General features: G+C 37.0%; 5 protein-coding genes across 11 annotated transcripts; 4 read left to right on the top strand and 1 right to left on the bottom strand.

The window, feature by feature from the left end:
* Positions 1-5,881: 5,881 nt before the first annotated feature.
* LOC128855896 (juvenile hormone esterase-like) lies at positions 5,882-12,144 on the top strand. The gene is made up of 5 exons (XM_054091124.1): positions 5,882-6,742; positions 8,269-8,479; positions 8,561-8,875; positions 8,941-9,073; positions 11,741-12,144. Exons 1-5 carry the CDS (start codon positions 5,912-5,914, stop codon positions 11,913-11,915), a joined length of 1,665 nt encoding a protein of 554 aa, XP_053947099.1. The 5' UTR covers positions 5,882-5,911; the 3' UTR covers positions 11,916-12,144.
* Positions 12,140-14,832, top strand: LOC128855875 (uncharacterized). Its single transcript, XM_054091093.1, has 4 exons — positions 12,140-13,610; positions 13,687-14,121; positions 14,211-14,483; positions 14,548-14,832. Exons 1-4 carry the CDS (start codon positions 12,140-12,142, stop codon positions 14,760-14,762), a joined length of 2,394 nt encoding a protein of 797 aa, XP_053947068.1. The 3' UTR covers positions 14,763-14,832.
* A 12,035-nt stretch (positions 14,833-26,867) lies between these two features.
* Positions 26,868-33,096, top strand: LOC128855897 (juvenile hormone esterase-like). Its single transcript, XM_054091125.1, has 5 exons — positions 26,868-27,734; positions 28,232-28,442; positions 28,524-28,838; positions 28,904-29,036; positions 32,570-33,096. The coding sequence occupies exons 1-5, from the start codon at positions 26,925-26,927 to the stop codon at positions 32,742-32,744; spliced, it is 1,644 nt and encodes a 547-aa protein (XP_053947100.1). The 5' UTR covers positions 26,868-26,924; the 3' UTR covers positions 32,745-33,096.
* On the top strand, positions 32,944-34,924 carry LOC128855860 (uncharacterized). Its single transcript, XM_054091073.1, has 5 exons — positions 32,944-32,961; positions 33,018-33,534; positions 33,611-34,030; positions 34,119-34,391; positions 34,456-34,924. Exons 1-5 carry the CDS (start codon positions 32,944-32,946, stop codon positions 34,668-34,670), a joined length of 1,443 nt encoding a protein of 480 aa, XP_053947048.1. The 3' UTR covers positions 34,671-34,924.
* Positions 34,925-42,801: 7,877 nt separating this feature from the next.
* On the bottom strand, positions 42,802-101,870 carry LOC128855892 (probable dual specificity protein kinase madd-3). Of its 7 annotated transcripts, none has more exons than XM_054091114.1 (13): positions 81,720-82,717; positions 74,976-75,793; positions 68,590-68,956; positions 61,463-63,406; positions 54,239-54,314; positions 53,364-53,430; positions 53,117-53,230; positions 52,771-52,861; positions 52,522-52,692; positions 48,413-48,582; positions 48,146-48,259; positions 47,866-48,074; positions 42,810-44,301 (listed from the first exon to the last, which is right to left on the bottom strand). In XM_054091114.1, the coding sequence occupies exons 2-13, from the start codon at positions 75,506-75,508 to the stop codon at positions 44,168-44,170; spliced, it is 3,990 nt and encodes a 1,329-aa protein (XP_053947089.1). In that variant the 5' UTR covers positions 75,509-75,793; positions 81,720-82,717; the 3' UTR covers positions 42,810-44,167. The 7 variants fall into 7 exon arrangements, with proteins under 7 accessions (XP_053947087.1, XP_053947088.1, XP_053947092.1 ...); XM_054091116.1 differs by having other exon boundaries at positions 74,976-75,717; XM_054091115.1 differs by having other exon boundaries at positions 81,729-82,717.
* Between the last annotated feature and the right edge of the window lie 14,847 nt (positions 101,871-116,717).

Raw genomic sequence — 116,717 nt, 5'->3', positions numbered from 1 at the left:
GGCCGCAACTGAATGACTCGCTGGAGGACTTCGGTCGGTATCTCGTGAATAACTTGAGAAATATATGATAGATGAATTGCTCACCGAAACGACGTCGCAATAAATCCATTTTTTCACATAGCGAGTAGGGCCGTCTTGTTGGAACTACCCTCTGATCAAAAAGTACCGGGAAAGTGATGTTGACTGTTTCCTTCGATTGTCAAGGCGTAGTACACCATGAGTACCTTCCATCGGGCCAGCCTGTCAATAAAGAATATTATTTATTCTTTTTGAAGCGTTTGAGAGATGCTGTACGTTGCAAACGGCCGGAAATGTGAGCAAACAATTTTTGGACTTTGCATGAAGATAACGCACCATCGCACCGAGCCCAAATTGTGCTGGAATATGTGGCCAAACAACAAGTAATTACCATCGTGCAAGCGCCATATTTACCTGATATGACCTCGTACGACTTCTATTTGTTTTCCAAGTTGAAGTTACCACTTCTTGGAAGGGGATTTCAGTCGATAGAGGAGATCAAAGAGAATGCGACGAAGGAGCTGAAGGCCATCCCTTCGTCGGCCTACCATTGGTGCGTAGAGGACTGGGTTAAACGTTCGCACATGTGTGTTGCTTCAGACGGGTCATATTTTGAAAGAGATACAATAAATTTGCCTGAAATTTAACTCTGTTTTGTTTTATTTAAACATTCGCGGTACTGTCTGATCATACCCTATGACCCTATTGGAACCAAATGTTGTGGAGATCATGGGCTTCAATTTCCGACAACAAAACGTCGTTTGCCATTGCGCGACAACGTTTGACATTCCCTGTTCCATGGGCGACAGCCTTGTCTTTGAAGAGATATGGGCCAATGATTCCTCCAGCCCACAGGTCGCAAGAACCGCTTGTTTGCAATGGGTCTAATGACTGTTCTTGAATGGCTTCGGGTTGCTCTTCAGCCCGAATACGGCAATTTTGCTTATTGACGTAGCCATTAAGCCAAAAATGGGCCTGATCGCTGATCGCCATAATTTGGCCTGAGCACGCGATGAACTCTTTTCAGAGAGCGTCGTTTTTCGTAAAGCAACTTCACGATTTATAAGCGTTGTTAAGGCGTAAGTCTTTCCCTAATGAAATGTCAATGAGTACTGAAAAAAATTATGTGTGTAGTTTGACAGTGGTCAAGAAACCCTATTAGAAAAAGTACCTCCAATCTGATCACCCTTTACTATATATATGTACATGGGTGTGTAAAAACTTTTAAACATTTTTCTAGCGAATTGAGTGTTATTGTTTTGAACGCAGCTATTCTTGGAGAGTGAAATGCATTTTTGTGTTTCAGGTATGTCTGTGCATATACATTTATACCCTCTACATCGGAGTCATATAAGAAAATAGATGAAATAATTGTCTCAAAAAATGTGATACATATTTCCTTTGCACTTTTGAGGGCATTAATGATTGTAAATAAGACGCAAAAGCATTTTCTTTGCATGGAAGAAAAGGCCTGACACCTGAGGAGAAATTTTAAAAAATCAACGGTATTTCGTGGTGCACTTGAAACCTGCACTTTTAATAAAAAAAAATGAATGGACTGCGTTCAAAAAGGCAAAGTGCATACACAGAAAAATTCAAAAAATCTGGTTAAAAGTTGAAGTCTGGTTAAGAAATTTAAAACTTTCAAATGAAATTTTGAAAAATTTTGCACAAAGCTTGAAACCTTGCATTACATGGTTCTTGTTGTAGTAGTCCGGGAGCCAGGGGTCGATTTTTTTTATTCTACTAAATGTCAACAATACACAAAAAAATTTCAGCCGGTATTAAATGAGTTGTTAACATTTTTTTTTCGACTCGTTTCGTAGCATCCCACGCACGTACCCACCGCTACTGGACAAGTTGACGGTTGGTTTCGTCATCCATTGGATGGCGTCTGCCTTCAGTATTAAAATCAGTAGGCATGAAATGATGCGGTCAAAATGATCCCTGGCTCCCGGACTATATAGTTTTATAAAAAAGTAGTGGCTTGTTTATAATTTTATGTGGGCGAAAATCGTAGGGATACGTACCAATAAAGCGTAGTATGTATGTATATACGAATTTTTGTTAGCCTCCTTTGTTAAATCTACTCGTATATACAGAAGGTCTCGTACAAGCACAAGTTGCGCATTTTTTATAGATATTTTTTAGGAATTTTTTTTTTAAGAAAATAAAATGCGATCGTTTTGATTTTATAGTAAGTTATTATTGACATCAAATAGTATACAAAAACATTTTTTTTTTAGATATTTTTTTGTAGTAGTGTGGCACCAAAGTAAACGCCTTAAGAAAAAGATAGGTGGCTTGTCAACAGGGTTTTGACTCTCCAGAACATCTGAAACGAAAGAGTTAAACTGATTATTATTCTGTAGGCTTTTCATTCTGGCAGGTGCTACAATGGGAAAGTTTTTTTTTTTAAATAACAAAGTGGCAGACTTTTAAAAAAAAGGTACATTTTTCGAGTGGAAATCAGACTGTAATATGGAAAGTTAGTAGTTGGAAAGGGCTGAAAAGAAACGAAAGTACTCACAAGAAATCCATTAACGTTTTATTGCCATACAAATATGTATGTAGTTAAGAGCCTCTCAAATTCCTGAATCACATTTTCCAACGACATTTTCCAAATGTCCCTTCCCAAGTCTTCAGTTGCCCGTTCTTTTTGTCGCATTTTCAACGACATTTAGACTTAAGCGCCGCGGTAACTCGGCATTTTCGCAATTTCACGCCGAATGTCAAGGCTTTCTAAGCTTCAATTTTCTCTGGTTTGTCCACTTAAACTCTGTCTGCCAGATGGTCAAAAAAAAAATTTTGTTCAAAGAAGTTTAACCGGGCAATGGTGACAGCCAAATTGCTGCCGAATTTCGTGAAGTTATTGTTACCGGAAATTAGATTTGAAATAACAAATTTTTTTTTTTTTTTTGTTTGGCGGTGTGGCTTTGCGTAACACCTCCACGTGGTACACCTTGGTAATCTGAGCAACAATGTGGCTGAAGACGAGTTATATGATACAATGAACTGTGCACTAGACAGTGCTAGTTTACTGGGGCGGCAGCCCTTGGTCGGGGAAAAACTCGAATCACTCCGAACCGTCTGCCATGGGAATGCTGCTACAACAACAAGAACGATCTGCGTGGGAGACATGGTCAGCGATAAGGAGAAGGGAAGCTTCGGGTGGCTACCTTGACATATAAAATTTAAAAACCTCTTGATGCTTTGTAGCAACTGTCTTGGAGCGAGCGGCTGCAAAAGACGTCTGTTGTGCAGGTTAGAAGCGGTCTCACGCTAATGAGTAACTGGTCATCTTACCCATAGAGCTCACGAGATGTTCCTTAGGCTTGCAACTAATGGATGTGCGCCACGTTTTTCGTGATACAGTCTCCAAGTGGTACCCATAGAAATGTGGAAAATCCACTTGCTACGGCAGCACGCCATTTAATTTATGTTTATTATGGAAATCAAAGTTCTACAACTGAAACCTCAGGCCCTATATTCCATTCGCGACAAAAGCAGTGGATGATGAATTGACTTGAAATACATTTTCAAATTTTCTATTGTACATCTGTCTACACACTTTTTTATTCGCCTAGAGCTCGTGTGCAATTTTCTGCACACAGAGCTCATTCACTTGAAAATTTTTGAAACATTTTTTTTTTCGCGAAAAAGTATTTAAAACGTAAAAGTTTAGGAATATGAAACGAATGACTAGCAAAAAATAATGAAAGCATACAATTGACATTACGCACGAAAGTTACGCGAATTGAAATTTTGAGAGTAATTTTGCTGTGACGTAATTATAGAGAAAGCGAAGTCATGAGAGAAAAAAATGGGTGAATTCCAAAAGGTTGCTTATTTTGTAAACAACCGAACATAAGTTAAGTTCGGTAGAGATTAGCATGGAAATTAATAGCAAAGAAAATAGTGAATAGAAAAATGTTAGTTCAACAACTGATTCTGTGGAGTTTAATGGGAACCGAGTAGGCGCACTAGCTATTCGGAATTTTACCCAAACCCGACGAGTCAGCTGAAGTTAGTGACCACAACCGAAGTGACAACTTATTCTGGTAACTTTTTAGGTAATCGCGTAACATCTGGCGCCCTGGGTAAGAGCCATCTAACTTTTCAGTCCACGTTTTCTTTGTAGAAGCCGTAGGTTCTTATTTTATTTTTTTGTTGATTGAATGTTGCCGATTAACTGGACTGTCAAAAAAAAAAAGTGTGCCCTCTATAAGTTCCTACCTCAGCCCTGTACCTTATGCGCCTGACTTCATAAAATAATAATTTTTGTATTCCTTTGCCTATTCTTGTGCCGTTTTTCCATACCTGATAGGGGTATATGAAAATCTCGCTTCGGGCGCATGTTTCTTCATGTAGAGGGCCTTTCAAGTTCGAGTTTCGTGTTTTAGCAGTGTTTTTTTTTTATTTTTTGACAACAGATTAAGATGTGAACTGCAGGCTAAACAAAGCACGGGCGACGCTCGGGCGCATGCATACAGCATGGGCGAGCTCGCAATAATCTCCAGGCGCTTTAAACTGCGAATATACAGGTCCTCTGTGAGGTCAGTATTGTTGTACGGAAGTTGAAGACAGTTGGTCTCCAATACCATCACACAGAGGCTACAATCGTTCGCCCACAATTGCCGCCGCATCATCTGTAGAATATTCTGGCCGAACACCATCAGCAACGACGCGCTGTGGAGATCAACGAATGCGGAGCTCATCCTATGGCAAATCAAATGCAGAAAGTGGCTACGGATATGTCACACGCTTAGAAAACCACCAGATAGCATCACGAGAATGGCACTGGACTGGAACCTGCAAGGGAGCAGTGGTCGCGGTCAAACAAACAACACTTGAAGAAGGTCGATGCTGCACGAACTAGCAGATGCCGACATCACATAGGACTGCGCAAAAATAACAGCCCAGAATCGCGTACGATGGAAGAGTCTTGTCGAGGTCCTATGCTCCCGAGCGGAGTGAACAAGGATATAAAAAAATAAAAAAAATTAAATAAAGAATCTTAAATAGAATCTTAGGGCATGAAACAGCAAAACGATAGAAAAAGTGTTTTCTATTAGCGGTCGCACCTCGGCAGGCAATGACAAACTTCTGTGTAGAACAACATCAAGACGCGCGGCGCAAATATGAGGTCTTCCTCTTGCTTGGCCAAGCACCTAATAAAAGTGCACGCGCCAATTATTTATTTATTTAAGAAAAAAATCCCATTGGGGTGCATACTTTTATAGGCCCATCTCAAATCATCGCAATGTTCTTAGGATTTTCACACATCTAATGACTTTATTTCGACTCCAAATACTCAAAAATTATTTTTGTTGTTAGAGACGTATTTTTTTTTTTTTTTTTTTTTTGTTTTGCTGTTGACATGGTATTGACGTGCCACACAGCCAAGAAACAATCAGTTTGTTTGAAACAAAATTTCCAAGAATAATTCCACGATTCAGGATCTCCTGATTTAAAGGCCTTGCAGTATTTGCTTTTGCGCAGAGTCGGAGGCAGCGTGCAAGTGGACAAACCGCAGACAACTGAAGTTTTGAAAGATAACATGACGACGAGAAATTGCGGAGATACCACGCCGTTGAGACTAAGGCTCACCGAAAATGCCATTAAAAGAATCGTCAAAACTTTAAACCCTCTAATACATTCATTTAAAATAAAAACTCAAGTTTGGAAGACCCGTTTTTTGTGTCATATAATTGGCTAGCAAGCGTGATTTTTTTTTAAATCATTATATACACACATACATACATACACATACATACGTATGCAGCCAGTTTAGGCGTAATCGCCAATACTCGCACAAAAACATTGACATTCAACCGCCTTAAATAGTGCATGCGGCGCTCTATTCTAATCAGTTGAAACTTGAAAACGGTCTATGAACGGTCACGAACTGAAAATGCAGCTACTCCATACAATTTGCATCGCTGCTTTCGCTCTGGTTGCGTTAGGGCGCGCAGATAGAATTCAAATAACCACAAGATTGGGCGATGTACTGGGCACAACATTGCACACCCGTTTGGGTGAGGACTTCTATGCATTCCGTGGCATCCGTTATGCACTGCCGCCATTTAGAAATTTACGTTTTCAAAATCCTAAACCATATCCAGCATGGAAACCAAACACTTACGATGCCACAGAGGATGGTCCAATGTGTCCGCAAGTGACTGAAAATGTCACCGATCTATCGGAGGATTGTTTGCGTTTGAATGTTTATACGAAGGATACAAAAAAGAGGAAGCCGGTTGTGGTGTATATACATCCGGGTGGTTTTTACGGCGTATCGGGTCAAAGCAAAAACTTCGCTGGTCCCGAACATTTGATGGATCGCGACATTGTATTGGTGACGATAAACTATCGCTTAGGCACATTGGGTTTCTTGGCAACGGGTAGTGCTGAAGCGCCCGGCAATGCTGGCTTAAAGGATCAGGTGGAGGCATTGCGTTGGGTACGCAACAATATTAGGTGCTTCGGTGGCAATCCGCGTGCGGTGACATTGTTGGGCTATAGTGCGGGCAGCTTTAGTATTGGATTGCATATGTTGTCGCCCATGTCAAGTGGTCTATTTCATCGCGCCATTATGATGAGTGCTTCGCCATTGGGACAATTCGATTACGAGCATCAGCAAAAGCGGTTGAGCGATAAGCAAGCAGATTTATTAGATTGCCCCAGGAAGCCGGCGGACCAGTTGGTGAATTGTTTGAAGCAGGTATGTATGGATTATTGTTGTACGAGGAGGGTTCAATAAGTACCGGTGTTAGAAATGAAGGCACCATATTTATAATTTTTTTTTTTTGTTCAACATAATCACTTTTTAGAAAGATACACTTCTTCCAAAGCTCCAGCAATTTTTTTAGCCCCTCCAAAAAGTAGAATTTGTCGAATTCTCGAAAACACGCCTCTGTCACGGCACTGACTTCCTCGTTTGAACTAAAATATTTTTCCGCGAGCCATTTCTTCATGTTAGGGAAAAAGAAAAAGTCGCAGGGAGCCAGCTCGGGTGAACAGGCGGCGTGCGGCAGCTATTTATAACGCAAATCATGCAGTTTAGTGGCGACAACTCCGGATGAATCTGCTGGTCCGTTGTCGTGGTGAAAGCGGTCCAATAACTCACTGTACTAGTGTCCAGTGATCGTTCTTCCTTTTTTTAAAAAATATAAGAGGATGACGCCGTTCGTATCGCAAAAAATCGTCACCATGACTTTTCCGGCCGATGGAACTGTCTTCGCCTTCTTTGAGGCAGATTCACCACGAGAAATTTATTTTTTTTGATTGTTGCTTAGTTTCTGTTGTCTGATGTAATGATGAATCCAGGTTTCATCAACGTTGACAACTCGACGCAAAAATTCCTACGGATCTCGCTTAAATTGATCCAAATACTACTCCGAAGTTAACAGCCGCATCCGATCATTGTCCAAAGTGAGAAATCGCCGCAATCGCGGAAATCGCGGCACCCATCGCGCCGACAATTTTTTCATCGCCAACTTATCATGCAAAATTTTAATTGCCATTCCAGTACACCTATGGCCTCTGTTACCATGTCGTGGACTTTCTGAATGATTTTCTCGGTTACCACGTCTGCCGGACATGTACTGGTCGCTCCTCAACAAAAACGGATATTTGCCCACGTTTAAACTTTTTGTACCAATATCTATCTAGATGGCGAAGCGTCCCCATAGACGGCATCCAACTTTGCTTTTATCTCCTCGCATTTTTTCCCATTTAAAAACAAAAAGCGAATTACCGAACGATTCTCCTCCTTTTCCATCTTAGCGAAAATCACGAAACACGTCTGTTTTTTGTCGGGACGGACTAGCAAGCACAACACTCAGACACAATTAAGTCGATTGTACTCCACTCGGGTTCCCTTTTTAATTTTCTTTAAATCTACTCGACCTCCGAAGAAATCTGAGTAGGTCTTGTGGTGCCAAGGAGCCCAGGTGGTCGCTTCTTAACACATCAGAGCCAAAGACCTCAAGCCTGATTCTAGCGCAGGCTGGGCAGACGCACAGAAAGTGGTCCGCACGTCTTGCTCGAACAACTGCCAAATCCAAACTAACCCATCAATCAGTCTGAAATTTGTTTTGCCGTCGTGTGAGCTTCCTGAGCTTCCCTCAGGAACGTCCTCTACCATGAAATACGGGTACTTATTGAAACGCCCACGCAATGATTTTGCGATAATTTTACAATTATTTTAACGCATTTACTTTTGTCTGTGTGTGTGTGTGTGTGTAGAAACCAATGATGGACTTCGTGGATACAACCGCTGAAATGTTTGATTTCAATTGGAATCCGGTTTTGAATTGGATGCCAGTGATCGAGGATGATTTTGGCCAAGAACGTTTCTTGGTGGAGGACCCATACGAAACCATACAAACTGGCACATTCCACAAAGTACCGCTTATAATCGGTATAACGGAGCATGAGTTCGTCGGCGGGGCTTACTGTGAGTCGATTTATGGAATCTTACAAAGAAAAAATATAATACATTTATAAATTTTATTACTTTGCTTGCGGCTCGTTTCAGATCTCTTAAAGAATGAGACCACCAGAACGTGGTTAAATGAAAATTTCGAAAAATATGCGCCAATTGCATTAATGTATGAACGTGATACGCCGCGTTCTGTGGAAATAAGCAAAACATTGCGCAGATATCTGCCAAACGGGCCCTTGGCGCTTCCCCATAGTTTGCAAACATTCGGCAAACTATACTCTGACGCCATTATCGGTTTCGAATACCACCGTTTCTTGGATTTGATTTCGCGCTTTACTCCCGTCTATACGTATCTCTTCACATACAAGGGTCGTTACAGTCATTTCGACATTGACGGTGAGGTTTACGGTAAGTTTGTTGATACTTGATAAATTGTGACAGAAAAAAAAATTAATTCTAAATTTGTATCTCAGGTGCTGTACATCATGATGAATTACTCTATCTGTTCCATGTACCTGTTATGACACCGCTTTTCAGTGCAACAGATCCGGAAGATGAGGTCATTGAAAACTTAACTCGCATGTGGACGGAATTCGCCAGAAAAGGGTAAAATACTTTGCAAGTTTCAAGTTAAAGTTATGAGCGCTAATTTCGCTAAGTAGTAGCCTGGGGGCAAGGAGTTAGAGTTACTGTAAAGTCAGCTAGAGTCTTCCTTCTTTCCACCTCATTCTCCATACATCTTAGAAGTGAAGAAACAATACTCTACTGAGGCAACATAAAAGTGATAGGCCAGAGAACTACTGACTTGAATTGAAATAAATTTTACGCTCTTAGGAAATCGAGGAAGGTGTCCTAAGTACTCATGGAAAAACAACTACTGTAGCGCAAGACAGGGGCGATCGAAAGACACTACACTTCGAACCATGTCTATGCCACAGTCTACGGATCAAAGCAGTTGAGCGTGGCACGAATAGTGCATAGGTAAAATAGTTGAAGTGCCAGTCTGGCACTCCTCAAATAGCACTGAAGCGCCAGTTCACAGTCTCCGATTTTTCGTAGCTGGGAGCCGGCAAGGCCTAGTTTCCAGTCTCCCTTAAATCTTCCTTTCTCCCTCGCAACGATTGAATGTGATGGAATTGGATGGATGAAGCCGGAAGGACCTAGTTTCCAATTTCCTTTGAAACTTCCTTTATCGCCCATGACGATGAAGCCGTACTGAGAGCCGGAATGGCCGAGATTCCGTTGCCTTCGTGGGCGAACTCACGTGCGAGATGAGTTAATTAGGATAGTGCAGACTTGAAGATGTCTTTTGTTCTGAATCGTGTGTGACCCTCATTTAGAAGAAGATTTCGGGCTAGTGTGGATAATGAAGTTAGGATGATTTTCTAGCTTTTGTAGGTATTTTTTGCTCAACCGTTCAACCAATCATCAGCTACATGAGGTATGCAAATGTCTGGGTGAATGTTAGCTATCTTTATATATCATGTTACATAGGTAAATGTCCGGAGACTGGGAACGCCCATGATTCCCTTTTTAATGAGATAATCCTATCGTGTCCAATCCGCTTTTCGAGGATTGCGGCCTGCTACCGTCGAGTTTGTCTCGGCTCCAAGCCTAAACTCTAAATAATGATAGTATGACAAGGAATCTTTATCGAGTACTTTCCATCTGATATTTTGTAGTTAGATAATGTCAATCTTTTATTGGTTAGGTATTTCAATCTCTTCATTGCGGTGATGCTAGGTTAGGTTAGGTATTTCTCCGGCTGATCTGAATAGATCTCATATAAACCACAAGGGTCGGTGTTGTTGGAGCTGTGTTAAACTTAGTTCGTGGCACAATTCTTGCCGAGTTTTACTAAACAATTCAAACTTTTGTCAGCCATATACTTCAGAGATGAAAATTATACCGATCCCAGGCAGTTGTAACGAGTGCTCTGCTTAGAGCAGGGCAGTGGCAAAGTAAGTGTTCTAACGTAATCCTTTCTTCTTCGCATAAGTTACCCTAGGGAAACCATCAATAAGGTAAACACAAGTTGGCAAAACCTCTCAACACGCGAACTAAGCAGACAGACATGGCCGAAATGGAACAGCGGTCGATCAAAAAGCTTGTTAAGATTTAACAGAGAAACTATAAGAAATATTATAGGGGTATTAAGTGGTCATTGTCTGATAGGCAGCCGCGCTAGAAGGTTAGGACTTCCGTACTTCGATTTCTGTAGAAGCTGTCTAAACACAGAAGAAGAGGAAACAGTCAGACACCTTTTATGTGAGGGGAAAGCTTAGCGACTAGGAGGCTCCGCTCTCTGTACATGGCATTTTTAACTGATGTAGCGGACATAGCGCAAAGCTTCGTTATGCTCGTTTATTAAAGCTACGGGATGGTTTGAAAAGGAACCCAAACCTACTACAGTCGGTTTTGCGTAACCGAAACGACCCGGATTTATATCCGGCCAAGGACTGTCACTTCAGCAGCATTCCTCGTATATGCACGGGGAATGTTTATGCTGCTACAACAACAACAAAAGGAACCCATAGGGTAAGGATAAGTCCCAGTGGTATCACAATGGACCTATGAAAGGTCTAAGTGTGTCATTGCGACAGCCACCCCACCTAATTACACACGTCGTTATGGATCGAACCCATTTTAGCTGCGTGATATGGAGTGAGACAATGTCCCGCCAGTACTCCAACAAATATTTTACATTCCTTCCTTGGGAGTGCTAAAATGAAGTTGGTTGTTTTCGTGTTGCAAGTTTGCTGCGATATTTTGGCAATCCTGTGGGAGGCCGAGGCTTCCCATATAGACTGTGCTTCCACAATTTAAATCGAAATTTGAAAAAGTCGAGCCAAGAAGCACCAAGAGATTTGGTGGCTCCTAAAACAATTAGGCTAAAAAGCCCATTGTATTGAGAGCTCTGGAAAGAGGGTAGATAGTCAAGGAGGGAAGGAGAAAAGTACCAGTGAAAGAGATAGGAAAGAATAGAGACAGAGATAGAGATAGTTAGTCCTGTGACAATTTTCCAGATTCTTTGGCAAATTTGTAAATATCCTCCAGTTTTAGAGAACGAATATAACTCATCCTCATATTACATATTCTCTCTTCCATAGTTAGTTCCTCATCTAGTGCCATCTTCAAAACTGAGAGTGAGGAATAACTATATTCGAAAGTTCCAAAAATGCGCGATTACAGCATCGTCACTAATTTTTATTAGCTCTCCTAATAAGATTTCTTAGAAAAGCAATAATGTGTTTTTTTTTTGTTTATTTACAGTGATCCAAATAATGATGCTGATGCGTACTTGAAAGATTTTCGTTGGCCGCCTTATAACGGGATTACGAAGCCATATTTGAACATAGGCGAGAAATTGGCCGTTTCAAGTGGTGGCATTTTCCCTGAAAGATTCCAAAATTGGGACAAACTATTCCCAGTGCCGCAGTTCACTTGAAGCGGCTTTCAAATTATTGTACCTAAGTATAAGTACCTGTAATCATTTGAATCGAAACTTAAGAAACAGCCTCCACTGTGTGGAAATAATTTATTCAGTTTTTCAGCTTTTCTTATTTTATCCTATCCTTCATTCTATACATTTGTAATATATTTCTTATTGATATTGAATTGTTAAATATGCAGAAACAAGCAGAGATTTGAGTTGGAATAAATGCTGCTGCAATGAACTTCTTTACTGTCGTTTGCTTACTGATCGCGTCAGTGCCTGTCAACATTTTGGTAAATGCTAAGTGTAGACCCAAAGCGTCAGGGGGCAAAGATGCTGTGGACAAGCCAAACCAAACGCAGGAAAATAATCCGCGGAATGAAATAAGTCCGGTGCCTCAACACAAACCAAAGTGCAAGACTTCAAAAACTAATAAAACTAGCGCGCAGGAGGCACAAGTTCCCGTAAGTAAATCAGATCAGACCGATGGAATAGAAGAGGATGAGCAGACGAAGCAAGCAAATGATACAACACCGAGCTCCCTTAGCTTGGCAATTGAATTTAGTTATCCCAAGGGGAAGGGGTTTTTGCCCGATTCTAACTCACCCGGCCAGCCGGATCTGTCGCGCCAAGAGACCGAGTTGGGCTACAACGGTTATTTGTACGATGTTTTTAAGAAGCGTTTAAACCAAGTATTTCGTGAGCTTTACAACAACGTCAACACGCCACCCGTTACAGCAGCACCGCCACAAACCGAATATGAAAACGACAAGTCTCAGAAGCGTTCAGCCGTTAGCAATTGTCTCTATGAGGAGTTCAAGCGTCGTTTGGATAAATTTAACAACGAGTTTATGGAGCCTGCGAAAGCCATTAAACGCACGAGCGACAAGTTCAGCGGGGGCAACCGCTTGGTTGGCGGCAAGCGATCCACCGTGCAAGAGAGTTTGTACGAGGAGTATAAGAGACGGCTCGATAAGCTCGGCAATGAGCTTTGGCTGGACGGCGAGAAGGTATTCGACCGCAGTGGGCGTGGCGCAGCGCCCGGCATGTTGCCATTCATGCCCGCAAAGCAGCAATTGAAACCGAAACGTAGTGCAACTGACACGCCTGCAGAGCAAGATTTCTATGGGGAATATAAGAAGAAGTTAGACCAATTGACACGCGAGCTATACCAGCAGAGCAATGAACGCCTCTCTCGCACCTATGATCACCTCACCGAGCACGGTCTTAGCGCGCCCACATTGCAGAGATTAGTGGCAGCTGTGCAATTGGATGATGCCAAAAGCGTGAAGGACGAGTCGCGTGATAGATCTGGCACTTTCGAAGGTTCAACTATTCTGCTGAAAATCGACAAGTCTATTGACAATTTCGATAAGCTGCAAGACAAACGCAGCTTGGATGCCACTGACGTAGATGCGCGCATTTTTGGCGCTGATTCGTTAGATTTTATGACGGGCGTAGCAAGTGGAGTCGACGCGACGTCCGCTGCCTCTTATCCGGCAGTGCTCACCAGATCGCTTGATGCGAATTTGGGACTGCTTGGTAATACCGGGTCGAAGAATATGCTTGCAATGGTCGCCTCGAAAATGAATATGACCACACTGGAGTTGGCCAAAAAGTTGGCGTCTTTGTCTAATCCACTCGAGTATGTGGCCAAAAAGGATCCTCAACTGGGTGCGGAAATGCAGAAATTAATCGATATCAGCGGTAAGCTCTGTGCTGGCATATGCAAAGAGATATTCATGTGAAACAATTATTGAGTAAAAATAGTTTCTGATTTTAGTAAGCAAATTGAGCCAAAGTCCATCGGGTAAAAAATTACCAAGAAATGAAGCATCATTAGTACCGGGCTTACCTTTAGTGGCGCCAGCTGCAACAGCAGTGCCGGCACCGCTAATGCCACAGGATGCCTTGTACGGTGCCATTTCAGCACTTGCAGGGCGTCACACATCCGTTACAGCAAAAGCTGCAACTGCAACTCCAACTACCGCTGCACCAACTACCGCGACACCAACGACTGTACACACACCGACTGAAGAACCAACTCGGAACAAGGCAACCCCCAATTCGCAATTACCTGTCAGCTGCACCGCGCAGTCGAACGATGCCGAGGCGAAGCGTATTGCCGGCGTTTTGGATAAAGTGCTGAGCAAGCTGGAGCTCCTACAGGAATGTAAAGCAAATGCAGAGCCGGCAGAGCTCAACTGCGCACCGGATGGTAACAAAATAAACAGAATCATTTCCATGATTCTAAATAATTTGTAATTAAAATATTCTGTTTTTTTTTTTTGTTTTTTGCTCTTCCAGGCATACCTTGTGATGTTGTTGGCTCCTGGAATTCGTACGAGATGGGTCTGCGCTTCGACATTGCGCTCAACAAGGCAGCAGACCGTCGTCTGGGCATGGCTGAGAAGAACAACAAACTGCTGACAATTGAAGTGAGCGAACGTGAACCGCCACATGCGCATCATATCATCGATACCGGCTGGAAGTTTATGGGCAGTACTCTCAACCAGCAAGGCGGCCCATTCTATATTTACTCGCAAAATCGCGAACTCAGTATTGTGTCTACTTTTATTGGTAAGGTTCCTTGTGAGTTGTCGAAAGGTTTCTGATTTACGTGCTTTATGTCTGTGACTCCCAGGTTATTGTCGAATCTGTGGCGGTATCGACACAATTTTCGGCTCATGGACGATTATGGGCCCCTCAAGGGATTGCCAAGACGTGACAACAGCGCTTGAGAATAGGCGTGACATTTTCCGACGCTACAACATGGAAAGCAAACGGAACAGACATTTCAAGGATATTCTATTTGAGAAAAGCAAATATTCCAAATCGCAGTGCAACAAAAATGGTTGAATAATTTTCGTACACTTCGTATATTTGAACTGCACTTAGAACTGTGTACATAGATCACATAATTTCTAGTATTGTAATTTATTTATTTTCTGCTATTATTGCCTTATCAAGATGTGCCGTTAATTGAGTGTTGTTACAGATAAGTGAATTATATTTTGAAAGACTTCCCAGCTTGTCTAACATTTCTTTTAACTGCATTTCGTTGTGAAGTACGAGGATCAAGCAAAAGTTAATGGTAATACTGGTTTAGAGCACAAAATGCAAACCGAATGCCGTAGCCAAATTCTACACAGTCCGACACTCGAAGTGTAAACAATTAAAGCGGCCATAAATTTAGTTTGGAAAATTACTTTTATTCAATTCAAAGTAAAAACTGTGTGAACATAATACAAAATTAAGAAACAATTTACTCTTGCGCGATATGACCACCTATTGCGTTATCTAAAGGTTGTTTTTTTTAGAGGTTAGGTTTTCAAGTTGGCACTACTTTTTGCGTAGATGGTCTTTTTGACAGCTGTCACTTGATTTATGCTCAGTTTGGTTTGCCATTTCATAATGAATAGACTTACACCTGAACAAGCGCGTCGCACGTTCGGTGAATGGGCCCAAAGCGAGATGGCCACCGATCCCAATTTTCACAAGAAAATTTTGTTCAGCGATGAAGCTCACTTTTGGTTGAATGGGTATGTCAATAAGCAAAATTGTCGCATTTGGAGTGAACATAATCCACAAGCCATTGCTGAGACGTCGTTACATCCTCAAAAAGTCACTGTTTGGTGTGCTCTATGGGCAGATATTTCTTTGTCCATATTTCTTTAAAAATGAAGCCGGCCATAATGTTACAGTCAATGGAGAGCGTTATAGAGCCATGATTAATGTCTTTTTCGTGCCTGAATTGGACGATGTTGATGTGGACGACCTTTGGTTCCAACAAGACGGCGCTACATGCCATACAGCCAACGCAACAATCGATTTATTAAAGGAAACTTTTGGTGAGCGCATTATCTCGCGCCGTGCACCTGTGGCGTGGCCTCCAACATCGTGCGATATAACACCGCTGGACTATTTTTTGTGGGGCTATGTGAAGTCGCTTGTCTACGCAGATAAGTCCGAGACGATTGACGTCTTGGAAGAGAATATTCGGCGCGTTATTGCTGACATACGGCCCCAATTGCTGCAAAAAGTGGTCGAAAATTGGGCCTCTCGGCTGGAATTTATTCGAGCCAGCCGCGGCGGCCACTTGCCCGAAATCATTTTTAAAACATAATGGCAAACCCTTATCCTTATAATAAAGCTAAATTCTTGGCCATAACATTAAATTATATACGTTTTATTTCATCTTGAAAACCTAACCTCTAAAAAAACACCCTTTATGTGCCTTTTAAAGTGGCATTTTTTTTTTTATATATTGTTTTACTCATTCACTCTTCCTTATGAGGAGTCGAGCCCCGATATTCGCAGAATATCCACCAATTTATGGGTTGGAAGAGCTGCTTTTCTTTGTACTGTGCCTCCCCCCATAAAAAGAATGAAGAATTTTTATCCTTTGGTCTTTGGTTGGCATTTGTGAATTTTTCGCACCTCGCTTGTTTGTATAGTAACTCTATTATCCCTACTCACGGTCGCTTTTTTATACAAGGGTTTTTGTTTCCCTTTTATCTGTTTATCCCTTACATACACCTTATCCCCTACTCCATATTTCTTGGGTGGTTTCCTGTTTCTGTTCAGTCAGAGATTTCGCTGCTCTTGGTTTTTCTTAATTTGTGCTCGTATCCCTCTGTGAATCCTTTTCCTAAAATCAGTAAAGCCCTGATAATTAATTCTAGCAGACCGATTGAAGAATATGCCACTAGGTTTTAGCATAGCGACAGAATGAATTGTGGTGTTATACCGATCTACTGCAATATACAGCATTCCTTTGGGTTAATATTTTTTAATTCCCGTCGCAGACAGCGGTATATTTCGAGGATCGTTGAGTGCAGCTTTTCTACTTGCCCGTTTACTTCACTTTTCTGAATAGGCGTCTGGTAAACGGTTATACCTAGCCCCTTGATATAATTGGTCACTACCGGACTCATGAATCCTCTTTCATTGTTGGTTACCACCACCCTTTAGCTGTGAAGTAATGAAGTAATTTCGCAATTTTGGTGCGAAGAGTGATAGCCGAACGGTCCTTGATATGGAAAAATTTAGCGAATTTACTGAATTTGTCTATGCATGAAAGGAATTTCTCCCCCTGTAACCCAAATATATCTACGTGAATTATTTTGCAAGGAAATTTCGGCACTGGAGTCTCTTTTAACGGTGGGACTGGTGGATGCCTGCCGTATTTATTTACAGAATAGCCCCATACAGGTATAAACGCAAGTTATCCAGCGCCCATACAATAGCCAACATTTCTTTTTCGTTGGTGACGTAATTTTCCTCGCATTTATTAAGGGATCCGGAAATGTAGGCAATCGGCCTATCATTGCCGTGTTCCCCTTGAGAGGGGACGGCTCCTATGGCATATTCTGACGCGTCTGTCGTTAAATTGAATGGTTTCTCGAAACCGGGAAATGCAAGAACTTCAGACGAGATGACCAGTTCCTTCAGACTATTAAAAGCTCTTAAAGCCGGATTATCTAGTGGCTTAGCTAGTTTGGCATAGCCTTTAATGAATTTGCGGTGGTACGAAGTCATACCTAAGAAACTCTTTAATTCCTTCAAGGATTCTGGGGGTGGTAGGTCGATTGCTTTGACTTTGGATTGATCCGGGCGAATTCCCTCAGGAGTGATAATATAACCTAGAAACTCGACCTCGGTTTTTACGAACTTCGTTTTTTCCAAATTTACTCGTAAATTAGATTCATTTAATCGCTCAAATACTGTGGCGACATTTTTGACATGTTCCTTAAGGTCTTTCCCTAATACGACGATGTCGTCAATATAAACGTAACATGTCTTCCCAATAAATTCTTTTAGCACGTCGTCGATCATACGCTGAAAAATTGCTGGGGCATTTTTCAGCCCAAAAGGAAGTCGCAAAAACTCGTATTTCCCGTTCATGGTCGAGAAAACCGTTTTTTGAATATCAGATTCCTTCATCAGGATTTGATGAAAACCCGATGTTAAATCAATTGTGGTGAAGAACTTCGCATTATCTAAATTTGCCAATGTTGCGTTAATGTCCGGAATCGGATAAGCGTCTGAGATTGTCACTGCATTCAATCTCTTAAAGTCCACTACCATCCTATATTGCTTTTCATCATTGGGTTTGGGTTTTTTAGGGACAACCCATATTGGAGAATTATAGGGGCTTTTGGAAGGGCGGATAATGTCTTCCGCCAGTAATTCGGCTACTTGTTTTTCCACTTCACTTCTCATATTGATAGGATAGGGGTAACTCTTTGTGTAAATGGGGTCATTAGTTGAGGTGTTTATCGCGGCCTTAACCGAAGTCTTTGCACTAATATTGTCGCTTAAGGGCTCAAATACATAGTTCAGAGTATTTTTCAAGCAAGGAGTTTACTAATCCGATTGCGTTGTCCGGTATGTCCGTTGTCCACAATAGGTGGAGACTGTTTACTACCTTATTCCTAAGTGTTATTTTTATCCCCGGCTTATAGTTAAAATATGATTTTTCCTGTCTATGACTGCGCCAAGTTGTTTCAGGGTATCGTCCCCAATAATGCCGTCAAATGACTCGAGGCCTGGGAGTACATAGAAGGTCAGTATGTCCTCGTTTCCCACACACTTAAATAATTTTGCTCTTACTACTTTTTCTATTGCCAGTGGTCCTGCTACTGTTTGGTCATTAAAAGGCGATTCGATTAGTCTGGTGTTGGTTTGCAGATTTTCTCTTATATAGTTCATGTTGGAGCCTGTGTCTATTAAGAAGTTAAGTTGCTTGTTATTCGTGGCCACATATGTAAAATATGGCACGCTTGACAGAATTTCCGCCTTCTCACCTATATGAAATAAGCAGGAAGACCCTCTGTTAAAAAAATTTCCTCGGTCTCATCATGTTGCTCGAGTTTTTCCTCACATTGAGCCACTTCAGGGCTTGCTTCTAAGTTGAAAGGCTTCTGTTGTTTGGGCAGTCCCCCGGCTGACGAAGATGGTCCCCTTTTATCAGCATTCCATTTCCTCGGGCGGTTCATATAATTGGCATGTCGTGTCTGAACCGTTCCATCCACTTCCATTTTAACTACCGGATTTTCCGAGTTATTGACTCCGTCAGCTCTCCATTGCTTGTTATTATTATTCATCCGGAAGTGGCCCGAGCCAAATGGTTTGTTTGCCCGATTGTTATAAAAACGTGTCCTGGGTGGAATTGGGGTCGCTGATTTCAAGCGGACATGGTATTCCTTGGAACAACTATCTTATTAAAGGTGTTAGCGTGGGTAAAGGTATTCCTCATTGTCAAATTTTGTATATCGAGGGAGGCTGAGTATGCCTCTGGCAACGATCGCGGCTTTTGTATAATTAACATCCTCGAAAGTTCAGGATTCAGGCCACGAATTAATACATCCAACGCCCGATTCCTATACGTTCTATTAGGATATTTACTGTTTCTTCAGAGTACTCGTCCGTTTTAATTTTATTGACTATGAGTGATAACTGATGGTTAACAGTTGCATAAAACTCGTCAAGTTTCGAACCCTTTTGCATCAATTGGTTTAACTGGTGTTCGAGGGTTCGGATATCCCTCTTGTCAGCGTAATGAAGTGACAGCACTCCTTTTACCTCCAACCAATCATTATTGAAAATATTGTGTGACACCAGGGTGGCATCGGCCCTACCCTTATTCTTTTGCCTTATATTCTGCACTATTGATCTATACAATGGTTTTCCTTTAATTGTCTCATAATCTTTAAGAATTAAGAATTTCCTTTACACAGTTTGCCTATTTCTCTAAGCTCCTCGTCCATCATCGGAGCCCTAGCAATAACCGTGGGCAGGGCTCAATTGGGCAAAGTCAAATATCTTCTCTGCCAGTTTTTGCTCTAGGAGCGAGATCGACCGCCCCAATTCGCCATTTGAGCCCTCCAATGCTCCTAATCGATTATGGAAATTTTTTAGTTGGTCGAGGATAGCGTTTACCGCCCCATTTAATTCAGTAATTGACTTCTTTAGGTCCTCCATTTAAAAATTCCTTCCCTAAACCTTAAGGCACAGTACAGTAGAAAAAAGAATGAATAAATTTGAGTGTTACCTTCTTTTTTTTATTGGCACGGCACAGCACGGCACGGATTTGTTTTTGCTTAATTGACTTTGCTTCCTTACAGAATTATTTCCATTCGGATTCTTTCGATTTTTCCTCGATTCTTTCTTCCGTTTTGGGTTTCCTTTTGTTTTCTTCTCTCCTATAGATGAGTATGAACGAGTTTTTATCTTAAATGACTCTCTACTATTTTTTAATATTTTTGTTAATTAATTAATTATATTTTTAATATTTTTTTTTTTATAAGGACTCTCCATGTTTTTTTTTTGTTTTTTATTAGGTCACGGAAGGGCTATGTTATCCTTTTTAGTTACCCGCAATCAGATTGCGGACAACCTACTAAGGCACAGCTTGCTTCACCCAGTACTTGGCCCCATGCAATCTCCAATGTGGAAGGTGTATCATGACTACTATTGCGGGCACACAAGACTGTAACCGACCGACATTATAGTCGCAGGAGTCCGTCCTAGTAGGCGTAGGCATACGGCCTCCTGTGGCAATTCTAATGTCACCGAGCGCAGACGAAAAATCGCTGTGGTGCAGTAACAAGTAACATTTTGTTTTATTTAATTCACAAATTTTAGCAATTTTCCTTCATCCTCGTGAGTAAATTGCCAGGAGGGTCCCCCCGTAGGTGGTGAATCGCTGAGCAATATACTTCGAGTTTTATATTTATTTTATAATTATTTTTTTTTTTTTATTCGAAAAAAAAGAAAACCACTTTCACCGAGCATTCACCCTTCACTGCACCTCACAAAATTATCGTCGCACTCCGCTCCATTTTGCCGGATATTCCCTTACTAAACAGGGGAATCCTTTGTGAAGCTCGCATTGCGGCTGTTATTTTGCACAAGTGCGGCTTAACATTGCAGAAGGGCATTTTCAAGTGTTCGTGATTTTTCGTTTTGCGCCGTGAATCGTCGAGAGTTTTTTTTCAAACACTTAATTTGATTTAATTTGAATTTATTTCAAATTCAGTTTTAATTTCAGTTTAGTAATCTTCTACTATTGTTTAATTTTCACTCAAGTTGTTTACTTTTATTTTTAGAATAGTTTTAATTTGAATTACATTTACTTAATTTATTTAATTCTATTTAATTCTAATTTTAAATTTATATTTATATACTCCTATTTTCCAATCCAGAGCAAGTAAAAATCTGTTGTGGTTACCTTCAGCCCAACACTTCAAGCAGAGAATGTTAATGCAACTCGGTGTGCTAAATGACCTTATTACAAATCTTTCAAATCTCAATTGTACTAAAAAAAGCTCACAGTAACATTTGCACCTTCTCATTGCATTAACATTCTCTGCTATTGCTAAGCCTAATTCTGAATCTAACATACTGCTGACATAGCGGTTCACACGGTGCAGCGGCGGTTATACAATACTAACGCTGCTGCGTATATGTCATCGGATACGCATTGCTGCGTATTGCAGTCAGGTAGCTGCCTTAACTTACATATGTACATATGTATATACATACATATATACAATGCATACAAAGATTTAATATGCAGTTCGCAGCAAGTGTTATAAATTAAAATTGAACAACCTACTACCGAGGGAAATCAATGGTCACAACAAAAACAACAACAAAGTCAAAAGCTTGTGCGAATGCAAACTGGTTTGCAAGTTTGACTCATTCACAAAACGCTGCTCAGACAAACAAAATTTGTAAGCCAGCAGAGTTTTGAAAAAGGGAACTCACCAATTTATATGCAAAAACGAACGGGAGCCAGATCGGGTGAGCGGGGGCGTGCGTCAGCAATTCATAACGCAATTAATGTAGTTTGGCGGCGACAACTCCGGATGAATGTGCTGATGCGTTGTCGTAGTGAAACAGCACCTTCTTTTTCGCCAAATACGGCCACTTTAGTAGTGTCCAGTGATCGTTATTTCTGTTTCTTTACTTTCCTTTCAGCATCCCAAAAATCGTCGCCTTGACCTTTCTGTCCGATGGGACTGTCTTCGCCTTCTTTGGAGTAGATTCACCCTGAGAAATCCACTGTTTTGATTGTTGCTTAGTTTCTGTTGTCTGATGTAATGATGAATCCAGGTTTCATTAACGGTAACAACTCGACGTAAAAATTCCTTCGGATCACGCTTAAATTGCTCCAAACTCTGCATCGAAGCTAACAGCCGCATCCGATCATTGTCCACTGTGAACAGTCGATGCAATCGCGGAAATCGCGACACCCATCGGGCCGACAATTTTTTCATCGCCAACTTATCATGCAAAATATTAATAGCCGTTCGGTCGCCACACCTATGGCCTCTGTTACTTCGCGTACTCTTCCGTTCGTCGATCAGCGAGAATCATGTCGTGGACTTTCTGAATGATTTCCTCGGTAACCACGTCTGCCGGGCATGTACTGGTCGCTCCTCAACAAAAACGGATATTTGCCCACGTTTAAACTCTTTGAATCAATATTTAACTGTGGTCATAGATCGCGAAGCGTCCCCGTAGACGCCATCCAACTTTGCTTTATCTCCTCGCATTTTTTCCTATCGAAAAACAAAAAGCGAATTACCGAACGATTATACTCCTTTCCCATCTTAGCGAAAATCACAAAAAACGGCTTACTCGAAAAGCTGATAAATCTGAACTAATCTATCAATCAGTCTGAAATTTGTTTCGCCGTCGTTTGATATTTGGCAGCACGCGATGCAAACACCAACTTCCCTCAGGAATGCCCTCTGTTATCAAGTGCGGGTACTTATTGGGCCGCCCTCGTAAGTTACAGCACCAGCTAAAAATATTTCTTCTATTTGTTTGAAATCCTTTCATTTGAAACCTACACTTAAATAGTTAACTTAAATATTATTTTGGGGGAGAGGAGGTCCATCGATGGCTGTAGGGATCGATATCTCGTAAAGAATCGATCAAACGATTAAAGTTTATGCTTGTTGTCAAGGTAACAGTTCACAGCCATATTCACCTGATTTGGTTCCCTGCGACTTCTACCTATTCGAAAAATGCCATTGGGCCATGAAAAGAAAACGTTTTGCGTCCGTAGAGACCATCCAAAAGGATTGTACCGACATCCTGAAGAACATTCTGGTCAATGACCTGAAACATTCTTTCGAAAAGCTCTTAGATCGCGGACCAGAGGGGACTATTTTGAATAAATAATATAAACTCGAAGTTATCAGAACAAAGCTCCCGTCATTTCTATTTTAGCTAAGTCTTTATTTATTTAAGTTTATGTTGTACTGGGCAGCCCTGTAGCCTACTCAAACAGTCTTAGGCTAATAATAAATCCTAAAACTGCTGTAGGCTTAATTCTTACGAGGAGGTTTGGATCTATAACCCCGCTTCCCAGGTCTGCGTCGTGCCACTGCTGCCTCTTTGCAGAGCCTACAAGAATCATTTTCTGGCACACAATTTAGTTTACAATGTCCTGTTAGCAGTGCAGTGTAGAGTGTTTTGTCTTCTCTTCTGAAGTTAAGGATTACGTTCTACGTATTGGATCAATGAGTCTTTTTGATTGACCGGGCATGCGGGCTTCCCAGTACTCGATTCGATTAAGCTTCGTTGTTCCCGCTCACGTTAAAAGACACATTTGAAGCTATTACGAGGGGTGCCTTTTATATGTCGGGATTAGAGAACAAAAACAAATTTTAATCATCGAAAATCACTTTATTGTTTTTCAAAAATATTCTCCATTAAGATCTATACATTTTTGCATGCGTTTGAACTAATTGTCGAAGCACTTTTGCCACTCTGAATGAGGTACCTCCAAAACATGCATTCTGAATGCCGCAACCGCTTCTTCAGGTGTCGAAAAACGTTGACCTCTCAGTTTGTTTTTTACGTACGAGAATAAAAAGAAGTCATTCGGTGCCAAGTCAGGACTATACGGCGGATGACCCATTAATTCGATGTTTTGGGTGCTCAAACATGCAGTTGTTTGAGCCGATGTGTGAGAGCTCGCATTGTCCTGGTGAAGAGTGATCCGTCTTTGGCGATTGGTTTTCCTAATTTCTTGGAAGGCAACTGGCAAACAAATGGTTGTGTACCACTCAGAATTTACTGTTCTGCGTTGTTCTAGTGGTACGGTTGCGACATGTCCAGTTTTTCCGAAAAAACAGGCGACCATTTGCTTTGAAGTGCTTCGTGCGTGAACAACTTTTGTTGGATTTGGCTCATCTTGAAACACCCATACAGTCGACTGCTGTTTACTCTCGGACTCATACGTGTAAATCCACGATTCATCACCTGTCACGATGTCATAGACGTATTTCGAAGCCCCGCGATCGTATTTTTTGAGCATTTCCTTCGACCAATCGACACGAGCCTTTTTTTGAGCGATTGACAAATTGTGTGGGATCCAACGCGAACAAATTTTTTTGACAGTCAAATGTTTATGCAATATTGAATGTATGCTGGTCCCACTAATGCCTAAGATTGTCTCAATCTCACGATAGGTCACATGACGATCTTGCAATATCAGTTCGGAACAACAACTGATTTTGGACGACCTTCACGAAATTCGTCTTGGAGTGAACTACAACCACGATTGAATTCACCATACCATCGATAAACACTGGTCCTTGATGGAGCTTTATCGCCAAAAAATGAATTAAGTTCATCCATGCAATGTTGCTGAGGTAATCCACGTCGGAAGTTGTAAAAATAATCGCACGAAAATGTTCACGATTTAATTCCATTTTTGGACCGAGATGAATCTTTTAAGTTACTGTAAACAACACAAATAGCGCTGGTATTTCAAAACGTTCTGAGTACGTAAAAGCCAAAAAATGTCAAACTTTGCGATACAGCTGTCAGTTGCCAGATTGCAACACCAGGGTTGCCAAATCCCGACATATAAAAGGCACACCAATGAAGGGAGTGTTTGCACCCTTTTTCGCTAAAGTGTCCTCTATTTCATTCCCCTCCACCTTGAAATTCTTGGAGAATTCTAATTCCCTTTCGATCTTGTAACAGATCGTCAGGCACGGAATCCAGCATTGAATCCAGAATTCTTACATGCCCTGTAAGGTTCCCTTCTTTAAGATCATTAGCAGTCCTCATGCTTGAAAGGCTCAAGTCTGTGTCGATTTATGTGACCTTGAAATTAGGGAGGTAGTCAATAGCTTGCCACTTGTCAGTTTCCAGCTGCCGAAAGCTGTTATTTTCGTAAGTTTACTGCCTTTGTGCGCAAAAAAAATTTAGAATAGCAACGCTTTTTCCATTATTTTGAATGCCAAAGCGATTTCTAGCTATTCAACGACAAAAAATGTGAACGACAGCAAAGCACGCCGACTCTAGCCTTAGTAATCGGTCCCATCCTTACTGTTGCTGCAAGGCGCCGAAGTGAGTAATGCGTTTTGTTTTGATTTTGTTTTTGTTTTTGTTTTTTCTGAGAATATGCTTTTCTTATGAACTTAAAAGCTCTATCAGCCCTGCTTCTACGTATGAGCTCGTTCATTCTCTGGTATGTCCGCTCATTTACGAGTACATCTGCGAATGCTATATAAAGGGTGATCAATTTAGAGGTTTCGGATTTTAAATTGAAATAAGCCAACGAAAATGAAAAATTATTGGGTAATCTTTATTATTTTTGTGTGGAACCATTCGTGACATTTATTTTTTGAAAATAATCTCTTTCAAATCTTGGCCGCAACTGCGAAGTATCATAAACACCAATTTTGAATGACTCGCAGTAGGACTTCGGTCGGTATCTCGTGAATAACTTGAGAAATGTTGGCTTCTAATTCCTTAATCGAAACAAAGCATTTAGACTTTACACACTCCCACAAGTAGAAGTGCAAAGCTGTTATATCATACGATCTTGGTGGCCAATTCACTGGTCCGAGGCGAGAGATAAATTGCTCACCGAAACGACGACGCAGTATAAGCATTGTTTCACGGGCTGTATGGCAAGTAGCTTCGTCTTGTTGGAAAAATCAAAAGTCGTTGACCATCGCGCCATAACGCTAGCCATTCACTGTTACATTGTCGCCAGCCTCGGCTTTGAAGCAATACGGGCCAATTATTCCTCCAGCCCACAGGTCGCACCAAACGCTGGTTTTCAATAGATGTAATGCCTGTTCTTGAATGGCTTCGGGTTGCTCTTCATCCCAAATATGGCAATTTTGCTTATTGACGTAGCCTTAAAGCCAGAAATGGGCCTCATCGCTGAACACCGCCAATTTTATTTGTATTTGTCTTTACTTCAACTGAATTCATTAAAAAAACCCATGAAGTATAATTTTTATTGAGTACAGAAATTTTCTAGAGTGCATACTTTTGTAGGTCCATCTCAAATCATCGCAATGTTCTTAGGATTTTAGCACATCAATGACTTTATTTTGATCCTAAATACTCAAAAATTATTTTTGTTGTTAAAGACGTATTTCTTGTTTTATTTTTTGCTGTTGGCATGGTATTAACGATATGTGGCTTCTGCTTGTCGGGGCGACGTGCCACACAGCCAAGAAATAATCAGTTTATTTGAAACAAAATTTCCAAGAATAATTCCACGATTCAGGATCCCCTGATTTAAAGGCCTTGGAGTATTTGCTTTTGCGCAGAATCGGAGGCAGCGTGCAAGTGGACAAACCGCAGAAAACTGAAGTTTTGAAAGATAACATGACGACGAGAAATTGCGGAGATACCACGCCGTTGAGCCTTAGTCTCACCGAAAAAGCCATTAAAAGAATCGTCAAAACTTTAAACCCTCTAATAAATTCATTTAAAATAAAAACTGAAGTTTGGAAGACCCGTTTTTTGCGTCATATAATTGGCTAGCAAGCGTGATTTTTTCTCAAATCATCAGCGCTATATACACACATACATACATACACATACATACGTATGCAGCCAGTTTAGGCGTAATCGCCAATACTCGAACAAAAACATTGGCATTCAACCGCCTTAAATAGTGCATGCGGCGCTCTATTCTAATCAGTTGAAACTTGAAAACGGTCTGTGAACGGTCACGAACTGAAAATGCAGCTACTCCATACAATTTGCATCGCTGCTTTCGCTCTGGTTGCGTTAGGGCGCGCAGATAGAATTCAAATAACCACAAGATTGGGCGATGTACTGGGCACAACATTGCAAACCCGTTTGGGTCAGGACTTCCATGCATTCCGTGGCATCCATTATGCACTGCCGCCAGTTGGAAATTTACGTTTTCAAAATCCTAAACCATATCCAGCATGGAAACCAACCACTTACGATGCCACCCAGGATGGTCCAATGTGTCCGCAAGTGACTGAAAATGTCACCGATCTATCGGAGGATTGTTTGCGTTTGAATGTTTATACGAAGGATACAAAAAAGAGGAAGCCGGTTGTGGTGTATATACATCCGGGTGGTTTTTACAGCGTATCGGGTCAAAGCAAAAACTTCGCTGGTCCCGAACATTTGATGGATCGCGACATTGTATTGGTGACGATAAACTATCGCTTAGGCACATTGGGTTTCTTGGCAACGGGTAGTGCTGAAGCGCCCGGTAATGCAGGCTTAAAGGATCAGGTGGAGGCATTGCGTTGGGTACGCAACAATATTATATGCTACGGTGGTGATCCGCGTGCGGTGACATTGTTGGGCTATAGTGCGGGCAGCTTTAGCATTGGATTGCATATGTTGTCGCCCATGTCAAGGGGCTTATTTCATCGCGCCATTATGATGAGCGGTTCGCCATTGGGACAATTCGATTACGAGCATCAGCAAAAGCGGTTGAGCGATAGGCAAGCAGATTTATTAGATTGCCCCAGGAATCCGGCGGACCAGTTGGTGAATTGTTTGAAGCAGGTATGTACGGGTTATTGTTGTACGAGGAGGGTTCAATACGTACCGGTGTTAGAAATGAAGGCACCATATTTATAATTTTTTTTTTTTCAACATAGTCCCTTTTTAGAAAGATACACTTCTTCCAAAGCTCCAGCAATTTTTTTAGCCCCTCCAAAAAGTAGAATTTGTCGAACTCTCGAAAACACGCCTCTGTCTCGGCGATGACTTCCTCATTTGAATTAAAAGTTGTTCCGCGAGCCATTTCTTCAAGGGACAAGAAAACGTCGCAGGGAGCCAGCTTGGGGGAATAGGCGGCGTGCGGCAGCTATTTATAACGCAAATCTGAAAATTGCAAAGTCTGAAATTTATTTTGCCTTCGCTTGAGCTTCCCTCAGGAACGCCCTCTACCATCAAACACGGATACTTATTGAAACGCCCACGCAATGATTTTGCAATAATTTTACAATTATTTTAACGCATTTACTTTTGTCTGTGTGTGTGTGTGTGTGTGTGTGTAGAAACCAATGATGGACTTCGTGGATACAACCGCTGAAATGTTTGATTTCAATTGGAATCCGGTTTTTAATTGGATGCCAGTGATCGAGGATGATTTTGGCCAAGAACGTTTCTTGGTGGAGGACCCATACGAAACCATACAAACTGGCACATTCCACAAAGTACCGCTTATAATCGGTATAACGGAGCATGAGTTCGTCGGCGGGGCCTACTGTGAGTCGATTTATGGAATCTTACAAAGAAAAAATAAAATACATTTATAAATTTTATTACTTTGCTTGCGGCTCGTTCCAGCTCTCTTAAAGAATGAGACCACCAGAACGTGGTTAAATGAAAATTTCGAAAAATATGCGCCAATTGCATTAATGTATGAACGTGATACGCCGCGTTCTGTGGAAATAAGCAAAACATTGCGCAGATATCTGCCAAACGGGCCCTTGGCGCTTCCCCATAGTTTGCAAGCATTCGGCAAACTATACTCTGACGCCATTATCGGTTTCGAATACCACCGTTTCTTGGATTTGATTTCGCGCTTTACTCCCGTCTATACGTATCTCTTCACATACAAGGGTCGTTACAGTCATTTCGACATTGACGGTGAGGTTTACGGTAAGTTTGTTGATACTTGATAAATTTTGACAGAAAAAAAAATTAATTCTAAATTTGTATCTCAGGTGCTGTACATCATGATGAATTACTCTATCTGTTCCACGTACCTGTTATGACACCGCTTTTCAGTGCAACAGATCCGGAAGATAAGGTCATTGAAAACTTAACTCGCATGTGGACGGAATTCGCCAGAAAAGGGTAAAATACTTTGCAAGTTTCAAGCTAAAATTATGAGCGCTAATTTCACTAAGTAGTAGCCTGGGGGCAAGGAGTTAGAGTTACTGTAAGGTCAGCTAGAGTCAGAGTTATCTTGGTGTTCTTTCTTCATTCCGCCTCATTCTCCATATATCTTAGAAGTGAAAAAACTATACTCTCCTGAGGCAACATAAAAGTGATAAGCCAGAGAACTACTGACTTGAATTGAAGTAAATTTTACGCCCTTAGGAAATCGGGAAAGGTGTCCTAAGTACTCATGGAAAAAACAACTACTGTAGCGCATGACAGACTCACCCCTCTAGAGAATAATAACCAGAGCGCGATCGAAAGACACTACACTTCTAACCATGTCTATGCCACAGTCTACGGATCAAAGCAGTTGAGCGTGGCACGAATAGTGCATAGGTAAAATAGTTGAAGTGCCAGTCTGGCACTCCTCAAGTAGCACTGAAGCACCAGTTCACAGTCTCCGATTTATCGTAGCTGGGAGCCGGCAAGGCCTAGTTTCCAGTCTCCCTCAAAGCGTCCTTTCTCCCTCGCAACGATTGTCTGGTGCTCTCTTTAATGAGATCGTCCTATCGTGTCCAATCCGCTTTGCGAGGATTGCGGCCTGCTCGCGTCGAGTTTGTCTCGGCTCCAAGCCTAAACTCTAAATAATGATAGTGTGACAAGGAATCTTTATCGAGTACTTTCCATCTGATATTTTGTAGTTAGATCATGTCGTATACCCATTACTTCCTGTCTTCCGCTGGTTGCGAAAGTCGAAAGCACACGTTTTTTTTCAAACTAAGCGAGTTAACAGGCGAGTACATTTAGTGCTTTCCCAGAGCGTGTTCTGTGAATTTGCGTCACATCCCACAATAAGACCTAATCCCATAGATTCAGCGTATCTTACGACTGCCATAAACTTTCTCGTAGATGGAGGGAGAATAGAGCCACAGGAAAAATAGGGCGAGACAACGATTGTCGCTACCTCTTTACACTCTAATCGATACTTTATCTTGGCTACAACTAAGTCTTGACAACAGTATTGTCTTAACAAGATGCAATCGACCGCTTTTAGTATAATAATTCACGTCGCGGACGAACCTCGCACTCTTTAAAAAGGATAGACCTCCACTTTGTAACTCCCAAGCCGTGTATTTGTCCTTTAGACATCCACGGTTCTTGTATTAACATTACGGGAATATTAAGATTCATCAATGAACCCAAAAGATTCGCGGAAGAGTGACCTGAAAACTCATTGCTTCGTCTTACCATCCATATTGTAACTATCCTGTCTCTCTATTCCTTTCACTCTTATCTATCCGGGTGTACTACAATGGTCTTCCTGACTGAGTGCGGGGACTTGTGCAGTCGCCCACAAATCGAATCTAAATGTAAGATTGAGCTTCAAGTAGGCAGGACTTTAACGATATGTTTGTTCACTCATATACTTATATAGAGGACCTCCATCAGTAAACTGCGGCTTTGCCGTCCGAGTAATACTACTAAAGCTCCAAAAAAGTCAAAGAGCAACAGTTTTTTTTATCCGAATATCTATCATTTAAAGTCCTCGCATAATAATTTTCCATTGTACCCAGTTCTACAAATGAAATAAAATGCATACCCAAACCGCCTCCAACCAGTTGTTGCTTCCTATTGGAAGCAATCATGTTCCTCAATCTCTTATTGGTTAGGTATTTCAATCTCTTCATTGCGGTGATGCTAGGTTAGGTTAGGTATTTCTCCGGCTGATCTGAATAGATCTCATATAAACCACAAGGGTCGGTAGTGTTACCGGTGTTGTTGGAGCTGTGTTAAACTTAGTTCGTGGCACAATTCTTGCCGAGTTTTACTAAACAATTCAAACTTTTGTCAGCCATATGCTTCAGAGATGAAAAGTATACCGATCCCAGGCAGTTGTAACGAGTGCTCTGCTTAGAGCAGGGCAGTGGGAAAGCAAGTGTTCTAACGTAATCCTTTCTTCTTCGCATAAGTTACCCATGCCTATAGCCACTTGTAAACTATTGTTAGATAGAGAAACCATCAATGAGGTAAACACAAGTTGGCAAAACCTCTCAACATGCGAACTAAGCAGACAGACATGGCCGAAATGGAACAGCGGTCGATCAAAAAGCTTGTTAAGATTTAACAGAGAAACTATAAGAAATATTATAGGGGCATTAACTGGTCATTGTCTGATAGGCAGCCACGCTAGAAGGCTAGGACTCCCGTACTTCGATTTCTGTAGAAGCTGTCTAAGCACAGAAGAAGTGGAAACAGTCAGACACCTTTAATGTGAGGGGAAAGCTTAGCAACTAGGAGGCTCCGCACTCTGTACGTGGCATTTTTAACTGATGTAGCGGCTATTGCGCAAAGCTTCGTTATGCTCGTTTATTAAAGCTGCGGGATGGTTTGAAAAGGAACCCAAACCTACTACAGTCGGTTTTACGTAACCGAAACGACGCGGATTTATATCTGGCCAAGGACTGTCACTTCAACAACTACAACAAAAAAAAACCCATAGGGAAAGGATAAGTTCCGGTGGTATCACAATGAACCTATGAAAGGTCTAAGTGTGTCATTGCGATAGTCACCCCTTCTACCTACACATGTGGTTCTGGATCAAACCGATTTTAGTTGCGTGATATGGAGTGAGACAATGTCCCGCCAGTACTCCAACAAATATTTTACATTCCTTCCTTGGGAGTGCTAAAATGAAGTTGGTTGATTTCGTGAAAGGAGAAAAGTATCAGAGAAAGAGATAGGAAAGAATAGAGACAGAAACAGAGGTAGTTCGTTAGTCCTGTGACAATTTTCCAGATTCTTTTGCAAATCAGTAAATATCCTCCAGTTTTAGAGAACGAATATTACTCATTCTCATATTACCCAGAGATACGGCGATTTTGGGATGTCCTTGGCGACGTCTCAACACTGGCCCGTACAAGAGCAATATTCTCATTGGATTGCCTTGGTCGGTTTTGATTTGGCCTCTTTGGATTAGAAAGAGCATCACCAGTCGAAAACCTTTTGTACAAACGTTTAATGGTGTTCTTAGAAGGCGTACTTTTCACATTATTTAATTTTTTATACGCACGTTGAGTTTTCACAATTGACTTCTTTTGTTGAATGTAAATTTCAACAATTTGGGAGCGCCCGCGTGGCGTGTACTGTTCCATGGTAAAAATCAGCTTGGACTGACGCTCCCAACGCGGTATGTCATTACGCAATCTTACGTCTCTGTTAAAGACGTATGATGGGTCCGTCGAATATTGGCTACCCTGTAGTTAGTTCCTCATCTAGTTCCGTCTTCAAAACTGAGAGTGAGGAAAATCTATATTCCACTTACTCGTTCTAGTCAAGCGGGTGCCTGCCTTAACAGGCTATTTTCCTTTGTGCTTAATTTTTGAACGTTTTATTGAAAGTTCCAAAAATGCGCGATTACAGAATCGCCAACAATTTTTGTTAGCTCTACTACTAAGATTTCTTAGAAAAGCAATAATGTGTGTTTTTTTGTTTTTGTTTATTTACAGCGATCCAAATAATAATGCTGATGCGTATTTGAAAGATTTACGTTGGCCGCCTTATAACGGGAATACGAAGCCATATTTGAACATAGGCGCGAAACTGGCCGTTTCAACTGGTGGCATTTTCCCTGAAAGATTCCAAAATTGGGACAAACTATTCCCAGTGCCCAGTTCAAATTAATGTGCCTAAGTATAAGTAATCATTCGAATCGAAACTTAAGAAATCGAAACTGTGGAAATCATTTTTCAGTTTTTCGGCTTTTCTTATTTTATCTTATCCTTCATTCTATATAATTACATATATTATATTTCTTATTGATATTGAATTGTTAAATATGCAGAAACAAGCAGAGATTTGAGTTGGAATAAATGCTGCTGCAATGAACTTCTTTACTGTCGTTTGCTTACTGATCGCGTCAGTGCCTATCAACATTTTGGTAAATGCTAAATGTAGACCCAAAGCGCCAGTGATCACCTCACCGAGCACGGTCTTAGCGCGCCCACATTGCAGAGATTAGTGGCAGCTGTGCAATTGGATGATGCCAAAAGCGTGAAGGGCGAGTCGCGTGATAGATCTGGCACTTTCGAAGGTTCAACTATTCTGCTGAAAATCGACAAGCCTATTGACAATTTCGATAAGCTGCAAGACAAACGCAGCTTGGATGCCACTGACGTAGATGCGCGCATTTTCGGCGCTGATTCGTTAGATTTTATGACGGGCGTAGCAAGTGGAGTCGACGCGACGTCCGCTGCCTCTTATCCGGCAGTGCTAACCAGATCGCTTGATGCGAATTTGGGACTGCTTGGTAATACCGGGTCGAAGAATATGCTTGCAATGGTCGCCTCGAAAATGAATATGACCACACTGGATTTGGCCAAAAAGTTGGCGTCTTTGTCTAATCCACTCGAGTATGTGGCCAAAAAGGATCCTCAACTGGGTGCGGAAATGCAGAAATTAATCGATATCAGCGGTAAGCTCTGTGCTGGCATATGCAAAGAGATATTCGTGTGGAACAATTATTGAGTAAAAATAGTTTCTGATTTTAGTAAGCAAATTGAGCCAAAGTCCGTCGGGTAAAAAATTACCAAGAAATGAAGCATCATTAGTACCGGGCTTACCTTTAGTGGCGCCAGCTGCTACAGCAGTGCCGGCACCGCTAATGCCACAGGATGCCTTGTACGGTGCCATTTCAGCACTTGCAGGGCGTCACACATCCGTTACAGCAAAGACGGCAACTGCAACTCCTACGACCGCTGCACCAACGACTGTACACACACCAACTGAAGATCCAACTCGGAACAAGGCAACCCCCAATTCGCAATTACCTGTCAGCTGCACCGCGCAGTCGAACGATGCCGAGACGAAGCGTATTGCCGGCGTTTTGGATAAGGTGCTGAGCAAGCTGGAGCTCCTACAGGAATGTAAAGCAAATGCAGAGCCGGCAGAGCTCAACTGCGCACCGGATGGTAACAAAATAAACAGAATCATTTCCATGATTCTAAATAATTTGTAATTAAAATATTCTGTTTTTGTTTTTGTTTTTTGCTCTTCCAGGCATACCTTGTGATGTTGTTGGCTCCTGGAATTCGTACGAGATGGGTCTGCGCTTCGACATTGCGCTCAACAAGGCAGCAGACCGTCGTCTGGGCATGGCTGAGAAGAACAACAAACTGCTGACAATTGAAGTGAGCGAACGTGAACCGCCACATGCGCATCATATCATCGATACCGGCTGGAAGTTTATGGGCAGTACTCTCAACCAGCAAGGCGGCCCATTCTATATTTACTCGCAAAATCGCGAACTCAGTATTGTGTCTACTTTTATTGGTAAGGTTCCTTGTGAGTTGTCGAAAGGTTTCTGATTTACGTGCTTTATGTCTGTGACTCCCAGGTTATTGTCGCATCTGTGGCGGTATCGACACAATTTTCGGCTCATGGACGATTATGGGCCCCTCAAGGGATTGCCAAGACGTGACAACAGCGCTTGAGAATAGGCGTGACATTTTCCGACGCTACAACATGGAAAGCAAACGGAATAGACATTTCAAGGATATTCTATTTGAGAAAAGCAAATATTCCAAATCGCAGTGCAACAAAAATGGTTGAATATCGTACTTATTTGAACTGCTCTTAGAACTGTGTACATAGATTACATAATTTCTAGTATTGTAATTTATTTATTTTCTGCTATTATTGCCTTATCAAGATGTGCCGTTAATTGAGTGTTTTTACAGATAAGCGAATTATATTTTGAAAGACTTCCCAGCTTGTGTAATATTTCTTTTAACTGCATTTCGTTGTGAAGTACGAGGATCAAGCAAAAGTGAATGGTAATACTGGTTTAGAGCACAAAATGCAAACCGAATGTCATATCCATATTCTCCGGCACCCGAAGTGTAACCAATTAAAGCGGCCATAAATTTTGTTTGGAATATTACTTTTATTCCATTCAAAGTAAAAAATGGGTGAAAATAATACAAAATTAAGAAACAATTTACTCTTGCGCGATATGACCACCTTTTGCCTTGACTATGGCCTTGAGACGGTCCAGAAACAAATCGCAAGCTGCCCGAATGTGACTTGCAGGTATTTTGGCCCACTCACGGAGAATGCCTCTTTTCAGCGCCTCGAGACTGGTGAATTTTTTAGTTCGGATTTTGCTCTGCCAATTGACCCAAAGAGAATAATCCATCGAATTCGCATCTGGTGAATTTGAGAGCCATTGTGTGGACGTTATGAAGTTCGGAACGTGGGTTTTTAGCTATTCTTGATTCACTCGAGCTTTGTGAGATGGTGCCGAGTCCTGTTAAATCGTCCATGGTTTGCTACCGAAATGTTTGTCCGCCCACGACTTCAAAGCAACCTCCAGAGTACTTTCCCGATAATATTTGGCATTTACGTTGACGCCAGCCTCGATGAAAACGATTGGAGAGCGCCCATCTGCGGTTACAGCGTACCAAACCATTACCTGTGACGGGTGCTGCTTCCCCTCTTGCGACAGAATTTGGCTTCGTCTTACATTCTTGAACAATCTTCGAGGTTTGCTTCGCATTCCCCAGGGTCTTCAGTGCAGCCTGACTTTCATTGAAAACTTCAATCTGTTTCCCGCTCCATCTCCTCTCGATTATCCATTCGGCTACTTTCTGGATGGCAAAAACTTCTGTTTGGAAAACAGTTGCCATTTTCCCCATAGCATAGCGATACTTATTACTATCGTTTAAGTACCGTCCGGCTCCAGACCCTATTCCATTCTTGGACCCATCGATAAAGAAAATATCCGTCAAACCTCTCTGAATGCGTTCTGGATTGCTGACATTAAATTTCCTTCCAAATGAAGCTATGAGCTTCAGGTCGTCCTTAAGTGCCAAAAACAGCAATAGCAACTTAAAGATTTCTCTGTGTTCCGAAGTTCCTTCTTCGTGACAGAAACCATATTTATGGAGTCTACACATTGCTTTTATTGCTTCCTTTTGCATCTTGAGATCCAAGGCAAGCAAATCAAGCATAGCATTTAGGGCATCACTCATGGCACCCGTGATGCATAAACATACACTTCTTTGCAGCCTGTATAGTTCCCGGATTGTGAACTCTCTGTCGCCACCAGACCACAGAGGCGTAAGTGATGACTGGTCTGCTGTGTATATCCATAGGACCACAGCAGGTTTCAGACTACAGATTTTACCAAAGGCTAAAAAAAAAAATCCTTAATGCGCGATTCAGCTTCAGTATAACGTGTGTCCTCCAAGTCAGCTTCTTATCCAAGATTATTCCTTGATATTTAACTTTAATCGGAAAGAGCAAGTGTCACTCCTTTCAGTCCAACCAATTTCCGTTTTCTCGTAAACATCTAACTATGGTGGTTTTGTTCGGATTGACGGAAAGACCTTGTGTCATGCACCAGTCATCAAATCCACTGCACTTTCGTGCAAAGTCGTTTTAGGGATTTATCCGATGTTAGCGCACAGACATCGTCCGCATAAGCTTGGACATGAAAACTGAGTTCCTGCATCTCCGCTAGTAGAGAGTCTACGACCAAGCGCCACAGCAGCGGAGAAAGAACACCCTCTTGGCGACATCTTTGCTTGGCCCTGACGGTGATTAGTTCGTCACTATTTACGATTAATAAAGGGGTTTTACAGTAAGAGATGTTATTTTGAATAGCCCGCTATTTCGGTAGATGTCATTTTTTGATATTTGACAAGCAGAAACTACGCCATTAATAAAAATGGAACGATTCACGCTTAAACAACGCACGGAAATTATTAAAATTCACTATAAAAATGGTGAAAATTTGGCAGAGACGGTTCGTAAAACTCGAAAATTTTTCGTCGTGAACATCGTGAAGCACCTTGTCGGACCGCAATACAAAAATTGGTGAAAAAATTCGAGCTCTTGGGACAAGTTAGTGATATGAAGAATAAAACCCGTGCACGTCACTCAAGCAAAGCCGAAAATATTGCTGTTGTAGCCGAAAGTGTTGAAGAAAATCCAGGTTTGTCCATTCCTCGTCGTTCTTTGGAATTAGACATTCCACACACGTCATTACACCGTATTTTGCATAAAGACTTGGGTCTTAAGACTCATAAAGTCCAGTTAACACAAGAACTCAAGCCGGCCGATCATCAACAACGTCGTGTCTTTGCTGATTGGGTCGTTGAAATGCATGAGAATGAACCGGAATTCCATCGAAAAATCATCTTGAGTGATGAGGCCCATTTCCACCTCGGTGCCTTTGTCAACAGGCAAAATTGTTGGATCTGGAGCTTAGAAAATCCAAGAGTTATTGTTGAAAAGCCTCTCTATCCTCAACGTGTGACTGTTTGGCGCGGTTTATGGTCCCGCGGAATTATTGGACCTTACTTTTTCGAAAATGAAGCTGGAGCAACAGTTACGGTGAATGGATTGCTCTATCGAGAGATGATTAGCGATTTTTCATGGCCGGAATGGGATGGTATTGATGTGGGCAACGTTTATTTTCAACAAGAAGGCGCTAGGCGCTACGTGCCACACAAGCAACGAAATTATTGATCTTTTATGGGGATAACACCCTTTATATTGGAAAAAAATGTATATCACTGAAAACGGACGCGCAAAATCGCTCTTAGCTCTGGCGTTCGCTAAATAGCAAATACAATTAATAAGAAAGTTGTGCAAAATAACTAAGCCAATTTACAATTTTCCATTGTCAATTATTTATTTTTAATAATTTTTCATTTTATAATCATAAATTGTAATAATAATAAGAGTTTCCGTATTATTAAATATAGATATAGTGTATGTATATTTAACTGTGTGTGTGTGTGTGGGTGCGGGTGTGTGTTTTGTTGATAATGTTTTATGTTTATATATGAAATTAGAACATTGCTAAAAACTAAAAGCTAAGTCAAATTTGAATTGAGAATCAAAATGTCAATATTTATGTATGTTTGTAATTATTAGTAAAACTTAACTGAATCCCATATGAAATTGGCAAATTCAATTTCTTGTACACAAAGCAGTATTTTAGTGTTGCCTGCCTTCCATTAGCACATTTAATAAAATATTTAAATATTTTTACATTTTGGACCTTTTAATGGTTGCCTGTTGGTTACTTTTCAATTCAATTTGTTGTTTTTTTTTTTGTTTGTTTAATTTTTCTTTCATTTTTCATTTATCATTCAATTATTTATGACTTAATGACGTAGTAAATAATAAGAATTACAAAACGAACTAAACTAGCAACGACTACGTAGGTAAATTGTTTGTTTGTGTATATTAAATGTAGTATGCGTGTGTACGAACGGTATTACATACAATATTTTGCGCTTCGTTCTCATCGATGAACGATTTTTTAACGATGACTTTACTCTCTCTCTCGATTTTCGTTACACAAACACAAACACTTGCTTAAAAACTTGGCAAATTGGTGTTTTTGTTTGTTTTTGTGTTTGTGTGTTTGGTTTGTTTTTTGAGTTTCACAACTTTTGGTTGGTTGTTTGTATATGTATACATATGGGTGGCATACTACGCGAGCACAAACTGAGTGTTAGGAGGGGAAATTTAAATAAATGAATTTTTACAAGCCATTTATCACACAAAAAAGCGAAAATAAAACGCATCACGCAGTGAATTTTGTTTTTTGTTTTCTATACCAAATTTGTTTTTCATGATTTGAGTTAAAATTTATTAAAAAAAAAAAATAAAAAAAAATTATAAAAAAAAAATAAAAAAGAAATAAAAACAAAAAACAATTAACAAAAAAATAAAAAAAAAAAATAAGAAAAAAATAAATAAAAAAATAAAAAAAGGAAAAGTTTCACTAATTGAAAAAAAGACCAAACATTTTATTAATTGCAAAAAAAAGTTTGTTGATGATTTGAGTTAAAATTTACTTTTCAAAAAAAAAATAAAAAACCAAAAATTTTATTAATTGCAAAACAAAAATTTAAAAAAATTCAAGTAAGTATTTTTGTTGTGTGAATTTAACGCTCTAATTAGCATTTATATACATATAAATATATATACATATATATTTTTGTTGTATTTGTATTTTTTGTTTGACATTTTCTTCATACCACTGCACCCCACTGTGAATTATTTCACTTGCTTTTTTACTTATCTAAAATATGAGCAAGCGCGCAAAGCGCATTACCTTTGATGTTTTTATATTTTTATTTTTTTTTTTTAATTGCAATGAATGCCACTCGTCATTAATCATTTATTAACTATTCATTGTAATTAGTTTTTCTCATTAAACCCTTTTCAATTTCTCGTTAACATTTCTTTCACATTACTTTAATTCACTTTTCTGCTTTGTATTAGATTTCACTAGTTTACTTAAAAATTTACAGTACGTTCAGTTCTGGCAATTTGTTTTTCATAATTCATATATAGTAATTCCATTATTGAACACACGCTCTGCTTTAGACTTACGTAAGTATAATTTTAGTTTTAAACTTAAGCATAATTTTTTTTATTTTTTCTTTATTTTTTGTTTTTGTTTCTGTCTAAAATCAATAATGCGCAAATTTAGACGAACGAAACGCAAATTTTCGGCGCGTGCAACTGTAAATAACAATTCTGCTAATTTTCAATGCAATTACGAGTATAGAGAAAATTTTAAAAGGCGTCTTAAAGCCTAAGAACTAAAACCCATTAAAAATCAATCAAATGACATACACAAATACATACAGCAGTGTGTAGTGCATGTTGTATGTATGTGTGCATATATGTATATATATAAAACACACTCTACATGGGTGTATGTGTGCGTGTGTGTGTGTGTGGTTGTGTACATTTATTTGCATGTACGCTTGCAGGTGTTCCTGTGTGCGTGTCCTGTCCTGGCTAATATTTGTCTTCTCTATTGCTTAAATATACAAATACGACTTACATACATACATACATACATACACAAATGCACAAGTATCCACCCACAACGGTTCCAACGCATTCCAACAAGTAAAGTTTCAAATTAAATTTTACAGAGAAAATTTAGTTTTAAAGCTTTTCTTGTTTGAAATGCTAGTTTGGGGGAAAGCAAATTCATTATTTCTGTGGAAAATTTTTGCGCAAATGGCTAAAAACTGCGCGATGCTACGACTACTCGAAACTTGTGTATGTATGTATGCGCGCAACTTGACAATTTAAATTCCCCTTTTCTTTTTGCTTGCAATTTCCACTTCGGGCTGGATACGGCATTGCATACGCTTATGTATGTATGTATGTATGCATGTATGTAGTAAATTTAATTTGGCGCTTTATCGTGTATATATGCATATGTACATTTACATTCCTAATACATACATATGTAGAGAGAAACGTACAAATTAAGTGGGGTATACGAGGGGGTATGTTCGAGGTCGTAAGACAAACGCCTCAGGATTTGGTTATTCTTAATTATAATTACAACATAGAACCATTCAAATGGTGGCATGTGACACTATGACGACAAATGTAAATGTTTATGCGTATGTATATATGTACGTATGTATGTGTGTATGAGTGTAGGCATGTAGGCATGCATTGATTGAGCGAAGTATTGCAAATATGCAGCGATTATTTTTTTAGTAACGGCGCTCATCCTTTCATTAAGTGACTAATACAAACATAGATATACATACATAGATATACAACAACACGAAAATTCCACACAAACAACGAAAACTAAATTATACGCTATGTACATACGTAAGTATGCGTGTATGTACTCTATGCGCTCTTGTATACATGAAGGCAAGTTTCGTTTCTGCTTACAATTTACAATTATGTGCTAACAACAATAATATATCAAAAAAAAACAAAATACAAAAAACACAACACAAATTTTTCAGTTATTTCGAGTAATAGCCCTGAACAAATACATATACATACATATGCAAGTAGATCGGAGTTGTTACAAAGCCGTATATCAAACAGTACACACAAAAAATGTATGCCCCAACAGGTTTTGTTACCGATTGTACAAAAAAAGGATTACTATGTTGTTGTTATAACCGCATAAAACATTTCGAAAAATGCTGCTGCAGTGGCGGTCCTTGCTCATTTTTCAATCAGAGTCATTTTGGTAATGCACATAGAACATCGACTGTCGTGGTTTGCCGCGAGCTAAGCTGATTTGAGTGGCAACAAGAATACAAAAAACAAACTACAAATATTCAACATTACTTTTGTGATTGTAAAAAAAAAGTATTGCTGTTGTTGTTGTTATAACCGCATAAAACATTTCGAAAAATGCTGCTGCAGTGGCCGTCCTTGCGCGGCTATCAATCAGAGTCGCCATAGAATAGAATCGACTGTCGTAGTATGCCGCGAGCCAAGGCGAATTTATTAAAGATGGTATCGGTAAATCAGCCGATTTGTTTTTTTTTTCTTTCGCCATATCCATTTAGCTGTTAGCCCAGAATGAAACAAAGCGAATTCATTCCCTCTTTTCTATCATTTGGTTTTGGTCCAGTGCCATCCACCTTTATTGAATGCGGCTTGCGATGAGCTAAGCTCAAGAATGATAGAGTGCGAGATTGTGCCTGCCGAATTCGCTGTATCGTAAGAGTCCAAGAATAAAAAAACAAAAGGAAGGCGAATAACTTATGTGTGTGTGAAAAAAGAAGTGTAGGCGAAAGCAATGGAGACAACCAAACACAAGGAATTATAAGCATACACACATAATTTCTTGCCGTGGCGTCAACCGCATAAGAATGCAAAAAAAACTGCATTTGGGGGTTTTCTATTAATTTGTGCTTTCATAATTTAATACACGGCACTTCGTTTTCTTTAGTTTGTTTAGTTTAAGTCTCACAACTCGCAATATTACGAAGCTATTAACTGAATTTTTACAAGCTTGTAATTTGTCCTCCTTTTGTTTGTTTTGTATTGGGAAAGAAGCTGACGTCAGAATTGTCAAAATCGCGAAAAAGTAACTGTTTCGATAAAACGCCATCTACTAGGGCTACTCAATTTGCTTTGAGTGGCATCGGTAAATCAGCTGATTTGTTTTTTTTTTTCTTTCGCCATGCTTATGTAGCTGTCAGCCCAGACTGAAACAAAGCGAATTAATTATTTGTTTTCTACTTTGCCAATACTTTGCTTTGACAATAAAACGTAAGAAACACCTTTAATGAATGCGGCTTGCGATGAGCTCAGCGGATTTGAGTGCCAACAAGAATAAAAATTAAAAAAAAAGGAATTTATATTTATAAAAAGTTGATTTGAGTGGCGATAAGAAAAAAAAAATAAGAAAAAATTAAAAAAAAAAAATTATAAAAAATTAAAAAAAAAATAATAAAAAATTAAAAAAAAAATAATAAAAAATTAAAAAAAAATAATAAAAAATTAAAAAAAAAAAAACAAAAAACAAAAATTTCTGGAAAAAAATTAAAAAAAGCAAAATTCAAAACAAATTTAAAAGAATAAAAAAAATTCAAAAGAATAAAAAAAAATTCAAAAGAATAAAAAAAAATTCAAAAGAATAAAAAAAAATTCAAAAGAATATAAAAAAAAAATTAAAAAACAAAATAAAAAAAAGTGGCAACAGAATACAAAAACAGATAAATTCAAAAAAAACAAAAAACAAAATCCTAAACAAAAACAAAATAAAACAAAGTGGCAACAAGAATACAAAAAAAAAAATTAAAAAAAAAATTTTTTAAATAAAAAAAAAAAAATAAAAAAAAATAATAATAAACAAAAAAAAATAATAATAAACAAAAAAAAAATAATAATAAACAAAAAAAAAATAATAATAAACAAAAAATAAATAAAAAAAAACATCAAAAAACTACAAATATTCAAAATGACTTTCACGTACCCAACACAAATAGTTGAGCGCCAATTTTCTGTTAAATAAAGACCAAACAAATTTTTTGCATGTAAAAACATGAAACATGAAAAATTTGCGGTGTTTGCAATTATTTGCGCAAAATAGTATTTTATTAATTGTTCCGGCTTCAAAGTGAGGTTTTGCGTCAGACGTAACAAATCAAGGAAACTTCGTTATTTTTTTCTCTCTATTTTCTTTTTTCTTTTGTATTAAATATTACAAATATTAATTGTAAAAATAATTTGCTGGCGCTTATTGCTTGATTCCTGCTGATTTTTGCACACACACACAAACTGGCGCACAGCAATGGCAAAATGGCAGAAAATTTCATTGAAATTCGCACATGATTACAAAGGGGGAAAATACAAAATATATATGTAAGAGTGTAATAGAGTGTAGATATGTGCGCGGCGCGTGTATGTGGGTACATGCGTGGGTGATGCTCGAAAGTAAATCACATAATTTTTATGTAACTTTGTAAATTGAAAAGTTTGAAGAAAATATTCTCACAAAAGCGAACAAAGCAAACAAATATGGATGCGTTGCCGTTTCTCTGTGTTCGTATGTGTGTGTGTGTGTGAGTGCGCGCGAAAAATGTTTTCCTTCTCTTGTTGCTCAATTTTCTTGTGTTTGTGTACCGCGCCTCCAAATAGTTCCGAGTCGAGTCTTCCTTTTCTTATGCTTCTTTATCATAGAAAAGGTATTATTTTTGTTGTGCAAACAAAACGAATCTTTTATAAAAAGTAGCTGGACTATTACTTGGATTTGTATTATTGTTGCTTAAATCTTAACTGAGTATGCTTTTCTTCATCTTCTTCTTCTTCTAAGTGTTGCTGTTTTGTGTATCTTTGTTGTTTGTGTTTCATACTATTGTTATTGTTGTTGTTGTATATTGTATGCTTGCAGGTATGTATTTCTAATATAGTTTATCAAATTATGTTGTTCCTATTTTACGCTGCTATCTATCTAATTGTTGTTGACGACGGACGATGCTGCTGCTTTACGTTGATGCGTTGATTTGCCTGTTTTTCTCGTGGCTTTCATGGTTTCACATGGTGTTGTTGTTGTTGTTGCGCTGCACCTGTTGTTGTGTATGCTGCTTGCGTTGCGCCTAGGAATTGCCATTCATACTGCTTTCATAGTTGCATCATATTTTCCGTTTGTTTATTGATGGTTTTGTTGTTGTTTATTGTTTCTTCATCATCATCTACTGCTACTTCTTCTTCTTCTTATTCATCTTCTGCTGCTGTGCCGTTCACTGTTGATGTTCTAATTTTAATTAACAATAACCAAATCGCGCTAAATCTCATCTTGACAAGCTGTGCGAACGTTCGCGACTGCTGCTGCTACCCGAAGAAATGGCCTGCTTGTTGTTGCCAACTTCACCAACACGTTGGTGCGGTGGGAGCTTGTCGAAGAATGGGTGGCGTAGCGCATCACCTAAATAAGTGAAGGTATCAAGTAAAAGAAAAAAGAATTAGAATTAATGGAGGTATTTTATACATTTTATAGATAAATAAAAAACAAAAATTAAAAAAAAAAATTAAAAAAAAAATAATAAAAATTAAAAAAAAATTAATAAAACTGAAATTCGGCAAACGGTATTAGCTGCGCTTTTTTATGGATTCTAATGGATTTACCATGGGCTAAGTAAGAAATTCATTGATCGGCGCTCGTCCGAGGATCTTGCATTTATAGGACCTGTTTTACACACTGTTGGATGGTTGGTTCTGTCCAGTAGGAGACTAGGATTCACGGGGTTGTCAGACCCGTATCCTTATAGGATATCTTTGTGGCTGGTTGGCAGTTTTCCTTTTGGGTTCAAAGTCTTCCCTCAAACACACAGTTTACTAACCAGCATGTGAGTCATTTGGCGGTATTTTCGTGTCTTCGCCTGTAACTAGGGTCTCGCAGAATTGTTAAACTAGTCATGCCCCTAAGGAAGATGCCCTCACTCGACGAACAAAACTAACTCTCTACAAGGCTCTCATCCAAGCCGTCCTAACGTATGGCGCAGAAGCGTGGACGATGGCAATATCCGAGTAGGCGTCACTTGGAGTGTTTGAGAGAAAAATTATGCGCAAGATTTTGTGCCTCCTTAGGTTAACAGCAGAAAAGCCTTCAAGAGCCGAATAGATACCCTCTCTGTATGATAATAAGATACAAGGCGGCGCAAAATTCTCTAAATATTTAAAATAAATTTTTAATTAATCAGTCTACCCAAAAATTGTGCGCTCATTTAAATTGTATGACCCTTCTAGGGAGGTTAATCCGCTCATAAGTGAAAAATTTAACCATCAGCAAGAGTACTTCATAAGCCTCTTTAAAGACAAACTGTGAACGCCCACTGGCACACTAACAACAGGACACTTTGCAAAGGGCTCGGGATGTGATCCCCTGGCTGCTGCTTTTTTTGTTACCTCCTTTACCCCTAGAAACTCCAACCCATCTTCTTCTCGAATGCGCTGCCATAGAGATAAGAAGGTCTGCATATCTCGGACTGGTACGGCCAGAAGAAGGGCGTACTCGCTCAACCCAACCCAGCTTCATACTAAACTTATTGTTGTAACTGGAATTGGATGCGGGACTGTGATGAGTATGGGATACAAAATATTATATTTTAAGGTCGAAGTGCAAACTTCTCATTATTCTATTCTAATAAGTGCTTATGATAGACAAGCAGCAAGTTTAAAAGTCGAGCCCTCTAAATAACGAGCTCTATTATAAACTTAAATAAGAGTATGGGGGGAAGGTAAAAATTATCGTCTACGATTTCATTTTGAATCGTAAAAGTAATTAATAATCACAGCCAATAGCGCTGCAACCAAACTATAATTTATAATTTTTTATAAATTTCATAATTTATTATAAATTTACTTCAATAAATAAATAAATGAATTAATAAATGTTATAAACATTTTCTTTGATATTGTGAACTAGGCAGCTATGGCACCGTTTATCGAATTTGAATTTTTTCGTAGCTAAAACATTTAAACCAGTAGTGCCGTTGTTACTGCGTGTTACGCCGTAGCTCAAATTATTTGCATATAATTTTTAACTGCTTTGGATATTTCTGAAAGTTAGGCTCCACTATAGATGGTACTGAAGCATATACATTTTCGAAAAGTCCGTCGTGCAATTGCATTTCATTCTTCGTGACTCTGAACATTTAATTTGTTAATACTTACATAACCTAAGTTTTCAAATGCATACATTTGTATGTATGTATTGCATGCTCCAGATCAACCTACCTTGAAGTTTACTCGATGAAATGCAATTGCTGATAATTCTAAGCCAACACATAAAACTTTATTTTGTTAGAAAATCGTTAATACAAAAGAACTGAAAACAGAACTGATTTGATTTTGACAAGAGAATTACTCTGCATCGTTTGATTTTTGACATATAGGCGCATAATCATAGTCCCAAGCTTAGATAAACTAAGACTAAATATTTTAAGCTGAGTTTAGACAGATGCAGGATACAAGCAGACAAGCAATGGAGCGCGTAAAGGTCAAAACAAAGATTTACATAAAAAAAAAAATCTTTTTTCTTTATTTACTGGAAAGTTATTCAAAAACAAAATTAGATGATTAGAAATAAATAAATTTAAAGGTAATTGAAAAAAAATAAATAAATTTAAAGGTAATTGAAAAAAAAAAATTAAAGACAATTGAAAATACATAAAATGATCTGAGAATGATTAGTAAAAAATAATATTTGTAAAGCAGTTCATAGACAAATGTAGGTTTCTGGATTCTACCGAGTGTAGCAAAAATTGAAGCAGCAATGGAAAGGCATGAAAAAAGGCGCAAAAAAAGGCAATTTCCTTGCTAAAAGGCGCCTTTGGCAGCAGAAAATGTTGATAAGATTTCTATTCCAGATAAAATAAACTCTTAAGTGTGTGCTTAGCAGGACACGAAGGCATTTCAATGTATGATGTTTATATTTAAAAACAAAAAAAAAAAAAAGAAGAAATGATATAAATATCAAAAATAAAAAATTTAAAAAATATAACAAAAAAAAAAAAAATAAAAGAAAATAAGTAATAAAAACTAAAAAACAAAATAAAAAAATAGGAAACACAAATTAAAAAAAAAAAATAACAAAAATAAAAAAAATAAGAAACAAAAATAAAAAAAATAAGAAACAAAAATAAAAAAATTAAAAAACAAAAATTAAAAAAAAAGAAATTTAAAAAAAGTAAAATAAAAAAAAATTAAAAAAAAAAAAATGTTTAATAACTAAAAAAATAAAAAAAAATAATAAAAAGAGAAAAATAAAAACAAAAAATAAGAAACTGTCAAATTCTGCCCCCTGTCAAATCTGTACCCCGAATAAATATCATCTTCATTTAACTCTAACTAATTCAAATGGTTTAAATCTCTCTTAATACGATTTCGCTTATTAAACTCAGCTCTAAGCGAAAAATCGGGAACTAATTCGAGTATGTTTAAAATAAGCTACAGTTTTTCTTAAACCTCAGTTCAAACTCTCGCTTCATTTTGATTTTGATTATGCGCCACATTCTTTAAAATTCCCAAAAATACAAAGCTATTTTTTCTAGCCGAAGGCCTTCAGCTGCTACTGTTGTCAGTTCAAATTTAAATTTCTTATTTATTAACTTTTTTAAATAAATAATAATAAAAAATAATACTTTCAAAGTATATTTTGTACTCAAAAACGCAGCTCTTAATATCAAATTTAATTCGCAACGCGAAAACTATGACAAACAGCAGCCGCGAATATGGAAACTCTCTTGTAACTCATCAGCAATATTTGGAAGAATTTCACATATTTTAAATTCAATAACATCTAGATTAGTAAGTTCACATTAATAGCAAATTTTAAATGCATTTTGTCATTTACTTTTCACCACACACTAAAAATTTACAATACACGCACAGTAACAACAACACTCTCAAGCTACATATACCAATATGAATATATATTATTTTTTTTGACAGCTCACTTTTCACACTTCACCTCATGCCATTTACTTACCTAACGTCACCCGTTGTGATGGTTCATATTCCAACATTTTCTTAATCAGATCAAAGAGTTCGCAATGATCTTCGGTATCACTCATTTGATATCTAAACAATGGCTTACAATGATCGCGTACATAGCGTCCAGCCGATGACTTCTCATCCCAGTCCAACTTACCGTGATAGAAGTATTTTGTTTTTGTTTTACTGTAATGACAATGATTGCTATACATTAATCGAATTTTATGAAGTAAACTGCGCATGTAAATATAAAAGCATGTTTAGCTTTGCATTACCGTGCCATGCGATATGGTATTTGACCCAAAATACGCTCCATCATTGCGAGGTGCTCGCGATTGTCGTGCGTTTGGAAAAGTGTTATGCCCAGATACAATTCGAAGAGTATGCAGCTGTAAGAGAAGTAGAGAAATTTTATTATTGCTTTTTAGTAATGTTTATATTTTTGGTAATGGCAGATTTTGTGAAAAATTATAATTTTTGTTTTCTGCGTTCAAATAATGTTGTGCTTATCTCTTTGCCGCTTTTGTGAATTTGTCACTTACCCAATTGACCAGACGTCACAAGGCTGCGACCAACCCAATTCAAGAATAACCTCCGGTGCACGGTAGTGACGTGTCGATACAATTGTGCTATGATGCTCGTGATCGAATGTAGCCGAACCGAAGTCGATGAGACGAACATCGGTGTTTTTGACGCGACGCACTTCGCGATTCTAAAAATACAAATGAAAGAAAAATCATGCAAATATTCGTAAATAACATATAGTAAAATTAAAATGTCGTGGGCAATATCGGTGTGGCAAATGATAAAACAAGAGAATTTTTTATGCAGAGCATCTTGGCACATTTTTCAGTCATTGCAAAATTATTACTTTTTATTTGCGTATCGAAATTAGAATGTTGTATTAAAAAAAGTGCAAAACCAAAACAATATAAAAAACCAAAAATAGCCAAAACACAAACATACACAAAAAACTTAAAATAAAAGTAAAAAAAAAAACAAATAAAAAAACAACAACAAAAACACATGAAATACAGAAAAAAATACAAAAAAAGCCAAATTAGAAACATAAAAACAAAATACAAAAAAAAAGAATACAAAAAAAAAAAAAAAAAAAATACAAAACAAAAAAAAAAAAATTTTTTAATTATGTAAATGCTTTTTTACACTTTTTTCCAATACAGAGAGATCAAAAGGATAGAATGTTGTATTTAGAAAGAAGTAAAAAACCAAGACAATACAAAACAAAAAATTCATACAAAAAAGCTGTGGGCGCTGTAATTCCATATACAAAACGTCGAGCAGAAAAAAAAAACGATAACAGAAAAAATAATAATAATAAAACAATAACAAAAAAATAAAAAATAAAACAATAACAAAAAAAATATAACAATAACAAAAAAAATAAAACAAAAACAAAAAAAAGAAAATAAAACAATAAAAACAAAAAAATAAAACAATAAAAAAAAATAAAAATAAAACAATAAAAAAAAATAAAAATAAAACATTAACAAAAAAAAAAAACAATGAAACATAAAACAAAACAAAAATACAAAATTTCCAAATTTTCAGCAACTTAAAAGTTGTACTTTTACTTCATGTAGCACAAGGTGGCACAAAATTAATCATCAATTTTGTTTTTCAATAATTTTTTTCAATAAACAGGAGTGCGGGTAATCTTTATTTTGACCTTTACGCGCTCCATTGCTTGTTTATTTTTGTATACTGCAGCTATCGGGTTCATTAATACCAAATATGACTGGCGTACGACTCCTTTTGGGAAAATTATAAATCTTCCGATGGGGTGATTAATTTTGCGCGACCGCGTATAAGTCGTAGTTATTGTATTATTGTTTAGTTGGTTAACACAGTCTATTTTAACAACTTCATTCAACATTAGGCACACGTATTTAGTTTTAGAGAACTTATTTTCAGGTTATTTAGTTCATTTTTTTTTCATTTGTTTAATTTTTTAATTTATCCATTTGGTTATTTTTTATTTGCTTATTTTTTTTTAATTTTGCCATTTGGTTATTTTTATTTTTCTATTTGTTTATTTAAATTTTTTTATTTTTCTATTTCTTTATTTTTTTTTTAATTTTTCTATTGGGTTGGCAACTAAATAATTGCGGATTTTTTTTGGAAAATCAAAGTCAATTTTTTCATGGAACTAAATAACTTTATTCTTTAATGTATTGCCCATTTTGATCAATGACCTTTTGCCATCTTTCAGGCAGCATCATAATCCCACGTTCATAAAACTTCTGGTTTTTATTAGCACAAAACTGAATCAGGTACGATTTGACATCATCATCATTATTGAAATTTTTACCATTCAAGGAGTTTTGTAAAGATCGAAACAAAAAGTAATCAGCTGGTGCAAGATCAGGGCTATATGGTGGATGTGGCAAAAGATCCCAACCAAGCTCAAATACTTTTTGCCGAGTGCCCAGATGTGTGTGGCCTTCATTGTCATGATGGAACTTAATTAACTTTTTCGATTTGTCAATTCGGGCCGCTTTTCTTCAACTGCATTGTCTAATTTCGTTAGTTGTTCAATGACGACATCAGAATTGATCGTTCGGTTGGGAGGTAAGAGCTCAAAGTAGACAGAGTAGATTCCTTTGTAATCGCACCAAACTGATAACAAAACCTTCTTTTGACGAATATCAGCTTTTGATGTTGTTTGAGTTGGTTCACCTGGCCTGCTTAACGATATTTTCCGCTGGATATTTTTGTAAACAATCCATTTTTCAATCCACCAATTATCAGTCGTTTTAAAAATGCAGCTGTTAAAGCGTTGAGTTAAATGCGTTTCTTTCAGTTCGTAAATAAAATAAAAACATAAAGCTATTGCAGAGAAGCTCGGGTGTTGTACTCTGACGATCCGAATCGATTATTGCTTTCATTAGGGGGTCATCAACTTCAACTGAACGACCAGAGCTTTTTTCATCTTTGAGTGAAAAATCACCAGAACGAAATTTGGCAAAAAAATTTTTGCATTGCCGTTCTTTTAAGGCTTCGCCACCACAGCACATAACATTTTATGAGCTTGCGATGCAGTTTTCCCTTTACGGAAATAAAAAAGCAAAATATGACGAAAATGTTCTTTTTGATTTTCCATTTTTCAACGAACGCCAAATGAAATCTACGCAACAGATCAAAGAAGTTTTTTAATGATTCGACAGCTGAGTTGCCAACAATCAAAAAAACAAAATGTGTTTTACATTTGTACTACGTATATATATGCATATATATATAATTGGCACGTTTTGGATGTTTGGCCGTTGATGTTGTTCCACAAATGGAGGGACCTACAATTTCAAGCCGACTCCGAGTGGCAGATATTTTTATGAGGAGCTTTTTTATGGCAGAAATACTACGTCTGCAAACCTAAAAATTCAACTGCAGCCATCTATGAGTGAAATCCGAAATTACTTAGTTGCCAACGCAATATTTGGTTATTTTTTTCCTAATTTTTCTATTTTTCTATTTGTTTATATATATTTGTTTTATTTTTCCATTTCGTTATTATTTACTTATTAAGCTTTATGTTTTTCTTTTGCTATTTGTTTATTTTTATGTAAAATTTTTCTATTTGCTAATTTTTTTAAATTTTCCTATTTGTTTATTTATATTTGTTTTATTTTTGAATTTCGTTATTATTTATTTATTAAGTTTTATTGTTTTTTATTTTATTTGTTTTTCTTTTTCTATTTGTTTATTTTCATTTTTTAATTTTTCTATTTGTTTATTTTTTTTTAATTTTCCTATTTGTTAAAACTTTTTCTTATTGGTTATTTTTATTTTTTCAATTTTTCCATTTTTTTATATTTCTATTTGCTTATTTTTTATTTATTTTTTTTAATTTTTATTTTTAACTTTTCTATTTGTTTATTTTTTTATTTTTTATTTTTCTATTTGGTTATTTTTTTTTTAATTTTCCTATTTGTTAATTTTTTTCTTTTTGGTTATTTTTATGTTTTCAATTTTTCCATTTTTTTTATATTTCTATTTGTTTATTTTAATTTTTAACTTTTCTATTTGTTTATTTTTCATTTTTCTATTTGTTTATTTTTCATTTTTCTATTTGGTTACTTTTTTTTTAATGTTTCTATTTGTTTATTTATATTTGTTTTATTTTTCCATTTGTTTATTATTTATTTATTTGGTTTAATTGCTTTTACTCTTTCTTTATTTGTTTATTTTTGTTAATTTTTCTATTTGTTAATTTTTATTTTTAATTTTTCTATTTGTTTATTTTTCTCTTTTTTTTTATTTATTTGCTTTTTTTGTAATTTATCTATTTGAATATTTTTTATTTTTTTTTATTCTTCTATTTGTTATTAATATTTCTTTTATTTTTCCATTGGTTTATTATTTAATTATTTAGATTTATTTAAGAAAACATTTTTTTTCAATTTTTTCAAATTTGCTTATTTTTCTATTTATAAATTTTTTTGTTTTTTTGTTTTTAAATTTATCTATTTATTTTTTTTTTTTTCTATTTGTTTATTATTTATTTAGTTATTTACTTTAATTTTGTTTTAATTTTTATTTTCTTTCTATTTGTTTACTGAAATTTTTATTTTTTTCTATTTGCATATTTTTGTTTTTTTAATTTTACCAGCTTTGAAAAATTTCCACTTACAATTTTGTGATTATAATGCGTTGTATACTCCGAATCGACAAAGAGTATATTTTCAGGCTTGAGGTCGGTGTGCGTTAAGCGATTTTCATGTAAAAATTTCACAGAGTAACATAATTGATAGGCCATGTGTCGTACTTGTTCCAATGGATATGGTTCATAGTTGTTCTCGCGCTGCAAAGTTAATCAAACAAAAAGTTGTTTAAAAAAATATTTTAAATAGAAAACTAACAATAAACTGTAAGTACTCACCAAGAAATCGAACACACTTAAACCTAACATCTCGAAAACGATGCACATGTGACCATGGTAGTCGAACCAATCAATCATTTTTACACACAAACTGTAATGAAATGAAAAATGTGCGTAAGTACTTATTTATACGGGTAAATAGCTAGGCATGTATTTATAAGGTGGCGCAAAGTTAATCACTCTATCAGAAGATGTATCATTTTTGCAAATGGCGTCGTATGCCAATCAGTTGTAGAAGGTGAAAAAATTATTAAAAAAAAAAAAAAAAGGATGATTAATTTTGCGCCACCTTGCATATGTAAAATTGCCAAAGTTTAGCTTGCTAAAACCATAAAGCCATACTTACTGTTCACAATGTGGATCTTTTTGGGCGATCTTTTCCAAAGCGTTAATTTCTAGCTTGGCAGCTTCACGATATTTCTCCACATTTTTTATAATCTTCAAGGCCATGCAGAAGTCCCTGTTTGAAATATGCAAAGGGAGTAAAATGAATAATTAGTTCAAAGGCATAATTATGAAAAAAATGCAAGAGGATGCCACAATGCTTTAGAAATGTATAGAATGAGCCTCTTTGCTTTGGCTGCGCCACATACCTCTCCATGTCCTTGACCTTGACAACGCGTCCAAACGTACCCTCGCCCAGAGTTGCCATGATTTTATCTGAAATTTCGCAAAAAAGGACAACATTGTAATTCAACATGGAACTTCGAGTGCCCTTAATGCGTTGTAGAAATTATTCGAGTTGGTTCTTTATTTGTTTTTTTTTTTCTTTTTTTGCTCATTGCCTACTCTGCTCTCGACTAAGTGATAACTGGTAACTGGCTGGCTCTGCTGACTATGTTGTGAAATATATTTTAATTGTTTTTAGCTTCATTAAAATTATTGTTAAGAATTTAATTTGCATAATCGAAACGCGTTAAGAAATTTAAAGTTTTTTTTTTAAATAAATTGACTTGAGATTTAATTTGAGCATAATTTGAAAGAGACTAACAAAAATTAGAGAAAAAAAAATTAATTATGATCGATTCAAATTATAAGAAAATAATATAAAGAAAACGTGTGCTACGGTATGCTTTTTTTAATAAAATTGTTTTCAAATTAAGGCTGGGAAATACGAAAAGCGCGTTTCATGAACTTGAAAATTATTTGAATTTTGAAAAACTATATATTTGTATGCACAAAAATTGTAAAACATCATTTTAAAATATGCATATCTGCGCACAGGAGTGCGTAAATTTTTGCATTTTTTTTTTTAATTTGTCAAAATGATATTCAAATTTTTGTGGATCCTAACTCGCAGCAATAAGCAATTTCTTGCGTTGCCTTTGCTTTCTTTTTTTCTGTTTTTTAAGCTAATTCTATTTTGACTATATTCTTTTTTTTTTTTACTTTTAAATTATGTATGTTTATGTATTAGATAAAAAAGGAAATAGTAAAAAGGAAAGAAAAACAAAAAGTTGTCACGAACATCTGTGATGAAGTATATCGCCGTTGTGATATATCAAGTGGCCATCAGCATCATCTTGTATGACGGGCTTTGCTGTCTGTGATAGTGTTAAGCAAATGTATCGCATCATCGCAAGTTCGATATACGGGTAGGTAGGTAGGTGTGAGAGAGCACATCAGTCATTGATAACATCAGCGCGAACAATTGGGCAGTGGCATTGTTGGTGGTGGCGATGGCGATGGTGGTGGTGGTGGTGCAGGTGTTGGCGTCGACGGTCGGCGATCGGCGAATGGCGGTTGGCAGCGGTTGACAACGTTGTCAGAGCGGTGTGTTGTTGATAGAAGTTGTTATCACACGTTGGTGGTGTTCGAGAGAGTGTGTGTGTGTATGTGCGTATGTACGAGCGAAGTTAGCAGCAGGTAGAGCAGAGGAAGCAACGTTGCGCAGATTCAGCGGATAGGTGGTGGTGGTAGTTGATCGATCGTTGGGTCGGTCGGTGAATTGGTTGGTCGGTTGATTGGTTGATTGGTTTGTTGGTTGGTTGATTTTAGCCGATTTGCAAAAACGATACAGGGTTCAGTCATGGATAAACATACATGTGAGAAAGAGAGAAAAAGAAAAAAGAAACAGAGAAAAAAAGAAAAAATCCATCGTCCCACAGGCATACAGGACATACATATGTATATGTATATGTATACATATGTCATCATCAGTGTTGTCAGCAATGGAAGAGAGTCGCCAGGCCAGCAAGTCGCCACATAGCAATGGTTGATTCAATTTGATTTCGCAAAACAATGCAATAGACATGCAATTCCACAGCACCAAGCGTTGTGTAGCACACATTTTCGATCATTGTACGTATCCCACGTTGACACCACATTAACAAAAACGGCCGTTATAATTGTGAGTTCAACATCATTAATGCCAACGCCATTGTTGAGCGCAGCGATTCACAGTTGAGTTGCCATTCAAAATGCGCGCACACAGCAAAGCCATTTATGAAAATCGTGTCATGTCAACACCACCAAAATTGTTCATCAAATTCCGTATTCCAAATTCCAAATTCATCATCATCATCATCATCATTATGAACATCATCATCATCAACATCACGTCGTTCATCATACCCAACATCAAGTGATTAACATCATCATCATCATCATCATAATCAGAAAAAAACACGAGAAAAATACGTATCGTTTTTTCGGTAAGAAAATAGTTCGGACAAATTTTTGGTTTGGTTTTTGAATGTTTTTTTTTTTTTTTAATTTTTTTTTAATTTCACAAAAAACATATTTTTGTTTAATAAATGTACTTAGTAAAAAGATATATACATAGTAGTATATTACAACGTTTCAAGAAACGTACAAAATTAGTTTGAATGTAAAAAACAACAATAAAAGGAAGAAGTGAACTCAAACTAAACACAAAAAAATCTTGTTTCAGTTGGCACACAAAAAAAGGCACAAAGAAATAGTTAAAGAGTATTTTTAAAAAGTAGTAAAAATGTCATACAGTAGTTAGTCTTACATAAAAAAAGGTGAAAATAGTAAAATGAGGTGTAACGAAATTATTCTAAATTCTTTAATTAGCTGCTATATGAGAAAGGAAGTTTTTTTATATTTTTAAATGCATTAAAAAAATTGTATATGAAAAAGTGAGACTTTTGCAATAACTTTCTATGGATACACTTATAAGAGGCCTTAGAGAATTTAATTAACATATATTTGTATATATAATATAATTTATTTTTATTCTCTATTATCAAAGTATTGCAACAAAATCGTATTATTAGTTGTCTCAGCTTAGTTAGAAAGATACGACTACTCTACTTATGTATATATGTACACATGTTCATGTAAGTCAATAATTTTTATAGTTGAAATCTACTATATTTTCTCCCTTAAAAACAACTCACAGCTTGTGTATGGTTAGTTACATTTTTTCTTTATTTATTATCGTTAAATCGTCTCTCCTTTCACTCTTCAGTCGCTGCTACTTACATATGCCTCTCGCTTGAAAATTTACATACACACACATATATATCGCATAATTATAATATAATCAAACTCCTCAAATTCAGAAAATGGACACTAGTCACTCTAAGGCTCAGTTTTCAGTGTAAATTCAACTTTGCTTTCCCATCAAACTAAGTTTAAACGTTAAAATTTGCTTGGTTAGGTTCAATTTAAAAGTTCACTACATTTAAGCTACCAAAAAGTGGCCCTAACAGGTGTATTCTCTGCACTTTACCGGATAATTTGTCTACCAATAAATTTTGTTGTGAAATATTGCAACTGATATTCAGGCACACTGGCAACTGGGTGAAAAAAAATCACAGAGTGCGGTGAAAATATTTCCCCATGCATCCTTAGGTGGTTTGAGCTAAAATGTTGCATATCTTCGGGAGCATAAATACTTAAAAAAAAAAAAATAAATAAAAAAAACTAAAAAAAATGTAACATAAATAAATAAATAAACAAATAAAAAATATTTGTTTCTAAATTACAAAAAATAAAAATAAAAAATAGAAACAAAATAAAAATAAATTAAAATAAATAACTACATAAAAAAATAAAAACATAAATAATTGAAAAAAACTAAATAAATATAAAAAAACTTTAAAAGAAAATTGAACAAAAATAAATACATAAATAAAAATTTACAAATAAAAATAAAAATAAAAATAAAAGGAAAAAAAAAAAAACTTAATGAATAAACAGGTAAATAAATAAATAAAATAATACACAAAAAAATAAAAAATAAAAAAATTTAAAAATAAATTAATACATAAAAATATATATATAAAAAAATTTTAAAATTGTAAATTCCAAAAAAAAGACAAAAAGATAAATTTTTATTATATAATAAAGAACAAGCAAACAAATAAATAAATAAATGAATAAATAAATTCACAAAATAATATAATAATAAAAATAAAAACACTTAAAAAAATTAACAAACATGAATATATACTAATTTTTTTTAAATTACAAAAAAAAAAAAACATTAAAAATGAAAAATAAATAAAAAAATATTACTGTGATAATGCATAAGTAAATAAATAAATAAACGAATAAATAAATTCACAAAAAACTAAACAAATAAATAATAAAAAAATGTTTAAAAAAACACTTAAAACACATAAAATTAATAAAACTAAATAAATACATAAAAAATATTTTTTTAATTACAAAAATATTTCTTTTATTTAAAAAAATTAAATAAAAAAATAAATAAGTGAATAAATAAATAAGTAAATTAATAAATGAATAAAAAAAAATTTAATAATAATAAAAAATAGAACGAAAAAAATTTAAAAATTAACTAAAAAAACAAAAAAAAAATGTATTAAAAAAAAAATAATAAAAGAAACGACGGCTGATCGAAGCTACTGTATACATATTTAATTATTAATTTAATAACCAAACGATTAGAATACATTTTTCTTCTATCCAAGTTGGGTAGAACGCAAAATCTCGAATATGTGGAAGAATGAAATTCCTCCTTTTTCTTCTAAATTAAACGGAGGCTTTTTCGTAGATTTCGTCTTTAAACAACCAAACAATTAGAATAAATTTCGCTTCTATTTAGGTTGAGTAGCTCAAACACGAATGAAGAATGAATTTCTTTCGTTTTATTAACGAAGACGGAGGGACGCTTCATTCGCAGATTCCGTCTTTAAACAAGGATTCAAAGTATAGGGGGAAAAATAGGAAAAGAAATTCGTACCCGCACGGAAAGGTGTCATAAAACTCAGCAGCAGATTGCTATTTTTAAGCAATACTTTTACTTGCATATTTATTTCATTTGTATTTGATGGAATTCACAAACAACACAAGAACAACTTTTATTCTCAGATCTCACCAAACCTCGCTAAATTTTCTAGGCAGAAATTAGCTTATTATATTCAATATAAAATATTCATAATGAGCGAACTAATCAAATGTTAGCTAATCAGTATTCTGCTAAAGCGAAAATACGCCTCAATCTACGGCTAGTTAAAAAAAAAAACAATTGAGTGCTTTTGATACAGAGCGCCTAATAATGAGTTTAGAAAAGTCTATTTTTTCAGAAAAACAACCCTGTTTACATCTGCCATAAGACAAGTGATGAATTTGTGTGGCTGCATTGCATGTAAGTACGTTGCTGACGTAAAGAAGTGTGAGTTTGCAAGTTACTGCTGTAGGTATCAAGGAGACAGAAAACGGCCAAAAGTATGCAACTAAATAAAGGTATGTATGCAATCTAGCAACAATAAAGCGCAGAAGGTGAAATGTAGAAATACAGGTACAAAAAACTTCTGCCGCAATAAAATATACGAGACTCAAATAGCAATCTTGAGTGATTATAGATGAAGGGATTTTTGGCTGCAACTCGACGACGCGAGCCTAAACTGAAGTTACTGGCAACTTTATTGATGAATGCCTCTTGGAAGTAGATTAAGGCTTATTCCACTTATAACAAAGAAAAACAGCATAAAGTCAACTTTATCGATATTTGACTTGCATCGATAAGCAACTAAAACTATGAACTATTAAAAGTTTGGCTTTTCTGACTTTTGCTGTTGTTAGTACTAAGTTTCATTTAAATAGATTTGCAGTTTCACGTGCCTATTTACCCTGCGCCGCATCCCGATTCAGTTTGAAAATCGAAATCACTTCCTTTTTGTCGGTTTTTCCCCCCTTTGTTTTGATAGCTAATAATATTCAAACGATTATTTCCTTCTTACTGATAAGCAATAATAAATTTAATTCTAAGTATCACTTTAAAATTTAATAAAATAAATGTAATAAATATCTAAGGATTGCATAGATTTCAATTTTTTATCAATTTAAAGAGATGTACCGCAATTTTGCAGTATTATTAAGAATTATGTTCAATTGCTCAACCTAATCTAAATTTCTAAACATTTAAATGCGTGTTATGAAATCTTCACGTACGTTATAATTTTTGTTTTAATTCACAATTCACAAGTACTAAAATATTAAAAATGTTGTTAGTTTTTTTCTCAATTAATTATTTTTGTTTTAATTCACAAGCAGTAAAACATTTAAATTTGTTAGTTTTGTTTTAATTCAAGCAAATATAGCGAAGGGGCAATAGCTGCAGGCAGGAAGGTGTGCATGTACACCTGTGCGCACAAAAATGGCAGAGCGACGTATTGCAAAGTTTTTATTACTTATTTTTTGTTGTCGTTTTATTTTTTGGTTTTATTATAAATTTATAAAAAGGTTTTTTTTTTGTTTTTAGTTTATATCACAACAAGAGCCTCATTACTCACAGTTTTCAACTTTGTACAGAATTATAAGAAATTCAGCAAATTTTCATCGAAATTTCAAACCTTAAGTCATAATTTGTAGAAAATTTTTGGTTATGCAGTTTTGTAGCTCATTTAATTTTGGTTTAATATTGCGCTAGTTTAGTAGTGGTTTCATAAAAAGGAGCAAGTTTGAAGTGGCTTGAAATGTACGTAAAGTTTTTTTTGGTTTACTTTTGTGACGGAGTTATGGAAAAGACCGCTAATAAAAAAAAATTAAAATAAAAATTAAAAAAAGTGGGAAAATTAACGCAATGTTTAGCCACTTCAAACTTCAACATTATTGCACCAAAACTTAAAAGGATTATACAGGGTGGTGCAAAATTAATAATCTATTTTGTTTTAAATAAAAGAATTAATCATATAATTTTTTTTAAATAAAAGAATTAATCATATAATTTTTTTTAACTAAAAAATAATCATATAATTTTTTTTAATAACCTCTTATTTAAATTTAGTATTAAACCAATATTAAAAGAATTAGATGTTTAATTTTATAAATAACGCATTTTGTTTTGGTATAATAATTTTTTTATTTAGAAAAACTAAAAACAAGTAGACGATTAATTTTGCGCCACCTTAAATAACAAATTATAAAAAAATTGATTAATAATTTTTTATTGAAAAAAAAAAGATGATTAATTTTGTGCCACCTTATATATCCCCTTGAGTTTTGGTGTAATAAAATGCAAGTTTAATTTAAAAAGGAACTATTAGAAAAAAAAATTATTTTGCTTGACAGAAATTTGTATTCTGATCCGTCAAAATGATTAATTTTGCGCCACCTTGCAAAACTGCATGCTCGAATTTTTGCTAAAAACTACAATTTAACTAATTGAAAATTTGCTGATATTTTTTTAACTTTTGTACAAAGTTTGAAACTCTAATTTATATGGGCTTTGTTGTAGTATAAAATATATTTTCATAAAAAAAAATTAATTAAAAATAAAAAAAAAAAATAATTAAAAAAAATTAAATAATAGTCGAAACTTTGCAATATATGTATAGCGCTTCTATTATTATGAGCACAAGTGGATGTATGTACTTAAAATGTATGTAGAGTAACATTGTTGTTTTTTTTTATTCCATCTCTGAAAAGCCGGGATGACGTATGAATGAAATACATTTTTATATATTTTAATATTTGATTTGAAATCAGACGCAGAGCATCGATATTAACATTTTTTCTTTCCATACAAATGTTACTAAAGAGATATTACAATTTTGCAAATTCACTCACAAAACTCGCTTGGACCCGTGTGTGAATTTGACTATTTTTAAATTTTTTTATTTTGCACATTTTTTTAATTCGGATTTGCTTTCTAACTTTTCGATTTTTAAGATTTTTTTGCTAGGAACGGACGCGTATGCATCCTTATTTTTGAAAGAAAAAAATAGTCTGAAAAAATTATTTCCCCTTACAACACTTAAAAAAATATTTTTCATTGAAAATTACGAAAATTAACGATGTAGTACTCAACCTGAGTTTTTAAACCCAAATGCGAAATTGAAATATGAAAATTTCTTCAACCACACAGCGCCTACTGTTGAAGATGACAAAGAGATGAGCCCAGCTGATTTGATTGCTGTTGCCCTCAAACCACAATCACAAGCATAAAATGCCCCCTCTAATCATTCCTAAAAGCGCACTTGATTATTACTATTATTAATTTTTTTTTCTTTTTCAGTCACAAATTCACGCTCATTGGACATCGCTATGTAGTTGGCAGGACCAAGCAAATACACTCATACACGGCAGCTATACTCGTGCGTACACATACAATCACAGCTCTAGGTATGCAGCAGCCAAGCAACAAGCAACTGTGAACGCCATAGCAGAATAACAAAGAAGAAAAATCGAATTACAAACAATAAATGCAAATATAAATAGTGAATTCACACAAATTACAAATCGATTAGCTTACAAAAGCTGAGAGGGTTTTTGGAATGCGCGATCTCTGAAAGAGTGCCGCACTAGTGGCACTCTTCGACAACATATGCTGCTGATACTGATGCTGTTGCTGCTGATGCTGTTGGTACGCAAGCATTTGCTGGCGTTGATAAGCCGAGCCAGACGATGAGAGCGCAGCAGCAGCACCACTACGACGACTACTGGCAGCACTGGATCCACCACCGCTGCCATACATATAATATGGATCGAATAGGTATGACGACTTGTACGAATCACTTAAAATGTTCTTGTGTTGCTGATAACGATTGCTGCTGCTGCTGCTGCTGTCAGCTGTCGAATTCACATTGTCCAGTTCAGCCAATAGCGCGGCAGTGCGCGAAGATGCAGCGGGCTGGTAACGTTGTGTGCGCCCAGCAGCGAGTCGTTCACTTATGCCACCGAAGGCCAAAGCACCAGAGCTGGACGAATGCATTAGACCGTTCGATTTGAAGCTGGGGCCAGCGGTTGGCCTGTACTTGGAGAGGTCATTATTATTGGGATCGGCAGCAGAAGTAGAATTTGCCGCACTCGTATAGGCTGTGGGTTTAGACGTTGTCGTTGTTGTTGCTGTTGGTCTGTAGGTGCTAAGATTGGTGGATGTAGTGGTGTCTTGTGTTTCTTTGGTGGTTGTTGTTGTAGTAGGAGTAGTAGTAGTAGTAGTAGTAGTAGTATTAGAAGTGTGTTTGGTTGAACCTTTAGCTTTTTGACTATTGCTATCAGACTCCTCAGAGCTACTCTCCGAAGAGCTATCACTATCGGAAATTGGACTAGCTACTTTTTTCTGGTTGATTGTTGCCTTCTGCGCAGCTGACACCGCATTCGTGCTGTTTTCAACATTTTTGCAATTGGCCCGCAACTTCTCACTCGTTCCTTGTGCGGCGGTGTCAACGGCTTCGGCATTCTGCTCCTTATTCTGTTCTGCTTTAGCTTTCTCAGCTGCAGCTGCGGCGGCGTCCTCTTGCGCATAGCGCAAAGCTCGCTCCTTAAGCTCCTTGCGTCGGCGCATGCGTTCTTCAAATTTACGCGCCTCCAAGAACTGATTATCCTCTTTGAGCAGCAGCAGAATCGCCGCATTATCAGCCGAAGAGCGTTCATCATTTAGTATTTCACGATCTTCATCGGTGAGTTCTTCTCGGCGTGGCGGCGCACGCTGAGGCAGGTTATCGCGGCGACGATGTGCAAAACGATTGCGTGAATTGGGCACACCGTAGTCTTCGTGGTCTGGATAGGCAGTTGGAAGCATGCCACCGGGCCTCGTGTCGATGGCGGATGTTAAATTTTCAGAAGTTTTATTGCGTCCATAACCGCGCTGCCTCCGTGAACCAGCACCAGCAACACCGCCAATGTCATAATCATCATGCACATCACGGCTTCTATAGCTGCGCGCATTGTACCCAGCGGTGTATTCGGCGCCACGTCCATACCGACTACTGCCCGGTGTATAGCCCATTGCACCGCCGGCCTGTAAGGCTTTGTAGTCTTCCAAGTGATGGCGTGGCGCATCGTAGTGTCTGCGATATCTGCTACCACTATAATCCAGCGGGTAGTTGTCGTCGAGCAGTGTGTGATCGGCACGACTGCCATTGGTGCTGGTCAAGTAGCCGCTGTCATTTGAATCGCCCAAATAACGACTCGTTTTATTCCGGCCGAGTCGGTAGGGCGTGCGTTCTTTGCGATCGGCGGCATTAAACGAACTCGAGGATAATTTGGGGCGTCCAACGCCCAACAGCTGATGTGAAGTGGCTGATTTGGCAAGTGGATTGCGATTTTCATCGGGTTCGAGCGTCTTATCACGATCATCATCGTGATGTCGCTGTCGATCCAAGATATCTGAATATTTATTTTCCAGACGCGAGATGGCCGAAACTTTACCAGAACCGGATGCAGTGGGAGTTTTGTCTTTATCATTGTCTTTTCGCTGCACGGGCGTACATGGGTGGGGGCAAAGCAAAAAGTTATTGAAAAAGGGCGAGTAATGTTTGCACTCATTACTGTATTTTGAAAATAGCAAAGTGATATTAAAAAAACGTCGCGATAAATGGGCAAGTCGTAATAGCTAATTGTGAATGAAAATCTTACTAATTCCATAAATCCATTTAAGCTCACTCGACTCGTCGTAAATGGCTAGATTAGCTGGCGCGTTGGTCAAATCTTTACACATTGCCAAATTCCTAATTAACTCATAAACTTGACAATTCAAGTATTCAATAATATAAATAACACAATTTCTCAACGCAGGTACCTACTCAACTCACACATACATACGTACATGTGTGTGTGTGTGTGTGTGTTTCGTATGCCTTGTATTCTAAACTTAAGAAATACCGCGGCGGCCAATATAATGTTCCCGACTCGACCTTCAAATCAGATATATGTACATATTTATATGAATACGCATACATACATACATGCAGATGTGTATGTGTGTAATACCAACACACCTACGAAATGTATGCGAAGCATTGAACGCCGCGGTATAACCGAAATAAAATTGTGTATATACACGAATACGTAAATATAGAAAAGAAGACAGGGAAATTGCGGCCATAACGTTTAGAATGTGTGGACAATGAAGCTACAGGGTCATTCAAGTACCTATGTTTTTAATTATAATTAAACACGCATTTTGTAGGGAAATTAATTAGCTGTTCAGTGACATGCAAAGTAGAATAGAGGATCTAAAATTTATAGATGATAAATAATAATATTTTTTAGTTGGCGTAGTCGAATGATTTCTGCGTGACTAACACTCGATAGTGCGTGGATTCGTAATCTCGGGCATGAAAGACTAAATGATAAATAAAAAAAAAGTCGTTCTAGTTGCGAATGCTCCTCGGCAAGGAAAAGTTTCTCATAAGAAATCATCTGTCATTCGGAGGTGGCATAAAACTGCAGGCTATAATTCCTAGACGGGTACCTTTTTATGTTGTCTTTGACGTTTGTCAAGTAGACAGATGTGGATTCGTAATTTCGGGCATGAAAGACTAAATGATAAAAAAACAATAAAAAAAACCAAAATAAAAAAAACATATCTCAGAAACAGTTATCCCTTGGCAGGCAATGGCAAACTATCGGAGTGTAATGCTGAAGGTAATGAAAAAGTTTTTCAAAGAAAATCTGCCGTTTCGGAGGCGGCGTAAAACTGCAGGTCCTAATTCTTAGACGGTACCTTTTTGATATCGTCATTCGCATTCGAAAAGTAGATCTTCCGTCTTAAAATCATTGAAACTTGTTATGAAAATGGTCGACCTTTAACAGGTTAGGGGTAGTCAGAATTAAAAAAAAAATTGAATTTTTTTTTGCATTATCTGAAAGATACTGAAGGGTTTTCCAATAACCTGTGTTGGTGAATGGATTGCGCTATCGAGAGATGATTAACGATTTTTTATGGCCGGAATTGGATGGTAGTGATCTGGGCAACGTTTATTTTCAACAAGACGGCTCTATGTGCCACGCAAGCAACGAAACTATTGATCTTTTACGGGGAAAGTTTCCGGACCGTGTTATCTCTCGAAGAGGTGATCACAATTGGCCACCGATACCTTGTGAGTTAACACCTTGTGACTTTTTCTTTGGGGCCACGTGAAAGAGCAGGTCTACGCCAACAGCCCAGGGTCGATTCAAGACCTCAAAGATGGAATTCGTGAGGCTATCGAGGACATAGGGCAGACACTTTGCAATTACGTTATTGAAAATTTCATGAAGAAGATATTGCCCTGGAAGCGTGGTCATGGTGGTCATTTGCCTGATGTTATTTTCCACTATTAACAGCATACTTTCCTCTTAATAATGAGATCCGATCATTTATATATATATTTAAAAAAATAATAAATAATTAGCGCGTACACTTCTGTTAGGTGCTTGGCTGAGCTGCTCCTCCTATTTGTGGTGTGCGTGTTGATGTTGTTCCACAAATGGAGGGACCTACAGTTTTAAGCCGACTCCGAACGGCAGATATTTTTATGAGGAGCTTTTCCATGGCAGAAATACAATCGGAGGTTTGCCATTGCCTGCCGAGGGGCGACTGCTATTAGAAAAATGTTTTTATTAATTTTGCTTTCACCGAGATTCGAACCAACGATCTCTCTGTGAATTCCGAATGGTAATCACGCACCAACCCATTCGGCTACGGCGGCCGATCTATTATTATCTTAAAAATATTGTGTGAAAATTTGAAGTGAATCCGATATTCACTTTTCGAGTTATTCAACAATTAACAAAAGACGTTCGGGCGCTTCGGAATCGATAGCAAAACTTTAAATGCGTTTTTCTCAAAACTATGTTTTTTGAACTGGTGATCACTATAACTTAAAAACCGCTTGGTAGCTTTCAATAAAATGTATCTAGTTTTGAAAAACATAAAAAACTCGTGGCTGATCGAAGGGTTTTTTTCAAAAACTTCCGCTTTTTCAAACAATTCATTGACGATTTTTTCTCGAAAATCTGAAAAATATTTCCTTAGGCCGCCATATTGTTAATTTTGAAAAAAAAGCTTCGATCACGCACAAGATTATCTATTAATAAAACCGATTTTTCTTGTGCGATTGAATTTAGATGCATCTCCAAGGACTTGTGGTGATCACCGCAAGAAACTTCTATAGAAACGAGCTCCACATAAACAGCGATAACCTTTACAATTATTAATTCTTTCTTTGCCTCTGACTGCCACTAACCCCTTAAGTAAAACACCTCGCAAAATTCGTGATTTTTTTGTTGTAAACAATCATGCGAATGCATCGAGAGTTCAAAAGTTGGTGAAAAAATCTGAAAAAAATTGAGCTGTCGAGTATAGAAAAAGGACTGGCAGACCAAAGACGGGACGTGCTGCTGAGAATATTGCGGCTGTAGAGCGAAGTGTTGCTGAACAACCTTCAATATCGATATCTGGTTCACGACGTTCTCAACATTTAGGTTTGATTCCTGAAGATACCTGAATAATCAACTGTTTGGCAGTTTTTACCCGTAGACATAGACATTTAAATGATGTAATTTTTTTTAATTTTTCTTTCTTTTGAAAGAAAGACTCTTTATATAAAAAATAATGTAATCTTTTTCAAAAATTCCTATGTGCGCGCTTCTTAATCACTTTGGGGGTGCCGAATCTGCAAGAACGCCGCATGACCGCAAATATCTGCAATTTTCCGAAATTGCAAATCTTCATAAACCAACCATTTTCGTAGTGGATTTTATTTAATTTTATAAATTCTTGCACGAAATCGCACTCAGCTTAGAAAATTATAGATTTTCTAACAATAACAACTGTTTAAAAAAGGCTCTATCGCAGTAAAACAGTTGTCAAAAAAGGAAAAAAAAAACACCTTTAACAAAAATACTCCAACTTGAAAACCCCTGTACAAGCACACCCACACACACTTGCACAGTCATGTACAAGTATGCACCTCGGTAGATTTATGTGATTACCCGAAAACATTTCGCTCTGAGGGGGAGGCAAGTGTTAACGTGTGCTAAAAACTAAACATAAATGTGCGGCCAAATTCATGCATACACACACACGCGCGTTCGTGTGTATGTGCAAAGAACGAAAACAAAATTTCGAAAACTAAAAAAAAACCTAATTATTTGGATGCAATCAAATAATTTTGCTGCTTGATCAGAGTAAAAATAAATTGAAAGTAAAAGAAAAGATGAAAATTCGAATAGCATTCATATCGGTTTAATTGAAATTTGTTGCACTTTGAGCGTACAACAGCAGCAGCGGAGCCTGCGCGCGCACCGGCAAATTGCGCATACCGCAAATATAACGTTTTTGAATGTCAAAATTGCTTGGATTTTTGTTTTTTTATTTTTTTGTTGTTGTATTTTGTTTTTGTATTTTTTTGTTTTTGTATTTTTTGGTTTTGAAAAGTATATACATTGTGTAAAATAAGTACCCGGAATTTATAATTTAAACTCTCCCGGGAATACCTGACACTTCAAATTTGGTTTTTTCATGTTGGTACACATGTCCTTGAATGCACAAGCCTTATTAGAACGGGATCTATTACTTAGTGTGTTTTATTCTGCAGTCAAAGTGAGTTGATCTTTTGTTTACTTGGCGAATTTTACTATGGATTTTTGCAAAAAGAGCATCGGAAGGAGGTCTCTGAAGACATGGTTTCCCGAGCTAATACAGACCCTACGTTCATGAAACGCATAATAACTGGTGATGAGACATGGGTCTACGAGTACGATATGCAAACCAGTCAGCAATCGTCTGAATGGCGCTTCGAGAACGAGCCGTATCCAAAAAAAACCACGCCAAAGCCGGTCAAAAGTGAAGGTTATGCTCACGGTTTTCTTTGATTACCAAGGCGTGGTGCACTCTGAGTTCTTTCCAGAGGGCCAAACGGTTAATAAGGAATATTATTTATCCGTTTTAAGGCGTTTACGTGAAGCCATTCGCCGTAAACGGCCCGAATTGTGGAAGGACAATTCGTGGATTCTGCACGACGACAACGCGCCATCGCACCGAGCCTTGATTGTACGCGAATACAAGACCAAAAACTTAATAAATACTATCGAACAGCCACCGTATTCGCCAGATCTCGCACCCTGTGACTTTTTTCTCTTCCCAAAACTAAAATTGTCACTTCGGGGAAGGCGTTTTGAGTCGATTGAAGACATTAAAAAAAATTCGCTAAAGGAGCTGAAGGCCATCCCGGCGCCGGCCTACCAGCGGGCCATGGATGACTGGGTTGTTCGTTGGAATATTTGTATCGGCTCAAAAGGAGCCTATTTTGAAGGCGATCCAAGAAATAATGAGGAATAATATGAAAAAATGTGTTTTTTTTTTAAATTCCGGGTACTTATTTTACACAATGTATACATACTTGTGTACATTCAAAATAAACTCTTCACTTTTTGGAAAATAAACAAATGATTCACTAGGATTAAATTTAAAAGCTGATCAAGAGGACTGCGCGTCGCAAAAACAAGAAAAAAGAAGAAAACAAAAACGCAAAAAAAAAAAAATGTATGCGCTCTTCCACCTATTTTTAGCACAAATTCAGCGACGTTTTTTAATATCACCTTCGAAAAATTTGCTATTTTCAAAGTACATGTAGTTGTTTTTGTTGTACGCTTATATACGTAGATACTAACATTATCATCACTACGCTTGCCAAAGCTGCGCATTAGCGGCTTGTAATAAGAGGTGACTGGGCTCAAATTCGAGCGCAATCGATCGAGCGCCGATACGGCTGTCGAGCTCTTTTGATAGCGGCCCGTACTGGTGCCGGCAGCAGCACCGCCATAGTAGCCTCCGCCGCCGCCGCCAGCATAATAACGTCTATGTCGGTCACTCATCGAGTTGCTGTTGCTGTTGTTGGTCTGTGACTGTGCTGTTTCACTCTTATCCTTTTTGTGCTTTTCTCGATCCTTTACAAACTTTGAATTATTATTATCGGCGTTTGTGGGCGTTCGACTGCAATCCAGTTCGTTCACGTCGCTCAAGGGACTTTTAATATCACTGTGGATAGTAGGATAGAGGGTTTGTTATAAGCTTTGTTTTTTTCTATTTTTTTTCTTTGAATATGTCGCACAGTCTTTCATTCAATCAACATCACAAAAAACGACATCGCCACCGCCGTAGCTACTCGAGCACACTCGTACGCGGCGCGGCACATAAACACGATCACCACTTCGCTATATTTGAATGTATGAATTCGCCTACTGAACGCGTCGTCGTTGGTACGTACGTACGTACGTACGTATATATGGTATTTGCTGCTAATATTATAGTGCACAGATTTAGGTGAAGGTAATAAGGTACCTTAAAATGTATGCATATTTTCTTTTTTCTAATTTTTTGGTACTTCTTCAACTTTACTATATTTTAGTTAAACTTTGTGTAGTATAAAAAAATAAAAAAAATTGCATTAAAAATCTTTTATATAATACGTAGGTATATTTGTATGAATTTTAGTAAATTTTTAAAAATACACTCGTTTCAGAACTTTTTCTATCGATTTCGAACGTCACACGATCATCAACAACGACGTCGTAGTATGTGGCCAGACGACGGATACGTCGCGCCATAAGCGCAAATGTTAACTGAACCAAAAGGCACAGAAAGAAAATTTTCAAGCACATTTTTCTCGATCCACATACTATCTATATAATATTGCCGTTGTATGAGTGTATGTGAATATAAAGAAAATAATAAAAATATTGTGTGAAAATGTGCGCATCGTGTGTGCCAGCAGTCAGCATCAGTGCAGCTGTTTTGAGATATACAAACGTATAAAAAAAATGTAAAAAAGAAATAAAAAAAAAAATAAAAAAAAAAATAAAAATAAAAAAAAATAAAAATAAAAAAAATGTAAAACAAAAAATAAAAAAAAATATGTAAAAAAAAAGTTTTTTTTTTTTTAATTCAACAAAATGAAAAACCATCAACACAAGTAAAGTGGGGGCGTTTAGAGCTTTTCCAAGCATTTTCCAAGCGTTTTTCACATTTTCAATTATTCTTCTCCGGCTGCCTATTTTTGCAATATTTAGTATATGCTTAAAGGATTTTTTATTTTTTTATTTCCATCCATCGAAAGGTGGAAATTCTTCAAACATCTTTCAAGAGTATGCACGATCATTCGCTCATACATATGTTTGGTAAGCAACACAGATTCTCAATTTGATAGTTGATTTGAAAAATATTCACAAGTTTCGTATTGCACACCTGGTGACGTGGGAAATTATTTTTGAAATTGAAAAATTTTCAGCGACAAGCGCCAATTGGAGCACGAAAAGTAATTGGCAATTTTACTTTATAGGCAAATATATGGTATGGCATACATACATACATGCATACGCGTAGGTCAACCAAGTTTAACACATCAGAGCTATATTTAATTCTTCATTCAGTTGTTATAAATTTGGTGAAATTTTGCGATATGTAAAAAAAGTCAAGACTCGTTTTTGACTATATGACTACACTATCTTATTATCTTATTGCATGACGGGGTAAAAGTAAAGACATATTTTCATATAATGAGCTACTGTTTGATATCGCTATGAATTTATTTATAACATAAAAGAAGTGGCTGGAGTATTTTCGGAGAACTTAAAAAAAAACAATTATTTAATTTGAATTACGACCTAGCATATGGGCTGAAAAGTCTCGAGCCTAACACATAGATGGCACTAGTTTTATTGCATTCACCTTTTTTTCAGTTAGTACTAACCTTAAAAATACAGCTGTTAAAATTTTAGGATATTCTGTTCATTAGTTCGTGAGTTATTGCGCTAAGAGTGACGCTCCTTTTGTTGTTTTTAAAAAATGTCGTGTTAATTTTAATTTTACATGGTTTTTTGATGGGGAAAATACCACTCAAGCGAAGCAATGGCTTACAAAGTCTTATGGGGACTCTGCTCCATTAGAAACAACAATAAAACATTGGTTTGCTGACTTCAAACGTGGTCGTAGAGACACCGATGACGCATAACGCAGTGGCCGTCCAATGAGGCGGTAACACCAGGAAACATCAAAAAAATTCACAAAATCGTTTTAAATGATCGAAAAGTGAAGTTGTGTGAGTTAGCTGACATCGTAAAGATACCAAAAAAAAAAAGGGGCTGGCTTTAGGTACCTCTGTTTTCACTGACGGATCCAAGATGGAATCTGGAGTGGGAGCGGGGATTTTCTCTAAATCAGCCAGCATTTCGGTCGCCTTTAAACTACCGCAAACGAACAGCGTTTTTCAAGCAGAGGTCTGCGCGATCTTGCAGGCATGCAAAATGCTTCGGGATCGCTGTTGGGAGAGAGACATTAATATTTTGTCCGATACCTAAGCTGCGATCAAAGCTCTGTCGTCGTCGTATTGCAACTCTCTTCTAGTGAACTCCTGTAAGGAGGAACTCAAACATCTCGATCGATCAGGAGACATCTCCCTTATCTGGGCTTCTGTGCCCTATTGCAGAAGCTGTGGGGATCCTGCAGAGAAAGAGACTGTTGAACACTTTCTCTGCAAATATCCGGCTCTGGCGGCTAGGCGCTTGAGATTCCTTAGCATGCCCTTTGGGGATGACTTGAAGAAATTCTCCAGCCTAGATCCCTTTTCTCTCCTCCACTACATCAACAAGCACTGGATGGCTGGAGAAGGGTTTCTCTTTCCAAATTTTTTTCTTTGCACAGGTAATGGTCTACATTATGGTATCAAAGCGGCACGTAAGTGCTACTTGAAGTGTGCCTGGCGCACTCTTGCCATTATACCATTTGACTATGAGAAAGCTCTGTTCAAAATGGGTGCCGCGTGTGGACAAACTGTTGACCAAAAACAAGACAACGCAACGGGTCACAAGCCAATGAAAATAAAAACTACATGAATGGAACTTCGCCAGATTTGACCTCCAGCGATTACTGGCTATTGGTAGACCTATAAAAACGCTCGCCGGTAAGAAATATTGCTCGAATAAACAGGTTATCACTGAACTGAGGTGCAAAAAATTAATCGTTCTACAAAAGTGGTATTAAAATGTTGGAACGGTGCTGGAATGATTGCGTCGTCCTTGGTGGAAATTAAGTTGATGAATAAAGCTAATTTAAAAAAAAAAAAAAAAAAAACGTGTTTTCTTTGTTAGGCCCGGTATTTTCAGATGATGTGTGATGTATGTAATCAAATTGGAGGTACTTTTTCCAATCGGGTTTTTCTGATAGATCACGAGCGATTAATGTCAAACTAAACACATAATTTTTTTCGGGAAATACCTATATATATTATATTACGAAAATCGACGCTCTTGAAAAGTGTTCATTGCGCGCTCAGATCAACTTATGATGTTCAGCGATAAGCGATGAGACCCATTTTAAGCTTAATAGCTACGTCAATTGCCAATTAATCAAAACTGCCGCATTTGGGCCGAAGAGCAACTCTAAGGTGTGGACCTTATTTCAAATAGTCGAATAGTCTACAGGCTTCTAGCGATTTTTTTAGGATGACCGGTACCCGCTTGAAAATTTTTTACTCATGTCTAAACTACAATTTATGTAAATTCCTTTATATTCACATCTCATCCACTAAATAGGGCAGTGTAAACGTAGAATTATATACCAAATGTCGAAAAATTTTTACTCATGTCCAAACTACAATTAATGTAAATTCCCTTATATTCACATCTCATCCACTAAATAGGGCAGTGTAAACGTAGAATTAGATACCAAATGTCGAATAGTCTACTGACTTCTAGCGACTTTTTAGGTTGACCGGAACCCACTTGACATTTTTTTACTAATGCCTAAACTACGATTTTCGTAGATTTACTTTCATTTAGCCGATTATTTTAATCTCACTTTAAACTGCGACATCAAAACGGAGCGAGAAGTGATGATTGAAGGCATCAAATTTACATCTCATCCACTAAATAGGGCAGTGTAAACGTCGAATTATACCTATATCTAACGATAGATAGCGCGCCTTATTGAAGATGTCGAATAGTCTACTGACTTTTAATGGAATTTTTAGAAAATTAGAAATTAGAAAATTTATTGAAGGGAGAATTACTGGAACGCTCTAAAAAAATTTGAGATAAAATTTTAAATAACATTTTAAATACAATTTTTAAATAAATATTTTGTTTTAATTTTCCTAAACTACAATACGATTTACACGTTTGCATTCAGATGGTCTGGCATTATTATTATTATTATTTTTTTTTTTTTAAGAAATATTCCTATTAAAATGCCAAACAAAGAATAATTTCCTTAAGGTGCCATATGCAAATATATACGTACGCAGGTAAGTAAATTTGTATTTAATAAATACAAAGAGCCATTATATACAGGAAAAGTATAAAACGCAGCAAAGAATTAATTAATTCCGCATGCGTCAGTGCTGAGAGTGTCATTGCAAGCACAAAAGACTAAAGTAAGGACGCAGAAGAGCTACACGCGCACATTTACTTATATGCGTATGTAAGTGTGCATGTATGTATGTGTGTATGTATGTATGTATATGTCTAAAAGTGCATAAGGAAAGCTTTACGAGTTCTTCCTATTATCTACCATAAATTTGTGCATTTATTAAACTGATTCTCTCGCTTTTCACACTTTCCTCATATTGTTCAAACAAAGTTAGTTGGTATACGGCGAGGAAAAACGTCATCAAGAGCAATTCGGTGTTCAGACAGAATTTTACACAGCTTTTTGTGCAAAACGCAATACAGACGGGGAAGTGATCTGAAAGCTGAAATGTAAACAGGAATTATGAAGCACATGCGCCACTCATGGAAACTGTATGGAAAGGCGGCTGCTGGTATGCCTGAATGTGGTTAAGAGTGGACAATACAACACTAGAGGTTTTATTACTAAGTATTTGTGCTGCTTGCTTGGGTGTAGTGAATTGCGCTGCGCGCTGGCATACGCGCGCATACAAGAAAATGCGCACAAGGTGAATTTTTCGTGGGCGTTTGGGGGTTTCGGAAAGCTTTCACAGAATTGTTAACACCGACAATTGACATTTCTTATTTTATTTTACATATGTAGATATGTATTTTTGTGCTACAGGCAGCGTAAGAAAGAGGGAAAGAGAGTGATAAAGAGAGAGAGAGAGAGAGAGAGTGATAGAGCGATAAAGCGGCAGAGAGTGAGGGAGAATTTCTATTTTTAAAAGCAACACTAAAACGTGCACGTCTTTTTGTGCAAAGTTACAAGTCTCGACATTTTAATGACGCAATAAATTCGCGCACAAATATTTAATGAGCAACCAAAGTTTATAATTTTTATTTGTAATTATAAATTCCACAGAGATGGACACTCAGCAGTGATCGCATATGGCGCGCATACATCACAAATCATAAACACACAATAATTGGCTTTGCTTTTCGGTATGTCACAAAAAAAACAAACAAAAAAATAGAACATAAAATAGAAAAAAAAAATAAAAAAATACAAGAAGGAAGTACCAAAAAAAAAATGACAACCAGCAAATGCAAACTAAATCAAACTATTTTTAGGGTTGTGGCAAATGCCGCAACAAACTTGGCGTGCCTAAAAACCACTTTTGGGCCCCACAACTATGCGAACTATGCACACTTGTTGTTGTCAATAATTTTTCTTTATCTCGCGCTTTGCAAACGAAAAACACGCTTCACCTTTAAGCCCTTCTTTTTCTTCCCGCTCGAGTACTCAAAGTTTACATAACGCATTTTTTCCGCATCGATTTACTTTTTGAAAAAAAAAAAAAAAACAAAGCTAAACAAACAAAGCAAAAACAAAATACATTCGATTCGCACAGCGGCGGCACGCGGTTTCACTCCTGCACTGCGTTTACGCAGTTCACACGCGTCGAACACCCTTGCATGCGTGTTGCACGCACGCTCGCTCCACGTCGATTACGACTAGAACACTTTGTTGGCGTTCGTCGCTGGTGATGACCACCCGCCGCACGAACGCGCTCGCGCTCGCGTTCGCTTTCGCTCGTTGGCGATGTCGTTTTTTGCCTTGATTTTGATGCGTTTTTCGTGCAGAAATGCATCCATCCTCTTAGCCGATTTACCGATTTTTCTTTTGTTGTTGTTGTTGTTGATTTTGACTTTTATCGGGTCGTTCGCTCGGATGCCGCCGAAATCTTTGCAACAGACTGTTGCAGCTCTCCGAAAGTAGTTGCGTTACACTCGCTGCTGTTGCGCTGCGTATGTAGCGGCGCTGTTGACGTGGCTGCTGCTGCTGTTGCTGTTGCTGTGTTTGTTGATTTGTCGCACCCGCTGCTGTCGTATTTGTGGTGTTCGTGTTGGTGTTGGCGGTTGTCGAAGGTGATAATGATGTTGTTGACGCAGTCATTGAATCGATCGTGTCTGTAGATGCGGCTATAGCAGCAGCTGATTGTGCGATTGATGGCGCTGAAGACGACGACGCCGACGACGACTTTGTCTCGTTATAATTTGTGTGGTCTGTAGCTTTTCCGCCGCCACTGCCCGCATTCGCTTTGTCCTTTTTCTTTATTTTGTTGCTATTATTGTTTTCGGCCGCCACCAACACTTGTCGTTCACTCTTTTCGCGATGAAAACGATTCAAGAATGTTGTGGCCATCGCTTATTTGCTTCCTTTATTTTATTGTTATTGCTGTTATTTCACTAAGGAATGGTGGTATTTCGAGACTAAGCGCTTCAAATTGGCAATGTTTTATTTTTTTTTTTTTAATTTTCTGTTTATTTTGTTTTGCCGCTTTCTTATGTACTAAAACCGTATGTTTTCTTTATTTTCGAAAACTGATTTGTTGATTTAATTTCCTTTTCGAACTTTTAGTGAAGAAATGTTTTGCAATCATTAAGATTTCACACATTTTTCTGCAGCCATGTTGATTTACGAAATTCTCTTTAATTATTTATTTAGTTATTTAGCCATAATAAGCAATTTGTAAATATACCAGTGGCGTGACGTTATGCGCACAGTATCAACAGAAAGAATAACAAACATAAATAAATAAAAAAATTATCCAACCATACAAGGTGGCGCAAAATTGATCACCTTATTGCAAGATTTATAATTTTTGTGAATGGCGTCGTTCGCCAATGATACTTGGCACTTATGAACTGCTGCAGTATACAAACAGACAAGCAATGGAGCGCGTAAAGGTCAGAATAAAGACTTTTTTAGTAAAAAAGTTATTCAAAAAAAATTGGATCATTAATTTCTTCGTTTTTTTATAACTTTTATTGTTTTTTTGTTTTTTTTCGTTAATTTTTTTTATATATTTTTTTATTAATTAAATTTTTATTTTTCAATCTTCAAAAAAAAGGTTTTTTTTTTTAAGAATTTGGTTTTGGTTAAGTCTTTGTTTTATATTCGGGAATCACTCGGCTGCAACTTCTTGTCAAAACGTAAATTTATTTGGTAAGAAAATTATTAAAAAATAAATAAATAAAAATGTTTATTAATTTTGCGCCACCTTGTACTTTAAAAAAATTCCGAAAATATTTGGATCACCCTTTATACATACATATACATATATGTGATTTCATTTGAGTGATTGTCAGGTATTATTTGAGTGACTAATTGAGTACTAAACATACTGATGTACGAAAAATTTGCAGTAAGCTTAGGCTTATCGCCCTTCGAAAAACTTTCTAAAACATTTATTATTAATAAAGGGAAGTTACAAAAATCACAGCCATGAAATGCCACACATCCCTTAATGAGATGGCTGAGTCATTTCACCTAAAGGTAACATGGGTTCCTGGCCATCGCGACATTGAGGGTAACTGTAGAGCCGATGAACTTTGACTGATTACATAGTACATAGGTAATGGCATAGGGATACCCTTACAAACATGTAAGCTACTCATCCTTGAAGAAATTGTAAGGAAAGCGAACGAAAGATGCCGTAATGCAGCCATCTGCAAAATCACCGGCCAATTGTGGCCGACTCTAAATCCTAAACGCACAAAATCTCTGCTAAGCCAAAATAAACACAGTCTTAGCACATTGATCTCAGTCATAACGGGGCACTGCCTAATAGGTAGACACGCCCAAAGGGACAATCTCGCACATACTTTGCCATTGTCCTGTTCTATCCAGATGCAGATTTATTATTCTGGGTAAACAATTTTTTAATGAGTTAGAAGATCTCAGTTCTACAGAAATCAGAGATATTCTAAAATTTTTTAAAATCACACACTGGTTTTAGGAGAGATAGGGACAAGCTCCCTACACGGCATCACAATGGGCTATAAGTTTGAGTGTGTCCCACAGGACAACCGCTTCAACCTAACCTACCTAACCTACAAAAATCACGCTCATGAACTCAAAAGGCGGTGCTTGAAATCAACCCAGAATCACTTAACCCATTCCACTCCAATGTTACCTAAGATAAATTGTGCACAATTTAAGATTTTTCAACAGAATTGTTTTTCTTTTTGTTGGATGCTCCAAAATTATAACGGTGTTTGCACGAAGCGTGAGCAAAGAGTAACTTTTCGATCGAACTTTTCGTCACTGTAAGGGTTGAAATATTTAAATATTTGTAAGAGATAGTTTCTTAGATATACCTATAACTAATAAATCGGGGTTAGGTTGGATCAATACCAATAGGACTCACTGTTAAAGGACACTCATGCGATGTGCATTTTTTGTGAAGAAAATACGCAAAGAAAAATATGAAATGCACGACGACATTGATTTTATTTATATGGAGAAAATGCGCAGCACCGTCAGGGGGAAAAATATTAAAAATCAGCGGTATTTTCTAGCAACTTCAAACTTACACTTTATTATACTGAAATTGAATAAGCTTTAAGACTGCAAACCCGAAATTTGTCTACAAATTCTAATTAAAATCTTGGTATTGTAATGAAAAGTTTGTGGGTTTTTTCTAATTTTTGTGGAATTTTTCTAATTTTTGTATAAGTTTTGAAGCTTGAATTTATATGACGTTTGTTAATCAATGAGCTGTACTTTGAAAAAGAACAAATAATAAATATTCAGCCAAAAAAAAAAAAAAAAAATAGTCAACACTTGTACAAATTTTAATTTGCTTTAGTTATTCCATATGCTGTGGGCTGTATCGCCTAAAGCTCAAAACTCTACCGCTATTTTATATGACTGGCGATCTTTGAAGTGTTCCATAGAAAAGTAAGTAAGTTCCATATATCAAAAAATATCAATAAAGTCTGCCGATTTAAGAAATTCAGGAGCTTCACTGGCTTGCAATTGCAGCAGTTACCTCTGGTGGTAGCAGGCGAAAGCAAAGTCCTCATTTTGTATTAAGAAGGCCAAGTAGCGGAAGGCATGCCCACACATGGTTTTTCCAATTGGCGGCGTGTCAGCTTGCACATAACTTTTGACCATCCACGTTTTTCTAATAAACACTAATCAAGAAGGTAAACCCACACCGGAGAAATACAATTTTAGAGCTAAATATAAAATCATGAAGACAAAGCCAGTGCAAATTTTTAAGGGAAGTCGAAAAGATAAAATGGCTACTGTTTGCAATAATCTACACGTAATTCTGGTGCAATATATTAGAAGTAAAATATGAGAAAAATTTAGTAAAAATGCGATAGAAATATTTTAAATATTTTGATTGAAATAAGAGCGGCTAAAAATATTCTTATAATTGCAATAGCGTTCAGAGTTATTTGCTTTCTTTTTGCCTACAAATTTTTAGCTTATATTTAATTTTTTAATTTTTAGCTTATACAAAAAGAATGCACTCCACACGCGTGTTTCTTGCCTCGGCACAACTTTGTTTATATTTTCAGTTCTCATTTGTTTATCGCTTTTTCATTGCGCGGCGCTTCCTTCCATTAGTGTATCGAAACACGATTTGACCTTAAGTGCGAAGCATAGGAATTTTAGAGTTGATGGAAAATAGAAACAGCAACCGGAAAAACGGACAGTGATATATGATATTAAAAAAACGTTTTAGTTTGCGAAGTCTATAGTAAACAGCTCAAGTACTTGGCAAGAAAATATTGGTATCTCGTTTAAGCTCAATATAAAAAAACAAACAAACATGAAAAGAAATAAATAAAACATATTTCCTCAGAGAATCTTTCGAATGTTTGATTAGTGTATTTTCTTAACAAAATACCAAAAAAAAAAAAATACAAAAACAAAAAAAATACAAAAATAAAAAAAAAAATACAAAAAACATAAAACAAATAAAAAAACATACAAAATATACAAAAAAAAAAACAAAAACATACAAACAAATTTTCAAACAAAAAAAATACAAAAAAATTTTCTGACCAACACAAAAATATTAAAAAAAAACGAAATTAATAAAAAACCTATCAATAAAACAAAAAAATATTAAAAAAAAGCGAAATTTATAAAAAAAAAGAAAACAAAAAATATTCAAAATAAAATATATAAAAAACCTATGAAGAAAACCAAAAGTTTTTTGAAAAAACAACGGAAAAATAATTATTTCAATAAAACCAAAAAATGTTTGAAAACCTTATTTCCTCAGTGAAAGTTTGCCATTTTTAGCATAATATTTTATTTCTTAACAAAAAACTGGAAAAAATAAATATTTCAAGAAAACCAAAAATAGGTTGAAAAACATTTCTTCAGAGAACCTTTGCAATTTTTGTTTGGTAACTATTTGTATTCGTTTTTGTTTTTTTTTTTTTTTTAAAGAAAAAAACTTTTCACGAAAACCAAAATTTTTTTGAAAACATACTTCTTATAAAACTTTTGTAATTTTTTTTCAATATGGAATTTTTATTTTAACAAACAGAAAGAGGATAAAAATAATTATTTTAAAAAATTTTTTTTTCTTTTTTCACATATTTCTTCGGAGAATCTATGCAATTTTTGTTCTAAATTTCATTTCTTTAATAAACAAAAACTGAGAAAAAAACAAATATTTCTAGAAAATCAAAAATGGGTTGAAAGAGACAATCTTTGTATTTTTTGTTCGACAACAATTTTTTTTTTAATTCAGTATTTAATTTTATAACAAAAAAAAAATAACAAAAATACTTCAGACCAACCAAAAATAGGTTAAAAAGTAAGTCCTCCGAGAATCTTTGGAATTTTGGTTTGACCACATTTTTTTTAAAGATAATTTTTTTTTTTTAAATTATATATTTAACAAAAAAATAATAAAAATATTTTAAGCCAACCAAAAATAGGTTAAAAAGCAAGTCCTCGTACAATCTTTGGAATTTTCGTTCATTATTCAATTTTTTCACAAACAGAAAAAGAAGAAAAAAAAATGATAGAAAATACAAAAAACAATTTAGTTTTTTTGTTTGCAAAACATCTTTTCGTATAGAACCTTCGAAATTTTTGCAAAATATTTTATTGTTTAACAAAAAAAAACTAAAAAAAAAAATATTGCAATAAAATCAAAAATGGGTTGAAAAAGAGAATCTCTGCAATTTTTGGTTTGAAACAAAATTTTTTTTAATTAATTTAATTATTTAACGAAATATATTAGGAAAAAAAAAAAAAAATCAAGGAAGTCAAGTCCGAGAATCTTTGAAATTTTTGGACGTTACCACTTTTTTTCTTAATTTTTCAATATTTAAGTTTTCCATAAACAAAAAAAGAAGAAAAAAAATCATAATATAACGCATCATAAAGAACACATTTTTTTAAATCATAAAGAACACATTTTTTTAAAAACATTTTCGTACAGAACTTTGCCATTTTTATTCAACTGCATTCTTTAACAAAAAAAAAAAAAACAAAAAAAAAAGTGTTTCAAGCAAACCAGAAATGGGTTGAAAAACATTTTTCTCAGAAAGCCTATGCAAGTTTTTTCGAAAACTACTTAAAAAGGAAGAAAAATAAATATTTCAAGAAAGTTTAAAATGTGTTGGACCATACTACCAGAACCTGGAAGTATTTGTTCAATATTTCATTTTTTAACATAAAAAAAACACAAAAAAAAATATATATTTCCACCTAGCAACTTTGCAGTTTTTTATTCAATAGTTAAAAAAAAACATTTCAAGAAAACCAAAATTAATTGCAAAGCATCTACATATGAGGATCTGCTTTGCGCAAAAACTTCTGAAATGCATCAAATTTGTCGTCTAACGGAAGCAAGTTTTCGTGCTTGCCACAACAATAAATTTATTTTTAAGCAAAAAATCACACACTCCGGGGGGCAACAATCGCTCGACGCCAGCTACAAACAAAATATACAACTGTATTTTATATAAGCTCATACAGAAGTACCATCCGGAAGGGGGGGATTATGCGATAGAGGGGCTCGTTTGCGATTCCCTTATATTCACTGGCCGCCGATCGACTAAACAAATAATAATAAATCATGAATGATTATTTTTTTATTTGGTTTGTGGTCTGAAAAAAATTTTTTTAGCTTTGACAAAAATAGCTGCATGTCTAAGAATATTTGCTACTGCCAGCGTTCGCTTGGGCGTTTGGCCACTTCTTGGCTTTTGCTGGTGGCAAAAATTGCTCTGTGTTGTGTGTATTGCGACGCCGATACTTCTTCGTATTGCTCGAAATTTTTTTTTCGTATTATTATTTTCCTTTTGGATGACTCTTGTTTTATTTAGCTGCTGTGGCTATTCTAGAAGTTGGTTGGTTCCGTTTTTGCGGGGTTTTTACGTCAATACTGTGCGCAATGGATTTATTATTATTGTTTGTTTGTATGTATGTGTTTCATTTTAAAATATTTTTAATCCTTAATTTTGATTCAAATTATTTTATTTCATATGGCTTTTATACGAATTAGTTGATTATCATTTATTTTGAAATGTGCATCTATAAATCAACAAACGAATGTGAAAATATTTAAAATTAATCTAGCGGTAATTACTGCTTTCACCCGTATATTTCAAACACTATCGAATATTATCCCATTGGCGTTTGCAGGCTGCACTTTTTTGCACTTTTTTTGCACATTTTCCATTATTTTATTTTTATGTAAACTTAAATTTTTCTTAACAAATCTCAAAACTACACAATTTCCGTGTATTTTCACAACGTAAACGCGAAGTTACTGCAATCGCTTGTTTTTCGTAAATTCAAATTTTTTTTCTTTTTTAGTTTTAGGTTTTTCTGTTTCAAATCGATTACAATCCAATTGACGCCACGCTAATAATGAATGCACGCCCGCCACAACCGCCTTTCGCTTACCACTAACAATAAAAATTTTCAAAATACAACTCTTCGAAAATGACCACGAACAAATTTTTCGGCAGCTAGCCGCGCGACGTAGCTCGTGTACATCTTTCTAATATGCGCTGTGAAGCAGAGCGGCATGGCATTGTTGCTATGCTTAACGTCTGCAATACTTATGGCAACGCCATTGGCGTTGGCGCTGACGTAGGCAACAACAACATCTTTGGTGTACCTTTTATTGAAATGTTTTCGAAATTTTCAAAATGCCTTACTTATAAATAGTGTTACTATGGCGACGTACATGTATGCCACCACCCCACATCATAGTTTTTCATAAGAGAACTACGTTGAGTGGGCGCTCCCTATAAACTCTTAGTTTTCACTTGCAGTTCTCAAATCCGCTATGTAAAGTTGTTCTAAACCTCTGAGATTATGTAAAGTACTTGCACTTGCTAGTGGCAATTTCGAACGCAGCAGCGTAAGAGATTTCATTTTAACTACATACACATGTACATATACATTAGGGAGATGATCAAGTGAGGTGAGAGTGCAAAGAGAGATGCAACAACTCATTCGAACATATCAGTTGAGGGAGACTCATAGTGAGCGCAGCGGTACCACTTATGCTTGGGTGAGTACTCTCAATAGCAGCGGAGCACTCGATATTTAATTAATGCTTAATTCAATATTTTATTTATTTACTTTATTTATTTCAATGTCTTAGATGTGGATTATTTTGTTTTGAATTTTATATTGTAAGATAATTTAGTTTAAAACACAAACTTTCAAGTTTTATGAACTCAAGCATAAGTGGAAGATGTAAACAAGGAAGATAAGGTGAACAAGGATACATTTTTTTCCTAAAGGCTTTGACTACTACTATTTTTGGTTTTTTTTTTGTTTTGGTGAGGGTTTTTTTTAATACCTTCTGCAACTTTAACTTCTTTAATATTAACTATAATTTTATTTTTTATTTATATATTTTTTAATATTAACTATAATTTAAATTCTTTATGCTAGGTTTTAAATATGTAATATTTAATTAATTAGGCTGGCAAATGGGAAAGGATGGTTGGAAAGCGGAAGGTCAATCCCCTACCCATCTTAAAACCTCTTTGATTAACGAAACCAAAGTATAGGTCCTATGTTCAACCTAGGGACGACGGGAAAATATATAAATATTTATATAATTATGAAAGCCATTATTAAGGTCCATCATTGTAAAAATAACCTATAATTGTATGTTGGAGTAAAAAAAAATAAAAAAAAATTTAAAAATATATCAAAAACATAATATAAAAAAATGTGTTTAAATTCGCTACGATTTCTGAAGGAGTTCTGTTACATGGCTACGGCTTTTAAAATAATAAATTTAAAAATTAATAAAAAAAAATTAAAAACAAAAAAAAAAAATTTACAAAATAAAAAAATTTAAATTTGTTTATGATTATGTGATTGTGAGTTTTGTCACATCGAATCCATGCTATTAAGGCTATTAAAAAAAAAAAAAAATTAAAAATTAATTTCCAAAAATTAAAAATTAATTTCCAAAAATTAAAAATTAATTTCCAAAAATAAAAAATCTATTTAAAAAGATTAAAAATAAATTTAAAAAAATTAAAAATAAATTTAAAAAAATAATCAAAAATTAAAAAAAAAAAAAAAATTAAAAACAAAAGTTAAAAAATAAATTAATCCGATTGCGGAAGTAGTCTTGCCACATGGCTACGGCTATTATGCTATTATCAAACGGTTCTTAAGATCCCTAAGTCTAATCAAAAGCGAATCGCCAAAGAATCGCCTCACATCGCCCCTTGTTATCACCAGGCACACAGACGTCTTTCTGTGATTCAACCAAAAAGTCAGCAACGTTAAATTTCATCCAAATCGTACCAATTTTGCTAAATGGAGCACTAATTCTGAGCCTGTGGTCCCATTCCCTTTTCTTGTGGTGCTGTAAAGCTTAAGTAGTAAACAACAACCGATTTATCTCCGTGAAATCCGTGAGTGCAAATGGAGATGGAGAGGCCACACACTACGGAAATCTGCTAACGAAATCAGCAGAATGGTATTCAATTGGTGTCCAAGCGGATGGCGTCTCATGCAGATGCAGTCTCAATATTAAAACTAGCAGAACCGGGCTATAGACGACATGATTTCAAGTCAAGGCAAAGTAGGTAGCTGAAATGGTTGAAGTACCAATCTGAAACTTCCCAAGCGCCCAAGCACTAGTGCACCATTTTGATACCACTATGAGACCTCCAACAGGCAGATATCTACAGCCAGCCCGAGCTGTTGATGTAATGGAGAAGATTGATGAGATTTAGGTTGGCGTACTGCCCAATGCTGTTGAATAAAGGAACACCCAGTGGCCTTACAGAGAAAGTGCTCTCCTTCTGAATAGTACCCACAACTTCTGCAATGGGGGCTGAATGGTAAACCTCGATTTTCCGCATGTGTGTTGATCATCCAATGAGCGGAAAACACGGCTACGAATTTGGAAATTGAATACGCCATTCGGACGCCCCAGGACTTTCGGAGCCTTCCGTCTATCGTACAGAGGCCACAGGCTTTTCGAAATGGCTCCTCTTTTCTGCGCTTTCCTTAGAAATAAGTTGTGAAATTCACCTTTATAAACAGTCAAGGGAGAGCCGGTTTACGGGTAGGGGGTCACTGAACCAATACAGTTCATTTCCTGACAAGCTCATCAGTAATTTCATTTCCCTCTATGTTCCTATTTCCAGGAAGCTAGATCAGAGAAATGTTATCAGCACACCTAAGAGATTTGATCTCCTCCTTACAGGTGTTAACTACTTGGGCCGTTAGTGACCATGGCGCCGTCGAAGCCTTGATCGCGGATTGACTATCGGAAAAAATGTTAATATTTCTCTCACTCCCACGTTCCCTATGCTTTATGCATTTGTTAGTGTATCGTCTAGCACTGTTTCCAAAATCATCCCTGATCACTCTGATATAACTAAGGCAAGCACCGCAAAATATTCGGCAACTAGAAATAGCTTATTGGTTCGGTTGTTGTTGTAGCAGGGCAAACATTCTCCACACATGCACGGGGAATGCTGGTAGATTTACAGTCCTTCACCGGGTCGCTGCGGTAAAGTAGAATCGACTGTCGTGGGAAAAAGGTTTTTTTTTTTTTTTTTTTTTTTTTTTTTGATTTTAGGCAGTCATTAGAGAAAACTCATAAAATTGTAAGTATGCCCCTTTTTTTAATTTTTATTATTACTTTTTCTATATACGAATAATTTGAATTTTATTATTATCATTAATCTTAGGTATTATTATGCACAGCCTCACGATGCTACCCCATTTCGCTTTATTATATTTCATTTTTCTCCTTGTGTTATTTAAAAAAAAAATTTATTTTTTCCCCGGTTTTTTTTTGTGGTTTTCTCCGAAAAGCACATGATTACTTTATTTTCATTTCACAGCCATTGACGTCTTCAATTTGCCATTTAGTCAGACATTGTGTCGCAAGTCGACGCACCTAAACACAGCCAGTGAGTAGATATTCATGGTGATGTGTTGACAATTGAAAATGGATTTCATATGAAAAAGCTGTACATTTTTTTTAAACTTACACACGTATCGTTCAAGGAAAAACGCGATCACATTTTCAGAATTAAAGGTACATTGAACCTTAAAAAGCCTTGCAAATACGATTTTCATACAAAAATGGAGGAAAATAAAATCGAAAACGAAAATCCAAATTAGAGAGACAAAAATGTATGTAAACAGTTTGGGGGGTCATGCAGCCAGCTGCTTTTAGCTTTAAGTTTACTTTCTTTTGCATTGAAAATTATGTAAAAAAGGTGGCATGTTAATGGCAGAAGTACCAAGCAACGTTTTTCAAAGAGAACTCTTGCCTTATTCCACAAAATTGTTGGAGTTCATCAGCTCCAGCAATAGCTCGTTCAAAACAATCAAAATGAGCTCGTTACTACATATACGTACATATGTATGTATGCATGTACATGCGTTCCCATTCGATCAATTTCAACGTATAGTATGTTAAATGTGTATTTTCACGGAAAAAATGTAGTCATCCCAACGGCCGTTTACAATAAAAATAAAATAAAATCGCAATTAGCTGTATTAAAAATGCCAATAAAGCAGTGTCGTAAACTGCTTTGGCAGGTAGTATAAACATAGGTCGCATCATAGTGTTGTTGTTTTTTTTTCTTTTTGTTTTTTTTTTCATATTTGCACGCAAATTCTTTGACGTATACCGCGCAAAACAAAAATATTATACACATTTTAAATAATCTACCAAAAACACAGGGCGTATGAGTTATTTACTGTAGCACCTAAATGTATGCAATACCAGCTGAGCAAAATCGCATTTGATTTGAAAAAAAAAAAAAAGTGAAACAGTGAAGTAAACAAGCGAGCCAATGGGAGAAAATGGCAAACACACACACACACATCCCACACAACTTGCCAGTTCGTGCCTGCAACAGCTGGCTGGCTACGGATGTGTGTGTGTGAATGTATGTGCTTTAAAGGTTTTGACCAAATCGCCAAAAACCATTCACACAGGCATGCGCTGTACAAAAAGCAGGCACATACACATACAATAGCGCATGCATGTAAATATGTATGTGTGTAGTTTTCGTTGCGAGAGCAAAGCTCTATTACTTTGCACTATGCCTGCAGTGCAAAATTATTTGCCCTAAACAAGTCAACCGAAGCGCGAACTGGAGCATCTAACCTAAAATGCATTTCAATAATTTATTGATGTGATATATTCCATTCAACACTTTTTATATACTATATATACATATTGTACATGTATAAGTATACCAGCGGCGTCCGCGAACTCTCAGTTCATAAACACTGTGTACTAGCATACATGCATACATACATATACATATATGTATAAACATGTACTTATGCATGTCCATATATATTTTCGTACTTCATGGCGAAATGCCGAGCGAAAATTGACATTGAAAATCTCGCACTTTTTGTTTACTTTTATAGCGCATAGCCGTTTAGTAATATTTAGTAATTGGTGCCAGGCCAAACCAACGCCATTGACTGCTGATCGTAGCGAAACCGCTCCGCTGCTTCGTCTTCACTAAACACTAACACAAAATGCACTTCTGCATGTAGAATTGGCTGAAGGAGAGGAAGCTGACTTGTGCCGCATTTAGCTATGAGTGAACTATAATTGTATGTATTTATAATAATTCACACACACATGATATACACATACATACTATACATACATACATACATTTATAGATACATATGTACACATATAAATAGAATATTGTTCATATTTTGCGGCAAATTAAGCAGAGCACATGGCGCTCATTTTACATATGTCGGTGTTGTTGTGCGAAACATATGTTTGGTTAATATAAACATTTGTAAATTCGGTTATGCTTAAGTATGTATATATGTCTATGCGGCAACATCGGAGTTGGAAATAGTGTGCTCATGTAGAAATATAGACCTTTTCTTTGTTGTATTATACTTTTTTCCATTCTATTTTCCGATATTGCTAGCTGCCGCAAGCGTACAAGGCGATGAGTAATCTCACTATTTCTGTTTACATTAAAAATACTTAGTTTACGTATACAAAAATAATATAGCACGCAAGCAAGCGAGCAAGAAAGGTACGCAAGTACAAATTGTATGTTCGAAATGTAGATTTGTGATTGTCTGGGAGTTTTGCAGTGAGGTTTTGGAGTGTTTAAAATGAGCTTTCTACGTTTTCAAGAGAGGCATATTAGTTTCAAATAGTTTTAAAATTAGTTGCAAAGGAGTTTCGAAGAAAAATAAATTTAAATTATTTTTATTTATCTAGTCTTAAATTATTTGTATTTCACGCATGTGCTGGCATGAATCATTTGATCAGGCCTAGATGAAACACAATAGTTGCGTATACGTCATGTATTCGATAAGATGCCGAGAGGACATAGTGAAACAAAAAAATACAGTTGCGTATACGACAGGTATTCCATGAGATGCCGTGAAGACATTGTGAAACAAAAACCACAGTTGCGTATACGACAGGTATTCCATTAGAACGGTGAGGATACTATGGAAGTAAAAATTACCGTTGCTTATACGACATGCATTCCATGAGAACAGTGAGGACATTGTGATACTAAAAAAGCTGTTGCGTATACGCCATGCCTTTCATAAGAACTGTGAGGACATTGTGGATCTAAACCCAAGATGCGTATACGACACGTATTCGACAAGATGACTTGAGAAAAATGTTTTTCTTTGCCCTAGGCAGTCGGTTCTACGTTACCGGAACAACCCGAATTCGTACCCGGCCAATGACTCTCACTCCAGCCGGATTACACGCAATTGCATGGGGAATATTTATGTTGCTTTTGATCCCTGCTTAGATCTCATTTAATATGCACTTTTCACCAACTACTAATTGAAGAGCACCATTTTTTAGTTGCCTTCGATGCACAACAAACAACAACAACACTTTGCCACACTATCTATTTATTCAACATCCTTTGCTCAGAGTTTAAGCAAAATACTTCTCGATTTGTGATGGCGACCTTGATGTTCTGCCAAAAAAAAGCACCGACAAGAAGTGACTTTGCCTTCGAACTGCAAATGCACACTCTGAATCAATATTTCATGTGCGAAATAGGCTTTGAAAATAAATAGCCCTATGGAAGTCAAGAAGTTAACAGATGCTTTAACCCCAATTTATACGTTTGTAGGCTATTGTTAAACAGCAGGTTCTAAAAAATTGCTAAAGTCAAACAAAGTTCAGAAATTTGTGGAAAGAAAACGAAAAAATAGCAGCGGGCCGAACGACTTTACATTGACTTCTTTAAAAATTTAGATTACTGATTACATTATGAATGATGAGATGTACAACTTTGCAGGTGACAACTTTTATGTTATAGATCGTAGAAGAAATGTCCATGAAGAATTTAAAGCCCAAAAAAGGCAAAGTGTGCCAATAAATTATTGGTATAATAAAATATGAAAAATAGATATGCACTTCGATCTTAAAGCCTTCAACGAGGGACGTTTGAAAAGCCCGTGCAAAGTCAGAGAGCTGACAGTACTGGCGCTTATCGAGGGGACTTTTAGTTAGTAGCACCTCTTGGAAGAACACACACCATTATTCAGCCAGATCAGTATATTTTTTTGTGTTTGGCATTCGTTTGAATCGAGGAAGTCGAGTAATTTTCCAGCTCACGCCTCAGCACTTGTGGTTGCAAAAATAATAGAAATAGGGTTCCACAACTCGTTTCACATCCTCCCTATTCTCCAGACTTGGCTCCCTTGGACTACTATTTGTTCCCCAATTTGAAGTAATGACTGTCGGGGAACATTTTTTTCTCAAACGTCGAGGTGATTGCAGAAACGAATTGCTATTTTCCAGGCTTGGACAAATTCTATTATTCGGAAGTAATCAAGAAACTTGAATAGCGTTGGACGAAGTGCATAAGCCTAAAAGGAGACTATGTTAAAAAATAAAGAAATTATTTACCCCATACAATTAATTTGTATTTATTTTTGCACGCACTTTTCAAACGATCCTCGTAAAATGCCAAAATCTTTTTTTCTATCAAATGCAGGTGCGAAGTAGAATTTTGTTAACGAAACGTTGTTTGCTGCTCAATGTAGCAACTATTGCAAAGGTTATTACAGTCTATGCGCTCATTAATTTCAACTGGAGCAAACTTGTATCTAAACGCCTGTTCGTACCAAAAATCAACCCTTTTTCATGTGATATTTTATAAGAACACAAATAGCAAATCATATAGGAATTAAAGCTGCTTTTGATAGGTGATCCGGTTGTTGCAGGTCTACCCATATTTCCACCGATCATTGTTAGTTATTTTTGTTTTTGTAGCTGCATCAAACAATTTCTTACGAGTTCCTGTGAACTAATGCAGAAGTGCAAAATCCGTCGTCATTTATAAATTCGAATAGATCTGACTGTAATGGGAATACCAGCCTGCTAATCGTTTTGTTTCAAATTCACATTAAATTTTTTCTTTCATTTCTAAAAAAATTCATGACCACACTTGAGTCTGTGACTGCATAACAAACCCGCTAAGGCGAACAATTAAAAACACAATTTAATTGGTTTCCAAAATCAATTCCATCGATGTACACGAGCGAAATTTCTCGAGTTCAATGTCAGCACAAAAATGTTGTGTGCAAATATTTATGCACAAATATACCCTTCATCATCCCCCCGTCTAGCATATAAACAATACAAAAGATGAATCATGCGTAATAAATAATCACCACTGCATACGTTTAGTACTGTAAATGGCGTATTTAAGTGATGTATTATCTCAGCTAAATGAATATTCATACATCACATTACCGGGCGTATACGTGATCTTTATTCGTTTGTAAACAATTGCGAGTTATTATAATTCCAGTAACGGTTTCAATCGCAAAACGCAACGTATCGAGTATTGACTTCAATGTGCAGCCTTGAATTATAAAAGCTAGGTGACGAGATACAACGTTTCTTGCTTTCACCCTCACCGGACAGCATAGTAAGCATCACAGGCTGTTGCGAAACGTGTCAAGAAACTTCATAAAACATGTAAAGAAATCATTTTCATGCATTATTGGCGTGTCTGTCGCTTTAGACCGACAAATAGCAAAAACGAGCAAATATTTTAAATAATACATTCCCGTTGTTTGATTGGGTTGATGACCAAATGTGACAGTGATGACATTGATTGAAACAAAAGAAGATTTGCGTTCCATAGATTTTTTAAATAAAAAAATTTCTCACGGATTTTCCTTTCTTTGATTAACTTTTGTTGCGAACACTTATATATTTGGCAAATCAAGAAACAAGAGAAAGAAGAAAAAAAAAAAAAAAAAAAAAACCTTTTCCATAATTCTGCACTTATTTCAATGTAATATTGAAAAAATTTCCAAATTATTTATGTTTACAATTTTCCCAGCTATAGGATTAAAAATCAACAAACAAAAACCTTCAAATTATTAAAAATAAGCCATGGTGAAAAATATTCAGAAGCTTTGACCAATATCACCCGAATAGCTCAGAATAAACGGCTCTCTCTCGCGATTTCGAAAGAATCAGCTGAATGGCTAATGTTACCGTCGTCATGATAGTGGCTTGTATACGAAAAACCTCAAATTGTGTTGGTGATATACGAAAAACATCAACACAGTGTTTGCTCAAGCATTCCTAATCTTTGTATTTTCTCGAAGCCTGACGTCACAGCGAATTCGGAAGGCTCCACCTATTATTCTATAATTCTTGGTATTCGGTCAAGTTACTTCGCTGGCGTTTGAACAACGACTCGTAGGAGGAGTGTGTGAATACGTGGAAAATAAGCTAGAACAATTCTGCTGCTGAATAACCGGTGACGTGACAGCCAAAGTTACTTGTGTAATATCGTTTTTCACCACAGCTCAAGGCGAAACCTGGTAATCTATCATCTAATGAAAACAAGCAGATTTTTTTGTGTACGATGCTAAAAAACCACCTGCAGTCAAGAAACGCGCGCCGGAAACTATTTTTCAATCCTTAAATGAAATAGAAAATTTCGTTGATAAAAATATTATATAAAAATGATGAATTAAAGCAAATCTACATGGAACTTGTAATTTTTTTCTACTTTCTTTATAGCAAAATACAAGGCGAAGACGAAAAACATTATAGAGAAAAGTTCAGTATTGCAAAGTTTTCTATTGAAAAAATATTTCGCTCATCCCAAAGCGCTTGCTTTCAAAAATGTTTAATTGGACATACTCCCATACAATTAACCCGTTGGGAACGAGTGTCGGCATATAACCGTCCAAGCCGTTTTACCGTTCCGGACGTGTGTCGGCATATAGCCGCTCAAATTAGTTCGTCGCTGCAAGGCTCGCGACGTCTGTCGTGCTGAGCGATGTGGTACGCATAGGTGTAGTACAAGAGTCCCTCACGTTTTCATTCAAACACACTAGGGACCATTAACGATGAAGTCTTATCTTCCTTATAATGAAAACTTAGAATGTGAGACGACGGTAAAGTCAGAACGAATTTCAGTTCTTCGATTAAGTATCTCAGTGTTACTGCTAGAGGAAGCAGCAGGGTTATATATTTTATCCCGCGCACGATGGCTAAACGATCTAGAGATGATACGTTTGATAGTGACAGTTCTGACGAATATTACTTTGAATCTGATAAGAGAGAAGACGACGGCATAACTTCGTCAAGTGGAAGTGAAATCCGTGCAATAAGGAATCCACTCAGGCATTTCAATATTAACAGTGATAATTTGTTTATAATTAACGGGTGATATTTTAGCTATTATCTGTTTAAACAGTTGGCTTAAACAGATGACGCACGTTTCGTGTTTTGTTTCACTGTCAAACATTTTCAGATTGGTCTATAATTTAACCATGAATCGTACAAATGCTTTCCAATCATTGAATTTTATTATCAAAATGCGTGTTCTGTTAAGAAAGTTTAAGATCTACTTTTTTATCGAAAAATTGTGTTCAGCGACGAAGCTCATTTTTGGATCAATGGGTACGTAAATAAGCAGAATTGTCGATTTTGGAGTGAAGATCAGCCAGAAGAATTGAAAGAGCTACCAATGTATCCAGAAAAGGTCACAGTTTGGTGCGGTTTATGGGCTGGAGGTATCATTGGGCCGTACTTCTTCAACGATGCTGCGAATCGTAACGTAACTGTGAATGGTACCGTGCTACCGTGAAATGAAATCCAATTTTTTTTTTGCCCAATATGCAAGAGCTTGACTTGCATGACATGTGGTTTCAGCAAGATGCTGCCACAAGCTAACCAGCACGCGTAACAATGGACTTGTGGAGAGGCGAGTTCGGTGAACATTTTATTTCACGTTCGGCACCTGTCAATTGGCCACCCAGATCGTGCGATATAACGCCTTTAGATTATTTTTTGTGGGGCTATGTTAAAGCTCATGTCTATTCAGACAATCCTGCTTCAATTAACGCATTGGAAGACAACATTAAAGCATTTATATGTGAGATACCGGCCGAAACATTGGAAAGAGTATGCCAAAATTGGACTAAGCGGATGGGCCATTTGAAGCGCAGTCGCGGTCAACATTTGCATGAAATAATCTTCAAACATTAAACTATATGGACTGATTTAAATAAAAATTTCATGCATTTTTCTGAATTTTACGTGTGTTTTTTTGAAAAACTTTCCTATAGCTCTTAAAAAATCACCCTTTATTTTGTTTTTGATTGTATGGAAATTTTTTCTTGTGTTAAATAAAACCTTAGTTTTTATAACGTGAAACTTATTTATTTTCTTTACTGCGCACTGCAATACCCCGCGTCCTAAGCGACGCTCGCACGTCGAGCGGCTCCATCCCCAAAGGGTTAAGTAACAGATTTATTTATACTAGGGTTCATCCTGTGGTTACAATCCAAACGTCTCTGTGCCTCCCTCAATTTCTATACTGTTTTTTAACTTTAGCCTTACCACTTATTTTTATTTTTATCGTCACATTAGGGAGAATGAGATAATCTTTATTCTTATTGTTTTCTTTATCCATATTTTTTTTTTTTTTTTTTTAATCTTCATTTTTGCCTTTATTTTTAAGCATCTTTATTTTTATTTTTATCTTTACCCTTATTATTTCTTCCTTGCATTAATCTCAATCGCATTGTTTTCTTAAGCCGCTGCTTAGGTCAGCGCTGCATTCTGCGTGCAGCCGCTGCTTCTTCAGTTCAATGCCAATACCAAAGCATTTACTATTTATTTGTATGTTTGCGGTTAGCCATTAGTGGCGCATGCAAAGCAAGGGAATTAGAAAGCAGCAAACGCGCAACGACTTAGTTGAGGCACGCATGGCAGGCAAACTGCCACAGCACAAAATCAACACAAATCAAAAACGAAAAAACGAAACAAAAACAAGCACAGATAAATGAAAAATATATAGAATCTACCTCGATATAGTGTAGTGCTAGTGCGGATTTGGACATTTGATTTTGTGATTGATTTAAAATAACTGAATTACTTTGTTGCTGTTGCATTAGCACTTGTTGCTGATGTCCAGCAACGGCAACTTGGTTCGGCGCCAACGGTCGGTACGCATCGAAGCACATGGCCGAAGTGGAGGCTGATTGTGTGAGTGGAAATGGCGCGGCATGGTATGAAGCGCTGCCGCCTGGCTGTTGTTGTTGTGCTTGTGTGTTGTGTTGCGACAAAACAACACCACCACCGCCATTATGTTGCTGCTGTTGCTGCTGCTGCTGCTGATATAGTTTCTGTTGCATGCTGCCGAGGCTGTAGTTGCTCTGCTTCGGGTACAGATATGGCTCAAAGGTTTGCAATACTTTACGCTCGGTTTGCAATGGTTGCGGCTGTGGTTGTTGTTGCTGCTGCTGCACTGTTGGCACATTGAAGTACTGCCCAGGCAACAACTGCGGCCTGCTACCCATTAATTGGAAGCCATTGGGCCTTTGCGCCGTGCTAAAGGATGCCGAATGCGCCAAGGCATTGCCACCAAGCCGCGTGGTTGGCTGCTGCTGCTGCTGCTGTTGAGCGTACAAGAAATTGTATTTGGCCTGTTGCTGCTGCTGCTGATGGTGTTGCTGTTGTTGTTGCTGCTGCTTTTGAGCTGGCAAAAATCCTGGCAAATACTGTGTTTGTTGTTGTTGTTGCTGCGAACTCATATATTTATTCTCCTTATTGGTGTTGTTCTTTTGCAGGAAAGCTGCTAGGCCGGTGGCGATTTTCGGCTGCTGCAGTTGCTGTTGTTGCTGCTGCTGCTGCTGCTGATGAACTTGTGCGGATGGCTGTTGCATAAGCTTTTTGCCAACGCTTGTCGCAGAAGCGGCGTGCTGCAAATTATGCGCCGTCTGCTGGTGTTGCATGAACGGATCAGTGGCGCCACTCATAGCTGAGCAGGCAAATGAATTCCAATTCAGGAAGGGTCGCTTCTGTTGCGGATAGGCGTGTTGTTGTGATGGTGCCACCATTTGTTGTTGTTGTTGTTGCAACGCTTGTGGCTTCTTTTGGCGCAGCAAGTCCTGCTGGTGTAATTGTTGTTGTTGTTGCTGTTGATGTTGCTGCAGCGGTTGCAATTGTGGCTGCAACACTTGGCGCTGGTAACCAAATGGAATCTGCGAGGTGGAATTCGACTTGCCTATGGGGTAACTTTTCTTAGACAATGGCAACGGCTGTTGCTGTTGTTGTTGCTGATACAATGCTTTCGTGTTGACATGACCTTCAGCCACTTTACTATTTGGACTGCCCACTGCTGCAGGCGTGTTAATTTCATTGTTTGACGCCATTTTCGCCTCCGTCAGTTTGACTGGTGGCACAACGCGCGCTATTGCCGCTGTCACTTGCTCTGCTTTCAAAGGTGCCACACTGTTACTTGTTGCAGTGGCGCTAGTGCTACTGTCGCTGTTGTTGTTGCTGCTGCCGATTTTCATCATTTCATTCAAACATTTCTCGATCTTATTATCCGCATCCTTTTGACGCTTCGTCAATTCCAAATTGGCACTACTTTGCGTTTTGTTCACTTTGTAGCTCGTCTCACCGCTACTATGTACAACTGCAGTGCCGCTCATTGCGCTGCCACCACTGCTGGGGGTTTGCTTTGCCTGTTGCTGCTGTTGGCCTGTCTTGGCATCGGCCGACGGTATGTGAAATGATGATGTGAATTTCGACAATTGCGGCAAATGTGTGGCGCAGCAATTCGTTGTTGTAACACTACTCGTGCTGATCGTGCTGTTACTCTTTTCCGATTTGCGATCAGACGATGACGGTGTAGTGGTGACGACGGCGGCCGCTCCAACATCAGCTGCACTCGCGGCAACTGTCACAGCAGTTCCAGACTCTTTACTCAACGCAGCGCACGCCACTTTGATGTTGGCGTTGTTGCTTGACACATTTTGCTTTTGTGGCCGCGTTTGCAACTGTTTGGCGTCTTGCTGCTGCGTCTGCGTCTGTTGTTGTTTACTTTCCGGCTGTGGTTTTTCTGTTTTCTTGTGTTGTTGCTGGTGCACTTGTGCCAGCGCTTGTGACTGCTTCTGCCGTATCATCAACTCATCACTCAGCGCCGATTTCGGTTTCTCACTTGGAGCCACCAAAGAAGTTGTCATTGCAGGCGCAAGTGGGGTGGTGGCTGAAGTTTTGGCCGGTGTCAGTGTGGCCGCAGCGGCTGCTAGCATAGTTTGGGATGATGACTCACCGGCAATGGGCCGCTGTTGTTGTTGATGTTGCTGCTGCATATAGAATGGACTATATTTAGCTGCCGCTCCAACGCCAAAAACACTTGAACTCGAAGAGCTCTTAAGTAAACCACCGGGTGGATTCGTTCCTGCTATCGGCGTGACCAACGTTGTTGCCGAACTGGTCATTAGCGCTTTGGGCTGACTAATCTGCTTCGCAGCGGTTGGCGGCGGAGCTGCTGCTTGGGACGCGGGTAGCAGAATGGCCGTGTTTGATGTGCTGCGACTCAGAGCAGGCAAATGTTTCATGTAGCAGGGTATGTGTGTGCGACTCGATGAACGCGTCAGATTATTTGATGTCGGTGCAGGGAATTGTGCTTGTGTTTGCGTTTTCCCAGAGTTCGCGTGTGTGGAGATCAGCCCAGAGGGCACGTGTGAGAGTGAAACGCTTTTGTTCAATGGCGCCAATTGAGTTAGTTGTTGTGGCGGCGGCTGCACCTGTGGTGTTGACTGTTGTGTATTTATCTTCACGGGCACTTTACTGACGAAGCTTGTGGGCGCCGTGGGATTGGTGGGAGAATTTTCATTGCATATTAGCTTGTAAAGATCCTCTTTGGTAACGGCCTGCCGCACCTTCATATCCAAATGCGAGAGTGATGCGTTCTTTTGCAGTTTATTTGGCTTTTGGAGTTCTTTTTGTGCTGCTTCTGCAACAGTTGGATCGAATATGGCGAGCTTTTTCGCTGTTTGTGCATCCACTTTTAGTGGCGCACCCGCGGCTCCTACTGTATTCACCGTAGGCGCACAGATCTTTTCATAGTTCCATATAGAACGCTTTGGAGTTTGATGCTTCTGTGAAGAGGCGAGATTCTCCGTCCAGAAATCATTCATGAGCTGTTTGTTAATTGAAAGGTTCGAGCCGTTGGTGGCTGAGTCCTTCTGCTGTGCCGACAATTGGCTCGATTGTGGCAAGCCACCAGATGACATAAATCCTTGGATGCCAGCATATTGTGGCTGGTTCGAGTACGGCATGCTGTTACTTGAGGTGCTGCGTTGTAGTTTAGGCATTTGTTGCTGACCGAGTGAAGCGAAAATCGACGGGTATGCCAGCCGTGAGCGGTTGGCGGCTGTAGTTGATTGTGCACTTTGCAACGAGGGAAGAGGATTACCGAAATTTATAGATGATGACTTAGTTAAATTGTTGACCGGTTCGAAGTAATTACTTGGCGATTGTTGGTCACTTTGCGCGGGTATTATGACGCTTTGGCGGGAGTTTGACTTAGAAACGGGTGCCTGCCGACGTTTTAAGCGATCGTATAAGTCTTCGCACTCTTGAAATTCCTTATGCAATTTCTTATCGAGCTCAGTGTAATCGGGTAGACTTTTGAGATATTTATTCATCATTTCAATCTCTGCATCGTAAATGTTTGCATCCATTTTTACAGCCGCTGTCTGCTTCTCCAGTTCTTTCTGTTGTGCCACCAATTTGTCCAAGTCGAACTCAGGCAAAGGTTTTGACGAGCTCGCAGCGGCTTCTGGTGGTAAACGTACGCCTATGCCGCTGCCCGTTCGATTATTCGGTGAGCCAACGGCTGGCTTGGCGCCATGTCCACAGTTGAAACCTTTCAAAGGCGTCGCCGCACCATCTTTCGGGCTCGCATTTAGCAATCGGTGCACGTTCCCACTAGAATTGTATTTGGGCGCACGCATTGGCACAGGTGGCGGAGGCGAGGACGAAGGTGACGAGGTCGACGAGGATAGCGACAGAGACGAACCCGGGCTAGACGTCATGGCGGCCATCATGTGTGGCGGTACCGCCGGTATTGAAATCGGCGACGTTATTGTACCAGTAGCGGTATTGTAGGAGAGATGATAGTTCTTGCGTGCGACCGGTGGTGTGGACTTGGGACTCGCCGGCAAGAGTGGCCGATTTTTGCGCCCGCCTAGAGGTGAGGAAACCGGCGAGCATAGACTGGTCTTGGATTCCGTCATCCTGGAAGGTAGCACCGTGGGTAGTTGTGTGGCTGCAACGTGATATGCTGGCTGTGATACCGATTGTGTGCCGGCAATGGGTGGGGATTTGCCAAACGCGGCCACGGGTACTGGCACCATTGGCGGTGAATTGTCCAGCGCAATGGATGCATTAGCACCGACTAAGGGTGCAGCAACAGCCATAATTTGCGACTTTTTGGTTTCTTTGCTGCTGCTGCTGCTACTTGTTTTGGCAGTTCGCGCGTTGTCTTTGGACGTGGGCGTGGGTGTTGGCGTAGAAATCATAAATTTGGCAGCTGCAGACGCTTTTGTGGAAGCGGATATGGGCGGCGGTGGTGGCTCATTGCTGGTGTTTGGCAGTGCTGCTCCTTTGTTTATTGTTATTGTTGTTTTAGCATTGGTTTGAGCGGGGGATCGGTGGACATTTTCACTCATTTGTTTCGGGGGAACGGATTTTCAATGTTTCAGGTGTAGTAATATTTTATTTTATGTAATTTTAAGCGAGATTTCGAACGCGATTTGCTCTCTCAGAAAGGCTGACTGATATAATTAACGAATATTAAAATATTTACGGGTACACAATCACATAGTTAAAGCTTTGATGGGAGTCGCTTCTGATGCGTTTAAATTACTTGTATATGCAAGCAATAATTCCTACCCGGCCGCTTGCCCTCAACTCAGATACAATCATTTATCATTACATTTTTTAAATCGAGGTTCATTCTATTCTTCTCACAACATTTAACACCGTGTGACACCACAGAAACACAGCTCAACACTGACCTTGAAACGTTCACATACGTGTACAAACACTGCATTAACGACACAACTCAAAATGCCAACACATAAACCAAAACCAACACACGAACGACCAACCAACCTTCAGATACTGCTCCGGTATTTTACCATTCTTTGGAATAACAAACTTCTTAATGATAATGATTTTATCGCCTTCGATCTTTTGTATGGTAATCGGCACGCCAAGTTGTGGACGTTGATTTGGCGGAGGGCGCTGCACCACCGGATGTGCGGTACGCACAGCCCCACCTTGCGGTCCTGTAAGTATGCCACCCGGATTTGGCTTTGGCGGCACCGCAGCTGTGGTCGCTGATTTTTGTAGTCCAACTGTAGGCTTCGGCTTGGGTTTGGGCGCAGCTGCGGCCGGTTTCTGTTCCTTTTTCTCGCTGCGCACAATCGAAAAGTGGTAGAGCGGCTTATCGTCATCGAGTATACTCTTCTGTGGCACGACCTTCTTTTCGACGCGACGCAGCACCACCCCTAACATTGGCGCTTCATTCTTCTTGATGCCAATCAGTGACTTCGGTGGCGATACCTTTTTGAGATTTACACCCAATTTGACACCGACCGGCGGTGGTGTTTTGGTGCGATGCACCATCTTGCCACTGGGTATTTCGCGTCTCACGTCATCATCAACTATTTTGTCTACATCAGCAGCCGTGAGTTCATCCTCTTCAGCACCTTTCGGCGGAATGGGATTAGTGTGCAAAACGGGCTCAGGTGCCACTAGAGGCGAGGGTCCTGGGAAAAGCGCCGACAAACTACTTCTACGTCGCTCCATATTCGGCGTTGAAGTCGTTTTCGCAAGTGGAAAGAACGGTGCTGAGGGTAGCGATGCTACAACAGTTGTTGACATCTCCTCAGTTGTGCTAGCGGCGCTGCCACGTCTACTGGGATTTTTACTGGCATTCATCGAAACCGAAACGCTGGCAGATGCCGAAAGCGCTGAACCAATGCTACTCAAACTCGAACTGTGCAGACGGTCTGGTGCCGCACTGCGTTCACGGTGTAAGCGGGACAACTCGTTTGACGACATAGCTGGCGCGCCAGGCGAGACAGGCGACAGCGAACGCTCTGGTTCTGTTTCGCGTGCAACATCCAAATCACGCTGACGTCGGTGCATACGCAGTAATTCGATCGAATCTGCAATCTTATGATGATTTTGTTGGGTTTCATATTCTTCAGTGGACGATTTAGAAGTAGAACGTTTGCGTGACTCGTCTTCGTCACTGACCGCACCGCGACCTTTCGACAGATTATCAACTGAATGAAGCTCCAATTGCGGTTTTGGTGAATTCGTTTTGGTTGTCGAGCGGCGTACATTACCGACGACATTCGCCCCACTGCTATCGCTACCAAGTGACAATAATTGCTCTTCCATGCCGTCATCGAGCACATTCGGCAGCGACGCGACACGTTCGCGTGGTGGGGGCGAGTGCGGCAAGAGGCGCACATCTCTCGGCGGTGACATATTGCCATCGTAGGTGCGTGGAGATGGCGAGTGTGGCATGCCAGGCGGCGACGATGGTGTTAGGGGCACATCACTTGGTGGCGAGCGCGAATTGGAGATGACACGTAGCTTAGGCATAGATCTGTTTGTATCCACCACGGCGGCGGCGGTGTTGCGAGGTGTTGTGTTATCAATTAAGCTGCTGCTGCTACCAGTGTTGAGCGCCATTAAGCCTGATGGTATGGCAACTGCTGGTGTTGCGGGTGCCGATACCGATGAGGTAGCCACAGCGGAGGCGAGCACAGTTTTGATTTCAGCTGCGGCTGCAGCGCGTATAGCGGCCAGCTCAGTGGCCGTCATCTGTTTCACGCTCAGGCGACGTTGCACATCGACAACATGAATTTGGCCACCACCGGTGCCAGCATTACCGTTGGCGTTATTCGAGTGTAGGTCGGGGCAGCTGAGGGCGATCAATTCGCTAAATTCGTTGGACATTGCCGCGCGCGTCGTTACTTGTTAATTTGTTGTTGTACGTGCTGTGCGCTGGCTGCTACAATTTGTTGGTAGATTTGTTGGCTTAAATTGTTGTTGTTATTGTTGGCTAAAAATTTGTTGCGATTAGGGTCGTGCAGTGTGGTTTTCACGTATGTTCAAGGTTAGCCTCTTTGTGGTTAATAAATTCGAAAAATCACTTTAGCTTAATTTTCTTTTTTAGAGAACACAAATTCAAGGCACAACAAAATTCAAATTTCAATTGCAAATTCAAACTCATAAATGAATAAAATAAAATTTACTTCAATTTGCTGCAGCTGCTTGCAAATTCGTTGCTACTGTCTGATTACTCAACACAAAATGGCGAATATTTTATGCGCCTTCACACGATTTTTCTGACATTATTCGTACCTATCGACGGCGGCTATCACACAAACGGTCTGTCCGCTAAAAGAGCTTGTTAATTATTGAGAAATGCGTTTCAAGTGCAAAAGCGAAAATGGCCAAATCGATCGAAACGATACAGAAAAGACAAATGGATCGCTTCGACTATTTCATTTTACCCCCATTTCATTGCATTTCTATTTTCACTTTGGATTGATGATTGGCTGCTGGTGTTGAGGGGGTGGTTGGTTGGGGGGGAGGGTTATACACTGGTGGTACGCACCTTCAAAAGTGATTCGAGGCAAAGGCAATAATGTAATGCATTTTTGGCAGAAACTAAATCGACGATATATAGAGCAGATCTACAACTACAGCGACCGACCACACAAATCGACACTGTTTGGGTCGAATCGAAATTGTACACATCTTTTCGTTTGTTGGCGCCTTTTCGCTTAACCTCTCTTGGGGTGAAAACAAATTGGCTTTTAGTTGAAATTTGCCAGCTTCTTCGTGCCAATTCGTTGTCATCAATCAGCGAAGTTATGTACAAAAACAATGACGTCTTTGGGGGAAGTCTTTACAGAAATACATACAAAAATTCACAAAAAAAAAAAAAAACAAAATAAAAAACTTTATACCGAAATTTGCTTGCGCATTCAATGAAATTTTACTAGGTGTCGCTTTGATTTCGGTAAGTAAATAACTAAGAAGTGCTTTTAGAGTTTGTTTGGGGCAACCTTGATCTTGAGACCATGGCAATACACATTTATCTTGGGACGAACGCAGAATAACAATAGAAGAGTGATTGTATACATAAACATAAAAATAAAGTAAAAAATGTGTAAGGTCTCTTTAGTTAATTGAATGCGAAGTAAAAAAAAACAGAAACAATCACATCAAGACCGATGGCATTCTGCTGCAGATGAAGCAAAAGTAAGTTTCTTTAGGAATTTTGTCTTTACGAATTTTAATACTGAAATCGCTTTGATTTTTTAACAAATTTGTTTGTGGCAGCATTTTCTCCATGTAATGAAATGCTTGATGTTTCATTTATATGAAAGAAAACACCCAACCAAGTGTGAAAAAAATTGTCAAAAATCAACGCGATTTGCCAACAAACAGAGCGAAATCACGGAAACCAATAGAAGGTAGTTTCTGCCTACTAACTCAGGGTCTTCAAAGCGCTCTGGCCAAAACTGAATCTTAAAAGGACAAAGTGTGTGCTTGAATTGAACAGAACAACTATCAGCGTCGTCATACAGCGTCCTCTTACAACAGATCACTGCACTATTGGCACCCCAGCCAGTAGAATGGGCGCACCTCACAATGACTGCTGCACGAGTTGTGCAGATAAAGAAGAAATAGAGTCGGTACAACACCTCCTGCACTTCAAATAAGTCGTGCCAAATATTTTGACGATTATTTTTTTGAAGACCTGAGAAATTCGCAAAATGTCATCACTGGAAAAAACAATCGCCTTTTTAAAAATATCTAAATGGTTTAAGTAACTTAGTTAGGAGATGGAAATCAAATGCAGGTATCACAATGGGCTTTAGGCCACAAGCAACCTGGCTAACCTAACCTAACGCGATTTTGGAAACTTATAACTCTATAAAATGGCGTACCCCAAACTTGCAAAAAAATTGTGATTCAAAGTTGTGAATTATTTTTTTTTTTTTTTGTGAAATTTTTATTAGAGAATGAATTATATTTCCATAAAAGAGTTTAATTATATTTTCATAAAAAACCATTTGCCGTACGGAATCGCCTGAAAGCTTTAGGTCCCTTCATTTGTGGAACAACATAAAGACGCACGCCACAAATATGTGTAGGAGCTCGGCCAAACAACTAACAGAAGTGAACGCGCCAATTAGTATTATTTATTTTTAAGTAAAGAAAATTAAATAAGAAACAAGAAAATGTCTAAAGATTTGTGAATAACTCCCTGTGCTGGAATTATTGAACTCAGTGTTTACTTTTTTAGTTCCTATGCCTTAGGAGTTTTGGCTTGGGTACTTTACTCAACTCATTATGATTCTTATTATTGTATTTAACGCTGTGGGACACCTTTTTTAAAACCTTCGATTGGGCACCTTGAACTATTTCTTTTTCAAAAGGTTACATCCATAAATCGAAAGAAAATTAAATTTTAGGAAGCTTCCTGGAAGTTCAAGTCATTAGCTAGAAAAGAAATATATTAAATTCACGTCCAAAGTCTAAAAAGTCAGTCTGACCATACTCGGGAGCCTAACGGAGGGTTAAAAAAGGAAATTAATTGCAATATTAAATGAACTGATTCAATTAACTGATGAGTTAGAGGTCTGCTAAAATGAACAAATAACGACCAAGAAACATCCGAGTGGTTATTTTCAGGACCTCAGCTGCGCTTACTTATTTTGCAACTGCCATTTTGACTTTTGAAAACTGGCAGCGAATTGCAATCAAAATTTTTTAAAGAATTACTAATTTACTTTTCTCAAAACCAGTAACACCACAGTGCTGATTTAAAGCAACTTAATTGAACTTTTTGATCTTGGATTCGCTATTTCGAATTTTGAAAAAGGGGCATTTTTTTACTAATTTACGTTTCATAAAACCAAAAACTGATGTGTCTTTTTGGGCCAGGATCGTGTCCAGCGAACAAAAATGCATAGGAAACAAATCTCATTTAAAAAGAAGTACATTTTGTGGACCTTTGTTTACCAAGATTTGAGATTGCACACTACACTCGAGCCTGATTCTTAATTTTTGTTTATGCAGGAAAATAAAATAGCCATTGCGGGACTACTTAAAAAAGGTTATCATAGCTGATTTTCAATCAAAAGTGTTTCTGATTGATAATACAACACAGCACGCCGGTCACCCTATGCATACATATATTATATATCGGGTGTTTTTTATAAAGCTTGAGAAAAAGTCATAACACAATGCATTTTTTTATTACAATCTGGTAGATAACTTCATGGTATTTTTTTTTTTTTTTTTTTTTTTTTTTTAATTTTAAATCCGACATCTGTCCGCCGAGGTTACGAGTTAAATATTCCATTCGCTCAGTCTATTTTTTACTAAATCTTTTTCTAATAAATCTGGCCATATGGCGTGAATGGTGGCTTGAATATGGGCTTCCAATGCTTCAAGATTTGCTGGCATAAATCAATAGCCGCATAACATAGCCCCGTGAAAAGCAATTAAGAGGCGTTAAATCGCACGAATGAGGGACCAGTGAACAGAACCACTTCTGGAAAGAAATTATCGATGCTTAAACGCGCTGCGTGGCAAGTTGCGCCCGTCTTGTTGGAACCAAATGTTGTCGATGTTTAGCTGATTAATTTTTGGATACAAAAATTCAGTCAGCATGGCTCTATAGCGCTCGCCATTCACGGTAACAGCACCTCCTTCCTCATTTCGAAGGAAATAAGGGCCGATGTTGCCGCCAGTGATCTATGAACTTTGCGAACAGATTTTTTTTTTTTTTTTTTTTACAGTAAATTTCCAGAAGTTTGAAGCGGTAATTAGAGAGACCTATAGTTTTATAAAGACTATAAAGAGCAGATTTTGTTTGTTTATGGAATGCTTTTTACTGACAGAAATACACTCGGAGGTTTATCATTGGCTGCCGGAGGGTGACCAGTATTAGAATAATTTTTTCTATCACCTTAGTGTTTCATATCTACAAACTGGGAAGGTAAACAGTTGTAGCTCAGGACAAAAAAGATTTATTTTAATTCGCACACAAAACAAACAAAAAAATAAATTAATTAATTAAAAAACAATTAAAAAAAAATTTAAATAAATAAAAAAAATTAAAAAAATAAAATGAAATAAATTTAAATTAAATTAAATATAACAAAACTAAATAAAATGAAAAAAATTAAATAAAAAAATTTAAATTAAATTAAGCAAATATATAAAAATAAGAAATAAAAATAAATAGATAAAAAAAAATTATATAAAAAATAAAATAAAAATAAATTAATAAAAAAATATAAAAGTCAAAAATAACAAAAAAAAAGTTGACAAAAACAACGATAACAAAAAAAAAACCTAATGACAAAATAGACTTTTTGGTACAGATCGGCCCTATGAACTCGCACTCAGTACTAATAAACGGGCTACAGTTTCCTTCACCATCATCATCGAATTTTAGAATTTCGAAGATCTAGTTAATTCAATTCTTCGTGTTAGACCATAAACACATAGGTACACCATGATGATGAGCGTTTTACCTGCCTAGGGAATTCCATACCAAGTCCATACATACTCGTATATTGGTCAGGGGAAAAAAGGCATAGGAAGAGAACCAAACAGGCAATGGTCAAGAGGACCAAATAGTCAATGTTAAGAGGTCACAGCGCACTCATACTATGGCCCAATAATAAATAAGTAAGTAAGTCAGCACTTTTTCAACGCATTTCTCAATAAATTGAAACACAATTTTTCATCATTAAAAACTCAGTAAATTCGCGAACTGATTTCGTTTTTCGATTCAATTTCATTTAAAAATTTAATTGAACTTCAAATTTCTGCCAAAAGTGCAGGTTGTTGTGAGAAGAATAACAACAAGGGGGCGCAAAATTATTGACCCTATCGGAAGATTTATAATTTTTAGCAAATGACGTCCTACGTCACTCATAGTTGAGACAAGCAATGCAGCGCGCGCGTAAAGATCAAAATAAAAGTCGCCAACTCTCAACATAAAGATTTCCATCACTTTTCATTTTTGTTTTGTTCTTTATTTACTGAGAGTTATTAAAAAAAACAAACAAAAAAAAAACAAAAGGATGATTAATTTTATGCCACCTTGCATATGTACGAGTAGAAATTTTCTTCTACGCAGCAAATCGTAAGCGCACTAATCGCCAAGCTTAATTTACGTCGAATGCTACTTTATTACCAAAAAAAAACACACAAAAATTACGGAAATGCTTTTCCACCTAACATCTGTCTTGGTTCATTTCACTTATTTTCGCCTCGCTTTTGCTTCTTAAGTGCAACAATTTCGTGTTTATTTCGATTTCTATGACACTGCACACTTGTGTATGATTTTCGTTTCTGTTTTTACAGCTTTTTGTGGTAGTTTGTTGTGGTTTTCGCAGCACTGCCAGCAAACGAACAAATTCGGGACGTTTCGGAACTGTTCTGGTTTATTTAACTTATGGGCAAAAGTCGAAAAGTAGATCACACAAACGATCGATGGCGATTTTTTGTTTTTGTAGTTTCAATAGTTTTAAAAATTCACAAGGTTTGTTTTAGTTTTTGTTAAAAAAAAAATTTTTTTGTATTTGTTTTTGTTTTTAATTTTTTTTCTTTTTGTGTTTGTTTTTAATTTTTTTCTTTTTGTTTTTGTTTTTATTAATTTTTGTTTTTGTATTAGTTCAATTTTTTAACGCAGCAAAGGGTTTTGATTTTTTCTGCATGGGACGCTGCTTCCTGTTCTCATCACTAACTCACCTCACCCAACGAAACGAGGAGCAAAACTCAGAAGGAAAGGAAAAGATTTATAGAGGCGCATGTATTTCTATTGGGGAAAAGCGTTTGCGTCTTTGCTTTTTCCACTTTTTTTGTCAGCGCATTTACTTAAAATAGATAGTGTCTAAAAATAATTCAAACAACAACAATAAACATATGTAACCAATGGCAAACAAGGCAATAAGCACTCAATTGAGTTGTGGTCGTGCGACCGATGCCGATGCCTATGCCGATGCTGACTCTGTAGTTGTTTTCTGACGTTTGCAATGGTGGTGTTGCCACATCGTTAATCAGCAAGGCTTGTGCTGATCTATGCACACAACAGCTCTTCGGCTCTTCTTCATACAACAATAACAACAACTTTAGCACACGTGTCTAAAAAGCGGGTGCAGTGCGTGCGTAAATGCGCACGGGGTGGGGTGGGTGTAAGTGGTAGGTTACAACTCACGCACAGCCATCAATACATACATATGCCTATATGCCTATATGTATGTATGTATGTATGCATAAAAACGTGTGGTCTTATGTGTTGAGAAGGGAACAAAGTACAAGCGCGACGATCTTGAGAAATGTAGCGGTGTTGGTGGCATGGGCGACCGCGACGCGGCTGTTGTGTTGTTGTTTATGCGCCAAAGTGCGAAAAAATCGGAAATACAAAATTATTTGCAGCAGTGTGCACAAGTAAATAAAAATGGGTTTTACGTACATACAAACGAAACGAAGAGCCAGCACGAAACGTGCCAGCAGCAATGTTTTGACGATGCGCACGAGGGGTCGATGTGTAGGAGGAGTGGCAGTTAGTTAGATATGCCGCATATGTCTTTCAGTTAAGTAAAATTTGAATTTGTTGTTGTTAAGAAAAGCGCTCGTTAAATAGAGGAGGAGGAAAAGAAAGGAGGTATAAAAAAAAAAAAAAATCACCAAAAAAACAAACGCGAGACATTTAACGCTCACTCGATCGCTTTTGGGACACTGCAAAATTAACTTTGAAATGAGCACAAAATTCAACGCATTTGTCGAAATTTATTTTAGAAAACATTTGATTGAATTTCGTTTAATTTGACAAAAATATGTATAGCTATTCTTCTTTGCCTCTTTCTTGGGCTCTGCTCCTTCGTTCCGCGTTAAAGCAAGAAAATAGCGAACTGTCTGCCTGCCTGTCAACCTTTTGCTTGTTTTATTTTTTATGGCTCGTCTCGATTTTTTTGTTTTTTTCTTTTGTTTTTAATAAAAAAATTTTAATTCACTTTTCCTAGAATGTGTTTTTGTTGCCTGCTTTCTATTTTCTTTGTGCTACCAACTTTGTTGTATTTTTTTATTGGCGACAAAGTTATGTCACCACTTTTGGGATAAACACTGCAAATATACGTGCATAGGCACATATATCTATGTATGTATGTATGTGAATATACACATCTCGTTTATTTTGATTTTTGGAAGAGTTTCATTGGCGAATTTTTGTGCTTGGCAGGTGGAAATTTTCCATCTCAGACAAGAGAAAAATTTTCTTAACAAAAATATAGTTTTTTTATTAGAAATTTATTCACTGTTTTTCCAGAAGCAGTTCGAAAAATACTGAACATGGAAAAAAACTGAATTACACCGGTGTTTGCTTATATATTTTTTAATTATTGCTATGTGTATACGCACTCGCTACCGTCGCCGTACCGTCGGCACTGTTTAAAACACTGCCGTAATATGCAAAAACAAAAAAGTACTAAAATAAGAAATTTAGATTTGAGAAAAAAATGTTACTTCGCGTAGCGCGCACACAACCGTCTAATGAAGATTTTGATCTTCTTCTGATTTAAATTTTCGAACTTGAAATGAGCACAAGCACCAGCCAGTAGACGACCAACAAACAACAGCTGCCTGGCTTTCAGCGATTTTCAAAAACAAGCATGAAAAGTGGCGAAAGAAAAATCACATACACATATGTAGGTACATATACACGTGTGTATACATACTATAGGCGCACGGGAATGCTCACTTATACACTCTTCCATACATTTGTATGTGGATGTGTGCAGGAGAAGAGGAAAAATCGCAATAAGAACTCAACTAAAAAATAATTAAAAAAAAAATAAAAACAAAGAGAAAAAAAACTAAAAAAAAAAACAAAAAAAGAAAAAACTAAACAAAAAATTAAAAAAATAAAAAAAGCACCAAAATCAAAAAAAAAAAAAAAAAATTACAAAAAAGTCGTTTTCGAAAAAGGCCTCATATAATTGTTGTATTGGTGTTGTAGAAAAGTTGCGCGCGCAAGGTTTTGAAAACAACCAAACTCAAACGAAATAAGTGTAAACAAATACAAAAAAACATGCAAATTTTCACTATGCCGTCAGTTCGATTTGACTTTGAGGAACTAAGAACGAAGACAATGAGAGAGAAAGAGCGAGAAAGAGAAGCAGAGCCAACACTATTTGATCTTTAATTTGAGAGGAGCAGAGCAGAGCCAACTCTCCTTCACCTCTAATTTAGCAGATGAAAATACACTCTTACGGTTTATTAGTTTTACAAAACCAAAAAATAAACCAAAAAAAACGCAAACAAACAAAAAAACACAAACAAAAAAAACAAACAAAAAAAGAAAACAGAAAAAAGCAACAATACAAAAAACAAAACAGATTTTGTAACACACAACACACCAAACAGTAAGTCTAAAGACTTAAAAAAAAATTACACAATACACTAGGCTGAATCGATGTGATTAAAAATTAACAGTAATTAAATTAACTGTAAATTTAAGAGTAAACTAAGTTCTCTCACTGCACGTAAAAGAGCAACCAGCGAGCGCACAATGGGCTTTTATTTTATGGGCCCAATTGTGTCAATGTTCTTAGCAGCAATCACTACAGCTTAGCAAAAGAAAAAACAATACAAGAAAAATTTAAGTGGGACGCAGCAGTTGATTTTAAAAACCTCGAAACTGATGGTTTTTCATTTCTTAATTTTTATTTTTCGGCATTAATGAGGTAATTAATAATAATGTTTTAGGTTTCTCAACTGGATAATGAGATTTACTCTACTATATACGTGCTCGCTTTAAAAAAAATTCCGCTTACTAACAGAATCTAACTTGGAATTAGAAAGTTAGTTTTTTTACTATACGGATCGCTAACAGACACCATCACTGTTATTAGTAAGCTTAGAATGCTGTACAGCCTATACTTGCCCTAGTCGCTTTTAATTCGTATTTCTACGATTTCTTCCTATACGCGAAATTCTAAACGCATCACTTTTTGTTTTTTAAATATATAGCTCAAACAAAATTTCTAAAGTAAAATGATTTCTAAATGAAAAAAGCAAATTCTAAATTATTGTACAAAAAAAAAAAATTAAAAAAAAATTTAACAAAAAACAATTAAGAAAACAAAAAACAATTAAAAAAAGCAGAAATATAAAAAAAATTCGAGACAAATTAAGATTAAAAAAAATTCCAAAAAAAAAAATTTTAAATAAAAATATTTAAATAAAAAAAAATTAAAATTAAAACAAAAAAACTCCAAATATGGAAAACTTAAAATTAAAAAAAAAAATCGGAAAAAACAAAAATTAAAGTTAAAAAAAATCTAAATTAAAGAACTTAGATAAGCAACCCTTTGCGGTCGCCTCCTATTTAAAAATGGGTGTCGTACTGATCGCATTTACTTTCCGTTGAAAGAGCAGTGATGCATAACTTAATAATAAATTGAGAATAAACAAGACTAATTAATTGCATAAATAAATACAGTATAAAATTAGTATTACTCTTTGCTGTGGTGGCTGAGAGTAGACATACGACCGGAATGGTAATAAAAAATAGTTTAAAAAAACTAAAAAACACGCTTTTATTGCTAATAGAACTAAAAAGTAGAAAATAAATTTTAATGACAAAGGGACCTATAATGATAGGTAATAGCAAATAGAACGATCAGTCATAGTCAACTACCTCAGAACAGAATTATAACAAAAATTAAGATACAAATAGAGTAATTCAAATTAGAGTTAAAAGCGTGGGATGCATTTTGCTGCACTTTCATAACCCTCTGTACATAGGTAGTTGCCAATAGAATGATTGTAATATTTACTATATCAAGCATCCCACGCTTTTAACTCTAATTTGAATTACTCTATTTGTATCTTAATTTTTGTTCGATTAGCAAAAAAGCGTGTTTTTTAGTTTCTTTAAACTATTTTTTTTTTATTATGAATGAAAATTATTGTTATCATTGCAGTCAGTGAATAAATGATTCGATATATTCGTATTATATTTAATTCCTTTCTTATCGACTGTGAGTCTAGAGCTATGCAGTTATCGGCCGTGATAAAGAAGTATTCGGGATGAAGAACTTATTTCGTGGAGGGAGCCTGAGAAACTGATTTACAAGAATAAATAAAGATTTTTCATTTTACAACCAAATTGACCTTACTTTTTGCCCACAGTAAAAAAAAGAAAATATTAATCCTGGCAATTTGGAAACCAAAAAAAAAAATTTAAATGCAAAAAAACAATTAAAAATAAATTATTTATTTTAAGAAAATTAAAAACAAAAAGTTTTTTGTAAGAAAATTTAAAAAAAAATTTTAAAGAAAAATTGAAACAAAAAAACTTTTATTGAAAACAAAATTAAAAAACAAAAATTAAAAACAATCTAACAAATTAAAAAAAAAATTCAATTTCACAATATTAAAAAACATATTTCAATTTGACAAAAAAAAAGAAATGTAAATTTGATAAAATTAAACAAAACAAAATAATAATTAAATTAGACAAAATTGAAAAAAAAAATCTAGTTTGACAAAATTAAAAAAAAAAATTTAACGAAATAAAAAAAAAATTAAAGGAAATAAAACAAATATTTAAATGTAATTAAAAAAACCGAAGATAAAAAAATTTGACAAATTTAAAAAAAAAATTTCAATTTGACAAAATTAAAAAACAAATTTCACTTTGACAAAATTAAAAAAAAAATTAGACGAAATAAAATAAAATGTAAAATCGAAGATAAAAAAAAAATTTAAGTGTAATTAAAAAAAACCGAACATAAAACAAATGTGACAAATTTAAATTGACGAAATAAAAAAAAATTTAAATGTTACTAAAAAAAAGCCGAAGATAAAAAAAATTTAAATGTAATTAAAAAAAACCGAAGATAAAAAACATGTGACAAATTAAAAAAAAAAATTCAATTTGGCAAAATTAAAAAAAAAAATTAAACGAAATAAAAAACTGTAAACGAAATAAAAAAATAATGGTAATGTAATTAAACAAACCGAAGATAAAAAAAATGGGACAAATTAAAAAAAAAATGTTATTTGATAAAATTAAAAAAAAAATTATTTCACAAAGTTAAAAAAAAATTTTTTTAATGAAATTAAAAAAATATATATAAAACAAACCGAAGATATTCCATTTAAAAAAATTACAAGCTCGCGCAAAATCAATCATCCAGTTTTGTAATTGAATAACTTGTTTACAAATAAACGAAAAAAATAATCATTTTGAGTGATGGAAATTTTTATTCCGACTTTTACGCGCTTTATTGCTTGTCTGTTTGAATACTGCAGCTGTCTACTTCACAAGTGTCAAATAAGATTAATGTACGGAGCCATTTGCAAAAATTATATAATAAATCTTCCGATAGGGTGATTAATTTTGCGCCACTATGTATCGTGTGTGTTTTGAAAAGCGTGAGAACTGTAAATGATAATACTTGACAGAAATATTATTGGAATGGGTTTTTTTTTATTATAATCTGGTACGTAATTTCATGGAATTTATTTTGTGAATATGAAATCCGGCATATGTCCGCCGCAGCTACGAGTTGCATGGTCCATTTGATCAGTGCAATTTTTGTCTACTTTTTCCAATGAATCTGAATTATCAATAAAATGAGCCCAAACAGCAAAAATTCGACGCAAAGGATGGTTATTTGCTGCAATTCTTGCACGAGCTGTATTTTATAGGGGCGTAAGCTAAGATTCGTACATAAAATTTTCCACCTAGTCGAAGGACAAAGGCCAATAAGTTAAGAGCGATAACGAATCGAAATTTTGGCGTATTCTTAACCTTTTTGCATCTTCTTATTATTCTTGATTGGCGCCATAACCGCTTACGCGCTGTTGGCCGAGTTGAACAAAGCGCACCAGTAGTTTCTTTCTCGTGCTAACCGGCGCCAGTTGGATACACGAAGTGAAGCAAAGTCCTTCTCCACTTGATCTCTCCAACGCAGAGGAGGCCTCCCTCTTCCACTGCTACCACCAGCTGGCACTGCATCGAATACTAACAGAGCCGGAGCATCTTTCAATGGAATATTCCATGCGAACAAAAACTCTCTCTTATCACCAATAACGGAATAGTCTGCGCGAACAAAAACTCTCCCGTATCACCAAGAACGGCATAGTCTGTCTGCGCGAACAAAAAACTCTCTCTTATCAAAAAGATTGGAATAATCCGCAATAATTTATTGTTTGTCAAAGTTTGAGGAAAATAAATAGTTTTGGTAATCCTGTAACATTCTTTTTCCGTAGAACAAACAGTTAAATCTTGCCGCCGCAAGGCATTTTGAGCGCAACGCGCATTTTAAGCGATGTTGAAACTTTTTTTTTTTTGTTTAATTTCCACAATTTCGAAGCGTTGTTCTGGCGTTAGACGATCAAATTACCAAATTTTCAACATTGAATGCATCTCAAAATTATCTTTATTTTTTTAATTACCTTCTTATTATACTTATAAATACTACTACAAATAAAGCACCTTTCACCAAACTTTATGAAAATCTGAAAAATATTTGGCTCATCTGAGATAGAATCGCTCGTTGTATGTGTGCGTGTGCTAGGTTTCAAAAATGTATGCGTTATTTTTCTTTTTATTTGTGAGTTGCATACATACAAACATATTTAATTTCAGCCATGTAATGCATTAGCATTAACATTTATTTATTTATTTAGCAATGAACATTTATATTGATGCAAATTAGTACTACTTTTATATTCATTCATCATTTACAACTTACAAGGTAATCACTGTCATGATCAAGAAAATACTCATCCGTAATCCAATCGCCCAAAAACTTATCAAACAAAAAGTCACACTCGATAACCAAATCGAAATTATTGCGATAACGTTTGATCACTTTGCGTGACGAGCACGTGCCGTTGCTGGTGACTTCTTCCGCTGACGATGACGACAACTTCGGCGATGACGGCTTGAAAACATACCGCCGTTGTACAACTACCCTTCTTTCTAAGCGCCGAAAGAAATCAATTTTGCAAAGCCTATAAAAATGAGTTTGTAACGAAATAAAAATGACAGCAGCGACGAGCCATCAACGACGTCAGCAATGCGACTAGATTTCGAATTAAAAAGTGTAGGGAATTGAATGTAAATGAAATGGCAAATCTTGCCAAATAACAAATTCGAGCATAAGAACAAAAGCATAAAAGCCAAAAAACCCCCCGAAACAAAAAAAAAAAAAAAAACAAGGCGAGCAGATAGCAGCAGCTCTGATTTCAATGAAAAAGTGCAATAAAATAAAGTAAAAGCTAAATAAAATGAAATTAAATGAATGATAGAATTAAATAAAAAGCATAAACATATATACGCACATATACGTGTATGTGAGATACATAGAAGTATAAGCAATACCCATGCAAGCAGTTGATGAATAATAAATTATTGTTCAATAAAGTAATCAAGCAGATAAATTAACATTTTTTCGAAATTGTTTAACTCCAAAGATGATCAATTCACTTCAATACATACAACGATCAACGATCTGTAGATAAAACAAATTCAGCGACACGGCAGTTCATGACAGCGCCACGAATCGCCACGCGATAGACATACACGAGCTTTTCACAACAAATGATTCAGGCGCATGCCGCTTTGGTTAAGTTGCAACTTTGCACTTTTTTGCGAAATTTTTTTATCGACTACACACACACACTCAGCGTGCTTGAGCTTACAAGGTAATCACTGTCGTGATCCGTGAAATACTCATCCAGTATCCAATCGCAGGTGTACACAGCGAAAGGCATTGCACAGTGCGCCACCAGATCGTGCACGCGTTCGAGCTTCCTGGGTGCTGGCAACTCACGCATTTTCACATAACAGGGCACGCTATTGTTGGCCTCGATGAAATTTTGCGCAACCAATTGCGATTTCTCCAAATAGCGCTTGAAGAATAACAAACTCATTTTGTGGCAAATATCGCAGTAAGTGGAGTTGTTGTTCTTTTCTTATTACACACCAAGCAAAGGAGAAAGCAGAACGAATCATAGAACGCGTATCAATGGTTTAAATGCAAAATCTATACTGGCGAGCAGGTACAAATATGCAGTAAACAAGAGCTAACAGGATGTGGAAGAAAGAAGATGGCAACGCGTCGAGTGGGCAAGTGCGAGATGTTCAAAATCATATGTCGTGCATAAGAGTATGTAAGTATATGCGCGTAGTCAGTCAGTCACATTCTAGTAATTAATTTGGCAAGTAATCTGTATTTATTTATATGTTGTTGCTTGTTGTTGTTGCTGCTGCTGTTATTTAAATCAATTACTAATTTGCTTCCGTATGCTATGAGCAATCGCCCATCACAGGTGTGAGACAATCAGTCTTGAAGGTGCACGAAGAAGAGGAAGCATATGACGTGAGAACACTAGTGCTAAGGCAATGAATGGGTGGGTACGAGTATAGTAGAGTAGAAGAGTGCAGCCAAAAATGATAGAATACCAGATTGCGCACAGCAGAGGTGTGACGTCACACGTGTGCGGTTACGTGAGTTACGCTTACCGAGAGAGAAATGTAGAATGCAAGAAGAAGAAGTTACACAAACAACAACAACGAATCAATTGCCTAACGTTGTGACGTCACATGCATACCCGATGCTGAAGAGTAACGACGCCTGGAACGATGCACGGCATGTGGCGTTCCCACGACAGTCGGTTCTACGTAACCGGAACGACTCGGATTTATTGCCGGCCAAGGACTGTTACTGCAGCAGCATTTCTTGTATATGGATAGAGAATGTTGATGCTGCTACCATAACAACAACAACATACATCATCTGGCTGGCGAAATAATTCAGCAACTTCGGTACAGCGAGCAGGCAAGGTGAAGATGCGCACGTCAACAAAGCGACACGTAAGCCATGAAACACGAAAATGCAGACAAAGTGACGATATCAGACATAGGAGGAACTCTCCTTTCTATGGCATAGACAGGGACATTGGCGGTTGGAGGAGTACTGATATGACAGGAGTGGCTCTGTCATCAAATGATTTGAACAATGGGTGGTAACAAGCAGATGCTACTTTCGACGCATTGCGTCAGGGCAGTAACGTACTGTCGAATAGTCAACTGAATAAATACTTCAGAAACTATAAAATGTACAATAGTTCAGAATAGTCAAATGTACTTCAGAAACCGTGTAACGTACTTCAAAAACTGTACAATATACTTCCGAACAGTTAATTCTACTTCAGAAATTATAAAACGAGTCTAGTGCTCAAACGGCCTCCCGATAAAATACTTAACGGTAGCACTGGGGAACGGTTCATTGACGGTAAGAGGTTTAGTTCGGGTGAAAATCCCACACTGACGGGGTTAGGCTTTCGAGACTTCCTCCCCGTAAAAAAAAAAAACAAAAACAATAACACATACTCGATTCTGTCAAATTTCACTAAGAATGGAATAGCGGTATCACTTGTGACATTTTTATCACCTGTGACACTATCTATATCCAAATTTTTGTTTTTAAATTATCTCCGATATCTGCAAATCATTACCTAACTTGTGATTGCCTAATGACCGCAATTAAACTCATCCCTCAAACTCTCAGTTTCGCTGAGATATGATTGCTCAGTTGGTCATCGCAATCAAGTGTATTTGTGGCAGGTCCTCATGTGAATAATCATTTTTCTTCGCTGCTGTTGACAATGGAAACCACCGAGGGC

The sequence above is a fragment of the Anastrepha ludens genome, chromosome 2 (assembly GCF_028408465.1).
Source record: "Anastrepha ludens isolate Willacy chromosome 2, idAnaLude1.1, whole genome shotgun sequence".
In the NCBI taxonomy this organism is placed as follows: Eukaryota; Metazoa; Arthropoda; class Insecta; order Diptera; family Tephritidae; genus Anastrepha; species Anastrepha ludens.
Note: the sequence above shows the minus strand (reverse complement) of the source record. Positions and strands in the feature narration are given on the sequence as shown.

Excerpts from the sequence above, each read along its gene's own strand:
- LOC128855896 (XM_054091124.1), top strand. The coding sequence starts at position 5,912 with ATGAACGGTCACGAACTGAAAATGCAGCTACTCCATACAATTTGCATC. Across the intron at positions 8,876-8,940 it reads CATTGACGGTGAGGTTTACG|GTGCTGTACATCATGATGAA; the intron begins GTAAGTTTGTTG and ends TTTGTATCTCAG. Across the intron at positions 9,074-11,740 it reads ACGGAATTCGCCAGAAAAGG|TGATCCAAATAATGATGCTG; the intron begins GTAAAATACTTT and ends GTTTATTTACAG.
- LOC128855875 (XM_054091093.1), top strand. The coding sequence starts at position 12,140 with ATGAACTTCTTTACTGTCGTTTGCTTACTGATCGCGTCAGTGCCTGTC. Across the intron at positions 13,611-13,686 it reads GAAATTAATCGATATCAGCG|TAAGCAAATTGAGCCAAAGT; the intron begins GTAAGCTCTGTG and ends TTCTGATTTTAG. Across the intron at positions 14,484-14,547 it reads TATTGTGTCTACTTTTATTG|GTTATTGTCGAATCTGTGGC; the intron begins GTAAGGTTCCTT and ends TGTGACTCCCAG.
- LOC128855897 (XM_054091125.1), top strand. The coding sequence starts at position 26,925 with ATGCAGCTACTCCATACAATTTGCATCGCTGCTTTCGCTCTGGTTGCG. Across the intron at positions 27,735-28,231 it reads TGGTGAATTGTTTGAAGCAG|AAACCAATGATGGACTTCGT; the intron begins GTATGTACGGGT and ends GTGTGTGTGTAG. Across the intron at positions 29,037-32,569 it reads ACGGAATTCGCCAGAAAAGG|CGATCCAAATAATAATGCTG; the intron begins GTAAAATACTTT and ends GTTTATTTACAG.
- LOC128855860 (XM_054091073.1), top strand. Across the intron at positions 34,031-34,118 it reads GCTCAACTGCGCACCGGATG|GCATACCTTGTGATGTTGTT; the intron begins GTAACAAAATAA and ends TTGCTCTTCCAG. Across the intron at positions 34,392-34,455 it reads TATTGTGTCTACTTTTATTG|GTTATTGTCGCATCTGTGGC; the intron begins GTAAGGTTCCTT and ends TGTGACTCCCAG.
- LOC128855892 (XM_054091112.1), bottom strand. The coding sequence starts at position 98,623 with ATGAGTGAAAATGTCCACCGATCCCCCGCTCAAACCAATGCTAAAACA. Across the intron at positions 48,583-52,521 it reads CGCATTATAATCACAAAATT|AATCGCGAAGTGCGTCGCGT; the intron begins GTAAGTGGAAAT and ends TTGTATTTTTAG. Across the intron at positions 48,260-48,412 it reads TGTGACGTCTGGTCAATTGG|CTGCATACTCTTCGAATTGT; the intron begins GTAAGTGACAAA and ends CTTCTCTTACAG.